This window comes from Dendrobium catenatum, unplaced genomic scaffold, assembly GCF_001605985.2.
Source record: "Dendrobium catenatum unplaced genomic scaffold, ASM160598v2 fragScaff_scaffold_621, whole genome shotgun sequence".
Lineage (NCBI taxonomy): Eukaryota > Viridiplantae > Streptophyta > Magnoliopsida > Asparagales > Orchidaceae > Dendrobium > Dendrobium catenatum.
The window spans coordinates 16997161-17141339 of NW_021319083.1; the positions used below are offsets into that span (position 1 = coordinate 16997161).

Genomic DNA, 144179 nt, shown 5'->3' on the forward strand with positions numbered 1-144179 from the left:
TTCAATATGAAACAACTGGGTGAAGTTCACTCCTTCTTGGGTATTCAAATCGAACGAAATCCTAATCAATTTTTTCTTTCTCAACAGAACTATGCGGCCTCTATTTTGGAAGTCGCTCAACTCAGTGATTGCAAATCCCTGGCGAACCCAACTTGTACAAAGCTGCCCTCTAATTTTTCTGCAGATTCAATTCTCGGTGATCCAACTATATACCGAAGAATTACAGGATCTCTCCAATATCTTACACTTACAAGATCGGATATCTCTTACAGTGTTAATCTACTTTCACAACATATGCATCAACCGTTACCTCAACATATCTATCTACTCAAACATTTATTACGTTACATTAGAGGTACTATTAACTATGGTATTCCAATTACTAAATCTAACTTAATGTTGTCTTCCTTTTCAGATGCAGATTGGGCAGGCGATCCCACATCACGAAAATCAACCTCCGGATATTGCTCATTCCTAGGAGATACGCTCATATCTTGGACAGTGAAGAAACAGATGATGGTAGCACGCTCATCTACTGAGTCGGAATACAGGGCTCTAGCCGCACTCACTGCGGATGTTGTCTGGCTGCGACGAGTCCTCACAGATTTCGGTATTCAACAATCGGCACCAACTGATCTATATTGCGACAACACATCTGCCATAGCTTTGGCTAATAATCCAGTGTTTCATGCTCGCACAAAACACATCGAAATAGACCATCGCTTTGTTCGTGATCACATTTATCATAGCACGATTCGACTGCTTCCAATCAATACGGTTGATCAGCCAGCCGATATTTTCACCAAATCCCTATCTACACCGAGGTTTCAGCAACTAAGATCCAAACTGAGCGTCACTCCTAGACCCAACAGTTTGACGGGGGATATTAGAACCATAGCTACATAATTGTAAATAATTATGTATGACCGCATATGTAGCGGTAACTACCGGTATCTAAAACTATATATAGTTATAAGCTGTAATAAGATACAATGAAGTTTTCTTATTTCTTCTCTACGGTTTTGCATACAAGCTCTCTGTAATTCATTTCATCTTCTCTTCTTTCTCAAGACTTTCTACAGTATTAAATAGATTTGAATGGTGTGTGCTTTACACGTGTTGGTTTGTTATTGGTTGAAGTATACATGGCTATAGAGTCACAAGAGTCTGTTGTGTCTTTCACCTCCCTGCAAGCTAATGGTGAGAGCTGCACTGCTTGGATCGTAGATTGGTGAATCTAGGCGTAGGAAGAGCCTTGGTGAAGATGTCGGCTGAGTCGGCTGACTGATCGACGCTGCTGATGGGAACCACGGGTATTTCTTTAGACTGTATGTGATCACGGATGAAATGAAAATCCATCTCAATGTGTTTCGTTCTGGCATGGAAGATGGGATTGTTAGCCAAAGCGAAAGCCGAATTGTTGTCACAGTGAATTTTGGTGGGATTGCGTTGGAGAATGTTGAAGTCGGCTTGGAGACGACGAAGCTAGATGGCTTCGGCGGTAGCAGCGGCCAAAGAGCGGTACTCATCTTTTGTAGAGGATCTGGCTACGGTGTGCTGCTTTTTGACAGTCCAAGAAATAAGATTCTTACTTAGGAAGCAACAGTAGCCCGAGGTAGAGCGTCGAGTATCTGAGTCTGTAGCCCAATCTGCATCTGCGTAAGCTGAGAGAGTGAAAGATGAAGCCGAAATGGGAAGACCGAAGGATATGGTTCCTTTAATGTAGCGAAGGAGACATTTTAGGAGGAGATAGTGGAGAGATGAAGGATTGTGCGTGTGTTGGCATAAGGTGTTCGCAGTGAAGAAGATATCAGGTATGGTAATGGTGAGATATTGTAGTGATCCGGTGAGGAGACGGTACTTCGTTGGATTGAACAGGAGAAGATCAGGAGGTAGAGCAGCTGGCGGCTTTATGGAGGAGGGATTGGCTATTTGATTACATCTGTCCATTCCTGCACGCTGAAGGATCGATTGAGCATAGGAGGATGGGGAAAGATGTAATTGTTTATTATGAGTGAGAATTTGGATGCCTAGAAATGTAGAGGGATGACCAAGGTTTTTGATCGATGAATTAGTGCTGAGAGAGACAATTGTATCAAGAAAAAAGATGTGTTGTTACCTGTCAGAAAAATGTCATCAACGTATATTAATATATATGATTCAATGGAGTTTTGATGGAAGATAAATAGTGATGGATCATATTTGCTTTGTTGAAATCCTAATGCGTTGAGATGATTTGAAAAAGTTTGAAACCATTCACGAGGAGCCTGCTTGAGACCATATAACAATTTTTGAAGTAAGCTGACATACTTAGGATACATGTTGTCCTCAAATCCCTTGGGTTGTTTCATGTGAATAGTGTCATGAAGAGAGCCGTGTACAAAGGCGTTTGTAACATCAAGTTGGGGAAGAGGCCATTGATTGGTGATGGCGATAGTTAGAAGAACAAGTATTGAGGGAAATTTTGCTATCGGACTGAATGTCTCGGTATAATTGAGGTCATATTCTTGGTGGTTGCCTTGGACAACCAAGCGAGCTTTGAAACGAGATATAGTTCCATTCGTATTCCGTTTTGGATGTCCAGCGACAGCCTAAGATAGGAGTGTTGGGTGGAGGGGGGACGAGTTTCCAGGTTCCTTATTGTTGAAGAGATAGGAATTCAGATGACATTGCAGCTCGCCAATGAGGATGTTTGATAGCCTATGTGTAGGTCGTGGGGTCATAATCAATAGACGAGTGCAAGTTGAGAAATTGACGGAGCTTAAGATGTCCAGTTTTGGATTGAGTAGTCATGTGATGCGTCGGGATGGCCTGTTTCGAGATTTGATGTTGGAAGAGTGGAGAGGCTTGAAGTATCGGAGAGTGAGAGGTGCTAGCTGTCTGAGACTTGATCAGATTGTATATTGGTTTTAGTAGCAGAGATCGTGGATGTGGAGTTAGTGGGGTTGGGTGTGGACATGGTAGTGGGCATAAGAAGACAAGGATTAGTGGTGGGATTGGGAATGATAGAATGTTGTGACTTGTTATGAAGATCTGAATAGGGAAAGATGTGTTCGTCGAAGGATACGTGCCTGGAAATGTGAATTTTCCCTATTGATGGATCAAGACAATTGTAGCCCTTATAAGAGGGAATATAGCCAAGAAAGACACATCAAATGGATTTAGGAGAAAGTTTGTGACGTGTGTGAGGTGGGAGAAGAGGATAACACACGCATCCATAGATTTTGAGATGATTGTAGGTCAGAATTTTGCTGTATAGGAGTTGATATGGTGATTTGTTGAACGTGTTTGGTGTAGGCATAAGATTGATTAAGTAGACAACAGTTAACATAGTGTCAAGCCATAAATGATAAGGTAACGCTGTTGTGTGAATTAAGGTGCAAGTATTTTCAATAATATAACGATGTTTTTCTCAACCAGTCCATTATGTTCCGGAGTATACATACAACTTCTTTGATGGGAAATGTCGTTTGTATTTAAGTAATTGTGAAAATTATTGTTGAGGTATTCAGTGCCACCATAACTTCTTAATAATTTAATTTTACGATTAAGGTGATTTGTGATCCAAACATGAAATTTAACAAACATATTAAGTACATCATATTTGTGATGTAGAGGGTAGACCTACGTAAAGTGAGAAGCATCATCAATAAACGATACATAGTATCAGAAGCCTTGAGTAGAGGGAAATGGGGCTGGACCCCAAACATCAGTATGAATGAGTTCTAGCAGTTTGTAATTGTGATTTGTAGAAGGAGAAAAAGGAATTTTATGTCCTTTACATGTTTTACAAGTAGAGCAAGAGAAATTAGAGCACGGTATTTCAAGATCAGCATTATTCTTGGAAATGAGATTCATCACTTGTTGGTGAGGATGTCCTTAGCGAAGATGCCAGCGAATATGAGAAGGGATGATGGCAGTTAGCGCCTGAGCAGGATGACAAGTGTTAGAGGAGGAAGAAATGGAGTAGATCTCCGCGCGGCATGGTCCCGAGAGGATGGTAGCCTCAGTTGTCCAATCCTTAAGTGTAAAGCCAGATTCATCAAATAAGATAGAAAGATTGTTATCTTTTGTAAGATTAGAAACATAAAGTAAGTTGTATGAACTTTTAGGTAAATGTAGCAGATTTTGAAGCAGGAGTTTACAATTTGGTGTCAGAAGGAGTCCAGAGCCGGAGTGAGCGATAGGGATGTTACGGCTGTCGCCGATGGCGACAGAGTCAGAACCGCGATAGGTAGATGACTGAGATATGTTGTCTATTTTGTTTGTCAGGTGAGCAGACGCACCTATGTCCAAGATCCAGTCTGACACTGGATTGGATGAGGTGGTAAGAAGAGCTTGAGGATTAGCCGTGGGAGTAGGGTAATCATGATTAAACCTGTGCCAGCAAACATTGGCTTGATGACCGCGTTTATCGCATATTTGGCAGATTGTGTATCCTGCTGATGACGGACGAGATGAGTTTGCGTTGTTTCGACCTCTGCCATAATTGGGACCTGATTGACCCCTGTTTCTTCCATGGCCACGAGATGAGAAAAGAGCAGTTGTAAGATTTGAGGTATTGCTTTCTTTGGGTGATTCATGTGAGAGGTGTATCTGTGACGCCCCAAGATCTAACTTGGAAAGAATCTCAATCAATTCATTAAAACCATTTACCAGAGCTATCTATAACCTCAAACAAACAGTCTAGCAAAAATTTATAACATTTATAACATCAATGTACAGGTCGATTCATATCTCAAAAGATCATATACAATACTCAGGAGCTACACTATGAACTGAAATCTATCCTGTCATGAGTACAAAAGAATCACTATAACCAAAAGAACAAAAACCTGGAGATTTCTGATCAACCTCAATCTCCTGCTCCCTTGCCCTGACCTGAAAATATTAACCACATATAATGAGCTTCAAAAAGCCCAGCAGGTCACCTAATACCTATAACTGAAATCAAAGCACGATACTGGAAACAATATGCATGTCAGTCAATCAAATCTACAACAGTCTATTGCACATGATCAATGAATCCAAATCAGTAGTCAATGCAGCGGTAGAAGAATCAATAAACAGTAGGAAATCAATCGATCAGTCAAATCCATCGTATCAATCAAAACAATACTATCTGGTCAATCGGTATGAAATCATCAAATCAATACAATAAAGCTCAGTCTATACTAGCAATGAATCCAATGCCGCAGTTCAATACAGTGTAGAAACAATAGTATCAATGAATCAATTATAGTATCCATATCCATACAGTAATAGCGATAGTATCAATCAATATCAATGAAATCGTACGATAACAATAAGGCCGTAAATTCGTCAGTAAATCCAAATCAATAAAGCAATAAATCCAAATCTATAAAACAATAAAACCATCACGAGTCAATGCCGTACACATGCATTTCAATACAATAATCTTACTGGACAAGTATAATCACTGCTATCAATAATCCATAGTGCTGTTGTAGGAATCCATACGTTGGTTCAATAAGAGTCGTCACTCTGTGCCCGTCGGCATATCAATCTCCTTATGACTCTCAATCGTTATATTAATGATCAATAGTTTAAAGGAAAGCCCGTCGGCCCACCATCCTGTACAGGCCAAGTCAATCTCCAACCAACGGTTCAACCAGGCTCCACTTGTCTTTCAGTATCAATAATCAGATAATCACATTCGTATGCATATCAATTCAAATCATCAATTTCGGAAAATCGGAAATCGTACGAAAATTCAGCGGCATAACGGCAGTATACGGAATTTACACAAAAATTCCTAAAATCACAATTTTACCAAATTACCACAGAACATTCACAACAATATTATAAGACTTCTATTCTACTGAAGCAACATCAATCAACATCCTGATAATTATCTATTCGATCAAAATTGCGTAGAACCCAAAATAACTGGTAGAATCATTTCAGAAACTACTCAAAACGTGTAGAATAATCATATCAATAACATATCAAAAGTTGTTCGGTGAAAGTTTCGTCAATACAAAATGCGGCGCGTTTATCGGTAACAAGAACACAAATCTGTGCCCAAAACGATCAAAACTCAATATTTTCGAAAACAGAAACAGGATTCGGAGTCTTTACCACGAGATAAACAAATTGCTCAACAGCGACGACGGACGAAAAGCGCTTCGCGGCCTCCGAAATCCAGCTTTTCCTTTGCTTTTCTTCTCTTTCTCTCTCCTCAGATATTTTGATTTTATAAAAAGTGTTTTCTCTCTCCTCAAATCGAGCTGATTTCCTTATAACATCAGTCTGATCGTCCTGGCCGATTGCCACATCATCTAGGACGATATGAATAATTTTCAATCGTCCAGGATGATATTTCAGGCCGATAATTAATTTGTCAAAAACCCTTGCTCTCGGGATTTTTCCATGCACTGATCGTCCCAGGACGATCCCAAATCGGCCTGGACGATCCTGGGAGGGAAAAATCAGATCCAGGAAAGAGAAAAACAAAGGAACGAGCTCTCACAGTATCTCTTCACTTAAAAGAAGTGAATACATATCGTCAAGAGAGATAGGAGATAGAGTGGTGCGAATTGAAGTTTTAAATGCCTGATATTGAGCGAGTAGGCCATTAAAAGTGTAAAGAAGAATGTCTTCCTCATCTAAGGTAGATCCTACCGCATTGATGTTATCTACCAGAATCTTGATATATTGGAGATACTAGGTCATGGTAGATGAGCCCATGGACAAGTTGTGAAGCTCGTTCTTGAGTTGAATAACTCTCGAACGATTGGTAGCTTGTAATCTTTTCTCAAGTGATGACCAAATGTCAGCACATGATTCAAGATTCAAGACATAAGGCAGAATTGAAGAAGACAATGTGGAGCAAATTGTAGCGGCCAGATTTTGATCAATTAAAGTGAGATCGAACTGAGGGTTTGATCTGGAAGAGTCATCGGTTTGGCAAATGAATCTGGGAGGAATGGGTGTGGATGAATCAATAAAAGATAGATAGTTGTTGGCTTTAAATAACTTGATGATTTGCGATTTCCAGGAGGGAAAGTTGTAATTAGAGAGAACTATGGGAACAATGTTCTTGATGTTAGATATCAAGAACTTTAGAGAAGAAGGAATTGTCAGGCTCTCTCTGGTTCCATATGCGGCTGTGGTTGATGACTACGGTGACTCCGTTGGACGGAGCAATGTCCGTGAGGTTAGCAGTAGACCGAGGAGTAGAACGGTTGTTGTGAGCCGAAGGCTCTGATACCATAAAGAACATGATGACTGGAGAAGAAGGTGAACATAATATAAAAGATGGAAATCTATTCATTGTCCGAGAGAAGTACAAATAGGGTATTAAATAGATTTGAGTGGTGTGTGCTTTGCACGTGTTGTTTTGCTATTGGTTGAAACATACATGGCTATAGAGTTACAAGAGTCTGCTGTGTCTTTCAGATGTGCTCTACAAATAGACACATGATATATATATTGTATGATGTGAAAATGCAAGAAAAGTGGCATTGAATATTACAAATAAATTGTATCTTAATATTATTATATTTTATTTATCATAAAATTTATAACAAATATCTTCATGATTAATTTAGATTTTATTTATAAAATTATTATATCTATTAAAATAAACTATTTCATCTTATATGATAATTCTTCTGTTGATTATTGTATTGAAACATAACGTGTTAATTTTTTAGGTCAATATATTCTTACTTTTTTACACTTTTATTTTATGTAATTAATATATTACAGATTACAATATTAGTCTAAATAATAAAATATATAAGAAGAAATTATAAACTATTGATGATAACAATATCAATTCTACCACTACCTCAAATGATTACAGGACATTTTTGCATCTAATTAATTCCGATCCTGCTGCACTACTCTACGCCTCTCTGCAGCATCAGTAACGGAATAAATATTTTTTTTTTTTGGGACATTTAGGCCATTTAAGGCAAACTCACACATACAACGCATACACATAGACTCGAACCTTGGACCTCTTAGTTGGAAGCCTAAGCTCTTAACCAATAGGCCAAGGAGAGTTGTGTAACGGAATAAATATGAACTATTGATTTGTGACTGGTTTCTTGAGTTCAAACCGTACGTTGATGACGCATCAGAACTTAAATAATATACTTCCATTTGTATAAATGCTTTTAGTGTAGTAAAATGAGGTAGGAAAAGCTGGATAGAGTAGAGTTCTGCTAACCGATTCTGTTAAAGAAGAGTAAAATCTGCTTTCGAGTTTTTTTAGTTCAGTTTAGCGCTTAAACTGAAAAATCTTAACTAAGTAATTAAATATGGCTTAAATGTAATTATAAATAAAGAATATCAGTAAATAATATATAACATCAGATCTCTACGTACGTCTTGAAAAGAACTCGACTTGAGTTCACTGGTCTTCAAGAACAAGAAGTAGGAAGCAATTTGATGAATATCTTTAGCTGAATTTTGTCAGTAAACAGCCACTTCGGTACATTTCCCATTCTCCCTCAGTGGCTTCGTCCAAGTAAACATGGAAGACGGAGTTCAGCTAAGGCTCTTGACGATGATCGGAGCCTAGACGCTTTGTGGATGGCACAGTCCAACCTCGTCAATCACATGGAAGAAACTGTCGACAGAATTCTTTTGATTCTCAGTGGAAATGAGAAGAGATCTATAGACACTCCAAGCAGGTGGAGGCATCAACCCAATGCTTCATCTAACATCGCCAGCAACCACATGCACAAGTGGGGAGGGGTCATAACATGGACCGATAGACGAGGAGACATATTGGAGTGGTTCCGGATGTGACAGATTTCGAAGCTGAGTATGAAGGAAGACAATCATTTGAAGTGTCGGATTCAGAAGAAGAAGATTTTCCTTTCCATCCTCCAGCTCGGCGGGTCGGCGGCAACATGAAAGATTTCCTGCATGGAACGAGTTCCGTGTTAAGATGGGGATCACATTCTTCTTCGATCGTCGCGAACGAAATCTTTTTTTTTTTAGTAAGAGGAGCTCGTACCCCGGCGAACTTCTTATCAGGATCCCGCCGCAACCTGTCAAGAGTGTCCGGAGTCAATAATGTATCACTCTTTGGAGTTTTTCATAGTGACACCGGAGTGTCTTCTCCGTCGTCTGATACAGTTTATTTTGTTTGATTGTAATTACTCTGTTTCTTTTATAGCTTTTAGTGTTGCCAGTTATATAGCTACATTTGAATTGTATTTTCTGATTCGTTTTCCCGGTTAGCTATTAAAAGGGCACCTGGGATAATACAAAGGAGTTTTGGATGCATTCTAATATATTGTTTCTCTGACGGAGGTCGAGAACGATTTTCTGTATCCTGTTTGTCAACAGGTGGTGGCGGAGTTCTGTATCCAGTTAGCCCAAGCCGGTGGTGATCAATCTCCGACGGGTGAAGAACGTCGATTACGTGGTGGTTCTCCAGAAACTTGATTTCGACAAGGTTCAGGTAATCCCTAGTCTGGATCCTCTGTTCTTGAACGGTGTCATTTGGTATCAGAGCCGGCGAAGATGCCGCCTCGAAGGAATCCGCAACGACCGACGAGAGACGTAATCATCGAGGATTTACAGCGGGAAATCCAACAGCTGCAGCAACGACTAGCAAGATTTGAGCATCAAGAAACGGAGGACGTTCAAGAAGAGGAAGAGGAGGTCAACCCTTTTCATCAAGATCTTCATAGTGAAGATGAGGAAAGACGAAATGCGCCAGGTCGTGCGAGACGTCCGCGTGATGATAGTGGAGTCAAGGTGGAGTTACCCGAATTCGATGGTAGACTGGATCCGGATGAAATTGTGAATTGGCTGCACACTGTAGACAGAATTGTTGATTTTAAAGAAATTCCTCCTGATCGAGTTGTAAAGCTTGTCGCCATCAAACTAAAGAAAATTGCATCTCTGTGGTGGGAAAACTTGAAACGGAATCGAGACAGGGAAGGAAAAAGCAAGATCGTGACATGGGTAAAGATGAAGAAAGAGCTTAAGCGGAAGTATTTGCAGGAAAGATATCGTCAGGACTTGTTCTTGAAACTTCACCGCTTACAACAAAATCAACTCACTGTTGAAGAGTACATTGCTGAGTTTGAATAGTTGTCCCTCCAGTGTGAATTGGCTGAACCTGAAGAGAATACCATTGCCCGGTTCTTAGAAGGATTGCAGCCATCGATTGCCCATGTGGTCCAGTTGCAACCATATTGGACGCTACAAGATGTTTTTGATCTGTCTTTTAAAGTGGAAAAACAGTAACGATCCAACAGGTGGTCTCCAACTAAAAATCCGGTTCAAGAGGAAGGAATTGATCGAAGTCAAGTCAAGAAAACTGGGTGGCGGAGTTCTGTATCCGGTTAGCCCAAGCCGGTGGTGATCAATCTCCGACGGGTGAAGAACGTCGATTAAGTGGTGGTTCTCCAGAATCTTGATTTCGACAAGGTTCAGGTAATCCCTAGTCTGGATCCCCTGTTTTTGAACGGTGTCATTTGGTATCAGAGCCGGCGAAGATGCCGCCTCGAAGGAATCCGCAACGACCGACGAGAGACGTAATCATCGAGGATTTACAGCAGGAAATCCAACAGCTGCAGGAACGACTAGCAAGATTTGAGCATCAAGAAACGAAGGGCGTTCAAGAAGAGGAAGAGGAGGTCAACCCTTTTCATCAAGATCTTCATAGTGAAGATGAGGAAAGACGAAATGCGCCAAGTCGTGCGAGACATCCGAGTGATGACAGTGGAGTCAAGGTGGAGTTACCCAAATTCGATGGTAGACTGGATCCGGATGAATTTGTGAATTGGCTGCACACTGTAGACAGAATTGTTGATTTTAAAGAAATTCCTCCTGATCGAGTTGTAAAGCTTGTCGCCATCAAACTAAAGAAAATTGCATCTCTGTGGTGGGAAAACTTGAAACGGAATCGAGACAGGGAAGGAAAAAGCAAGATCGTGACATGGGTAAAGATGAAGAAAGAACTTAAGCGGAAGTATTTGCCGGAAAGATATCGTCAGGACTTGTTCTTGAAACTTCACCACTTACAACAAAATCAACTCACTGTTGAAGAGTACATTGCTGAGTTTGAATAGTTGTCCCTCCAGTGTGAATTAGCTGAACCTGAAGAGAATACCATTGCCTGGTTCTTAGAAGGATTGCAGCCATCGATTGCCCATGTGGTCCAGTTGCAACCATATTGGACGCTACAAGATGTTTTTGATCTGTCTTTTAAAGTGGAAAAACAGTAACGATCCAACAGGTGGTCTCCAACTAAAAATCCGGTTCAAGAGGAAGGAATTGATCGAAGTCAAGTCAAGAAAACTGAGGGAAAAACTACGGGGATAACCCCTTGGAACAAGGAGAATACTAGATCTTCTACGAGAACAATGAGATTACAGCGGACTAGTGGAGTACCTCCAAGAAAGTGCTTCAAGTGCCAAGGATTTGGCCACATTGCCTCAGGATACCCGAATCGTAGGATTGTTACCTTGATGGAAGAAGTTGATACTAAACAAGAAGAGATGATGGAGCCTGAATCAGAGAACAATCCGATGACAGAAACTATGGTGATTCCACTTGATGAGGGAAGTTTTCTTTTTCTCAGAAGACTGCTTAATTCCCATAAGGGAAGTTCCGATCAGCGTCACAACATCTTTAAAACCTGGTGCACGGTAGGGGGAAAGGTCTGTCAGATGATCATTGACAGCGGTAGTTGTGAGAATGTGGCATCCACAACCATGGTCAGCAAGCTTGAGCTGCCCACGGTCGACCACCCCAAACCTTATGCATTATCTTGGATTAGGAAAGAGAACGAAGTCCGGGTATCGAAGCGCTGCCTTGTGAATTTCTCCATTGGTGCTTATGAGGAACAGGTGTGGTGTGATGTAGTACTGATGGATGCTTGCCATCTTCTGTTAGGCCGCCCTTGGCAGTTTGATAAGAAGACTATTCATGATGGAGAATCAAATACCTATTCGTTCAAACATCAGAACCAACAAATTGTCTTAGTTCCCCTACAAGAAGCTCCCGTGGTCAAAGCAAATCCTCAACTATTAACTCGATCTTTGTTCTTAGAAGCTTTCAGGGAGGCTAGAAGTGGGTTAGTATTGCTGGTACTAGTTGTCAATGAAGTTCAATCCAGTGAGTCCAAACTGGTACAGGACATCCTGAACGACTATCCAGATGTCCTATCATGTGTTCTACCGGCCAGATTACCTCCGGAAAGACAGATTCAACATGCTATTGAATTTGTTCCTAGCTCTGTCATTCCCAATCGAACTGCCTACAGACTTCGTCCTGATGAACATGCTGAGCTCAAACAACAAGTGGAGGAGTTGTTAAGCAAGGGTTTTGTAAGGCATAGTGTCAGCCCCTGTGCTGTACCCGCTTTGTTGGTTCCAAAACGAGATGGAACTTACAGAATGTGTATAGATAGCAGGGCTGTCAATAAAATTACAGTCAAATACCGGTTCCCTATCCCTCGCATAGATGACATCTTCGACCACCTCCAAGGTGCTACCATCTTCTCGAAATTGGATTTACGCAGTGGTTACCACCAAATACGGATGAGGCCGGGCGACGAGTGGAAAACTGCATTTAAAACTCACGAGGGATTATACGAATGGTTGGTCATGCCATTCGGCTTAACCAACGCACCGAGCACATTCATGCGTTTAATGAATTATATCCTGCAACTATTTATGTTTAAATTTGTGATTGCCTACTTTGACGATGTTCTTGTGTATAGTTCTGATATTCAGGAGCATTACATCCACCTACGGCGTATCCTTGAACTCTTTCGGGAGCAACAGCTGTTCGTTAATGTGGAGAAATGTCAATTTGCTGTCCCACAGATTTCATTTTTAGGATACCAGCTCTCTGCCGAAGGATTGAAGGTGGATTTGTCCAAAGTGGAGGCAGTCCGTGGTTGGCCTGTTCCTCAGTCGTTCACATTCGTTTTCACTGACTGACATCATTCTACAGAAGTTTCATTCGGAATTTCAGCACAATTGCTGCTCCGATGACAGAAATTCTCAGAGCCAATCAGTTTGAATGGAACCTGGACGCACAAGTGAGCTTTGATGCTTTGAAACATCAGCTATCGTCGACCCCCACATTAGCATTGCCTAACTTCCATCTAGCCTTTGAAGTTGAGTGTGATGCGTCCAATCTTGGCATCGGTGCAGTCCTGTCTCAAGGGGGCCATCCGGTAGCCTATTTCAGTGAAAAATTGAGTGATGCCAGGCGAAAGTACTCTACGTATGACAAGGAGTTCTACGCAATTGTTCGAGCCTTACATCATTGGAGTCACCATTTGCTGTCCAGTGAGTTTGTGCTTTTCTCCGACCATGAAGCTCTTCGTTTTCTAAATCATCAGAAGAAACTCAAAGCCCGACATGCTAAGTGGTCTGAGTTTTTGTCAGCATTTCACTATGTTCTGAAACACAAGGCTGGACATAGCAATCAAGTAGCGGACGCCCTTAGCCGACGACATTTACTTCTACAAACTCTGCAAAATAAAGTAGTTGGCTTTGAAGTCATCCAGGATTTATATGCTGACGATGCAGATTTTGGGACCATATGGCAACATTGCCTACAAGGTCCATTCAAATTGTTCCACATTACAGATGGATGCCTTTTTTTTTAACAGCGCCTGTGTATTCCAAACTGTTCGCTGCGACTGACGCTTATCTCAGAAAGCCATGAGGGAGATTTGGCGGGTCATTTTGGACGAGAAAAGACTGAAGCATTATTGGGGGAAAATTTCTACTGACCTTCACTTCCGAAACATGTGGGAAGATTTGTGAGAAGTTGCAGTATTTGTAAAAGAGCAAAGACTTCCAGTACAAATGCGGGTATGTATACTCCCCTTCCTGTGCCTAGCTCCCCGTGGGTTGACATCAGCCTAGATTTTGTCGTTGGACTACCCCGCACGCAGAGGAACAAGGATTCAATAATGGTGGTGGTAGATCGTTTCTCCAAGATGGTCCATTTTGTTCCTTGCCAAAAGACGCTGGATGCCACACACGTTGCAGATTTGTTCTTTAAGGAGATCGTCCGACTCCATGGAATACCAAAAACAATTACTTCTGATAGAGATGTTAAGTTCTTAAGCCACTTTTGGAGGACACTGCGGAGAAAATTTGGCACACAATTATAGTTTAGCTCAGCAGCCCATCCCCAAACTGATGGCCAGATTGAAACGGTGAATTGGAGCTTAGGCAATCTTCTGCGTTGTTTGATGGGAAAAACATCAAACAGTGGGATCTTATCTTAGCCCAGGTTGAATTTGCATTCAATCGGTCTGTTAATCAGGCAACCAAGTGAACTCCGTTTGAAGTTGCTTATGGATATAACCCAATTACACCGCTAGAGTTGGTTCCCATGATACAGAAAGCTGCTTTTAGTGCTGATGCTGAACAAAGGAGTGTTGAAATTCAACAGTTGCATCAACAGGTTCGCGATACTATAACAAAACACAATCACAAATGTCAGCAACATGCTAATAAGTCTCGAAGGTCCGTGGAGTTCAAAGAAGGGGATCTTGTATGGATTCGGTTGCGCAAGGAAAGATTTCCTCCATGAGCTTTTTCTAAGCTAAAAACCAAGGCTGATGGTCCTTTTCGTGTGATTAAAAAGATTAATAACAACGCATATCAAATTGATCTCCCCGGCGACTACCAGATCTCTGCTACTTTTAATGTGGCCGACTTAACGCCTCACTATGACTTAGACGCTTCTCCTACCCCGGAAGAATGACACCGGAGTGTCTTCTGCGTCGTCTGATACAGTTTATTTTGTTTGCTTGTAATTACTCTGTTTCTTTTATAGCTTTTAGTGTTGCCATTTATATAGCTACATTTAAATTGTATTTTCTGATTCGTTTTCCCGGTTAGCTATTAAAAGGGCACCTGGGATAATACAAAGGAGTTTTGGATGCATTCTAATATATTGTTTCTCTGACGGAGGTCGAAAACGATTTTCTATATCCTGTTCAACAGGTGGTGGCGGAGTTCTGTATTCGGTTAGCCCAAGCCGGTGGTGATCAATCTCCGACAGGTGAAGAACGTCGATTACGTGGTGGTTCTCCAGAAACTTGATTTCGACAAGGTTCAGGTAATCCCTAGTTTGTATATAGATGGTTCATATTGAATTTTAGATAATGATGCTACCTAATATATTTATCTCACTCAAGAGTAATTTTGTACCTAAAGGGAGCCTGATAATAGTGTAGTGACTTTGGAAAATAATCAAGCTTATTATATTATTGGTGTGGGGATCATCTTCATTAAAATATATGATGGTACTATGAGAGAGCTGACTGACATGAGACACATTTCAAATATCATGAAAAATTTATTATCTATTGGTGCTTTAGAGACTAAAGGCTATGAGATAGTCTTTGAAGCAAAAGTTATGAAGATATATTATGAAGTGTTGATTTTTTAAATGGAGTTTGTCATCACAACCTTTACTATCTTCAAGATAGAATAGTAATTGGAGTGGTTGCTATTGCTGATGATTCCTTTAATGTCACTATATTGTAGTATATGATGCTAGCTCATACAAGAGAGGCCTTACTTATGATTTCGGTGAAGAAATGTTTGATCAAAGGAGTGAGCATCTATAAGATTAATTTATGTGAATATTATGTGTTTGGCAAGAAGACACAACTTTCTTTTTGTATTGATATCCATAATATAAGGGTATTCTTGAGTTTGTTCATACATATATTTGGAGTCAATGAAGACAACATCATTTAACGGGTAAAGATACTTTATTTCTTTTATTGATGATTACTCTAGATATGTTTGAATGTACACCATGAGGCATAAGAGCGAGGTACTAAAGATCTTCAAAACTTAGAATAAGTGGATTGAGACTCAAACCGGTGAAAATTTTTGGTGTATTAGATTAGATGATGGGGAAGTATATATATCAGATAAATTAATGTAAAGTATCAGAGATATAGGATAGAGCACAACTTTAATGTTCTAAAGACACCGCAGTATAACATGATGGTAAAGAGGATGAGCTAGACTTTAGTGGAGAAAGTTTGTTGTATGTTATCCAATGTTGAGTTGGATATAGTCTATTGGGCTGAGGCTATATACCATATATATCACTTAGTGAACTGTCTATCTTCTGCAGCTATGCTCTCCCCCCCCCTTCTCTCTCTCTCTCTCTCTAAGGACATTATTTTATTTTTTATTCTTTATTGACAATCCAATGGAGAGTAGTGTCCTCTTGAAATAAACCTAAATTCAATTAAACTTGAATATGATCAAATCAACACAAGATACAAATAAAATAAAAAGTATATATATGTAAATAAAATAAATTAGACTGATTTATACTAAAAAACATAGTTCGTTACTTTGCTAATACAAATTTCAATAAAAGCACGAGATCTTGCTTCATAACTATCAGCTATTTTTTGAATTAAAATTTTCTTGCCACATAATTATATTTATGTTTGTCCTTTATTTCTCATTAATTATTCATGTATAGTTACTTCTATTACTTATATAAATAAGTACTTCTAATTTCTCTAATATTAAATCCTAACCCTTCATATTTCTATTAAAATTAAATAGTACGCGCTTATCCCTTTATATTCATCCCTATATAGTATAAATTCCTCACTCATGAGATATAGAGTAGCTAAAAAAGAAAATAAAATATATGTTATAATTCCTCATCTTCATCCACCTCTTAATGGCGCTTTGGTGTGAAAAGATTAACCATTAATTCCCTTCCTTGCATTGAATCACATCTACTCCTCCACTTGACAATAAAGAGATTTTGAGAGATCGGCAAATCAGAAGAGTAGATCCAATCACTAAAAGATGATAAAAAAAAAAGTAAATGATGGTTAAGAGCGGCAAGCAAAGACTCCCACATTTCTCTCTCACCAATAACTATTCATTTTCTTCTAATTAAAAATAATGTAAGTTTGTGTTGCAATTGAGGGGCCATTTGATACCATTTTTTTATAATTTCGTTTTCAGATATTTGCGACTATTCAGTTTGACAATGAAACTCTTTGCATCATTCAAAACTTTTTATGATGAGAATTACATTTGTTAGCATCTATTTAGCTAAAAAAAATATTTATATCCCCATGCATTTAAAAAAAAAAAATGTTTTAGACAATTATTCTAATTTTTTAAAAAATATAATTGCAATTACTCCAAATAGATCTTAAATTCACTCAATAAGTTTGGACAAAAAATTTTACAATAGAATATTCATAAAGGACTTTTCTTATAAATATTTTTAATTGTATATAACACGTCATCTCTTAATACGATTTAACTATTAGATACTTTAGATTTCATACAAATAAACTTAAATTATTAATCATTCATAATAAATTTATATAATAATTTATTTATTAAAATTTAATAACTTAATATATTATCTAATAGTTTAAATTCATTTTATTATTTAATAATTTAATCATATTAATATATAGGGGGTTATTCTGAAACAATTTATTAAAAAAAAAAAAAAAAAAAGTTAACGAAAAAAAAAAAAAAGAAAAAGCAAACGAACAAACAGCGGCTATCTAAACTGCCCGTCTTAACCGCGTCAGCTCAAAAATACCTTTGAAAATCTCGCCTCCTTTTAAATATAAAACTCCCATCTCTCTGCTGCCTTCGTTTGCCCCCGCTCCCAGAAAATAATGAACGATTAATCCTCCAATCTTCTCCTATAATGGTCGTCCCCATAAACCCAAAAGCGTGGCTTGCGGATAGCCGCCACCTCGCCGTCGCCTCCTCCGCCTCCGGCACCAGCAAAAGATCAACAATTGGAATCCTCGCCTTCGAATCCGCCACCACCATGTCGCGCCTCGTCTCCCTCCACCACACCCTCTCCGACCCCTCCCTCCGCCTCCTCCGCTCAGACACCATGCGCTCGCCCGGCATCGCCTACCTCACCTCCACCGACCAACACTTCCTCTTCCATCTCGTATTCTCCGACATGCTTTCCGACCTCGACTCCTCCGCCGCCGCCGTTTCTCGCCTCTCCTCCCGCTGCCGATCCCGCAAATCCTTCTCGCTCACCTACACCCATCTGAAATCCGGCCGCATCCCCATTACTCACTCCTACTCCTCCAAAGAAATCAACCGCCGAGTAAAGCAAATGGAGAAAAACATCGCCCTGGTCGCTGACCTATTGGAAGAGATGGAGATACTTGACAACATGGCGAAAAAGAAGCCACCGCCGACAGCGCTCGAGGCCCAGCTCAAATCGCAGAGAAAGAAGGTTGCGCGGATAAAGGAGGAATCTTTATGGAGCAAAACGTTTGATGAAGTAGTATCGCTCATGTCCCGATCTATAATATCAATCTTCGCCCGCATCTGCACCGTCTTCAGCCCTTTCGTCACTGGCCTTCCCCCAGTCATCGTCCACGGCGGCCGGTTCAGTTTCACTCCCTTCAGCTCAAGGTGTCGAATCTATCCTCGACTCAGCGGCCGCCAGCATGCCTCCGGCCCGATGGAGCGCTACCTGCCTAAAGAAGTCGCAATTCGAAACTCATGTCCGATTATAGGCCGGGGAAGAGAAACAGAGCCGAAGATTACAAACACGGTGGGCAGAGCCGGTCTGGCTACGCGGTACGCGAACGTTGTTTTGACGGCGGAGAGATTGCTGAGAATGAGGTGCGGGGAACAGGAGGCGGAGGAAGGGGAGGAGGCGGCGGCTAGGGAGGAAATTTACCGGCAGCTGCCGATAAATCTGCAGGGGATGGTGAAGGGGAAGTTGATGGAAAGGTGGAGAGAACGAGGGTTGGCTGACGTTGAGCTGGCAAAGGGATGGAAAGAGGCGGTGGAGAGGATACTGAGGTGGCTTGGTCCTGTGGCTAGGGACACAGTGACGTGGCAGGAGGAGAAGACTTTGGACCGGCGGCGGCGGTTGGAAGCGAGGCCGAAGATCCTTGCGATACAGACGTTGGAGTTTTCTGATAAGGAGAAGACGGAAACAGCGATTGTGGAGGTGTTAGTTGGAATTAGTTGTATGTGCTGGTATGATGGCCGGACGGCGGAGGCGGCAGCGCGGCGCGGCGGACGTAGAGATAGATGACAGGGGATGTAAAGTAGAGTGTTTTTGTTAGAGAAGGATGATGATTTCTTAAGCTGTAGATAGTAGATACTGATTAAATTCATAAAGCGGGGGATTGAGAATTGAGATCCTTCTAATCCAATTTTCTTGCAATCAATACCGGGAGTGAGTTTTTATTTTTAATTTTAATTTTAATTATTTTTCTCCGGAAAGTTTTATTATAGGGGTATTGAAGAGACATTGATATATTTCTTTTGAAAGGGCTATATGCTTGCAGCAGCTTAAACTCAACACATTTAAAATTAATTCGCAACAAATTTACATATTTTCACTAAAAATTAATGTAATACAATATATCATAAAAATATATATAATGTTGCAGATCATCTGTTTCTTATTCATCTAACATTTATTGTGAAAAATAAATACTATATTGTCTGATCAAAGTCTAAAAAATTGTAATGCATTGATGTTAGGAGGAAATTTGAAAGAGATCGAGATTATAAATTTTCTATCACCATGTACATTTTTTTTTTCATTGCACGTAGAATGCTACACTATTACTTGTCTATTATATCAAGCAAACTTGAAGTTCTTGAAAATATGATAATTTCGTGATTGTGAGAAATATTATTTTGAGGGAAAAAAATGATATAACAGGATGAAGGACAAACAATATTATTTAATTTTTAATTTTTATATTTTGAAATGATAGATATTTATTAACATTAAGATACGTGTCTTTAAATATAAATTTGATAAAAGATAGAAATTTCTGAATATGAATTTCCCATATGGGAAATGAATGCATTGAACGAGTCTATGTATGTGAGCTATGAGGATGAGTAGCGAGTCTCTCAAAAGAAGTGACTAACCTCTTAGGCAAATATAGCTATGCGTCAAGGATGAGCATGATTAATAGAGCCATAGTCATAAGCTTGGTAGGTGTGTGCCTCTTGTAGCTTGGATTTGAGTATTCGTAAAAGATGGACGGTCTTAGCTGAGGAGAGCTATATAGCTCTCCTCAGCTATATATTGTGAGAGCTAAGCCTCCATAGGGCGAGTATCCTATCGAATGAGAGCTTACTAAGGCAAGTTATCTAGTTGAACTCACTCGGAATAGGTGCATCATTGATTTGATCCTTCAAGGGTGATCTCACGTCTACAAACTTCATTAGGACAAAAACCTAAGTGCTCCTCTTTCCCATACTCCTCAAAAGTGAACTTGCTTGATACTTATGTGGGCATATTTAGCTAAATAATAACCATTTTATTTATTTTGATATTAATGTAATATAAAATTTAATTGATTAGTTATACAATATATCCATCTTAAAACAAGTATAATAGTTTAAAAATTATTTCTTTAATTAATTATAAGTATATTAAAATATTCCAACTTAAAATTTCCCCCAAGCAAATTCTGAATTCAATATATATTTTTTTTTTGGGACATTTAGGCCATTTAAAGCAAACTCACACACACAATGCATACACAAAGACTCGAACCCAAGACTTCTTAGTTGGAAGCATAAGCTCTCAACCAACAAGCCAAGGTGAGCTGTGTAATTCAATATTTTTACCTTGTATTTTTCTTTCCTTTAAAAAATTGTGTTAGTACCAAGTAAAAGTCAACTGGCTGGTTTTGAGTTTTGATGGGCAGTGTTTTGGCACAGTACTAATGCATACTTTTTATGGTTCTGCTGCTTTACAAATGTATGGATGAATTGCTTCCTTTTCCTCATGGCACTATTTCGGTGAGCAAATCCTTTTGCTTGTTAGTGATGTTTATTTATTAGCCATGGTTGTTCAATAGAAATAGTTATGTGTCAGAATCTCATTGATTATGATGAATTGTAACTTGTAAGAGAGAAATTAAAAAGAAAAATTAAAATAAATAATTTGATCTAATGTTCATCCATTTATTTTTCTGATTAATCGTAAAGTGAGTTTGTCCAAATTGGGTAAAACTAGTAGTCAGATTGATTCACATGTAAGTCATTTCAGTTCCAATCAAGCTTGCCAAAGGTTCCAAAGAATTCACCCAAATAAACGACTCTCTCAATATTGGTCTTAGGTTTTCTCAAATTCACTGAGCAATAATATATATATATATATAGCTCCCAAATCTTAACGTTATTTTAAACTATATAGCTTGAATAGTGATGGTGTAATGCCTAATTATGTTTTTCAGATTCATAACTTTTAAGTCAAGAGAAGCAAAATTTCTCTCTCTTTCAAGCAGAACTTATTTAATGAATAATTAAAATTTAATTAATGTCATACTCATGTTGGTCATTGATGTTAAAAGCTTGATGAGTACCCTTTATTTTAACAAAGATATTCTCTTTGATAAAGAAAAAAAAAATCACAAAATATAATGTGAACAACTGCTACAAGCTCGAATATTTATATATAATATTAATTTGAACCTTTTTTTAAATGTGCTATTTTTTTTCTCAACAATATCGCCAATATTTCATGATCACATGAGCTGTGACATTGCAAATTTATTTAATAAAAAAGGAAGAAGTCACTGAATCAAAAAATGTGAAAGCAAAGAAATCCAAATGTCAAAAAAAAAAAAACAAAAGACAATTCAATTTCACATTTGTCTTCGGCTCTATTTATAATTTAAGTGTAAGATATAACTTGTCTCTAAGGAAAACTTGACCGTCGATTTTTCCACCAATAACAAATGAGACAAGTTTGAATTTTTCGCTTTGGCATTAAATGGTTGAACTGTTAGCTTTGAAATTTGGTTAATTTCAACATAATAAATTAATTCTGACGTACTTATCCATGATTTTTTTTATTTTCTCTATCGAATGTTCTACAAATGAGGAAGGTCATCCACTTACCATTGCTGTAGTAGAAAAGAAACACGCAGCCAAAATAAACAAGAAATAAAAAATGAAGTAGAAATAAAAAACACTAAAATTTAACGTGGCATAATTTGAATTAGGAAAATTTTACGAAGCCACAATACAATTAATAAGAAATTTATTATGAAATTTGAGAGAAATGTATACAATTTCTTTTTCTTTCTCACTATCTATTTGCTTCTCTTCTCATGCACCGTTCAAATACCAGAACAAACAAAGAGATCAAACACAACCACTAAGGGACGCAATTCTGAATGAAAAATAAAAAAGAAAACTGCCCAACCTGTCTCGCAGCATTGTGATGCTTCTACTTTTTGATTTCAGTCTGCACAACAGTGCCAAGGTTTTGTAACACCACAAAACTTTGCTTCTTAGTCATTTTCTACGAAACTATGCAGCACTAGAGCGCTCGAGTATATAGCGTTTGGGCATTGTATAAAAAAAAATCTCCCAACCCAAGTAGGGGGACCCCCAGCAACCTTCTAACGAGCTCAACAGATTGAATTGAGGTTCAAGGCAAAAGTATAACCCGATTATCAAACACAATCAAATTCCACGAAACTAACAATTAGAATGGTCATTGGGTGATTAGTGTCACACAACAACTTATAATAGATATCTGATGCTAAGGGAAAAATTTGATCAACTTGATCATTCTCTTTATGTAGAAGGGGGCAAGCGATCAAGAGGATTAGTGTCATATTTTTATGCTTGTGAACTTTAGACGTTAGTTTTTTATAGGTCTTAGAGGAATATTGTTAGAATCTAAGCAATGGAGGTGCCGACATTTGGGATAGCTTTCTTTATGCACGCCTCTAGTTAGTTATATATATTCTGATTTTATGACAATTTGGATTTTATTATCAGAATTGTTGCAAAGTTTGATTTTATTTATTATGTTCAATATTTCTCATATATTTGTCAAATTCATCTACATTTATTCATGTCATTTGGTTTGAGTTAATATTATCATAATCACATATTGCTTTATTTGTATATTTTTTTATTATGATGTTTTGCAAGTTAAATGAAATTACTTTTGGATTGAGCTATCATTGTCATGCCCTCATGGATAGATGCATGTTTTCGGATGACGGTTTAGCTATAATTTTGAAGAAAAGTTCATTTAATTTTTTTTTTTAAATAATGAACTATAACATATACCAATAGTTATATGGTTTTCTTTTGTAGAAGTATATGTAGTTTGATCATTAGTGTTAAAATATATTAAATATTGCAAATATAGTTATATGTGATTGTTTTATTATTATAGATAGAATGATAAAATGATGGAGGTTGTTTCCTATATCTTTGCTTTGTACACTAAATTCTAAAACTACACTAGAGAAATTAGTTAACATGTACTAATATAAATTCTAAAAGTGCTATAAAGGATCAAGAAAATTATGATATTTTTATTGAAATTGACTAATATAAATTAGCATATTGTCATTTCGTTAAGTTTCTAAAATTATTAGTAAATGAAGAAGAAAGAGAAAAGTATTTTAATAGTTGGAGGAAAATGAAGGCACATGATTGCTAGAAAAAGGAACAAAGAAGGATAAGGAGCAATCAATAAATCTCTGGCAGAAGAGGAGGAGAGAAAGGGAAATATTTTCTTTATTGGTGATCGTCAAAAATAGAGAAATAAAGAGATATCAATCAGGGTGGTTTTTGACACATGTAAGAAAGCTAGAATAAGAGGGAGCATTTGCAATGACATAGCTTTACGGCTTCTTACGTGAGATTTGCTTTCTGAGGGCAGTGATCGGGCTATTCATGGGATTTGCTTGACTTCAGATCATGTATATCAATTTTGTTTGGCTTTGATTTCTTCCATCAATGAGCAAATTTTTACTGGCACTATTATGATTTGATAATCAAATTCTAGAAAGATTATTGCTCAATAAACTCTATTCCTTAATTGAATGGAATGGTGAGGATTGTATATATATGCATTTATTGGATGTTGAGAATTTATATTAAGCCAAATGTGTTTTTGGAATATATCAAATACAATTCTATATAAACAGGACAGATTTAATTAAGATCATAAATAAGTTTTGTTTGAATGAAATTCACAGTACATGATAATGCTAAATTTATATATGTATCCGTCGAAAGGGAAAATTTTCGAACTAAGCATAATTAACAATTTAACTATAAGATAAAGAATTTAAAAATAGGCAAAGTCGCTCGTTTGAAAGGGGACTTAGGTCTAATCCAGAGGACGACGTGGCAGACATGGGCGGATCCACCCATGGCTTAGGGTGGGCAAATGCCCACCCTCAAAAAAAAAAGTTTAAATATTTAGAGGGGAGATTTTGAATTATTTTGGGTATTTTGGGCATTTTTCCCTCCCTCAAAAAATTTTTTTTCCATACTTTTATCAATCCTAAGTATATTTGCCCATCTCTCACAAATTTTTTTTTTTGCCCACCCTAAAAAAAGAAGCTGGATCCGCCCCTGGTGGCAGATGATGTGGCAATTAAAATATTTAAGGTAAGTCGCCCGTTAAACGGGCGACTTATAGTTAAATAAATGATCTACTTTCCCTTTCCCGATTCGTTCCTCTCCCTCTTCGCCATTTTTTCGCTGCTCGCTCGGTGTTGCTTGTGTTCGTCGCCGGTTAAGCAAAGGTATGGCTTTTTTTTATGCATTTTATGTTAAGTAAGTTCAATGTATGTTGATTATTGTGTATTTTGTTTAGAGAAATAAAGATTTATGCTTTACAAACTGTTTCTTTAGTTTTTTTTTTTTGTAAATCTCTTTGTTTGTGGAATATATTTGAAGATTTATTTGCAGTTGTGTTGTATATTATTGGTGGATTGACTACTGGATTTGCTTCTAATCTTTCAATTCTGATACTTGGCTGGCTTCTTTATGGCATTGGCATTGGTATGGTGAGTTAGATTAGTTAGATATTTTTCTTATTTCAGGTTATCGTTCTGTTGTCTCATTATGATAAAGATAGCTTAAACCTAACATAATTAGCTCAAAAGTCACCTAACACTTTTAAGGGAAAACTGAAGGGATAGGTAAACAACATATGTTGCAACACGAGCGTCAAATTGAGATGCAGAAGCATTATCAGATTTCAGAGCAATGCACCATAGACTAAAAAAATGGAAAAAGAGAAGAAGCAACCGAGAGAACACTCAGGTTTACAAGAAATTGCCTTCAATCAAACAAACATTTATGGCAGAGTATCCAATTTGCTATTATAAAAATCAAAATTATGGTGTATAAATCACTAGCGCTTGCCAAAGGAATATTCATGAATATTAAAATGTACAACATAGATAATCAGAAATTAAGTTGAAACAAATTTTAAAATTTGGTTTTGTAAAATTTTAAAATTTATTATTAAAATTTTGAAATTAATTTCATGAATATTATATTTATTTTTAATTTTTTAGCATTCAAAAAATTTTGAAGTTTATTAATCTAATTAGTATTCTAATTGATAACTTATAAAATGTTTATATATGTAAATGCTAAATTTTAAAAATATTTAATTGTGATTAAAGAATCATTACTATAAAATTAGTTTTAATGTTAAGTTCTGTAGCAATAATTAATAGAATAGTTATGTAATAATAATTTATTTTCAAATTTTTTTTATATTTGATTTTGGTATTGTACTTGCTCTGAAAACTATTGTCTACTTAATTAGAAGTAACAACTTGGCATTTTCTAAATTTAAACGTATATTAAGAATATTTTATTTGTTCATCTTTTTAGTGGTACGTACGAGTTGAATAATGAGTGGACGTGGTGCAACCTTCATGCTCCTATATGGAGGCGAGTTACAAGTTGATGATAAATTTGCACCAAGTTATTCTGGGGGGAGGAATCGTCCCTTACATGTGCCAAGAAATATAAACTTAGAGCAGCTTAAGTTAAGGATACTTAGAGCACTACTTAAGTATGATCCTACAAAGTTTTCTGCGAACTTAGTCTGTCGAGTGCCTATGGGAAATGAGTTTGTCGCTTCACATGTTGAAGATGAAGATGTTTGTGAAGTTTTATTATGTCAGGCTGAAACATAATTTCTCATCATGTATGTTGATATCCAAGAAAAAAGTGCAAGTGAAGATAACATTGAGCCTCCAAATTCACAAAGATATGCAACTTCAACCCAAGTTGAAAGGGTTGATGTGGTTACTAGTCCTTCAAGGATAGAAGCAATAGAAGAAGCCCTTCATTAGTGAGTTTCCTATATCATGTTTCACAAATAGATTTGTAGAAATATATATTATTGATTAATAAATGGTAAATAATATTTTCAATGTAGTGATACTGAGAACCAACAGACGCAGGAACCTCCATTAGTGTCTACACAATCAGTCCCTTCATATCATTGCGATTATGAGACTATGAGTAGTGGCTCTAGTAAGTAGTGCTCTGATGATGATGATGCTGATCTTTTACCAGTGGTTAACGATGGAGATGTAGTTGATAATGAGGAGATTAGAAATATTATCCAAGATTATTGTTCTAGATCACTACATACAGTGGTATAAGTCATGGGCAACACTATACATGTTAAAGGCACCTGTTGAGCCACCCACAACGGCATATCCTAGAGCTCCCTCTAAGCGCTTTCTGGTAGGTTTAAATTGAATATGCTATAAATTTCTTAAATAATTTCTTTTTTTAATAATAACAAATTTCTTTTGTTAATTTAGAGGGATTTTTTCCTTGGTGCTGAACATGCTTTGCAACAACACTTCAATGGTACAAATGATACACAACAACAGAGGGACATAAACATAGTGGCAGAGCTTTGTCGTGGTTTGCGTAGGCAGTTGTATATTCAAGATCATTAATATTTTGAGGATAGAAGTAAGCATGATACACAATTTTTCATGACCCAGGAACCTCCTCAACATTACAGTGGATATGCTGGACCCTCCTCTTATCCTGATCAAAGGCCCTCTACGGACCTCTTTAGTAACCAGGTGCCAGCGGATTTGGATGCATACCTCACCCCAGATTTTGTACTGAGCTCCCTTCATAGAGATGACATAGTTGAGGAAGAAGTTGCTGAGGAGGAACATCACATGCTACGTCAAAGGCCACAATGACCTCCACAACATTACACTCCAGGCACTGATGCATTGCCACAGAGGCCACGTAGGCGACGCTAGTTCATCATTTTATGTATTTCAGTATGCTTATATTATGGATTATTTAATTTCAATATGCTTATGTTATGGATCATTTAAATTATTATCATTTTATTTAAAAGTCTTTTTAACCTGGCTAGTAAACTGCACCTGAGCCAATTTACAAATTCTTCTTATATTTATAATGAAACACTCATCAAATCTAATCATATCAACACTAATTGCCATTTACATTTTTTTAAGTATATATAACTAATATATACATTTGTCGTGCCAACTTTTTTATTACAAAATCTAATTTAACAAAAATTAAGAAATATTAAATGAGTGTTAAATCTAATATATTTGAATTCTTCATTCTAATATCAAATCTTATAGTCCAAAAAAATTCTATTTACATATTATTCTTTAACAGTCCTACAAACTTGCAGAATTTTTTTTTAATTAATTTTTTTTTTAATTATAGGCTAAGTCGCCCGTTAAACGGGCGACTTATGCGACTTATAAGTCGTCCGTTATACGGGCGACTTATTAATAAAAACATTTTTTTGCCAACTCAGCATAACGGCTACAATCCTAGTCAGCATAAGTCGCCGTTTAAACAAGCGATTTTGTCTATATTTAATTTTTTTTTTAAATATGCTTAAATTGTTAATACAATTTTTAATCATATTTATTCTTAAAATTTTCCCGAAATGACTCATAATAATAAAGAATCATATAAATATATAATATACATAACATAAAAAAAAATTCCAGCTAATTCTCACTCCCTCCAATGGCTTACGCACTTACCGCCGCGCTGCCCCCTGCCTTGCCGCATTACAACAAAGCTCGTCCGTCGCCTCCAGGACTCCGATCTCAAGCTCACTCTAACCGCCGTTTTCCTTCACCCGTCGATATTAACAGTCACTCCTCCCACTTCATCAAAATGCCACTCCTCCCCGTCCTCGCCATTTCTTCTTCCCCTCGACGCCGCCTTCACGCCCAATCACGGGGAGACTATCCGCCATCCTCCTCCCCTGATACCGGCGCCTCCGAGGCGTTCTCATGGCCCGCCGTTGTCCTTCCGTGAGTGCTTCCGTTTCTATTTGTAAATTATTTTGATTTCGTCTTGAATTCTTATTCGATAAATTAACTAGGTTTTTATTCCCGGCACTGGGTGGTCTGCTCTTTGGATACGACATTGGTGCCACCTCCGGCGCCGCCATCTCCCTGCAGGTGAGGGATTCGTGTACTTTTTTTTATTTATATGAGTTTGCATGTTTAGCGTCTGTTGATACTCTCAAGTCTCAAGCCTAGTAAAATATGGAACAGCTATTGAACCGACATTGTTCTGAATCTGGAACAGACTACAGAGGTTGAATTATTTAATACAAAATTAAAATAGTAGTTTAAGTTTAATAAAATTTATCTTTGATATGTTAACTTACTGGTGTATTATAAATAAAATACATGCATTAAAGCAGGTGAGGGTATTGAATTTAATCTCATATTAATAACTGTAATAGTATATTTAAAAATAACAAGTTGTTGAACCCTTAACTTTTTGAATTAAAATTGAATTTGATCACTGGCGTATAGAAGTTATTGATCTGGTTTGTGTCAAAAAGCTATGCGATCTGAGACTTTCACACCTCCGATTCCACAACATGAACTATATAGTTTTTAAGTTTAAAATATATGTATTTATCTATACATTTGAAAAGATACATAAAATAAAAGTTTTTCTGAATAATGTGTACCTAAGTGTTACTTGAACGGGTAAAACACATGAATTTGCTTGGTTCTCAAGTTCCTAGTTTCGAGCTGTTCTTTTTTGTTTTTTGAAGGATCATATTCATATATGCTAGACTCATGGTCTCCATTTTTCCTCAGTCAGCGGAGCTCAGTGGGACTGACTGGTTCAACCTCTCAGCTGTGCAGCTTGGTCTTGTGGTAATATTCTAGGCGAAATGGTGCTGAATTCAGCAATGAGCATTTTCTTATAACTTGATGTTTTTTTGGCTGTAATAGGTCAGTGGTTCTCTGTATGGAGCTCTTGCTGGATCCCTCATAGCATTCCCTACTGCAGACTTCCTTGGTATTGCTGCCAACAATTTTCTCTTAATTGTTTAATGCTTCTTTGTTTGAAGTCATCATTAGCTTAGCAGTTGAGCATATCAGTGAGATACATGCTTCTGGCATTTTAACAATTTCCGAGCCGACCTGATAACTGTTTCTTGGTGAAGGAAGAAGAAGAGAGCTTATTGTTGCAGCTGTGTTGTATATTATTGGTGGATTGACTACTGGATTTGCTTCTAATCTTTCAATTCTGATACTTGGCCGGCTTCTTTATGGCATTGGCATTGGTATGGTGAGTTAGATTAGTTAGATATTTTTCTTATTTCAGGTTATCATTCTGTTGTCTCATTATGATAAAGATAGCTTAAACCTAACATAATTAGCTCAAAAGTCACCTAACACTTTTAAGGGAAAACTGAAGGGATAGGTAAACAACATATGTTGCAACACGAGCATCAAATTGAGATGCAGAAGCATTATCAGATTTCAGAGCAATGCACCATAGACTAAAAAAATGGAAAAAGAGAAGAAGCAACCGAGAGAACACTCGGGTTTACAAGAAATTGCCTTCAATCAAACAAACATTTATGGCAGAGTATCCAATTTGCTATTATAAAAATCAAAATTATGGTGTATAAATCACTAGCGCTTGCCAGCCTTTTCCCAATTCCCAATGACACACACGTACAAGAGAACAATAAAAAAACCTTGAAATATCACATATGGAGATTATCTCAAAGGTGACATTTTTCTCGCAACCATTGTTAGGGCTGACAATCCTTCGAGAAACTCTATAGTTGAGAGGGTGTGCAAGAAACAAAAGAGATCTAAGTCATTCAAAACCCTAGTTAGAATGTATGCTTATGGTCGCTTGCCTTAATTGAGGCTTGCATTTCATGCATAGCAACACTCTTCTCGAAGAATTCCATGGATCCAGAGTTGGGGGATCAAGATTCACAAATCCCATAACTACCTTCAAGGGATGATTCCTAAGAGATTCACATTGAATGATGGGTGCTTGTGATCTTAACTTTTTGATATACTTTTAATCAGAATAAGGAGTACACCTTGTGCATGCTAAAATGGATCTGCAACAAAGCACGATGTAGCAAAATAATCTCTATCAAGTCAAATTGATAATTATCCCTATTGACTTAACACTGTAGCAAAATTGGGCACTCTATTAAATGATGTCCATTTTCTATTCTTTCTAGCATGTTTAGCACTTAACACTCATTCAAAAAAAAAGAAAAAAAAAGCAGTTAACTCTCATTCATTTCTTTATTATTATCCTTCTCCTTAAGGTTCACATTATTAAACTGACCATTCTCTTTGTCTTTAACATAATCACTATCCACTTGCTCATTAAGTTCAGGAGGGATATTATTAATAAAGTATTAAAATATTCCATCTAAACAAACAAGTGAAAAAGAGGTAAATTATATTAATATTATCATAATTTATTTGAAAAACAAGTAAATTAGAATGCCACTACTCAGTAGATGAGGCTTGCAATTATAATAGTTTTCTTGTTTTCTTTGTGACAGATACAGATAGAACATAAGGTGGAATTAATATGAGAGTTTGAGTTTATATACTTTAGAGCCTGGAGGATGGATCAAACTTCAAAGTTTTTTAGTGTCAGGATTTGTGGGATTAAAATAAAATAGGGTGATGATGAAGAGGATGTTGTTGTGAAAGGCATCATAATAAACAATAGTCATTTGAGGAAGGTTGTGGCAGCAGAAGTCAAGAGTTTGTAATATGGGAGGATTAAAGGAGGATATGGTAGCTTGTGAGCAATCAACTAGAAGTGGGAGAACTGAGTGACAAGATTGCATATTGATGTGGTCCTCACACCTTGTGGCTAGAACGAAGATCAAGGGAATAGAGACAAGGTGCGAACTATGAATTAAGAATGAGTCTATCAAAAAAAAAAAAAAGAATGAGTCTATCGAGAGCAAGACTCAAAGGGAAAAGCTACATTTTATAAATCATGAGTTATGCCAGATGGTTCAAATCACGGCAAGATCATGATTTTAAGGAAAATAAGAAGGCTGCTGCCTATTAGGGTTCAGTCAGGTTTTCAAAGTAATCTGAACTTGACCCAAAAATTAATTAAGTTTATATAACCTAACATGTTTGTTATTCGGTTCAATCCAAATCTAATTTTTTGGGTCATGTTCATGTTAGGAAAGTAGAGGTATTAGATTTGACTTATGTTAAGATAGATAGAGGTAGACCTAAAAAGACCTAGTTAGAAAATATTAAAAATGATCTTTCTTTATTAGATTTAAACGAGAATTTGGCTTTTAACAAGACACAATGGAGAAAAAGGATTCATGTAGTCGACCCCACGTTGTGGGACAAAGGCTTGATGTTGTTGATGTTCCTGTTGGTTCACATATTAACACTCCTATGGACAAGAACACCATACATCTTAGTTCTCTAATGGCTAAAACTTTGACCATCAAATTTCTAAATTTTGAATATTATGATCATCTTATAATCGTGGTTAAATTTTTTTTTTTTTTTGCAAAGATAAAATCAAACTTAGGCACAGAAGCATCATCATGATTGACAATGATGCATAATAAACAAATATAAATGAGAATAAAAGATATAACCCAAAGAACACTAAGATTTGTGTGATTTAATTTTAATCAAGTTTATGCTCATGGGAGCTGTGATGATCCAATTCGCTAACTGAGAAATATTGTGGTGAACAAATCAATATCACTCAGTACTTTCTAAATTCTTAAGGTACACGTACATACAAAAGAAGATGAAAGTGTCAAATCTCACACACAGATTACCTCAAAATAAATCTTCTTTTCTGCATTCGTTGTTGAAGCCACTAATTATCGAAGTAACCCTAGAACTAACAAAGGGTATGTGAGTAGGGAGAGGGGTCAGTCAATGTCATTTAAAATCTGAGCTTATGTAGATTTATAGCGGTGACCTACCTAGCATGCATACCGATGGTTGCATTCTCATGTACTGATGACATTCTTCTTGAGGAAGTCAATGGATAGTGATACGGGTAGGTATTCCCAAATCTCAATAATTACCTTCAAGGCATTCCTAATGCCTTAGCGCGAATTAATGAGTCATCTTTGATCTCAGTTGTTAAATCTTTTTCTGATCAAAATAAGGAAAAGTTCATGAGCAAGCTTCCATGGATATGGCACAAAGCAGTTTTTATCAAACAAATCTCAATTGAGTTTAATTAATAACATACCTAGCTAGTTATTTATTAACACTAGTGAAGTGAATATATGAGTTTGGAGCCATAAAGCTCACCCTTTTGAGAAAAAAATTGAAAAGCTTGGTCTAAAAATAGTTTCTCAATAACAATATGATCAAATTCAGCACAATTTAAAATAAATTATATTCTTTTTAACTATTACAATGAAAATAAAATTTCAAACTATTCAATTATAGCCGCCCCCCTAGCTAACTTGATTGAATTTACCCTAATAAATTTTATATTCAAGGCCATTTAGTATCCTTAAGAAATTGTATTGCCGCGCTATTCTTCTTTGTTTGTCATTTTGAGTGATCAATACTAATGTTTGTTTAACACAGGCCATGCACGGTGCTCCGCTTTATATTGCAGAGACTTCTCCATCCCAAATACGTGGAACATTGATATCTCTAAAAGAGCTCTTTATTGTGCTTGGCATATTGGTATATTCTTCAACAATTTTGATTTGTTATCCATTATGGAATTCATTCATGATGATGAATTAGTGAAAATTGTATGCTAATGCAGCTGGGATACCTTGTTGGAAGTTTTGAGATTAATTCTGTTGGAGGATGGCGTTTCATGTATGGTTTCAGTGCCCCGATTGCATTGTTAATGGTCATAGGCATGTGGAGCTTGCCACCATCTCCAAGATGGTTACTCCTCAGGGCAGTTCAAGGCAAAGGATCCTTTAACGAATACAAAGAAAAGGCTGCTTATGCCTTGGGGAAATTGAGGGGTCGTACTGTTGGTGATAAAACATCCAAGGAGCAAATAGAAGATGCTATTATCTCTTTGAAGGCTACCTTCAATGAAAAAGAATCTGAAGGAAATTTCTTGGAAGTGTTTGAAGGAGCAAGTTTAAAAGCTTTCTTAATTGGGGGAGGATTGGTTTTTTTCCAACAGGTACTATCTCCCAACTTCTAGTTCTTTAATGCGTCTCTTTTGTTCCTTCTATGGAAAAAGTTTATTAATTTGTTATGGTCTTATCTTGTGTACATCTATATGATAATAAGTTTGTTATTGAACCCTTGCCCAAATTGGCAGATAACTGGGCAGCCAAGTGTCCTATACTACGCAGCTCCTATTCTTCAGGTTCCATGCCATAAATTGATCTCCTAAGTTATTTTTGTGAAACTAATTTCCAACATATACGGTTTTCACTCATGCAGAGCGCTGGGTTTTCAGCGGCAGCTGATGCCACTAGGGTTTCAGTTGTGATTGGGATTTTTAAGGTGCATTCTTTGAACTATTCTAAGCCTTTAAACTTATTTCCAATTTGTAAAACTGTAATATTTATTGATGTTTCTGCCTAATTGACTGGTTTTTATTACATCTGATTAAAATTTTTAAGCTGGGTTTGTCCTAATGCTAATTTTTCTTTGAAGGATTCCAACTCCGAGCTTGTCATTTTATTTTCTGTAAGTGTAAAGTGAATTTGTATGTTTGATAAACCTGATAATTATAATAGGTTATGCCTGTTCCAAATTCAATGCATATCTTGAGTAACATTAAGTTCCTTTCACATTTTGTAGCTAAGAACCTAATCATGTTCTATATATAGTATGAGATGCAAGCAAGCTTCTTTTTACCAGAAATCCTGCAGTTGTGAAAACTATTATAGTGATATTCTGAAGTCAGATTTTAAATTCAGTTCTTCATTATAATCCAATCATATGATAGCAGATGGCATGATCTTCCATGTCATTTTAGTTCAAATCTAATAGGGATGTGTTTCCTTCATTGTATCTGAAATAAAAACATCATCGGTATTTTTTTTGGCTTGTTCCTTCTGGAACATGAGTGGTCTTTTTTCTAGAGTATTTTCATAGCTCAAGAACACTCATGCTCTAGAGTATTTTTTAGCTATGAGAACACTCTAGAGCATGAGTGGTCCTTTTTTTATATATTTTGGACTTTTATGTAAGGATGCAGAGCAACACAGTTTTGAAGGCATATTATGATAAGATCAAAAAATTCTTAGTTAGAAGGTAAGTTAGCTAAGGTTTATTTTAAATATGGGGATGAAGGTTTCCATTGTTGTTATCAGCCCCCTTCCCCCTTGATTAATTGCAACATAAGCTCGATTTCACATTACACTCTTGATTAAGGATATTTCCATTTTCAGGATATTTCCATTTTCCACATGGTGGTTGTTCACAATATGGAGATTGATGGGGACGAATAATCAATCCAATTAAAGACCTGATTCAATTGTCCTAGGTCAAGCTTGTTGACCTAGCTAATACCAATGATAGAGGGCCGAGTGGCCGGTCATCTAGGGAGTCTAATTAACAAGTAGATGTGTCCTAATATTTAAAGTCGGGTATTATATCCAAGGAATGCCGGGTTTACAACTTCGATGTTAGAAAAATATGAGAATATTTGTTTAGCTTAACTCGATGACATTCAAATTAAGTTTTGCGTATTGTGAATGTCAAATTTACATTCGAACAAAGGTTAGAGCTATTTTATTATTAATGATGCCCAAAGGTCGAGACTCACAACCTTGAGTATAAGGGAAACCTTGGTGGAAATTTTAGTGCTCTAATTTTGGAGAAGTTGCAAGTAGGACTTACGACCTCTCAATTAGAGTTAGGCTTGCAAACGAACAGAGCCGAGCCGAGTATATGTGTGTTCATGTTTAAGTTTGTTTATTATCAGCTTGTTCAAGTTCGGTTCGAGTTTGATTCAAGCTTTTTTGTTTGTGTTCAAGCTTGGTTCGTTTAAATTAATGGGCGTTCATGTTCGGTTCATTTAGTGCTTATCAAGCTTTAAACAAACGAGCCTTATCGAGCTATAAACAAGCTCTACTTCTAGATGTGAATTAACTTAACAAATGAGCCTTATCGAGCCTTCTAACAAACAATTACATCGAGCCTGTTTGTGAATGAATCTAGCAAAGTTTTTTAAACTATCAAACAAGCTCGTTCAAGAATATATCTAATAAGTATTCTTGAGCTATCAATGAGCTCGTTTATGAACATATCTAATTAATGTTTTTGAGCAATCAAATGAGCTCATTCACAAACAAATGATCCATGATTCATCTTATATTTGTTCAGAGAGCAGTTTGTTCGTGATTTTAGGCAACTGTTGGAAGTAAAATAAATTATTAAATAATTTTAGACATGATTAGTAAAAATAAATTATTAAATTTAATAATATATATATTTAAAAACTCTAATATAGTTATAATCGAGTTTCTTAACGAGCTTATTCACGAGCATTAAACGATACTGTTCATGAGCATAAACGAACCAAACACCAAGTTGTTCATGCTCATTTATTTATCTATCGAGTATTTATCAAAAGTGTTCAAACTCGTTCGTTTATCTTATCAAATGAACATGAACATGCTCTTATTGAGCCGAGCCATGGGTAACTCGTCGAACACTCGGTTCATTTGTAGTCCTAATTAGAGGAAGATTTAATAATGAATCTTAGTACATAAGTGACCGACCTTAGGATGTTATGATTTATGCAGTTGAGACAACCTTAGGTTCATATTTTGATGAAGTTCGAGTTGGGGGGTCATTTAGAAATATGGATCACTGTGCAAATCAATGAACCATATTCGATTTTTTGGTCCTTTAATTGGTATAAAAATGGGGTTGAACATATCGGCTTGAGCGTGAACCATTACAAACCCAAGGTTGGATCATCGAGCCGATGAATCGTTTGTGGTTTGGTTGTACTAACTAGTTCATCTTTTGATTAAAATTTGTGTTTGATATTGCCTTTCATTTTTAATTGGACAAATTTAAATAAATCATAAAATCAAAATAATTTAAATAAATAAAACCTAAATTTTTTTAATATAAATTTTTAAGGCCTAATCTGCTTATATGCTTGCAGTTTCACTCCTAACCCTTCATGTTGATTCCCTTGTTCTTTCTACTTCCTCGACAATGCATCTTTATTCATTGCCACCTATTGTAGCTGCAGTCACTATTCTTTCTCTCTCTCTCTCACTGTGGCACAATAGTCCTTATCTTACGTTCTCCCAAAACTCCCAACTCGCCACAATCACTCCATCTCTTACACTCGTAAAATTGCCTACTCCATGCTAGGTTATTTCTTTTCCCTCTCACTGTCTCTCATAGTTTAATTTCATTTTATTTTTTTCTCTTTGTGTTGACTTGATCCAGGCATCAGCTCATGAAATGATAAATATAAATTCATGTACATTTGTCTGATTCTAGAATTCACTATTTTGAAGCGTTTTACTATGGTGCTTAATCCATGTGTTATATTTATATCCATCCAATTCAAACAATAATTTTTTGGAATTCAAACAACAAATTTTTTGACTTAGTGGATTCAACCATTAATTTTTCATTTTTTGTTTGATTCAACTCTTAAATATCTTTTGGAATTCAAACACATTTTATTTATTTATTTCTATCACCTCTAATATTTTATTACCCGACTCTAATGAGGGTGTTTCGGTAGCACAGGTTAAATTTTTGGAAGGCATATTAGATTGCATATAAGATAATATCTGGATCTTTTGCTTTTTTTTAACGGGGACTTTAAGATCTAGTTTACGTTTTCCTATGGGCGTAATTAACTATAGTTAATTTTCCTTTTTGTTGATGAGAGATAATTTTTTATTAAGGTAGGTCATTAGAAGCTAGTGTTTAACACACAATATCAACCAATTCAATATAAGGTTTGAAATTTATCACCTTACACCTAAACAAATGGTGGGAAATAATGACGAGCTCGATTAAGATTCAATGATTTCGTCATCCTGAGTTTTCATTGGTTCCTAGTCTACTTAGTCAGAGGAGGTAGTCAACTTAATTTGACTGAATGATTCTTATTGTTAACTATAGATTATTTTGTGTATAGGAATCTTATAACCCGAGGTAGATGTTTGTCTAATGGGACAAATTTAAGTCGATCTTAACTAACAAAGGGCTTTATACCCTATCAAATGCACCACGATTCATTACTCTAGAGTTCTTAACAATTTAGAAACTTGTGGGCTCTAGCCGCTATTACAATTTAATGGTGTCATTTTGTAATAACATCACTTTGAATCTTGTCTCTACCCACTTGCTATTATAAGACCAGGTTCATATATTTACTTTGTGAGCTATTAGTCGAGCAATAAACTTAAGAGTTTGTATTTTATGATGAATTTTTATTATAAAAGATATTGAAGGTTTTATATGAACGTAAAGCCTGATATCATTATGATATTTGCAGTCGTATATTCATTTATTAGAATATGATCAAGAATTATTCTTCCATAATGAGCTATTTGAAATTTTGCTGCCCATATACCTTATGAAACAGAAGTTTTGTCAACTCTAACTTTTATAAGGAGGAAAATTGGACTTGAAATATAGCACTTATGACTCTGCTCTATAGACAGAGCTACCTGCTCAAGAGCATCATATAATGACATTTGATTTTTAAAAGGGAGTTTATAAAATTTTAGACTAATGAAACTGTCATTTTTACGGCACATGTATGCTTCTCCTTATGCGGTTAAATTGAAATTCATTTTTATTTTGGCCTGGGTAGAATTCTAATACCTTAGATTCAAGAATTTGATGCATTTGTTTGGAGCACATGCATTATTGATTTCAATGGTTTGATGTATCATGCACATATTTTGATGCATTTGCAAGGTGCATTTACACAAAGCGCTTGGATATTTCTTAATGCACTTTGCAAGGTACCCTTGCATGTTTCTTGATGCACTTACGCAATGTACTTGCATGCTAGCATGATCTTGTGTGTTTACACAAGTGCATTTATATCGTCATCAATATATTTATATATTTTTTTGACACAATTGTTTTGATGATTTGATGCAACCTGCACAGTACAATTGTTTTGATGATTTGATGCATCCTGCACAGTTTATCAAAACAAGTGTGCGACCTCTCACTAGCAACAATGCACTACTTTGTGTTATTTGAAAATAATATATTCACGGGGCGCATTATTCATTTATGGGCATTTTGCTTGTTCACGGGATGTGCATGTGCCATTGTTTTAGTAATTAAATTATTTAAGACATTTGTATACCCGTGACGTGTGATAGGCTTGACTATTTCTTCTTTTGAAACCCTTCACATGAATGAAACTATTTGGTTTGTGCTATGGTCTGAAGTAGCAGTTATTCATGTGATTGCATTGTCATTGGATCGTGCTCATGATTTTGTATTTTAAATTTATTATAGCTCACATTTTTGTTTGAGTAGAGAGGGAGTTGAAGGAAAACTTGAATTACGGAGATCAACTTTAGAGTCTAAAGGCTTTTGTTTGAGTAGATCTAAAACTAAATATATTGAGTGTAATTTTAGTAGTAATAGCTTTGGACGATCAAGTCATTAATAAGAGTATATGTTTTTTGACATCTTGGGTCTTTTGTTCAATGTGATGGTGAAATAGATGGGGAAGGATATTATTAGTAGAATTCAAGTTGGATGGTTGAAGTGGAGGAATGCGTCAAGCTTGTTGTGTGATAAAAAAACACTCCTCAAATACAAGATAGTGGTGAGACCTGTAATGTTTTATGATGCAAAATATTGGCCATTGAAAGAGTAGCATAAAATTATGTTAAGTGTTGCAGAGATGAGGATTCTCAGGTGGATGAGTGGTTTCACTCTTAGAGACAGAATATGAAACGAGTATATACGTGAAAAGGTTGGTGTAGCTCCAATGGTTGATAAGATTAGAGAGTGCCGCCTTAGATGGTTTGGACACATAAAACGTTGGCCTTTCGATGACCCAGTCAGGAGAGTAGATGTATATGATCTGATCTATGTTAAGAAAGATAGCGATGGACATAAAAATAGTTTGCTAGAAAAGATTAGAAATGACATTTTTTATGAAATTTAAATGAAAATTTGATTCTTAACAGAACACTATGGACAAAAAGATTCATGTAGCTGACCTCATGTAGTGGGATAAAGGCTTGATGTTATTTTTGTTGTTGTATTGCTTGCATTTTGTCTATCTGTGCTTGTTTTAGACAACCAACTTGATAATTTTGTAATTAATATGAGATTTAGTGATGCATTCATGAATTTAAAAGAAATTAGAGATCTTACTAAGAAAATAGTACAACAACAACAACAACATCAAGCCTTTATCCCACTACGTGGGATAAAGGCTTGATGTTGTTGTTGTTGTTGTACTATTTTCTTAGTAAGATCTCTAATTTCTTTTAAATTCATGAATGCATCACTAAATCTCATATTAATTACAAAATTATCAAGTTGGTTGTCTAAATGATGAGATCTATATTTAAAAAATTTGAAGGATAAAACTTGGCTAGACATATCAACCGTTTTTTATCAAAAGCTGAAAAATGAATCATATGGATTCGAGCATTCGACACACATTGTAGCTCTGTATTCATTTCATCAAATCTATTATTGAGCTCTTGAAGTTGCATGCATATCTATGATAGTGTAAAATGATTCAATTTGAAAATGATGTCTATTTGTGATTGCTTGAGCATTTTGTCTTGATCTTTCTTGCATTATAGAAGTATCATCCATATTTGGAGCAGCTATATTATTTTCCTCATATAATGTACAAAGTTTTTTCAGCAAAGTGTTCCAACTATTGACTCTCATGTTTTGGGGCCTTTGCTTAGGTACTTTTACTCAAATCTTGACATTTATGATGTCTTGATCCTTTATGAGCAACACTTGTGATAAACTCAATTGTGACCCCCAATATATACTTCATTATATACAAATTGAAAACAAATTTAAAGCATTGTATAGAATCAAGAAGGGTATCTGCTTCACTTTTTTTCTAATTGCTTAAACCATCTTATATTATTACTTCAAAAACCTCAATAATAGATCCAAATAGAAGTATTAAACTGATTAGCAATTCATAATGCGAACCTTACATGTATCTCATTCTCTAAATCTATACATCTCCATTATGTTCGGTTGAATTTTGAAGTTTTGTCAAGGCAGAGCTGATTTTCTGATCCTAAGATTGCAGAACAGACCAATTACATCTCCTATCTTTGTTAGGGTTTATTGAAATTTTTGAAATTTACTGGTCTTCCAAATTTCATGTATGCACATTTATTTGAATTTCAAATGACAGATATTTGTATCTCTGTTAATGGCTTAGATCTTTAATGTTGCGTTCCTAATTTCTTATGCAATCGCAAGGAGCCATCTTATACTCTCTATATGTTTTGCTCTTTATAAAACCTTGTCATTTATTTTTTGAGAGGTGTTATCTCAGCATGGCTTTTAACTTCATGTTGATTTCTTCATCTAACACTCATTCCAAGTTTAAACAGGCTACTCTTTTATGATTCTATTATTTATATGTAGATAGCATCTTTCTTCTCGTGCAGTTGCTAATGACTGGAATAGCTGTTCTGAAAGTTGATGACCTTGGTAGGCGGCCCCTATTGATCGGCGGTGTTAGTGGAATTGTATGTACCCATCCTTTTTGCCTGTCTTTTTGATAGAATGAAACTATCACTTTGTTTATGCGTTTTGTACATCATTATAATTTCAGGAGAAAATATTGATTAAATTTGTTCTATCAATTCCATCCTAACTTCAGTCAACCCCACATAGTTGGGATAAGGCTAGTAATTCTGGTGACATGAAATCATCTTAATTTTTATCAAATGTTTTGTATGCTTGCTAATTTAACAAGATAGTATCCAAGTTTTTATTCACCAAAATGCTAATGGGCCTTTTGGATTTTGAATATAGGTACTATCCTTATTCCTTCTTGCAGCTTACTACAAATTTTTAGGAGGTCTCTCTTTTGTTGCTGTTGGAGCTCTGCTTTTGTATGTTGGTTCTTACCAGGTTACTTCCTCTCTGACGATGTAGATTATTGATGCATTCTGTGTTTCTAACTGCATTCCACACTTCAACTATGTATTCGAATGCATTAGCTGCAATGCCTTCTTTTTTAAAGAAGTTGGTTTTAAAAGAACAATATTTAGCTTTTCTCGCAATTTGTCCTTGGATAAAATTATACATTGTAGATTCTTTTATTATCAATGCTTCATGGATTCATTCATTTTATTTTATTTTTTCTTTGAGTAGACATGCAAAACTTCCACTTTTATGCAACTAATTTCCCATCCTAGGTGGTGTAGAATGCCCTTTTAGATGTTTAGTAATTTGACGCCAGAGAATTAAGCTATCGATGTTAATATAAAAGGTCATGAGCACTTTTTTACTTAGATAAAATAAAATCAATAGCACCAATTATTTTGCTCTCAAACTATACATATTTCCACCCGATCATTTTGGTGCTTGTGGGCTCCAAAAATTCGGCCCCGGCCTCCGCCCGCTTTTCTTTTATTCGGCGAGGGAGTTTTAATGGATATGTTCCGAGGTAAATTTTGGAAGGCAGATGGGTTTGTAGATAAGACACTACCCAGAGATTTCGCCCTCATTTTGCGAGGACTTTATGACATGAGTTCTGGTTTCCTATAGGCGCAAGCCCCTATAGTTAATTACCCCTCCCAATAATGAGAGAGAACTTTCGATTAAGGCTAGTCGTCAATCAGATACGTATAGAATACGTGTTATCTGGCATATAGTAGCAGCAATGAATTTGGAAATTGGAATTTGAACGATTTAGATTGGGATATTTGATGGTTTTGGAAGGTTTAATATTTAAAATAGAAATTTCACAATCTTTCACTTAAAGCAGATGGTGGGGGAATGGATGATGGACCCGATCAAGATCCCATGGTTCCGTCCCCTCCCCCCATTTTCTCTGTTTTCACGGGATCAGGCCGAAGAAGCGCGCGTGGGAGAAAGTTACCTTCACTGTGGGCAGCTCTCGTCGCTGGTCCCGCTCAAAATGCCGTAACTTTCGATCCGACCTGGAAGGGAAAGTTGTCGAGGGAGTTAAGTCGGGCAACCACGCGGGTTTGGTCAGGAGGAAAGGTATGGGGAAGAAGCTCTCTCTCTCTCTCTCTCTCTCTCTCTCTCTCTCTCTCTCTCTCTCTCTCTCTCTCTGTGGACTGACGGAAGGTGGAGAGGGAGATCGTTCAGGGGAGGTGACGGGAGGAGGTGTCGGCTAGAGAGCGAATGGAGGGAGATCGACAGTGGAGATGGGGTCGACGGGAGCAAGTGACGGGTTGGGGAGCTCCTGCGATCGAGTGGGGGAGAGCCGAGAGGCTGTGGAGGTCCGGTATTTAACGATGGGAGCGTGACAGAGATCGAGAGCGGGATTTCGGCAGGGAATACGGAGAAGCGGCTGATTCGATGCTGAACAGCGGGATTTCGGCAGGTATTTGCGCGAGCTTTCGGTGGGATACAAGGTATTCCCAATCTCTCTCTCGTTCTCTTTTGGTTTCTTATACGGAGGTCAACAGTGCTGTACAAAGCAGTACGTAAAGACAACAACAATAACGACAATGCTGAATATTGAAATAAAACATACAACAAACAACATCGATGATTGTGGAGCAAACTGTTAATCATCAATCAACAATTGACGATAACAATGACTACCTAAGCTAACTAAAAAGCAACAAAAATGCAATAACTTAGTTTCAGTGAGCTTGTAAAGTGCAAAAGCAATTAAAATAACAAAAGTCAGAAATAAAATGGAGAAAAAAGGGAAGATCGACAAACACAATCCTAAATTATTGTAGGACCTCACTTTGATGACATTTAATTGCGCAAATGAGAGAGCAATTAAATTGGATGGAAGCAGTATCAGACTTACATTTATTTCTTTATTATGTTAGGAGGAAGTGCAAATGAGAGAGCAATCATAAGAACCGAAACGAAAAGAAAATATTATGCCAAAAATAACATAAAACAATGGACATATGATTTGTATTTCAGCTGTCCAGGTGTGCTCTGAAAGGTTCACCCTGCTCCTTTTCAGAGTATTGATGATACATTTTCTGAAGGTATATATATATATATATATATATATATATATATATATATATATATTAAAAGCATAATATTATAACAATGAAAATATGTGATTACAACAGGGGAAATTAACTATAATTGTCATAATACATAGGAAAAAGACAAACGAGCAAATACATAAAGCATAAGGCGAAAAGAAAAGATCATCCAATGGCGTGGGAACGCAAAAAAGGAGACTAAAAGCTCAATTAGATTGTCTTGCTTCAAGCCTGGTGAAATACAGAGAATGATGATATATTTTATTTTGATTATATATCCATCTGGTTAAAAGTATTTGATACCTCCTTTCAACCCATCCAAAAAAAAAAAAACTCCTGTCAACCAGGCCATCATCACTCATGCTATTCTCATCAGAACATTTTGATTGTTGAACAACATGATCATTTGCATCTTCACAAATGGGAGGGAGAGGAGGAAAAGAGACATATGGAGGGTAAGAATCTTTGATAGTAAAATTTGTAGAAGCCATGTGAATAGTGTTAATAGGGCTATTTACAAGGACGTGTGACTATGAGGAAATCCATTGATTCGAAATTCTGAGAAATTTGGAATAGTCCATGAGCAAGATGTAAATCATGAAAAATAGGAAGATAAATATTATATGCAACTCTAGAAGCTAGTCCATGTATATAATAAGCAAAGAAGCTAGTCCATGAAAAATAGAATTATGATAGAAACTTGGAATGCAGTTTCTCTTACAGGCAAATTAATAAAAATAATAGATATTATGATTCATAGGAAGATAAATATTATATGCCTTCAGGAAACTAAACAAGTCAGAGAGAAAGTTAAGGAGATTGATAGCTTAGGGTTTAAACTATAGTATTCATGTAAGAGTTGTACAAGAAATAAGATATGTGTGATTATAGATAAGAGTTTGAAAGATAATGTGGTAAAAATTAATAGAATTGGAGATAAAATTATAGCTTTAAATATTGTTGTTGATATTATGATTATTAATATCGTAAGCACTTATACTCATAAAGTAGGTTTGGATATGTGTTCAAAATTTAAATATTATAATGACTGAGAAAAATTAATACAAAATATACCTCTTAAAAAGTATTTTTATTGGAGGAGATTTAAATGAACATGTTGATAGAGAAGTATAAGATTTTGAAAGCATTCATAGTAATTACAGGTTTGGAGCAACTAATGAAGATGGTAGGACTATATTAGTAAAATTTCAATTTATGGTTGTTAAACCATTTGAACTATACAAAGGCACGCCAAGATTTTAAAATTTTCTTTAAAAAATCTCCTTTTGAAAAACTTAAACTAATTCGAAACTTAATTTTAAAAACAGATTTTTCAAAGCAGAAGAGAATAATAGGAAAACCAAATCTGGTTTTTCTTGATTTTATAGAAGTAAACCAATATTTTTATCCGTTTTATTTTCAAAATTTTTATTTCTTTTTCTATTCAAATCATTAAAGATATGTATGCAGGAGCTATTACTTGTGTTCAAACATAAGGTGGTTTGACCAAGTATTTTCCTATTTCGGTTGGATTACATCAAGGATCGGCCTTAAGTCCGTACCTTTTTGCTTTAGTCATGGATGTTCTCACTAGACATTTGGAAGAGGATATGCCTTGGTGTATGCTTTTTGCTGATGATATTCTTCCTGTTGATAAGACTAGAGAGGGAGTTGAAGGTAAACTTGAATTATGAAGGTCAACCTTAGAGTCTAAAGGTTTTCGCTTGAGTAGATCTAAAATTGAATATATAGAGTGTAATTTTAGTAGCAATGACCTAGTGAGGGGATTTTGACTTTAGACGATCAAGTTATTAATAAGAGTACACGTTTTAGATATCTTGGATCTATTATTCAGAGTGATGGTGAAATATATATGGATATTATCAGCAGAATTCAAATTGATTGGTTGAAGTGGAGGCAAGGTTTAAAATTGCGTAATTAAGCCTCGAGGCGGTTTTCGTCCGTGAGGCGAGGCGTAAGCCTCGAGGCGGTCTGAGGCGTAAGCCTCACGGGCACATAATTGCGTAAGTGAGAAATTAAGGATTTTTCTTACAATAAAAAAAACATAAACCATAGATTTTCTTACACTTGAAAAATCTAACCCTAAACTAAAAAAAAATACCTAAAATCCAATGTGGAGTACTCCTAGAGGGCGGCCGGAAGTTTCAACTTCGCCGGAGAGAGGCGGCGCCGGCAGGAGAAGCGGCGGGAAGGGAAGCTGGCGGGTAAGGACCGTGCGGGAGCTCTCTGTTTCGCGAATTGGAGCCGTGCGGGTAGGAAAAATTCGGGAGGAGCTGCTGTCGTGCGGGTTTAAGGAGAAAAAAACATTCATTTTAAGTGGGTGGGTCCATTCCCATGAGGCATACGCCTCACTAAGAATTGCGCAATTGCGCCTCTGAGGCGCGCCTCAGTCCATGTGAGGCGTACGCCTCTGCCAGGGATGGAATTGCGTAAGCTTCGAGGCGGTTTTTGGACGAATTGCGCAGAGGCGTGCCTCTTATTGCACAATTTTAAACAGAGAGTGGAGGAATGCATTGGGCTTGTTTTGCATTATAAAAGTCCCCCTCAAACTTAAGGGAAAATCCTCTAAGATGGTGGTGAGAACTGCAATGCTTTATGGTGTCAAATGTTGACCATTAAAAGAGAAGCATAATAATAAGTTAAGCGTTGCAGAGATGAGGATGCTTAGGTGGATGAGTGGCTTTACCTTTAGAGATAGGATACGAAATGAGCATATACATGAAAAGGTTGGAGTAGCTTTAGTGGAAGATAATATTAGAGAGAGTCGCCTTAGATGGTTTGGTCACATTAAGCGGAGGCCTTCTGATGACCCAGTTAGGAAAGTTGAGGTATTAGATTTAACTTATGTTAAAAAAGGTAGAGGTAGACATAGAAAAGGATTGGTTAGAAAATATTAGAAATGATCTTTCTTTATTAGATTTAAATGAGAATTTGACTTTTAACAGGGCACAATGGCGAAAAAGGATTCATGTAGCCGACCCCACGTAGTGGGACAAAGGCTTGTTATTGTTGTTGTTTTCTTTTGTAATAAACACTAAAACTAAAACAATCTATGAGTTTTGGATTACAAGAATATCAATGCTCAACTCAGATTTGCAAGAAATTAAAAGTTCAAGAAAATAAAATGCATAAATTGAACTGTGGAAATAAAAGAAGCGAGCATGATAGAATTTTTATAGTGGTTCGGTCAACTTGACCTATGTTTACTACCCAAAATTCTCTTCTCTGAGAATTGCAGTAAAACTCTTTAGTGTCTTTACTTTTTTCCCCACAGCAAGGCAGAGAAGCCATTACAAGAATCACTTCCACCCGCAGTGCGGTTGAGAATAAAAAATCCCTTTCACCTTCTTCTGTATGGGGGAGTAGCCGAATCCCTTCCACCTTTCCCACTTCGGTGGAGTAGTTGAATCCCTTTCACCTTCCTCGGTGTGGCAGAGTTGTCGGTGGCCCTTTGACTCCAAGAGCTTCTTCACGGAGTTTCTCTCGAAAAAGACTGACGCATAGAGGAACAAGGTGAATGTTGGTCGGAGAAACCGTTTGGAAACACCCTCTCACACTCCCTTGCACTCACAAGGCTCTTCTCCCTCTCACAACTTCACCTCTCCCTCTCTTGCTCAAATCTCTCTCTTCAAGCCCTTCCTTACAGAAGACAGTCAGATAGCCAAATACATTCTCAAACAAATTAAGAGATGTTTAAATAGTAAGCTTTTATAAAACCTTAATAATTCAATTTTGGAGACACACCGTCAGATAGCCAAATACATTCTCAAACGAATTAAGAGATGTTTAAATAGTAGGATTTTATAAAACTTTAATAATTCAATTATGTCTCTCTGTTCATACAGTATGTTTAATTCAATTATAGCATGTTAGTATTGTATAATGAATAGTAATATAGTACGATCAATTCAATTTCTTTACTGATCATATTGTACGAATTAATAATAGTACAATACAATTATTTCAATCGAATCACAATTCGTATAGGACGAACCCTGGGATGATAAATATCATCTCTGTCGATCATTCAATACGATTAAGTTTGTACAGTATGATCAAAACCTTAATTAATCCAGATTCGATTGATTAATCACATAAATTAAATTAGACAATATTTTAAAATATCGTATAGTATGATTTTGTTTATATAGCATGAATAGAACAAAATTAAAAAAAATGAAATTATTGTCTAATTTAATTAACGGCGGTGTTTCTTAAAATTAGGGGTGTCAATATTTGACACGATCCAAAAACCCGATCCAAAAATTTTGGGTTCAGGTCAACCTGAACTCAAACCGAGTCGGGTTCAGGTTAGGGATTTCGACCCATTTGTAAAGCCGGGTCGAGTTTGATTGACCCGAAAAACCGAAATCAATTCGATTTGACCCGTTTTTAATTGATATAGGAGGAGGATTTTAGAAGATTGTTATGAAATAAGTAAATGTTATTTCAAAAAAATAATAAATCATGTTACCCAAATTGAATAAGCTTGGTTTATTTTAAATTAATTGAAGTAAATAAATCATACCTTAATTCGATTTAGGTTTAAATAAATCAAATTAAATAAAAATATGTTAGTAAAAAATAAAAGCGGGTCGGATTCGGGTCCAAAAAATTGACATGTTTACAAAAACGGGCCAGGTTCGTGTCGGTTTAAAAAGTGCCAAGTCATATTTGGGCTCGACCCGAACCCGACTTGAAACACGTTTTTGACAGCCCTACTTAAAATGTATGATCGCCTTGTACGATGTGGTGATCGTACAATATGATTAGTTAAATTTTTTTTCAATTTAATTCTCAATTAATTAAACATTTTTAATTGATTTATGAGTGCACAAATCGTATAGTATGATCCAGATCTTTCCAATACGATCTTTAGAAAAATTAAAATATTTATTTTCACCCTCCATTTATGTGCACGATTGCTAAGCTAATACACACCTTTTTATAAATATTGACACAAGAAAAATAAAATTACAGACTCAAACTAGTTTAACCTATATAACTCAATTTTGAGCCTTGATTCTCTAATGATGCTTGGTGTAAGTTGAACTTTTTTTATTATTTATTTTTTTGGTGTATGTTGAAATTGAAATGTTAGCATATACAAAAATAATATATGAAAAATAAAGAGAAGGATGAACTAAATAGTCATCCAATAATATTTATAATCATTAAAATATAAGTTTGGGCTCCTTTATTGCAACAATTAGATTTTCCTCAAGCATATGATTTTATAATTATTAACACCTTATTTAAGAAAAAAAGTGTTTCTAATCACTTTTAAAAATGGATATAATAAAACTCAAATATTATTATTTTTATAAGAAAAATAGATCGTTTATATTACAAATATCGTAAGTTTTTTTGAGTGAAAGTTTATGTAACCATATTGTTTATTAGTTTTGCACTTTAAGATAAAGGAGCATAATATGAAAATTAAAATTAAAATTTGTCCTAGGATATGAGAACGTTTAAATAATACTAATAAAAAGAATTTTAGAGTAAGATTTAAGATCTTATGATTCTAATTGTATATGAGGAAGCTAATATTATGTGAGAAAAAAATAACTAATAATATTAAGAATGTTTCAAATGATATGCTTGGAGTATCAAAAGGAAAATATCTTAATAGTAAAAATAGTTTGTAGTAGAATTAAAATGTGTAAGAAAAGATAAAAAATAAGAATCTTGACATAAAAATTAGTTTAAATGTAAAAACTCAAAAAATTGAGAAAGATGTAAAAAGACTCATAAGTAGTTTATAAAAGTAATATATGATGCACAAAATTTAACTTTTAATGATTTATATAATAGATTAGATACTAAAAAGGATGAAAGATGTATGTATAAGTTAGCCAAATAAAGAGATAAGAGAAGTAGAGTTTTAGTTTAAGTGAAGTGCATTAAGGATGAAGATAAAAAAGTTCTTTTATTAGAAGATGATATTTAATAATGTTGGATGAGATATTTTGATAAGCTTTTCGATGAAATTTATGAGAATACAATTTACTTTAGTAATCTTAGCATTTTAAATGGAAATAAAGATTTTTGTTTTTATCAGCATATTAGTAAAATAGAAATGAGAGAGGGTTTAAAGAAAATGAAGTGTGGAAAAGCTATTGAACTTGATGATATTCCAATAGAGGTGTGAAAATATTTAGGCGATGAAGATATTTCTTGGCTTATGAAAATTTTTAATATTATTTTGAAAACTAAAAAGATGTCAGATGAGTAGAGAATAGGTGTGTTGATTCTTATTTTTAAGAATAAGGTGATGCACAAGATTATGCGAATTATAGAGGAATTAAGTTAATGTGTCATACTTTAAATCTTTGGGAGAGAGTTATTAAGCATATGTTATGATGTGATACTAATGTTTCTCAAAATCAATTTGGATTCATGTCAGGCAGGTCTATTATGGAAGTATAGGGAGAATAAGGAGGATCTACCTATGATATTTATTGATTTAGATAAAGCTTATGATAAAGTTCCAAGAGAAGTGTTATTCAGAGTTTTAGAACAAAAGTGGTTAATAATACTTATACGCAAGTCATTAAGGATATGCATGCAGGAGTTGTTACTTGTGTTCAAAGATAAGGAGGTTGGACCAAGTATTTTCCTATTTCAGTTGAATTACATCAAAGATCAGGTTTAAGCTCATATCTTTTTGCTTTAGGGATGTTCTTACTTGGCATTTATAGGAGGATGTATTTTGGTGTATAATTTTTTGTTGATGATATTCTTCTTGTTGATACGACTAGAGAGAGAGTAGAAGATAAACTTGAATTATGAAGGTCAACCTTAGAATCTAAAGGTTTTCGTGCGAGTATATTCAAAACCAAATACATAGAGTGTAATTTTAGTAGTAATAGATTTAATAGGGGCATTGTGACTTTAGGCGATCAAGTCATTAATAAGAGTACACATTTTAGATATCTCGAGTCTATTGTCCAGAGTGATAGTGAATAGATGATAATATTATTAGTAGAATTCAATTTGGATGATTGAAGTGAAGGAATGCATTGGGCCTATTGTGTGATAGAAAATTACCTGTCAAAATTGAGGGAAAATTCTATAAGATTGTGGTGAGACCTATAATGTTTTATGGTGCAGAATGTTGTCCATTAAAAGAGAAGCATACAACTAAGTGTTGCAGAGATGAGGATGTTCATTTCGAGGTCTACAATGTATTCTTGGATGAAACAACTCATGATTGCCAACAAGATTCTTTCTGTTAAGTTGGGTTGACTAACTTCTTTGAGTAAATAGGCCAGAGATCATAACAGCGGGATGAAAGAACCACGAGATCTTGATCAGACCCATCATCATCCCATCATCATCCCCTCATAACTTGCTTTAAGTATATTGTGATAAATTTCAAAGCATAAACTCTAAAATCTAAAATCAAATTCAAAAGATTTCTCTTATTATCAAGAGGGGTAATTAACTATATACTTGTGCCTATGAAAAATAAGAACTAATCATAAAGTCGTAACAAAATGAGGGCAAAATCTATGGTTAATGTTTTATTTAAAATCTAATTTGTCTTCTAAAAATCTATCTAGGAATCTAAACTCCTTAAAACTCTCCCCATCAATAAAAGATGAGCGGAGAGGCTGGGGTGTGAATTTTCAAAGCCCACATTAACACATTCCTTTTTTACTTCATCTGGCACTTTCTTACATTCTCGAATATTTACATATGTGCAAATGAACTAATCTTTAAGTTTCTTTACATCCCCATTAAACCACTTGTCACAAAAAATTCATTTTAAGTAATATTCCTCTTTTTTGCCCTTTCTCTTGCATTTCAACTTGAGTGTCATATTTTCAAGTTAGATAATTTTTTCTTTTGCTACCACTCATTTTAATAAACAAAGAAATTAATAGTTACACCATTCAATAAAAAAATAATGAAGTTAATAGTAAATCACTCAAATAAAGATCCTTCTAAGTAGATCATAGAACATTTAAAAACTTTTTATTTCTAAGGCCATTGCATCATCAAAAAGAAATAAAATACTCTGAAGGATTTTAATTATTCTTAAATCTAACTATCCTTAAACACAACTTTAAAACAACTTTAAACATCTAGTGCAAAACATCCCCATTTTATAATAAGGATGAGAAAAGAGAATCACATTCTCTTAGACCTTAATAGCACCTGAACTAATTACCTAAATATCCGTTGATAAGAATTTAAGGATTGACACCCATTAATAATTCCATCATCAAAGAAATAAATTTGGGCAAATAAAACTAACACATAAAAGCTTCTAAAAAAATATCAATTGCAACTATTAACAAGGAGAGCGTAAAACGAATGATGCACCAAAAAATGGATGTTTTGTACCTCAAAATTTAGAAAGTGTCAAGGGCGCAAAGAACGGTGCATTTAGGTGTAGAGAGAAAGGGGCTCTACAATGAAGAAGAAGAGCAAGGCATTGCATGGAGAAGAAGACAAGACATACGAGAAGACACACAACCTCTCACTCATTCTAGATTTTCTCGTTCATTACCTCATTCCAGATCTGCTCAAAACCCTAGCGTGCATTCTTGCGGAGAGACAAACCTTAGCCTTAGTGTGTGTAATCTATTAGCTGATAAATATATAATAGAATATGATATATATTAATAATAATATATAATCAAAAAATGCATAAGCCTCACTAGTGAAATTGAGGTTCAAATCTCAAGGCATTCCTTGTGAGCATTAGTTCTAGGCGGGCCTCAAGCATGCACTCGGAACAATATTATAAACCATGCACATAACACTTAATTTTTTTGTTGTAATTTTTTTGCCCTGATGGATTATTAAGTTGCATGAGATGCATTAATTTGCAAAATTGACAGTCTATTGCAAAAGCTTACTACTGCTTTTCTTATATGATTACCAGGTATCGTTCGGTCCAATAAGTTGGTTAATGGTTTCAGAGATCTTTCCACTGAAAACAAGAGGACGAGGAATTAGTCTTGCAGTTTTGGTTAATTTTGGCTCTAATGCTTTAGTAACATTTGCCTTCTCGCCTTTGAAGGTAAACTGGTTTATTTATCAGTTATAGAGACTTATCATTACCTCATTTTACCCCTGTTTTTTTGGCAATGATTTACATCTTGTCTTTCCAGTTAAAGCTTGTTTGGATTATTAGAGCCAAGAATAGAATACTGTTTATTTTCCTAGTTATGCATAGAATTATAATACTGATGCATATGAGAGCAGTTTTTCCTTGAAAAAAATGACTCAGGATATCTGACCAAATTTTGTGAGTAAGTCTCAAAATTATTAGATTTGAGATGAGTGCAATATAAATTTTGATTGATACCTCTTATATTGCACTTAATTTTAAGCCAATCTAATAATTTTGAGACTCATCTCTTATATATATTTTTTTCTATTGTTTGTACAAGACCGATCATGTGCCCTAGATGTTGTCTTTGTCCTTTGCTGTGGTGTCTTAGTACATGCATATACACTGGATTTTTCAAAAGAAGTAGCTTCAGAATCTCACTGTTAAAATTATGTCACTATCTTGGCGTCATCCGTCTTTTAATAATTTGGGTTAACTGTAGTATTCAAACTTCCATTTGGTATAGCACACTATTGTATTTTTTCGTTATGCAGCAATGTTATCAGCATCAGATAAACAATATGTTGTAGAGATTCTGTAGTAAAGAAGTATAGGAGGTAGAAGAAAAAAATAAGAAGAAGCTTCCCTTATTATTTCGATATCACTTATAATGCATACAGTGCACATTCTTATACACTTAGCTATTGCAAGTATGTTGCAATAGTACGGAGGTTGTTAGAGATGAATGGTGGAGATTAGAATTGATGTTTTAGATGGATGGCTGATTCATGTTGTGAGCTGTGAGATTTCGTTGATGATGGTGTTCTGTTTTGTTCAATGCAGCATGTTGTTAACACTTCCTCGCAAGGAATTGGATGCAATCTCAGCAAAAACCAGTAAACGGCACAATAATTTGAGAAAGAGAAACACATCAAAACTACCAAAACTCAAATTGAAGGAAGAAGATAGCAAGATACAGTTGGATCTTCAATTGGAGAGGAAGATCCGGCTCTCCCAAATCTCTAGATGTCGTTGGAGCCCACACAAATAGCAAACTGCAAAAAAAAACAAGATCCCTCCAACCCTACCCCTGAAAACATCCTTAAGCATACAATCCTTAGGTAAATCTCAAAAACCCCCTTCTATTTGAATTTATCTCCTAAACCCCCCTTAATTTTCTCTTAATTAAGCTAGTGGATCCCACATAGAAGGGGAAGCAGGCATGGGGGGCAGAACCTGCTTGTTCCGCCTCTAGTAATAGAGAACTGATCATTTTTGGGCCGGTCTATCAATAGTCCCCTCCCAAAGAGTCACCTTGTCCTCAAGGTGGAAGGAGGGAAACTAATACTTCATGCTCACGTATGGTTCCCAAGTGACCTCATAGTCAGGTAATTTCTTCCATTTGATCAACACTTTATTGGACTAACCCTCTCCCTGACGAACCGCTTTAAGCTCAAGTGATTCCAAAACCACCTCCAGATCTTGTGTCAGTATTCTTGATAACTCTAAACTAGCTGCATTATGCCCCACAGCTCTCCTCAAATGTGATATGTGGAACACTGGGTGTATGGAAGTAGTCAGGGGTAACTTCAAGTGATACGCCACTGCTCTAATACTCTCCAACACCTCATATGAGCCTAAGTACCTCGGCGCTAGCTTTTCATTTCTTCTGTTGGCTATTGTTCTTTGTCTGTAGGATCACAACTTTAAGAACACCTTATCCCCAATGGCAAATTGGATGTCCTTCATATGTCCATCTACTTGCTTCTTCATAATTTGTTAAGTCCTCTGCAGGTATCTTTTTAACTCCTCCAGCACCCTATCCCTTACCTCCTAATATTGCTCTAGTGAAGATATCGGTGTGCGACTCTACCCAAAATATACTAAATGTGATGGTTCTCTCTCGTACAACACCTTAAAAGAGGTCATGTTTTGCCAAGTGGAGTATGTCGTAAATAGCAAGTTCATAGCATAGAGGTTTAGTCACTTACTATTCCACAAACTTCAAGTTTTGATGAACCAAATGAGAGAGTTTTCTTACGTTAGTTTTTGATATATTTCATATTGTCAAAGTTGTCAAATTATATAGCACAATAATAAAGATATAAAAATTTACTTTTTATGTCAAAGTTTGTAGTTCATCGGATTTAAAGCCTTCAGGTTTTGGCTTCTTTACTTATGAGTCAACAAACTTGATTTTTATTGAATCATGTTTTATGATTCACACCAGCTTCAACTTACAAAAGAAAATTAACCATAAAGTGACCATAAAATTTATATGATTCAGCTTCAACCAAGCCTATGTTCATGAGAGATGCGAGAGAACTCAATCCACTAACCAATAAGTCAATATTTTGATGTATCCTTTTTTTTATTCCTAATTTTCAAGTACACACCCATAAAAAAAGAAACACAAGTAATCTCTTACATAAAGAATACATGAGATATGACTTGCAACATTGAGACCTTATCACAAAGGCATCCTGTGCCATTTTTCATTCATGTGACGCGATAGATATTAGCATGGATTATAAAGGTTTTTTATTTTTGCCTTTCTTTCAAAAGTAAAGGCTTTTTTTTTTTCACTTTACAGTACGTTTAACAGGACGAAGCAATTAGTCTATTATGTTTTTCCATCTATAACGCATTTTGTTTGTAGTAATTAAATTTGTGCTTATTCTGCATCGATGTATCAAAATGGTGCAGGAACGTTTGGGACCAGAAAACCTCTTCCTGCTTTTTGGTGTTGTTGCGTTGCTCTCACTTGTCTTTATCCTCTTTAAAGTTCCAGAAACAAAAGGTTTAAGTTTGGAGGAAATTGAATATAAGATCTTGAAGTGAGAGAAACATGTAATTGAATAACATCTTCTGTACAGAATCCTGTACCTAATATTTTTATGAAAGTGTTTAATGATTGGAAACGTGGAACATTGCTACACTACTTAACTATCACTACTCTTTAACTGAATGTAATCATATTGTTTTGCTTTCCTTGAAATTGAACCGATCAATCTGAGCCAACTGTTATATTATCGTTCGCTATAAGATTTGCTTGTTTTTGTAGTTTATACATGACGGTAAATTCCCACCGGGCATCATCGTATCTTCAATAAGCTTACAGTAAAGGATGGATGCAACTAAAGAACTCTGCATATACGGCTATCAACAACAGGAGACTTAAAAGGTTGAGAGATCTCTAATGCTTCTGCCAGAGACATGCGGCGATTCCTCCATATAGCCTCTGCCCATTTCCTCGTCCTTTCACCTTCTCCTTTCCTCTTCTGTTGAATGCAGAGGATTTCTGCATACCCACCTTAATAAACAATCATGTAGAGATTTTCTTAGTCCATAATGTTATCATCATTTAATTCTAACCCAGCAACTTATAATAATATGCGAGCTTAAGGTTTTAGGATTTAGGGTTAATAAGCAATAAGAAAGCTATCCCAAACGAGCCTAATGGACTTCTAAAAAACTCATTAGTTTTTTGTGAAGCCCTATTTATATCTAATTTTCTTAGATGAAGGATTATATAATTTTAGTTTAAATTTAAAGCTCACTCTAATTTGAGTCTAATCAAAATCAATTTAAATCAGTTTTATTCACACACCATTTTTTTTTTCTTAAAAGAATTTCAAATACAAGTGAAAATAATATCATGCAAACTATGCGTTTAGAAATTTGTCTCGTTGCCTTAAAATTAATTCATTTCAAGCTGAGCCAAACTTGTGCAATTTGAGTTCGAGTCAACATAAATTACTTTTTTTAGTCCGATTCAACTTGGATGCAAAGGATATTCTTATAAGTGTACCCCTCTTTGAGGTTGTATAAATACAAAAAAGGGATGCTAAAAATGTACCTCTTGCAAGTGCTATAACGTCCTGTTTTCCAAGCTCATTGTCAGAATCTGCAGAGAGCAACCATATTAACAGTTTTTTCAACCTTATGAAATAGAATATATAATATATGTATGTTGAATCACCTTGGCTATCCAAAGGAGGAGCTTTCAGCAAATCTAAAGCCCTCCTGTACAATCCCTGGCATTTGAAATTTTAAGAGAGCTGTAAGTCATCGGAAATAGCAATTCATCATCCAAACTTTACAAGCAATGAAAAATCTCAGTGCACTATACAACAACAACAACAAAAACAACATCAACCCTTTATCCCACTACGTGGGATCGGCTCCATGAATCTTTTTTCTTCATTGTTTCCGGTAAAGAGTCAAATTCTCATTTAAATTGATCTAATAACGAAATGTCATTTCTAATATTTTCTAATCAAGTACTTTTAGGTTTATCTTTATCTTTCTTAACATAAGTTAAATCTAATACATCTACTCTCCTAACAGGATCATCAGAAAGCCGCCATTTTACATGACCAAACCATTTAAGGCGACTTTCTCTAATCTTATCTGTAACTGGAGCTACTCCGACCCTTTCACGGATATGCTCATTTCGTATCCTATCTCTAAGAGTAAATCCACTCATCCACCTGAGCATACTCATCTCAGCAACACTTAACTTAAGATTATGCTTCTCTATTAATAGCCAACATTCTACACCATAAAACATTACAGGTCTCACCACCATCTTATAAATTTTCCCTTAAGTTTGAGTGGTACTTTTCTATCACATAACAAACCCAAAGCATTCATCTACTTCAACCATCCAACTTGAAATCTACTAATAATATCCCCATCTATTTCACCATCACTCTAAACAATAGTCCCAAGATATCTAAAATGAGTAGACTTATTAATGACTTGATCGCTCAAAGTCACAAACCCCCCACTATATCTATTACTATTAAAATTATGCTCCATGTATTTAGTTTTAGATCTACTCGAACGAAAACATTTAGACTCTAAAGTTGACTTCCATAATTCGAGTTTACCTTCAAGTCCCTCTCTCGTCTTATCAACAAGAAGAATAGCATCAGCAAAAAGCATACACCAGGATACATCCTCTTGCAAGTGTCTAGTAAGAACATCCATGACTAAAGAAAAAAGATAAGGGCTTAAGGCTAATCCTTGATGTAATCCAACTAAAATGCGAAAATATTTGGTCAAACCACCTTGGGTTTGAACACAAGTAAAAGCTCCAGCATACATATCCCTAATGACCTGAATATAAGCACTATTAACCCATTTCTTTTCTAAAACGCTCCATAGCACTTCTCTTGGAACTTTATCATATACTTTCTCTAAATCAATAAATATCATATATAGATTCTCCTTATTCTCTCTAAACTTCTCCATCAACCCTCTCAATAAATGAATAGCTTTCATAGTAGACCTACCCAACATGAATCCAAATTGATTTTGAGAGCATTAGTATCACGTCGTAACATATGCTCCATAACTCTCTCCCAAAGTTTTAAAGTATGACACATCAACTTAATTCCTCTATAATTCACACAATCTTGTGCATCACATTTATTCTTAAAAATAAGAATCAACACACTCATTCTCCACTAATCTTGCATCTTTTTAGTCTTCAAAATAATAATAAAAAGTTTAGTAAGCCAAAAAACTCTATCTCCTAAGCATTTTCACACCTCTATTAGAATATTATCAGATCCAATAGTTTTTCCACATCATTTTCTTTAAAGTCTCTCTTGCTTCAGTTTTACTAATACACTGAAAAAAATAGAAATTTTTATTTTCATTTAGAGTGCAAAGGTCACTAAAGTAATTCGTATTCTCACAATCTTCATTGAAAAGCTTAGCAAAATAACTCATCCATCTTTTTTTGAATATCATCTTCTAAAAAAATACTTTTTGATCTTCATCCTTGATGCACTTCACTTGAACTAAATCCTTGCTACTCCTATCTTTTTGTTTGGCTAACTTATACATATATCATTTGCGCTTTTTAGAATATAATCTATTATATAAATCATTAAAAGCTAAAATATTTTCATTGTTGATTGCTTTCTTATAAACCTTACGAAATATGTTTAAAAATTCACCATTTTGCAAGTGTAGTTTCTCTATGATCTTATGAGCATATTATTCTGAGTCATATAAAGATTGATTATTTTATTCCATGTAACCTAGCAAAAACATAACATTAAGGATGTTTAAAATTCTTGAACAAAATACAGAAATTCAATCCAACCTCCTGTATCAATATAGCACTTGAAGCCTCCAACTTTGATTTGTGTTTATACATCAAAGCTATACAAGTCAGTATAACCCCAACCTTAGGATGACTTGAACCTGGACCAAATAGAGAATTTCATGTGACCTCGTTGATCTATTAGCTTAGCTAATACCCTAGTAGTAAACAGGGTTATGAATAAAAAATATAAAAGCTGTGAAACAAATACCAAAATGGCTTTCAGCCTGGGTAAGTGCCTTTGTCAAGAGCTCCTCTGCCTCATCAAACTTCCTGAATGAAAAATGCTGCCATCAAACCATGATCATAGAGACATGCTCGGAAATAACCTAAATCTATTTTAAATACTCAGAGAAAAAAAAAAAGAATAGAAAATAAAAATAAATAAATAAATCAGCATATAAGAAGACAAGAATTTAATATAAGTTCACCCAATTAGCAGCTACGTTCTGTTGCCACCTAATGAAGTGGATAATGTGTGATAATGAGAATTAAGTAACAAGAGCTTACCCTGAATGTGACAGAAGCTGACCTAGTGCACAAGTAGCTCCCAAAAGAACTTCCTCAGATATCATGTTTGAAGATGCCAAACAAGAATTATCTGAAACATTTTCTGTTTTAGCAAGTATCACCTTTTCATATAAATCCTTTGCCAATGAAAATTTCCCTGTAGCATGTGAAAATTCCCCATGACTGAGGGCGATATTTCCTGAAAAAGAATAAAAGAATTGACGTTTTTCCGTTATAAATAATTTGGAAAGTAATGAGAAGTATAAAAAAGTACGAATTACCTATTTGATCTGTACCGTCCTCAAAATCTCCTTCGCCACTACCAAAGAGTGCTTCCGCTGATGAAAAGAGCTAGACTTACTACTCAGTTTAAATTAGCTTCATTGATCCGAATCAAATTAATTGGCATCAAAATAGGGTCACTAGAACAAGAATATAAACCTGATTTAAGTTCTCCAAGAACAAGATGAGTTAGTCCTTTGTTAGCTTTAGCCCGTGACTTCAGAACCCCCAACACAGATCCATTGCCTACGGCGCTACTATTCAACAATTGGAAGCAATCATTTGCGAGGACCAACGAAGAGACATCCTAGGGAAACAATCTTTTAAATAAATGTTCAAAACAATAAAGCAACACAGAAGATGCATGCGGTGTGACAAACCTGTCCTGCCTCAAGTTTTAGCCCTATCAGAGCCTCCCATGCTGCAACTGGACATCAGTTTAAGGAGAATAAATAAATTTTAGAGCATTCTTTTAAAAAGAGCCAATCATGTCCTAGGAAAACTATTTTTCTCTTTATATATATATATATATTAGTCATAAAAAATGGGAGCACTTTTCATCAAAAGTCCTTGCATTACTCTTAGGACGAGTTTTGAAAAGCTATTAAATACCAAAGTTCGACGTAAGTTTCACGAGGTCACATTATCCTTGGCATTATTATGAAAATTAGGGTATGAACTGTTACAATTCATAGAATTGGAGAATGGTAAAAATACCTTCTACTTATTATACAAAATTATCCCTATTTATAGATCTATACAAGATGTCTTAATAAAGAAATAAATAACTTCTAATTGATACATAATTGCCTCAATATAATCCTTCCTAATTCAGCTACCCAAATATAGAAGGATATTGGCGTGATCCAAGTGTGCCTCCCACGGATTCTCATCCTGACCGTGGGATCAAATGCCAATGGATGACTGAGATTTTGACATGAACAAAAGGACAACATGTATCACAGCTTAGAGTCACCTTCATATTAACACGAAGTAAAACTGAGCCCATCAATCCCTTCCTAGATCTTGCATTGGCGGGAGCCTAATTCCCTGAATATATTCACGACAAAGGTGCCAACATCCAGGAAATAAAAATTAAAAAATAAAAAAAAATTAAAAAATAAAAAAAAGGCGCCAACATCCAGCTCACATAACAGCTAAACCCAAAAATTCTAGTTTGGGGTCAAAACAACTGAAAGTTAATTTGCTCTTTTAAATAGTGACATAACAAATCTTTTTTTTTTGTTCTATCCCCTCCCCTCTTTTCACATAAAAAGGCAGCCTTCCGATGACCCGGTTAGGAGAGTGGAGGTATTAGATTTGACTTCTGTTAAGAAAGGTAGGGGTAGACCTAAAAAGACTTGGTTAGAATATATTAGGAATGACCTTTCTTTATTAGATTTAAACGAGAATTTGATTTTTAATATGACACAATGGAGAAAAAGGATTCATGTAGCCGACCCCACCCCACGTAGTGGGATAAAGGCTTGATGTTGTTGTTGTTGTTGTTGATCCCCTCCCCTCAAATTTTTCCCCATTTGTGGGGTAAATTTCATTCCCAACCCCCTAAGACTTCCGCATCTACCCTTCCCCTACAAGTCCTTGCATAATCTCTTTTGACGACTTATCTTCAATATGATAGTAAGTGGATGCAGAAATTGGTAGAACCTTGGCTGAAAGCCTGAAATCATTTTCAGCAAAACCAAAAGATAAACACAAGAAACTATGAAGAAGAACACAACAAAACATTTTTTTATTGGAATATTTATGAAGAAAAACACATGTTACAATTGGATCTTCAATTGGAAAGAAAGAACCGGCTCTCCCAAATCCCTAGCCACCAACTAGAACCCGCACAACCTAAGAAACCCTAATTTCAACAAACACAAGCATAAAACTAAAATCACCCCATAGTCAACCCTAAATAGGCTTCCCTAATTCTCTCCTAGATCAGGCTACTTTCCTTACAAGATTCCCTCTCTAATTTGAATTCAATTTGGATATATTTCCCTAATTAATTTCCCCCCAATTTTAATTAAAACCTTCTTAAATATCTCTCTCTATTTCTCCACCTTTGATATTGAATTAAAGCATTATTGGGCCCCATAAGGGGGAGCCAAACCCCCCTTTCCTCCTTTTAGCTGGGCCTGGTTCTGCTGAACTGGGCGAAAGGCTCCCACCCTTCGTGGCCTGTGCGAAACAATACCCTACCATTGGTGGGTGGTTTCTCAGAAGAAAAATGCCACAACTAAGTAGATACAAAGTCACATAACATTTCTTCGGAGCTACAAGAAATCATCTTCATGCCCAAGCCACCCAAGTACGAGGAGGTAGGGCAAGGGCAACAAGCAATAGAGCAAGCATAACCATTCATTTTTGGCTAGATCAAATTGTTGTCATTGTTTCACACCTTCCTTGTTCATTGCTTCCTCTCTCTCTCTCTCTCTATCTCTAGCATTGTGCACCCTCTCTTTCTATAGGCGGAGTTCATATTGACCCGAGATGACCCATATTTCTATTGTTTCAGGTAAGGTTGTGTTAGGGTGGCACCAAGTAAAGTTAGCTTCAAGTCTTAGTTTTTGACCTATTCACTAAACCAATCTTTAATTAGGTTCAAACTTCTTTAGGCCGAATTGAACCCAAACCCCAACACATATTGCAACCCTACATAAAAAAGGCATACTAGAAGAAGACATGGAGTGTTGAAAGCAGAACATGTGAAATTATTAAGAGGTATGCTATCGTTACCTTTAACGTCAAGAGATGCACTGCCCAACTCATGAACCATCTGAAGCTTTTCGATGGAATCTTGAAGCTCGCCTCTGCATCCACACTAAGTAGATTTTAGATTCCTATAGTACTGCACCTAAAAGTACTTCAGTATTCGAGCGTAACAAACAAATAAATTTGTTCCATAATACATACTATATAAAGGAAAAATGAAAAGGAAAAAAATTAGATACAAAAACCTAAGCGCAGAAATGAAAGGGAAAACAACCTTTCATAAAGCAAAGTAGATATTGCAAGCATGAGCATGCCCAATGCATCCTCTGTGGAATCGCTTCCACGTAAGTTGGAAATCCCTTGCTCTAGCACCATCAAGGATTCTGTATATGAATCTCCTGCAGAAAAACAACACAGAGATAAAATCTTAAATCTTATTCATACGAAATCAGGAAAATAAAAAAACAAGGATAAAAAAGAATTATTTTTAAATCCAAACATGCCTGATTTATGAGACCTAGCATGCCCAAGAGCATACTGAATCATCTGATGAGCAACTAGCTTGGAGTGCGGCTCATCCACACCAATGGTTCCATAGAACTTTGCCTCCAAAGCAGCCATATCATTGCTCCTGCAGCTGATCGCAGCCAAAACAGCAAATTTTGGTTTTTTAGTCTTGGTTGTAGCTCTTGAAGCAGCTCTGACCACATTTTGCAGCATTGCTTGAACCATAAACCTAGCAAGAAGGTAGATATCGAAAAAAATGAAAAATGCAGGTAAGGAAGTTCGCTTAAATCCTTCCGCACACATCTGGATGCATGACTATCTACGCTCCATGCCATGAAAGACTATTTTTTGAAACAAGTGTAATAATAATTCATGCAGTTTCAGGGTAAAATTTTAAATTATAAACTTCAGACTGCAAATTGTAGCATTCATCATTGTCATCATTAGCCTCATCTCAACTATTTAAGGACAACTTAATAAATCCTCATTCTCCCTTCATTCTTATTTAGAGTAGCATGAGGTGTTAAACTTATTCTTCACAAATCATTTTTAACAATACCAATCCATATTACTTTGGGTCTACCACTTCTTCCTGATCCTATTGCATTACTTTTATCTACATTTCATTTAATAGGTGCATTTTCTACTAGTCTAAAAGACCATGTCGATTTTCAATTATCAAATCTTTAAAAGATGGCACTCCTATTATTGTGCTAATATAATCAATCATTAATTTCTTCTTTTTTATTTTGTCACAAATCCATCTTAACATTCTCATTCGACTACGATCAACTTAGGCTTTGTTAGAATAGCATTTTGATTGCTTTCGTTGTAAGAAAAACAGTTAGTAAAACATATTATGTGTTTGGAAGATAGCTTATTCATCGTCATTTCAAACATTTGCCTTCAAAAAGCTATTTTAGGAAAAGCATCTTTGAAATTTTGGCGGAGAAAGAAGCTTTAAAAAGCAAAAATAGAAAAAAAAACTTAAACTGCCACAAACAATGACAGCTCTTAACTTTTTATAAAAATGGTTATATAGTTATGAGGAAAACAATTTTTTTAAACTGTTGGTGAGTATCATAAGGATTTTGTTTTTTTGAAAAAATCAAACAATTGACTTTCTTATAGCTACCACACTAGATGTGTCAATAAATGACTCAATACATACCCAACTCAAAAAATATAAGTTAAGTTCACCCAAATAATATGTAGGTTGGGTTCGAGTCTAAAATATCAACTCATCTAACATTCAGGTTGGATTCGAGTTGACACAAAAAATCATAAATCAACTTAAAAAATAACTCATTTAATTTTTGGTTGGGTATAAAACATTGACTAATTGGCAACCCTCATTTTCCTCAATGGGTAATATTCAGGTTAACTTAGTTGTTTTGATCATGGTTTAAAATTGCGCAATAAGAGGCAGGCGCGCCTCAACACAATTTTAAACTTTTAAGCCTCAAAGCCTACGCAATGAGAGTTGGCATTGAGGCGTATGCCTCAAGTTCACTGAGGGGCACCTCGCCTCATGTTTTAGAGGCGCCCGCCTCTTAAAATTAAAATTAAAAAAAAAAACGTTCGGTACCACTCGGTACGACGATGCCGATACCGCTAGGTCCATGCTCGATATCGCTTGGTATCTTTCCATACAAACGACTTACCATGCTCGGTACCGCTAGGTCGAACCCCGCCAAATGGCAACACCCCCTTGGACCCTGGCTGCCCGGCATGTTGTTGTATTCATCATCTTTAGTAATAGTTGTTAGTGTTAATCTGCTTCTTGTTATTACTCGTTAGTATCTAAAAAATTTATCATTTTATGTTTATACAATCTTTTGATTTTGAGGCTTACGCCTAAAAACGCCTTGAGGCTTACACCTCGTCTCACGAACGAAAAATGTCTCAATACCCGATTACGTAATTTTAAACATTGGTTCTGATATCAAAACAAATGTATGAACCATATAATAAATAGGTCACGCGTGACAAGTTTTGGTCAATGAAGGTTTTGCCAATTCAGGTTTAGATAACACATTTTATGTTTACGCAATCTTTTGATTTTGAGATGAGGCTGGATTGATGAATCGAAGTATGACTCCCAAAAGATAAAAGATTGGGTTGGCTACAAGCTTTTAATAGGTTTTACTAGAGACAACACATATGGACTTTTAACCTTTGATTTGATACTTAACAACTAAACTTCACCTCACTAGGATAGGTAGGCTTGATTTGAGTGAAGTAGCATTTTGGGTGAAGAGGATTAATGTCGGGGATAAATTTACGGGAGATTTGCATGCATACCATTGAATTTCTATGCATTTATATTCTATTACATAAATCTTTATATTTATTTATATAACACCTTAATGTCTAAATAACATCAAAGTGTATGCATGAAAAGGTGTATATATATATATATAACCCCTAAAATGATCCAAGCACGATGGATTGTTAAAACAACCAGACAAGCTAGACATGTTAACTTCCAAAGGCGAAGCTACCATGGGGCAGTGAAGGCTCATGCCCCCACTAACCTGGCTCACAATGCTTAAAATTTAGGTTTTCTAAAAATAATCTTACCACCAAATTAACCCTCTAGCACGCCTATAGGGTTAAAATCACAATATACAAGGCTACACTTGATCTGCTTCCCAAGAAAATATTTATTGCTGAATTCAGTCAATTAAAATTTGATTTTTAGTTTAGATTTAACCGTGTGCATTGTGCAAAGTGCAAACACTCAAGTTTTCTTCTTCGAACTTATAACTTATTAATTAAAAATTGATATGGAGAGATACTTAATATCATTAGTTTCTTCCCCACAAAGAAAAATTTCTGATTCCGCGCCCTTCTTAACTTCATTGGGATTGGGCTAGGAAAAATCATCTTATAACTAAAATAGAAAAAATAAACAAATTTTGCCCGACAGAAGAAGATGAAAATAAAGGATCAGATGGAACATACCCAACGCTTAAGTGCACTGAAGAAGCACAATCTTGCTCCTTTACATGCTCGCTTTCCCAATCAAAGAACCAGTAAGGGAAAGAATAAAACCAAAACCTTTTAGGTGACTGAAGACGATGAAAACAGAAAATAAATCGTTCTCCAACTTGTGCTGAGTTATTTCACCGGACGGGGAAGCTGACGTGGGACCGAGAGAGAGACAGAGAGGCGGCAGCGGCGGTGAGAGGATCGAATGTAAGAGCGAAAATTTAGAACTGTTAAATCTCACAGCGAATTAAATCCTACGTTTCCCTCTTTTTGCCGATAAATCCCGGAGTTCGGCGGATTTACGGGATTAGGCCAGCACGCGAAAGGAAGAAAGATGGCTACCTTCGCAAGGATCAAGTTCCCGTCGTCGTCGTTACTTCCGATCCAACAGAAGAACGGCGGAGGTGTGACTTCGGATCCGAAAGGACGGAACGTCGTCGAAGGAGGCGAACAAGTTATTTAGCGACTGGTTGCGAAGCAGGCGAAGTCAGAACAGCCGGAGAAGGGGAAAAGCAAACCCAAGCAAGCCTGAACCGGTATTCTTTTCTAATTAAGAATATAGGAATAAATTAATATAGTTTAATTAGGTTAATTAAAATTAATTAAGAATATAATAAAATTAACAATTAATTAATTGATAATTAACTTAATTTATAATCGTATTATTTATAATGGTTAGTTAGTAAAATTAATAATTCATAAATAATAAAAAATATAATCAAAATTAAAATTAATAAAGTTATTTCATAATTACTTTTTTCTAATTATATTATTTTAATAATTGTAATTTATTGACATCAATTAAAGTTAGGGAATTTTACATACATACCACTTTATAACATTCTATTTACATATCTAACACCTAAAATTTTAATATTACATACATACCACCTTATATTATTTTAATATCAAATATATCACTCATGTTTCCTTCCTACCACTTAATATATTTCATTTATACCACCCATATTTGATATGAAATTTAACTATGGGTGGTATGCATGTAATATTAAAGTTTTAGGTGTTAAATATGTAAATAGAGTAGTATAAAGTGGTATGCATGTAAATCTCCCTTAAAGTTATTACTAATAAGTAATTTGTACTTAAATGCAAATTAAAATTAAATGGAAATTAAATTAAAATTTTAAAAAACTATGCGCCTTAAATCCTGAATTTTATTGTTAAGTTGTTCTTGAGGATTTAATAGGATGTAATACTTATCTTGTCAAATAGTTTTCAGGATTTAGCTTTAGCAGGATTTAATAAATCCGAATTTATAAGATTTACTAAATCTTACTTGTTGTCAAACACCCCTAAGTGATTCCGACAATAAAGAGCCTAGGGTTTAAATAAAATTTCACCAATCCTTTTTTGCAGTATTTTAAACAAATTTGTTATATATATTCATTTTTTTTTCTCTGATGAAATATATTTTAAAATTAATCTAATGAGAGAACCTCTAATATTGATGAATTATTTTTTGAAGTCAATGTCTCAAAAACATCAAAAAACATCAAATTCATTGCAAACATCTCCTGCATAGGAGGGGGAAGCACAAAGAGTAAATTATATTAACAAGGGAAGAGATTGTCGTAGGCTTGATGGGTGGAGGATTTAGGGTAGCTAAAGGCAGCTTGAGAAAATGGACCACGTGCATTGCAAGGATTAGGCTTCCATTCATAGAAAATAAGTTGAAGAATATATTTACTTTTGATAGTGAAGGTGATGAAATCTAATAAATTAAAGGTAGTAGAGATTTATATGCTTACTCTAAAAAAAAATTCAAACAAACATGTTTCTCTGTGAGGGGATAAAAAATGAGAGAAAAGTAAATTTTATTAGGAATTTTTTAGTTTCTAGTTTTAGACTATTAACAATGAGGCCAATTTTTTGAATTCTTCTTTAAAAAGCTTAAATTCTACAGTCCAATTTTTAATATAAAAGGTCACCAATTAATAAACCAAGGACCTTTGTCAAACTTGAATAGAAAAAAAAATATTGACTAAAAAGAGAAGGTTGAGTGAAACACAAGTCAATACAGTTTGTCATGTCCTATTTTTCATCAAACACAGCTCACATTGTCTTGTTGGTTGAAAGCAACAAAGAGGCTTTGGGTTCGAGTCTTTGTGTATACGTTTGTGTGTATGAGTTTACTTTAAATGGGCTAAATGTCCCAAAAAAAAAAATTTTTTTTTTTTTCATCAACAAATTCTATCAAGATGAGATTGTATGTGATGTTTTAAAAATTGATGCAAGCCATGCCTTCTAGGCAAACCATGTCAAAATCACGCATGTGCTAGTCCACAAGGGAAGAGAGAATAACCTGTTGCCAAGAGTTCATTTGTTGTGGTGGATAATTTTCGAAGATGGCCAATGCTGTTAACATTGCCAATTTGTTCTTTCAAGAAATTGTCTAGCTTCACGGAGTGTTTAAGATAATTACGTCAGACATATATAAATTTAGATAGCCTCAACAAATAAAAGCCTCGCAAATATGCTTATATTACTACTATTAGGGGCATTTATGAGTACCATCCTCCGGATGATGCTAATTAACTGAATTGATCTCGGAGTCAGGTTCTTCATACGATAGGCAGAATTGACATAGCTATTTTGTCGTGCTCAGTGTGATACGATGCTGCCATTGCTATATGCTCATCTTTTCAGAGCTTTCATATTCTAGTTCCAGTAATCTTCTGGACTTATGGCAGAGTCGGTTATGCTTTTAGTATTTGATTTAAAATATGGGTGGAAAAAAGCTTAGTTTTTCAATACAATTGTACAAGATAACTATTCAAGATTTCTTGTTTTCAGTTCTTCAGATGTGCACAAGGTTTATCCTTCTACTCTTTATTCACTTCGCCATATCAAAAAGACTTGGGCAAATTATTTTTTTGCTGTTTCTTAAAATAAAAATTTTAATTTTTATACTAAAAAAACTGATTTAAAAAACAGTAAGAAAACCGTCCCACACCGAAGCATTAATTTGATTGAGATTCAAATAATAACTTACAGAAAATACAATAACTTTAGACTGAACAAATGTAAGAATACAATAGATATTAGACCTTCATATGGCCTTTCTTAAATAACAAGTTCGGCAATGACATGGAGTATTTACCGAGAATAATTAGTGAAGAATACATGTCGGCAAGAACTCTGAAGAAATCTTTTATAATCCCAAGTTCTTTTTCAGTTGAGCAAGAGCAGCTTCTATTTCATCAATGTTGTCTTCAATGCTAGTTTCCTTGTTTCCTTTAGCTTTGAACTCATTTTTTGAGTTTTCACTGAAATGGTTTTCCTCAGCTTCAGTGCCAGAATCATAAATATTAAGTTCCTTCTCCAAGAACTCAACAAACTCCTCACCAATGTCCTGTTAAATAAATTACATTCAAAATGTGCAGAATGAAAGAACATGATTCAATTTGGAAGATCATGTGATTAATGATCCAATCGTATTTGAAATAAATTAGCTCTTCATAAGGAACTAGACTGTAGCAACTAGCAGTGTAAATGAGCAGAGATTGATCAAGATCAAACTGTTGTTCGCCTTGTTAAATAAACGAACAAAAAAATTTTGTGTATTTGTACTGTTTGCTTATCGAGCGAAAAATGAGTTGTTCATAACATAAAATTTAGTTGAAAGGCTTACATAAATTATAAAGAATGCATATTGTCACATTCATATGCATTTATCTAAACAAACATAAACATCTACAAATATTTATTTACAGAATCTATATATCTATGCGCACACAAACATAAACATATACAAAAATATATGAAAATGAGAGAGAGAGAGAGAGAGATGAACCCTAAACAAATTTATGCTTGTATCTGGCTCCTAAATAAATAAATTTGTAAGAAAATAAATTAAAGAAAGTTTCTTAGAATAACTTTTCAGTTATACTAAAACAATACTTTAAAAAGCAGTAAGAAAGCCATTCCAAATGAAGCCTAAATATAAACTAATTATCAATGCGAACACTAACAACTGGCTTTTTTTATAGGTCTAATAGCAACAGGATAAAACTTACTGCCAACTCCTCCCATAAACTTTTAGGTTTCTCTTCTGAGTTTATGCCGGCTTCCCAATTCTGAAATTCTACTTGCAAATCTCTGAAGAAGTCCGCTGCATTAAATAAAATTTAGGTTATTCATCAAGAAGAAAAAGGTTCTTCTAAGAAAAGTTTCAAGATCAAACAAAACTACATAAATAACAATTAGCTGGCAGACACTCCAACACAGACAAATCTACCTATTGTTATTTGAACTTCTCTCAGAAATTCACCTGCAGAATTAAATATGCAGTATAAGGATCTGTAATTAATCCATTATCCAAGTCCTAACAACTTAACAGCTAATTAAAAGCAACAAGAATGAATTAACAGAGTTTGTCCGCATTTGGTCTATACAACATGGATTTTTCTGAATCACGACTCAAATTCACATTAAATATGTTTCTGAAGCTTGGAAAGATCAATATGGCGAACTGGTCGAAGATAACCAAACAGCATCTCTCTTTCCCCTTTCGAAGGTGTTTGTTTCTATATCAGATACACTAAATGATTCATCAAGTTAAGAATTTTATAAAGAATAGTTACATTTTTCATATTTAGGAAAATGAGACATTGCATCATATGATATACCTAACCCAGGACCCTACTACTCACAAAAAAAAAGACTCAAAACCATTACATTTGTTTTCAAATGAGTGCAATACATAAATATTCAATTAAAATTTATATTACACTTATCTCAAAGAAAATCCAACACCATGGAGACTCATCAAGATCAAACTTTGGTCAGGAAATCCTCAACCAATTTTTTCCCAAATACCTATCATTTTCGGTCTTAAGTTGTAGCAAATTTGTGTATGGGTTTTGGTTCAATTATCATGTATGCCATAATAAATATCATTCTATGGACTCTGGCAAAAAAAAAAGGAAGTGTATATGTAGGACTATGGTTACATCTTTTTCTTCTTCTTTTGCATGCCTACATTGGAATACTTTCTGGAAACTTGAATGTTATGATCCCTAGAGGTGCCATGTCAAATGTACTTAATTTAATGTTCAATTTGAAAATAATGAGGAAATATATCGGACAAATGATACATCACAAAAAGATTTCCAAACATATAGCCGCAGGTTTCAAATTTAGACACGATATTTGGTAGAGATGAAATAAGTCTTATGAAACAATTACTTATTACTATGTGTGAATATATGTTTGGTTGTGTCTACATGGATTTAAGAAATGAGAATGTTAAAAGGATAGATATATGACCCAACTAAGAAGGATAATATGTAAGATGATTAAACTGGAGAGATAATGGGAGTGACAACCATTACTTTAGGAGGCTGGGCAAAGAGAAGATAAGGAAAAACTTCCCCAAGTCAATTTACTCAATCAACCATTACTCTTAGTAAAGTTTAATCGAATAAACCAAACATGGCCAAGATCATATCTCCATTAGCGGTTCCACCACATCACCTTTGGGGAATAGCTAGAGTTGTGAGCAACCAAGGTAAGAAGAGAACTATTTATCTCAAAGAATGCACAAGATATAAGTTCGTTGCTGAAGTAAAAAGGTGAATGTGATAAAGAGAATAAACATTATATAAGAAAGATGTTGGGTAATCAAGTTACCACACCACAATAGATAGTGAATTAAGATGAAATAATGGATTGAATTCAGGCCATGGCAATCATAACGGCCTAGGATTGGTGGGTTAAAAAGGATAAAGAGAGAGAGATAGAGAACCACGGCATAGAATTTAAGCTAATTCATCAACCAAATGGGATGTAAAGAGGAATGACCATTGTTTTTAGAAGTCATTTTATGGCTACATGAAGCTCAGACTAGAGAGGGGCAGGCCAAATTTTCCATGAGGCAACAAGGGGAGGTTTTCGGTTGAGGCGTCAAGTCGGATGGTTTGGGGCACACCTTTACACTCTCGTATAAAGGGTAATCGACCATTTTAAAATTTAGAAAAACTTAAATTTAATTATCAGAAAAACCTACTTAAATTAAAGTTTTTCTCTAAATCTATTAAGTAGAAATATAAAATAAAAGCCTAAACTGATTCAAACAACACTCCACTAGCTCATTACTCCCTCATTGACCCACTTTTACGAAATGTTAAAATATAAAATTACCAGAGCTAGCACTCCATGCCTCTGAGATCATGCCACATCCCAATGGCAGATAAAATACCTCGCCTTCATCTCCAATTTTTAAGATATAAGGAATAACTAAAGGATTACCAATACAAACTAACTTAGCTCTCTTGCATTGCACAAGGAAATAAAGCTTGCGAAGAGGAGAGCATTTGTTCAACTCAACTAGGTAAGAAGAGGAGTACAAGGAAAAGCAGTCCTCTAATAATCATTAGACAGTTGAATTTCCTTTGTCAGAAGCATCCATTAAAAAAGCGGACGAGGCGTTCGCATTGAGTCGCGCCTCAAGTCGAGGCGGAAGTCATGCGTATCGAGGCTTACGCCTCGAACCATCCAGCGAAGCCTACGATTTTTTCGCACGAGGCGTACGCATTAGAGCGTAACGCCTCGAGGCAGTATGAGGCACTGCCTCGAAATTTTTTCTTCGGTATATATGTAAATACGACGCAGCCGATTTGTGTTCGTGTATTCGCGTATAGGATTAGGGCTTCCTGTGAGAATTGAAAGGCGAATAGATGCGAAGCCGTGAGTGTAGGAGACAAGTTGGAAGAGACGATGCAGGGAAAGAAACGAAGCCGAGGTTTGAGATCAGGAAACGTTCAGCATCCGTTAGGTCGAAGAGCAGTACGCTCTGTTGTGGCCTTGACTTTGACGTGCAGTAACGAAAGCTTGAATAACTCCTGATTGGCTTTCTTTCATTCGTCCCTCAGCTAACATGCTCGGTATCGAGCAGATACAAGCCGTAACACTCAGTACATGCTCGGTACTACTAGGTACTGCCGACCACCGACTGTGACATGCCGATACGAGCAAGTACATGCTCGGTACTGACCGGTACATACCCGGTCACCGAAGCCGTGACATGCCTGTACGCTCACACCGGTACCCGCTCGGTACCGAATGCGGGTAAATGCTTGTTGATGTGAGCTACAATCTGATGATGAATGGATTACTCCTAAGAATGTGTATGTATCTGAATTGAAGCAGAAGGAGAAGTCGTGTCCAATGAAGAAGACAATAAGCAACTACCCAAGATATTAAGAAGAAATTAAAGTGAGATTGAGCTTCAAAAAAATTTAAATGTATTCTTAAATATAATGAATTATTTTGTATGTTACTATTGTTTCATTTAGACTAAGAAATATTAACTTATATAGGAGATAAAGAAAAATATTATAGATGAAGAAGAGTTGGAGATGACTTTGACATTAATTATGAAGATCTTCTGAATGATAATCAAAATTATGATGAGCCTGCTTTCTATCCTAAGTGTTTATTTTTTTAAGTGAGTTTATTTTAAATCTTGTATTCCAGTAATATTATCTTAAAACAAATCTTCAAATTCATAGTTGACATAATATTTTGTTATTTTTTGTAATTATTTATAATTTTAAATTGATTTATTTTAATCATTTTGAGGCTTACGCCTCGAGGCTTACGCCTCGCCTCGCTTAGAAAAAACGCCTCGATTCCCTATTTCGACTTTTAAAACCTTGGTCAGAAGAATATAATAGAAGAAAATTTTTAATTGAAAAAGTGTCTTAAGTCAGGTAAGTGAAAAAACATGCATAATTTGAAAATGCCCATAGAGCATGTTTTACAAAGACAACATGGTCTACATATTGAATGTACAACCCGGCTCTCTAGCAAACTCTTTTAGCTGTATTGTTGTAACTAAATAAACTATAGTTCAAGACTACATATATGAAGCCATAAATTACTTGATTCCTCACTTCTTTCATAAAACAACTCCAATTTAAAATTTAGTCTGACATTCAAAATGTAGGTGAATCAAAGGGGAGATCCCCCTCGAGAACCAGCCAAACAATCTTTACATTCTAAGACAATATTCAACAAGCAAAAAGATATTATTTAAAAAGTAATATTTATCAAGTAAATAGTATATTTAGAAAGTAAAGGGCCTAAGTCATCCAACTGAGGAATAACCATAATTTTCAAATGCCCATAATAATGTTTTATCATTATAACATGCATGCATCCTAATTATACCTCAACTCTCTAGAAAAGTCTTTTAGTTGTACCTAAATAAACCATAATTCAAGTTTATAGAAGTGAGGATATAAAGTATTCCATTCATGCTTAATTCTTTGTAAAATAGAATCACCCCACTTTAGAACTTAGCATGAGATTCGAGATGTAAGTGGATCATCTAGGAGATCCCCCTCATGATCCAGCCAAACAATTATATAGAATTTAAGTGAATATTCATGATGTAAATGGGATATTCTAAAAGCAAAGTGCCTTTAGTCTATAATTTTCAAATGCACATAAGGCCTGTTCTACAATGCAGCACATATCAGCTCTCAAGAAAACTCTGTAACAATATAGTTGTACCTAAATAGACAATTGTGGAAGTATATAAAATATGAGATCATTCATTCTCAATTTGTTGGGCATAAAATCACGACACCATAAAATATAGTCTAAGATTTATCGGGGAGATCTCACTTAAGATCAAACCTAAGCTACCCAAAGGATAAGACCCTCAAAGAAAACTAACCCTACTTTTCGTTTGTTATGTGCAGTACAACCTAGGGTGGCTATCTCACTTCCAATACTTTTTTGGCGCATAAAACATACCGGAGACAAGACAACCAATGATCAAAAGTAGTACATATACGACGAGTAGATTCCCAAATAAGCAAGCTATATATGAATAATTTCACTTGTGCATGTCAACTAGTCTAGTTTGTAGAGATATTAGAAGCCATTGTCAAGGTCCAAGAATCTATTCTCGACTATGGAATGAACTTCTGCATGTATTCTGTCCATGCCTTTCATAATTTATAGAAAAATATGTTTTATTACGCCTGGTCAAGTTTTTCATAACTTTGGCGCATCAATGTGACATAATAGCCAATATCCTGTATCTCCATACAATCTTCATGCTTCATGTCCATCATTCACTAATCTTCAAACTTTTTAGCATTCGATACAATATATATTAAAAAAAAAGGGCGAACGGCGAAGTAGCCATAATATTTGGGAAATCAGATAACAATATACTAAATCCCATACCTAGGCCATAAAACTCTTCTTCCTGTGAAGCCTGCTGGCTTCTTTGATTTTTCGATTTATTTGCAGAATAACCAAACTTTGAATGAGTTCCTGATCCTAACAAGGTATTATACGCATGCTTGATCCGCATGAACTTCTCTTGCGCATTTGGCTGTTTCAAAATCAACATTCAAGAATATATTTCACCCAGCTATGAAAAAGATCAAATTTTTACCAAAGAGACAAAAACAGAAACCAACAGCAGATAAAAAGAAAAAAAAAAAAAAAAACAGAGAGAAGCTCCTAAAGAAATAAAGTAACTCACCTCCTTGTTAACGTCCGGGTGGTATTTTAGGGCGAGTCTCCTGTAAGCCTTTTTTATCTCCTCCGGAGTGACTGAGGAGGGCACGCCCAACACCTCGTAAGGAGATTCTCTCGCACTCGCTCTCAAACGGGCAACGCCTCTCCCTTTTGAGGAGAAAAGCCCATCGCGGCGAAGGGAGAGAAGAGAGGAAGGAGCGTGAAGTGGCGGAGGTGGCAGCTGAGTAGGGTTAAAGAAACGGTGAGGAAAGGTAAGAGAAGGAGAGGATGTGGAATAGCAAGGAAGAAGCGGAGGGTTTGGAATTTGCATAGATAGAAGAAGAATCGAAGATGGTTAGGAAGCTTATCGCCTTAGTATTTTTGCTTGTTTTGTACTAATGAGGAGCGTGAAATTTTTGTTAGTGTAAGGCATATATTTATTATTTAAAAAACGTTATTTTTATTTTTAATAGATATTTATAATTTAAATTTAACAATTTTAGATAGAATATAAGCTAAATATTTTTAATAATTATATTTATATAAATTAAAAATATATAATGTATAAAAATATCTTTAAGTACTCATACCTATATTCATTATTATTGAGGATTTTATCTTATTGAGTACTTAAAATGACTTCCTTTCCTTATAGAGATGTTGCGGCTTTAGTTTTATTAATATCTTGTGGAGTGTCACAAAGAACAAAATAATCTCTAATTGAGGAAAAATTGTTCTGCGTGGTGTTGGGATGCATCCAAAGATCAATTCGGGCAATTCGGGCACGTCACGTCATCCAATGCGCAATGCATTGGATAATGATATGACGCATCCAAATTGATCTCCGGATGTATTCGAACACTGCACAGAATAATCTCTCCTAATTGAGACGATATCCTCCCGTCAAGCTTTGTCCTCTGAGACGAAAAATTTTAGCATGCTCCAGCTGGACCAGACTGGATTGAGCTTTGTGTAGCTTTGATACCGTCATGATTTTCAACTGAGATTCCACATATGTTACCTCCCCTCCTTATTTTGAAATTTTATAAAAACAAGAGCATTGAGATTTCGTATTGATAATCTAATTGAGTGTATTTGGAATTATCATGTATTTTAAGTTCTGTTTTAATTTTGCTCTAAGGGCTGGAATGTTTCGCCCTTTGCAATTCTGTGAGATAACTATTTTCGAAGATTATGAGAGAAGAGTATGTTCTGCATTTCGTCGACCATTGAGAAGATTTAACAGTCGGTATGAAGATGGTTATTATAATCATACAAATATGCATGAAATCAAAGCCAGTTTTAAAACTAGAAAAATAAAATAAATTTTCATATTTTTTCTGCTATGAAACATTTGTTCAGTTTACTCTGAAGCAATACTTGTTTGGTTTCATTTTTTATATTGTATTAGATAAAATCATAATTAACACCTCCTACATGATACTACAGTAACACGCCCAGTGAAAAATCTTTAATGCATCCAATAGATGATCAACATTCTTGATGCTTTTTTTAAATCATATATGCGGCTATATTTATGGCATAGTTACATACATAATAACATATATATTTGTATTGAGATGAAACCAATAATGTTATGGCTGAAAATAGAAACTGCAGCATCAGAAGATGAAGAAATAGAATATAGCATTACAGAACATTCTAAAGAAGAAGAGAACTGTCTATGAAATAAATAAAAGCCAAAGTTAAAAAGGAAAATTCCAGCCTCGCCTAAACTCAACTTCTCTCCACATGGCGGCATTTTTACAGTCACTCTAGACATTTTTCTCTCTACTACATTCTTCTTCCTGCAACTCATCTTTACATCCACAAACAAACAACTTGTACACATATCTCTGCTAAGATAGTCTCGACCTCAGCTTTCCTTAAGATCTACTATAATATAACCTCAAACTACAGAAATTTACAGTTTTAAGTACAGACAAGTAATTTATTTGCAATCAAATTGCAACAGCCTAAACAGAAAGACGAAAGAGGGAGCTCAAACTAAGCCTCAGTTAGCTGTACAACTTCCTTAAACCTTTACGTGTAAGATGGCTGAAGTCCAATCCTCCTCTCTGCAATTAACATAATCAAAGTATTAGGACACAGAAGGCAGATTGGGCTGATAATGCACTAAAATGTGAATTAGTAGAACGTAATTTAACCCCTCAAAAGAGAATGAGATAACTAGACTTTAGTGTTGGTTGTTTTGAGAAATTTATTATAGAGAACTATAGTATTTGCAGATTATTCCATTAGGAGTATTTGCAGATGGCATACCTCCGGCCGCAACCAGCTTCTCTACACGTGCAACTATGTGCTTCCCATAAGTGTATTTTTTCAGCGCATTCAGATGGACCTTAATACGCGAAAGGATCAGTTCCCGTTGCTGATCATCACAGGTCTCCAACACTTTCTGAACAACATAGTTTGCAAATTGATCTTTCATCATGGCCTAAAAAAACAACAAAACAAAGATGAAGCATGTGATGTGGATATATATATCTGTGCTAGAAAAGGAATGCATGTACTAATATAAAGACTTGATAAACTATAAAACAAAAACTAAGCGGGAAGACTCTGCATCTTCTTGTCTTTCTATATTTAGATATTTTGACAGTTCACAAACAGGATCTCAAGCACAGCAACTCGATTTGTGCTGAAAGGATATGATATTTCTTTGTGCATGGAATATAGGATTAAGCAAGATTTATATTAGTTCTTCATAGATCTTGAAATTGACAAGTATGCTTATCTTAGCTTAAATCATTTATAACCATGAGCTTTGGTTGCAAAAAAATTTCAAATTGTATACTTAGAACAATCACTTGAGCTCTTCTATCCTGAAAAGTAATAGTAATCACTTGAGAAATAAGATAATTTAAAGAGAAAAAGGATAGTTAAAAGAAACTACACATGTTCTTAAGCTTTATTTTAGATCATGTCATTTAAAATATTGATCTTAGCACTTAGTGGTATGTTGAAATTGTATATAAATGGGTTCAAGGATGATGAGGTTCTAAAAAAAAAAATGTCTAAGCCATCAGGTAAAATAAAATAATGTATTGCAATGAATCTTTTATGCGGACATGTTAATCATGAGTAAATATTATGAAACACAAGGTAAATCACAAAGAGATTAAATATTACAAAATGGACAACAAATTTCTATGATTTGATAAATATTTGCAAACAACCACAGATAGGACAGATAATATGATACATTAATATACAAGCAACTATTGGTGCATAAAATAAGAAAAATCACCATCCTTCGCCAAATCCAAGTACAACAATCTCTTGCCAAAAAAATGATCTAAAATCTCTAAAAACAACAAAGAAAAAAAAACAAGTAAAGGTTATATATATATATAGAAATATGTCCTTTTGTCCCAAGTAACAACGAAGGTTTTTATCATCTACTATATTTAGAGTAGCACCAAAAAAAGATTTTGCTAGCATGGGCATAGGCTGACAAGCAAACTTCCCCAGATGACAATTCCTAAAATGTTGGTCCCCTCAATTGTAGGAAATTTTTTGCTAGCATGCACATTGGATGGCAAGCAAACTTGGCAATTCCTACAATGTAGGAATTTTTTTGCTAGCATGCACATTGGGTGGCAAGCAAACTTGGCAATTCCTACAATGTAGGAAATTTTTTGCTAGCATGCACATTGGGTGGCAAGCAAACTTGGCAATTCCTACAATGTAGGTTCCCCCAATTGTAGGATTGAGCAACATAGCAAGTGGGCATCCCTATACGACATTTCCTACACTATTTTCTCCCTTGACACTGGGGTTTGGGCTTTTATGATAGGCAGCAGATTTCGAACAATCTTATGAAGGGATCTATATTTAGCAGTTTTTACATCAAAAATCTATTGTATTAATAAAATTTCCTTTATTGATAAAATCTATTTATTTCTTCTCTATTGTGCTAGATTTCAACCAATAAAATAATGGAAAACTCTACCACTCTTTTTCTCTTATTATCTCCTGCTTTCATTTCCTGGCATCAGATCTGGGTTATGTCAAAGTTATGAACGACAGCTATAAAAGAGCCTAAACACGTGTAGATCTCAATTATTTCTTATCAATCTTCAAAAAGCAGCAAGAATTCTCCACAAAAATCCACACAAAAAAAGGAAAACAGTAGATAATTTATATTATTTGATGAAATAGAAACGGGAAATAGCAAGATATAGTTGATCCTCAATTCGAGAGGAGAATCTATCTCCCCCAAATTCTCTAGATGCCGCTAGAGCCCAAAGGAAACCTAAACCTAAAAGATCTCAAATTTCAGCCAAATTCCAGATGCCCTAACCCTAGGAAAACAAACTATTTAATGCATATAATCAAAAAGGAAATCTCTAAACAATCCCTACATTCAAATTTCGCTCCTAACTCCCTAAAAAATTCTTCCAAATTGGTCATACAGGAGGTGGACTATTTTGCCTCTTATTTCATTGAGCCAGTCACGTATGGACCGGCTGGACCGGTCTAACAATACTCCCCTCTCAATGATCCACTTTATCCGCAAGGTGAAAAGATAACACCTTCCTCCATTCCCTCATCATCACAAATAGTAAAGACCTGAAGAGTTCGGTCCTTACACTTGTGCCCCGGAATATACTTCTCGTTATATCGGAAACAGAGCCTTTTCGCCCTCCTCTCCTATAATTCCAGTTCCGTGAGCTTCTTGATGTCATCCCCAGATCTTCCTCCGACAGTCTTTTCCTTCGAAGTCCCCCGAAAAATATCTGGTGTTGGCTCCTTGGATACCAATAATATGGTGGTCATCCTGTACGAACCTCCTGAGCTGCTGCCTCTCGTCTCTCTCCAGGTGTCTCTAATCCTCCACCAACTGAGTTAGCTCCATAGCCTCTCCCAAATCGCAAGGCCTCATCACTCAAACTGCTACCCGGATCTCTGGTGTCAATCACTTCATGAAATTTCTCTCTAACATTGTCTCAGGAAGGTAGTCCAATCGGCTAGTAAGATGCTCGAATCTCTCCTAGTATTCCCTCACTGAATCATTCTGTGTCAAGGTGAAGAACTGCTCGTAGAAGTCTCCTCCCCTGCCAGTTCAAAAATGTTTTACTAAACAATCTTTGAACTTCCTCCAACTTCATATGGGTCGTCACATGTCACTCCACTGGTACCAAGCCAAAGCCTTCCCTTCCAAACATAGGTCAGCTACTATCAACCTATATTCCTCCGTCAGTCTGTTGACAGTAAAGTATCTTTCCACCCTGTAGATCCACCCATGTGGATCTTCTCCCTCAAAAATATGCATCTTCAATTTCCTCACTCTCAGATCTCCTCCGTCGACTCGGCTTCCTCCAAAATTTATTTCCCCAAAGGGGTGGTTCCCTCCAATCGTACCAATCATCTCTCCTCCGCTCGCACCCAAACCTTTCACCACAAGCCCACCTTCTCTGTTCAAATTCAGCACTCCTTCGATCATATTCAACCCCTCTCCTTTTAAATTCGACACCTCTTCGATCATAATCAAGTTCTCGTCTTTCAAACCCAGTCCCTCTTCTTTCAAATTCAATATTCCTACACCCATGCCCCACCCCCTCACGCCTCTCCACATACCCTTTACCCGACTCCTCCTTAGGAAGCCTTAAGGGAGGCATTTTTTCTGTTCCCTCCAAAATCCTCACCTCTTGATCTTCCATTCGTCTGATTGGCTTAAGGTTTTCCCCACTTCCTTGGCTGTCGACGCCTTCCCTCACCTCCGACGACAATATTTTGGTTTGGCCCTCAAGCACTTTCTTTAAAATCTCCTCCATGATGAAAAATTTCGAATCAAACTTATCATTGATGGCGGAGATATCCTTTTTTATATCTGAAACTTGAGTTTGGAAATTAGAAATTTCATATTTCATTTGTCTGATCTCCCCTTCCAATATTTATACCTTCTTCCAATCATGGGAACCTGGATTTAGGCTCCAATAGCAAAGATCAACAAGCTTGACACGAACCTGGCCACCCAAACAGCAAAAACAACAAGATCGGAGAGGAAAACACATCAGAAATAAAAGAGGAAGACTTCTAATTCAGCCCTGGAAATTGCTCTGATATCAATTTGATAGGAAACACTTGTACATCTCAAGTATTTCTTATCAATCTTCGAAAAACAGCGAGAATTCTCCACAAAAATAGAAAAACTGTAGAAACTTTGTACTATTTGATGAAATAGAAATGAGCAATAACAAGATACAATTGACCCTCAATTTGAGAGGAGAATTGATCTCTCCCAAATTCTCTAGATGCCGCTAGAGCCCAAAGAAAACATAAACCTAAGATATCTCAAAATTCAACCAAATACCAGATGCCCTATCCCTAGGAAAACAAGCTATTTAATGCATACAATCAAAAAAAATCTCTAAACAGTCCCTACATGCAAATTTCCCTCCTAACTCCCTAAAAAATTCTTATAAATTGGCTCCCGTGGAACTTGCGGCTCATGCGGCTCATACAGGAGGCGAACTCTTCCGCCTCTTGTTTGGTTGAGTCAGTCCCGTATGAACCAGTTGAACTGGTCTAACAGAGCCCTAAACAAGTCTAGCAAAGATGAATAAGAAAAAGGGCTTCTTCCACCCTATAAAGCCGCCCAATCTTTCTGGTAATCTCCATGAAGCACTCACCTCATGAAATCACATCCTACAAACTAAATGAGAAGAACTTATTCGATCATTCCAATGATCTCTCTTGATTAAAATGGTGATCCAATGAAGATGAAATATTGAATACCACCTGATAACATCTGACAGCCTGATGTGGTCATTAGGGGTGTCAATATTTGACACGATCCGAAAACTCGACCGAACCCGATCCAAAAATTATGAATTAGGGTCAACCCATTTGAGAAACAGGTCGGGTTCACCCGTTTGTAAAATCGAGTCGGGTTCGGGTTGACCCGAAAAACTCAAAACAAACTCGGGTTGACCCGAGAACATCGCACTTAACCTCGTCTCGTCGTCGACATCATGTGACAGTGTTTGACATTTTGTCGAGTTCGAAAATACCGAACCGGAAAGTCGAAAACATTGATGGCCTGCCACTGCCACCGTGTCGTCGACCCATCCATGCGAGACCCAGATGGCCAGTCGACCAGACCCGCATTGTCGCAGCTGGCTTCGCAACGTTAGAGCCTCGCCAATTCGCCTGCTCCTGTAGCACGCTCACAAATGCGTGTGATCCCTAACAAGCACAGGTCGAGTCGGGTCAACCCGGTAACTCGCACATGTCGGGGTCCAAGTTGACAATCTTGGCCCATTTGCAAAACCGGGTTCTGTTAGGATCAACCCGTTTGAACTCGGGTTTGACCTGAACCCGACCCATCGACCCATTTTGACACCCCTAGCGGTCATCCTTTAGTTTCCAAGGTGGGAATCGTGGGATACCTATAACGTCTTGGTAATATCGAAGCTTATCAATTCTATGAAATAACACATTGGGTCCCTATGTATGGTCCAAAACAACGTACAAGCAATTTAGGAGGAAGTCAAGTGGCATATTCAAGTCTTAAAAATTCTACTCAATTGTGTGAATTTCAAAATCAAACTCATAACTTCAAGCTAGTAAGAATTATTATCAAATATTTCATCACACACAAAAGTTTAGCAAAAATTAGACATATGTGGACTAAATAATTGAAGCAAAGAGTGTGATGATAAATACATTAAACTTGTGGATAAATAATAACCTATAATTTTCCTGCAGATCTCAATAAAGATTTACATGAAGTTGGTGGAAGAATCCCAATTCATTCACTTCTCAAACTTGAACAAGTCTTCAATGAATTTCAAAGAGAAGAAAAAAGATGGAGACTAATACTTTGAGGTACCATCAAAAGTTTGGAGCAAAGCCCAAGGCCATGACATGAGGCATGGAAAAAGAAGCAATCTCTGGTATGATATCTATAAAAAGACCAATCACACCACAAATTTGTTGGAAACTTCATGGACAAGGCAACAATTCGAACAATCCTAAAAACTAATGCAAAGAAAATCATGCTTGCCAAACTAAAAGCGAAAGGCTAAGGATGAAAAATAGTAAAAAATTGGTGACATTTTCTTCAACAAATAGCAATTGGATCTTCTATGCAAATTAATCACTCCAGAAAAAGCTGTCAAATTTTCTCTGTTAGCCTGGAAATGTACTTTTCCTTAGGCCGAGCGCAACCTGAATTATTATTATAGGCCGAGCCCAACCTGAATTATTATTATTATTATTATTATTATTATTATTATTATTGTTATTATTATTATGTAATAACATGATTCTCATAAGCACAAACAATTACCCATAAGAAAAAAATCAAAATAAACTATAAATATCACTCAGAATAAAGCAGCAGAGACAAGAGTGTAACAAATTGCACTACATTTATCAAGATTGAGGAAAGATGCATTAATCGATTAAAATGGATATTTTCAGTTGAGTTTCAACATAACATGCCTGGAGAGGTTCATTTTCATCAGTAGAACCAAGCATCTCATTGACCAAGAACTGTCGTTCCTCTGGACCACCAAAGGTTAAGCACTTCTCAACAACATTTGAAGCAAACTTCTGTTGGCTCATTTGAACTATTTGACCAGCTAACTTTTGAATTATAGCTGACCGCTCATGAGGCTTGCCATGCTCCAGGACATGCTGTTAAAATGAAAAAGAGATTTAACAGGTCAAGTAGAGCTATGCGTGTCATATTCTAGGTGAAGAATAGTCAACACTATCAAATCAAGGACAAATCAAGCACACAAGCAAGAAAAAGCATGGCACCATTTTCCTTTCAAAAGTAGCAAATAGCAAATCCGAAGCAAGGTTAGCTGTGAATGGAACATAATATTTTCTTCTTGTTTGGGGATGGAGATGGGTGGATAGGGGAGGACCTTTGAGGATTCCAAACATAAAACAAACCTGAACAACATAATTGCCATACTGATCTTGCGCCAGCATGCACACACTATCTAGAATCTCATCCATCATGATCTGTTGTGTTTTAGGATCATCACAGTGCTCCAATACTCTCTGTACAAGTTCAAAGAAATATATCTAACACAAAAACAAAAACAACACATGGAAAAAATGCATCATCAGCACATGAAAGATCTTAAAGGCAAAAGAGACCTGTATGACACGACAACCATATGGATGGGTGGATAATGTCACCACTTGATCATAAAAAGTTGAAACAATAAACTGAATTGCATCTTGTGGAATGCACTCTATACATTTTTGAATAACGTGGTTCCCATTTTGATCACGCACACATCTCATTATATGGCCATCGAGCTCTTTAACCATTTTAGTCTGTTGATCCAAATCAACAACTTCTATTGCCTGAAGCATGAGAATGAAAATGGAGTTAAAATTGGCTCATAAAAGAAGATATCGACTAGCACAACTATCTTTTAATCTGAAAAGAATAAATCATTATACAGAGACCAGGTGAAATTTTCCTACGTTATTCAAATCAGGACCGCAGACAAAAATTGATTATGAAAGGTCGCTGAGAAGTTCAAATAAAATTCTGAAAAGACGGTTTAGAATCTTCCCAAAAGAAGGCAAAAAAAAATACTGAAATGAAATCATAAGAATTGATTGCAAACTCATGATATTGCCAAATGCTAACGTTATCAGAAATTCTATCTAGGTATAAAAAATATGCAAACATTTATTTTAAGCATTAAAACAATTTTGTTTATATTGCCACAAAAATTAGGAATATGAGCTGGCATGGCAACCAAAATCAACAGTAAAAATGGAAAGATAGAGACAAGGTCACTTAAGCACTTTAGCAGGCCAAATGCTCATAAGGATTCTTTATCTTGCAAGAACTTATAATTGATCAATATAGTGCCCATGATAATGAGATTTATAGCAATGATAAGTCAACAACTTCTCTAAAAAGGAATACCCCAACTAAAAGCCAATCATTTACACATAATTACTCAAAATCATTAGGGAAAAAATTCCCACTAAAATGCCAAGGCCCAAAATTACCTGAGAAACACTCACTTACTCTGATAAGACATTTGTTTATATATATATATATATATATGTGTGTGTGTGTGTGTGTAATAACAATTTCATACCTTTGCACTGAAATATGAAAAAAAGGGTCCATGAGAAATGCACAAACCATAAGAAAGATAAAATTACTAGATTAATATAACATAATATCATCAAACTAAGACCAGCACAGTTCACATAGTTTATTTTAGAAAAGAGCAAGAAAAACATGTGAAAAAAAAAAAAGCTACGAACAAGCGTACCAAGAAGAGAATGAAAATAGTAATGTGTACCCTTTCATATGGCAGGATTTGGATCAAAATTTTGAAGATGTTTTTTCTATGACAAAACGAGAGAAAATGTTGAATAAAAAATGATGAATGATTTACAACTTTACATATTGTAGTAGAGAATATACAACTAACATGCTATTAAGAAGCAAAAGTATAAAAAAGGGTGTAACTTTGGAGCAAAATGCCTCATGTATAAAAGATGTTTGATGAATGCTTGGTGCTGGAGCAAAGATATTGCTAAAGAGCCACCACGCTACTCCCCTTTCTGAATTAGGCCATCTTGAAAGCTGCAGGGTGCTCAGGTGATGCCTCGCATTGCCCAGATAAATACATAAAAACTTGTGCTTCCGTAAAAAATGACATAATCCTTTTTAATGCCTCCATTGTTGACAAAAATAAAGTTATAAATGCAGAATCATACTAATATAGCTGCATTATATGACAAAATTATGATGTACATGCCAAGACTGATATAATATCAGCTTAAGTTAAAGCTGTAAATACAGCAACTATCAGAATGTCTCTAAAAAGTTATTAATGGTAATGTTAAGCATTTGATAAGGGAGAATATATACCTTTTGAATAACTCGACAGCCATACATCTGAAGACTGAGAGTCAATACATGCCCTGTAAGCTGATCTGCCAGCTCACTTCTCTGAGCAGAAGATCCATGTTCAAAAAACTGATGTATAAGCAAAGTTTCAGATGGTTAGGATTTGAGCCATAAAAACAATTTTAAATCAGCAACCTAAAGTTTATTTGACAGTAAAAATAGTAAACCTTCTGGACCACATAATTTCCAAACACATCAGTCATTAAAGAAAATGCATGGGGCATGATTTCATCAAAAACCATGTCCTTCTCTTTAGCTGAAGCAGTTTCAAGTTTCTGTTGTATGAATCTGCTCCCGTACTGGTCAGCACTGAAATATAAAAACCCAAAGTCACCGAAAGAATAGCTAAGACATTTAAGATCGAACTGAGCAGAGTCAGGGAACAGCACATATTAATGAAGATAGTAACCACCAGACAAAATATAACAGAAAGCATTATAAAAATTATCATAGTAAAATAGGAACATAAACTGCAGCAGACATCAATGAAGCACTTATTAATGAGGAGCACTAACAGCAAAATACCAGCTAGGGTAATGCAGATCTGCATTTTACAGACACCAGCGTGAAACTCCGTGAATTATTGAATAACATATGACCTGAAAATATGTTGCCCTCAAAAATAAAAGTGATACAATTCAATTTGGTGGGAACAGCATTGAAAATGGAACTATGTCAAGTGATTTATTAAGCGTGTTTCAACACAATTATGCACTTGAGGCTTCTGAATTCACAAGTCCACTATTCTGTCAAAGCAATGAAAACTTTTAAAGGAACACATCATAAATAATGGTCTTTAATCTATAATATAATAATGGGAAAACAATCTAAAGTTCAACTAATTCAGACACAATGTACCACAAAGAATACAGCATATGGACAAGTGCAGTATTAAGCTGCTAGGTCCATCACAATGAAACATTGAAGCATGCTAGCAATAACAGGTATCATCGTTGGGTTCAAAGCTAGAAATCATGTACCTGAACTCAACTACATGACCAGCAATATCAGAAAGCTCATAACACTTGGTCTTGTTGTTCTTAAACTCCTCCAAAAGTGAGGATGCAAAGCCATCATGGATGTTGCCACCACCATCTAAATGCCAAGAACCCATGACACCACCCACCAGGTTTCTCATGCCAGAAGGAAGATGCATATTGCGCTCACCATGCCTCAAAGGGCTACCAGATCCAACAGGAGAAGCTGGGAGAACAGGGCTTGCCAAAGGACTTCCCTGATACGACATACCAAGACCAAAAGGACTGCCATAATAGCTAGACTTACCAAGAAATGGCATTCCAAACTGTTTCTGTTGTTGAAGCAATGCACCAAGATATGCTTTCTGGATGCCAAGTGAATCTGCATAAGAATTGCCCATAAAGCCCCTCTCCAACGAAGGATCATTATAATTAGTTGCAGCTTGTGCTGCATTTAAGTACTGAATATAAAGTGGATCAAGAAGGGGCATCTGAAGAGCAGAAGCTGCAGTTTGACTCCCAATTTTATTAAGAGTTTGCAAATCTGCTGATCCACTCATATTTGATGCTGAAGAAAAACCCCCTCCAAGAACCACAGCATCTAGAGCCGGTGATCCAAGTCCAGATGCCACAGCTGCACTTTCAAACAAAGGTGGTAAATTACTCGAACCAACATGATTGGACATCATTGAAGGTAATGAATTGACTGAATATCCATTGAGCCCATAGGTTGTAAATGAAGTATTGGCACTACCATCTGGGTTTCTTGAATAGTGAACAGGAGAGCCTCCTGGACTTCGAACGTTCGAAGAAGTTCCCTTCATATATGAGTTATTAGATTGACGAGGAGTCTTCTGCATTTCAACATACTGAGTAGATCTTGAGATGGCATTATTAAAATCAGCAAGGCTGGTAGACTTTCTAGCAATACCAGGAAATGAATTCTTGGTTGATTGGCGAACAGAAGACCCATTTAATTGTTCAGGGTCAGAGTATTGCATAAGAGGTGGTTTAATATTGTTTTGTCCACCTTGCAAATCAAAGAGAAACCTCTGATGATCATCAGTTTCCTTTTGCATACTGGACTGCCTATTTTCATCTATTGATGCAGCATTTGAAATATTCATGCTTGATAAAGCAGATATGAGATCATCGGAATCAACTAAAGGAGATGTCATCCTATCTAAAGAGCTCGAGCTATTGCTGATTTTCTTATCACTATTTACTATCTTTACACCTACAGGAGGAAGCCGAGGACTAGGAGCCCTTGCTGCCAGTTGAGGATCAGGTGTGTTGCTTCTTGAAAGGGATGACCCCACGACAGAGGCAAAAGTAGGGGATGCTGATGCAGCATTGTTTTGAGAACCCACGACATTTTGACCACTGTTGCCGGTTCTAAGGCCATCAAGAAGATGAACTTCACCAGACCTTAACGGCTCCACACAATCATCAAATGCATTCCGACTTGCAGGACGAGATGGATGGCCTGACACAGATACCCTTTGAGTCTGATCATCCTGACAAAAACACAGCATTATCAAAAAAGGCCGCAAGAAAAGCTGCAATATTTAATATAAAAAATGATAAAGAAAAAAACCAATATTGAATGCATGGAAAATGCAACACATAAAATTAATATAGTATGAGCTAAGCAAATTCTTGAGCATTCATATAGAATCAAAAACTGGCCAAGATATTGAATACCAAAAATCACAATCACAACAACCTTAAAGGAAAGGATACATCAATCATCATCATCATCATTAGCTTTGACTCAACTATTTGAGGTTGACTTTATAAATCTTTATCATCAAAATGTCCTTATTATTAAGTGTTTCATGAGTCGCTCAACCTTTTTACACAAATTTTATCCATATTACCTTTTAGTCAATCGAATTTTCTTCCTGCCCCTTTCACATTAATTTTATCTATCAATCATATTGATGCATCATCTACCCTTCATTGAATACGTCAGAACACTTCAGTATACTTCCAACTACATCATCTTCGATAGATGCTAGCATGCTACTACTCCAATTATCCCTCTAAAAAATCATACATCTAATTATACTTGCTAATTTTGTCATAATTAATCCTATCATGCTCATTCTCACCTGTATATTTATCAATCAATAAATTTTTATTACTTAGCACTTCGGCTCATACAAGATCACCAGCATAATTACAATTTTAATTAATTTACCAATAACTAAGTCGACATGATATTCTATTGCCGCATAATACACTTGGAGTACTTCATTTCAACCACCAAACCTTATCTCCAGAATTTAATCCTCATTTATATCCCAATTTTGTACAATAGATCCAAGATACTTATATCTAGGTATAACTTGATCTTCTAGTAATATAGATCAAAAATCAATTACTTTTATTCCATAAACAAAAAACTTCCAAACTCTCACACATGAAAACAGAAGATTTATTACCGAGGTCAATTAAATTTATTATGATCAAATTTTGTATGGAGCAATTAGGGCTTCCTCATACCCAGGGCAAGAATACATGTGAACTTAAACCCCATAATTATTTAGGCATCTAGGTCAGCATAGAATTTTTTATCAAGGAGGTCATTCAACTCTACATTAGTTGGCACTTGCATCACGCAATGGCATACCATGTAAATTGCACATAAATATCCCATTGTACCACCTCGAGCAGGAGATAATAATACTGCCTCTTGCACGAGAAAATGAATGTGGGGATGAATGGTAACCCCAATTAAGATTTTAGGGCATAGATTTTCTATATTGCCTTAATTTTTTATCCATTCTAAATACCCCGCAAGTTATAAAGTTATAGAAAATAACATATGGCCTTGCATCTATTACAGCTTGACTTGTCTTACCATATTGAGCTGTTCTCAACAATGATAACCTATTGTGCTGGAAAGCAATAACTAGTGAGAATTTGCACTCAGATAAGTAACCTAAAGAACATATCATCAAATTAAGGCACAAGTTCAGCTAAAACAAATAAAGCTGGTACTTCTTGGGAAAACTATACTAGAGTTGCAGGGTTGAAATATATCAATATTCAGAAATAAACCATTAAAACAGAGTTTAAAAACTAGTAGTAACTCGAAGGCATAAATAAGAAAGAGGAAGTATGGCAAACTAAAGGACATAAGAGCAAGCAGGAAAAAAATCAATGTAGAAGCCAAGGCACCCTGCCATAAAACAAATCTGATGAGATGACTTCTCTCTAGAAGATTTTACATGAATCCTATAAATGCTGAACAATTTAAGGTCTAGGCTTCCTAATACAACTAGATGAAGTTATTGGACACTGCAATTCAAAAAACCACAAATTCAATAATTTTCAGTAATACAAAAATATCAATTGACAAATGCACTCAACTTAAAAACACAATGTCCAAAACTAAAATCAGTAAAACCAAACAACAGAACCCCCAATTAAGCCTAACTACCCAATCTCACTTCTTGTAAACTTGCTAAGTACTTTTAAATATAATCTCTTCAGTACAATTCATTGCCAGGACCAGAACCAAATAACTATATGAATTCCTAATTTTTCCAAGTCATCATCAAAAAATTTGTGCTATTAAGTCGTAAAATAACAAATTTAAAATTCATGATGACCCAAAATGAAGCATTGCTAGAAAAAAGTCACAGCAAAACTCTAACAGGAAATGCAGCATTCCTTGGCTAGCACTTTTCTTTTCCTAAACATGAATGAGGTTGCACGCAACAAAGCTTCTTCCAAATGTAGATGTAGCAAGCACTGAGGCAAAAGGAAAAATTCAGAACCAGATCAATGGAAAATATTGTTCACAATTGCCTTCATCAAACTGTATTATTTTTTAAAGGAGCAACTCAACAGTTATGAATGTTTGAAGACTAAATATAATTAGAAGCAAATTCAAGCAGCAAATAATATGCCAATCAGCTCAATTGATTCCCAACTCAGGACTCTCAAGGTAAGAGCAATGAACCGAAACGAACAAATGGAAGTAGAACCACAATGGCATGTTTACATATACTTTGCATGCCTCAAACACAGTCAGCTCATCTTATAAAGAAAAAACAGTTATTTAACTAGAATTTAGCAGAAGAAATTACAACATAAGCAGATATAATCCATAAAAAAAAAAAAGAATGATATATTTACAGTAGGATGATGTTAGGGAAAGCAAGTGAAGCCACAAGGAATTCTTCCAGCAATAAATCACCTGAAAAAGATCAGCAAAGCTCTTCTGCCGGCCCAGAGACAGACCTGGCAAGCCAATCAGCCCATCTCCTCCATTATCCAACCACTCACTGGATCCTTGTGCAGGCTTGTGCTCCTCCCCATCCTCCTTCGCACCAAAACCTGGCTGCAAGGAGAACAATGATCTGTTCCACCCTTCTTCCATCCTAGCCAGGTTCCTCCTATCTCCAATCCCTCCCAGTCCGGAGCTCCCAGCCTGGATCCTCCTTGCAGACCTCCAGTCCTCCTTCGATAGCACAGGAGGCGGCAGCCGCGGGTTCAGGTTTACATTTGAGTAGTAGTATGAGACATAGGCCGGATCAGACAGGAGATCCTCCTCCGCGATCCCACTACCGCGAGCAGCGTCAACACCAAACAGCCCTCCCATGGCCGTCAATGAGCCCTCTACGGTAGGCGGTGCGGAGCCGCTCCGGTAGATATTGAGCTCCCTCTCACGATCGCTTGCCTCCTGCCTACGTTGCTCCCGCAGCAGAAGACCCAGCTCCCTACCAAGGTCTTCGCCGCTAAAACCCTCCCCACCGCTACCGATCATCGCCCTCACCCCCATTTCAGAAAGCATATTCACTGTGCTCTCAGTTACAAAAGAAAATAAGAAGATGAATAACTTCAAAAAAGCAACCTTATAAATGATATAAAGCTAACAGCTTGAGAAGCTCTGAGCATGCAAACAACTATCGAAATTCCCAAAGATTGGAAATTTTTGTTTGAAATACATGGCATCAATTAAATCCCCATCAAAACCCTAAATCCAAAACTTCGGTGCCGGCCATTCAAGCAAAAAAAAAAAGATAGCTAGCGGCGTATTTGGTTCTATCAGGTAAAACTAAAGCCGCAAGCTTTTTAGTTCTAAGCTCGAGACAATCGATGATCGTCGATTGCTTTCGCCATTTACGTGCTTGAGGCCGCTGGACGACAAGTAGAAATAACGGAGAACGAGATAGAGCTGAGCAATAGAGAGCGCATGAGATGGAGCAGAGGGTGAACGAGCACACAAGCCCGGTCGGAGCCTGATAAGCTGAGCTGCAGGAAGATCTCAACCGTCGAATCGAGGAGCCAGCGGCCACGATTCATTCAGGCAATAGATTTGCCGCTAGGGTTTGTTATTGCACGGAGCTAATTGCGATTTATCCCTAACTAATACTGTTGTCGGAATTCTAAAATAATCTGTTAATACAGAAATCTGGTGTGAAGTTTTCGTTTAAGCTCTACAAATTTAAATATTTCGATCTCTACTCTTGCACGTGCGAATCAAATCCCATCAACACCTGTTTCATCGTGACCGTCAGATGACCTCGGTTTGCCACGTGGAAGCTTAGCAGTAGAGGGTGGAAGGTCCTTTCGGTTTGATTTTTTGATGATGCGGAATGGACGACGGGGAATGGACCAAGTGGTCGTTCGTGATGGTGTTCGGTGTAATTTTGAGGTTTTGCTTCTTTTTTTTTGTGAGAGGGTTCGCACTGGACGGGGCGCCACGTCGGGATGGTGATGGGTTCGCTCGTGCACCTTACACGTGTCATAACATACAGGTAGATTAACAGGTTTAAAATGGAAAGAGTGCTAAATATGGGCGGGCGCATGCAAATCGAAGCTGGATACGGGAAATTAATGCAGCGTATATAGAAATATAATTATAGCCGGTTTTATTTAAAACCAACACCTATTTATAGGGAAGTTTATCGTCCAATTTGATTTACTACGACTAATAGTTAATTCGTCATCAAAGATTGATTAAATCGGATACAAAATTCAATGCATATTTAAATTAAAACTTTTCAGAGTCAAATTCAGAATTATAAAAACTCAAATTTTATCTAAGAGGGTGACTTATTAAGAAAATAAACTCTTGGATTAGCTTGAAATGCTTCTAACCTGAAGAACCAAATGAGATAAAAAATAAATCTTGGTGTGTAGAAATCATAGGCCACCTCAAAATATTATATGAAAGATACAATTGTGATGATATTACTAACATAATAAAAATGATACAAACAAATTTGATATAAGGTGTCAGCTCTATCAACTCCGCAATAAAGCTAGCTAGTTTATTAGATAAGATAATAGTTGCAAATGCTACGTCTCCTTTTTCATTTGTCTTATAGGAATCTATTTTATAAGTTATTTTCTAATTTCTTCTCAAGGTAGTTAATCTTCACTCTACTAAAAAAATCATACAACTATAAATCTTCCATCAAAGCTTTCTTCAATGTGTCTTAATGTGTGTTAATGGTTATCCAAGCAATGCTTCAACTCATTCAACTAAGTGTTGACTTCATGTAATTCCTTCTTGACGTCGTAAAAATAGAACACTTGGACCTCAATTTTCTATTTAAAGCTTGTATCTTATCACTTTAAATACCCAATTCCTCATCCATTACATCCAAACTACATAGTTATCAATATTTATGACAGGTGAAATTTGATGAAAGATTGGAGAGATGACAAAATATATAATATTCATTAGTAAAAATATATCATAAAACATAATCTCATTTCATTTATTCAAAATGATAACATCAATTGTCTTTCTAAATAGTAAGAATTTGTTCAATTATATAACATGCTTCTCTAGATGCTCTCCATGACAATGTCCACAACAACATTATAAGAAAATTCATAGGAAATATCTTGATCTAAATATTCATATTCATTTGTATCATCATTATCACCCTCTAACTCAATGGGTTCTTCAAGGGCATAAGTAAAATGATTAAATTGAAGACAAGAAAAATCACTAAAATACTATTTTGAGGAAAGACATTAGAATCCTTTAGATTTTAATGCCATTAAGAAAATGAAATATAGGGAATAAAACTTTATTTTATCATGTCTTTCTTATTTATACATTGTTTCTTCATAGGTCTCAACGCAAATACAATCATATATTATTTCTTATTTGTTGGAACATTAACAACATTAGTTGTCAAATCTATATCATCAACAGACTTCAAAACATCATTAAGAATCTCACTTTTATCTTGCGTATGCCTTATTATGATCCTCACTATTGAACGTCATAAATAGAAATCACCCTACAGAAGAATACAGTTACAATTCATTCACAAATGCAAATAAAACAAAGAAATTCATTGATTAACAAACACATTTTTTTATATTTTGAGGCCTTATTCAATTTAGAAAATTTTAAAATATGAGAAAATGCAATCATATAAATTATCTAAACTTATAATAGGCAACATAATCAGACATATAGAAAATAACATTTAAAATCATTAAATATTGATATCTTCTAATCTCAACAAAAAAAAATTCTCAAGAACTAGATTTCATAATTTTATTTTTTTTTAATTCCTTTTAAGAATAATAAATCAATGGAGTAATGATGGTCATTATAATTCATTTTAAGAAAATCTTACTAGTACAAACCTTAAATAATATTAAGTTAAAATGAAATTGTAAATTCATTAAAGGAAGACTTACACATGGAGAATTTTTTTTTTTAAACAACCATTTATTCAAAGGAGTAAAAATTATAGTACCCACAGACCAACAACCACTACAACAATACAGCAAAAAATTCAAAACGTACATCAAGATATGAAACAACAATAAGCAGAACAAAATAAAATTTAATCAGACTCGTGAATGGAAGCCCCCTGCACCAGCCCCTCCATCAGCCACGGCCCACGGACCATCCATAGGTGAGAACCCTACAAAGTCAAATCCACCAAGAAATCCAAGAAAAAGGCCAAAACACCCCGATTGCCAACCAGCCGAGCCTATTTCTTGGGGCTCCCTCATCATTGTCCACAATGCCATCAAAAACACCGCCGATGTAAAAAAAGGACAAAGTCAGAGCCTATTTCTTTTTTCTTTTACTATTACGCCTATTACCACCATTAGGACGATTATGTTTAGCAAAATAAACAGGCACAACCTCATCAAATCTTCATCAGTGGAAGAGAATGAGTCATCCAAAACTAACCAATCAGTTTGCACCAAAATATAATTATTCACATACTTGGCCACATGAGGCTTCAATTCACTGTTAGACATAACAGAAATAGGCATCTTATTATTATTATTATTTTTTTTTTTGTTCAAATCATTTGCATGCTCACCACAACAAAGAGGATATTAAATATGACTTCACCAAGTATTTGTTTGAGTAAGCCTTACATAAGGAATAATGTATATGCGACGTTTGTTGGACTAATTTAAGATGATGTTAGTAGAATTTATCAAAAGATAATTTTTCTAACATGTCCCTTAAATTTTTTTAGGAAATTATAACATATTATAAGAGTAATCTTGAAAAAAAAAAAAAAACTTTGGGTGATATTGCATATAAAGAATGTGTGAAATAATGGGACATGTTTTTTACTATCTCTCAATCCCTCATTCTACCTTCCCGCTTTCCTTATGTTTTTATAGTTGCAGGCACGCATTATAAAAAGAAAACACATTGATCACAAATTTTATTACGAATGAGCATGCAATTTGTGTCGACTTCTTTCAATGAAATATTGAGTTATCCAAGTAGTGTCCTCCTTAACAGAAGAGATGACGAGCTGAGTTGAGGTCGTCTAATGGGGACATGTTGCCAAGCTACTAATTTCATTAAGTCTCCTCATTTGATGCCTTATTTAATGTTGTTCACAAGTTTTTGGTATATGATTCGAGTCCATCCTCGTTGATCACCCCAAATATTAAGGCCAACTTAAATCCTATTATTAATTTGATCAGCCTTACACAAATAATTTGAAGTTTACATACATTTTTACTTTCTCTTGTATAATCACCAACACACTTTTATCTCTATATGATTCATTCAAAATCTATATTTTTAAATAAATAAAAAAATCATAAATGTGTGCATGTTTAACTTATGATAGGCAGTATTTGCATGCATGATATGATAACGTACTATACTTACTATTAATGAGTACTATACATATATGTAAATGTATAAGATGTTCTATTTGAAACTAAAGTACCACATAGAGGCATAGATCTTAATTAATATATAACCTTTTTAATTTTCTGACCGTTCCTAATTACTAAAATTCATGAAAGTTTTCTTAAGGACAACAAATTCATTTAAAATCATTCATAGAAGTGGGCTTACGGACAAAATATCCATTACAGTGCAAGTTTCTTTGGAGAGCGTGGACGGTTTGGCAACCTAGTTTAAGCTGCATTAATTAGGCCTAATTTATCCCGACATGCGGATTTTAAAATTTAGGATTTAGTGCATTCGTCAGTTAGAATCTTAGATTTATCAACTTGATTTTTGTTGCGTCCTCAAATATTCACGGTGGTAGAGAAATATATAGTTTAACGTCTTAATATTGTACAAAGATTCAGCACACAATCAGATAAGAAAGAGGGTGTAGCGTTTATAAGAGACACTAGAGTTTTTACGTGAAAACCCCTGAAAAGGGAGAAAAACCACGGGGCCTAGCCCAGTCTGAATGAATCCACTAGTATTTACAATCGATTACAAATGAGGCTCTTCCTAGGGAGAAGGCATTGGCTTGATGTATGTCATATAGATCGCATTACATGGTGGGAGTTACAATAATCAACATAAACATCTTTGTTTGGTCGGAAGGGTCATAGTCGACACGAGATAGGGGTTTGAAAGACCGTAGTTGGCAAGAGTCCGGGGCCAGAAAGACTGTTGTCTAGTGATGGAGGTTGAAAGGACCATAGTCAGCATGAGACAGGGGTCCGAAAGATCGTAGTTGGTAGGAGACCGGGGTCATAAAAACCGTTGTTTGGTTATGGAGGTCGGAAGGATCACAGTCGATATGAGACAGGGGTCTGAAAGACCATAGTTGGTAAGAGACCTGGGTCAAAAAGACCGTTGTTTAGTGTTAGAGGTCGGAAAGACCATAGTCGGTATGAGACAGGGGTCCGAAAGACCATAGTTGGTAGGAGACTGAGGTTTAGAAAGACCGTTTTCTGGTGATGGAGGTCAGAAGGATCATAGTCGGTATGAGACAGGGGTTCGAAAGACTGTAGTTGAAAGGAGACCGGTGTCTAAGAGACCGTTGTTTGGTGATGGAGGTCAGAAGGTTCATAGTCGTCATGAGACAGGGGTTCGAAAGACCGTAGTAGAAGGGCAGTACTCCGGTAGAACTCTAAGCGTCCAGTGGTGGCCCGATAGAAGCCCGAGTCTCAGGTTGTGGTATGGTAGAATTTCGAGCCTCAGGTGGCAGTCTAGCAGAACTTCTGGGACTTAGGTGGTTTCTTGGTGGAGCATAAAGACTCAAGTGATGGTTCGACAGAAGTCTGGGACTTAGGTGGTGGTCCGACGAAGGTGAGGGCCTCAGGTAGTGGTTCAGTGAGGGTGAGGGCCTCAGGTGGTGGTCCGGCGAAGGTTAGGGCCTCAGGCGGTGGTCCGACGGAAGTTCGGGCCTCAGGTGGTGGTACGCCGGAAGTCTGGGCCTCAGGTAGTGGTCCGGCGGAAGTCCAAGCCTCAGGTGGTGGTACGCCAGAAGTTCGGGCCTCAGGTGGTGGTCTGATGGAAGTCCGGGCCTCAGGTGGTGGTCTGACAAAAGTCAGGTCTTTAGTTGGTGGTCCGGCGGAAGTTCAGGCCTCAGACGGTGGTCCAGCGGAGCAACGACGTCAGGCGGTGGTACGACGGAACTCAAGCGGTGGTCGAAGAGGAGCTTCTTCCATCTCTGCTCTTCTTCTCTTCTTGCTTGGATCCCTCTGTCAAGAGAAAGGAGGGGATGACCCGTATATAGGTGAGAGATCAATGGTAAATGAGGAGTGATTGGATGGATGATCGATATTGAATCTCTTGATTGTGTACCGTTCGTCAGACATTTAAATTTCTTAATGATGTTGGAATTTGGCGATCTTGGGCTCGTTAGATTCGTCTCGTCGAGCCGCTCGATTCGAATATAAGAACTTCATGTTTGGATAACTTTTGGTAACCCAAATTGAGGTTCGAACCTTTCAATAATGCTTCGGGTCCTTAATTTGGACTCATTTGGGCTCGGATTGAGTTGAATTTGGTGTTGTTGGGTTCGTATTTCCAAAACGCTCAGTTTGACTATAAGCTTGTTGAAATCGGAGTTCAGGTGATCCCAGATTTAATTTTTGAAGTTTCCAACATGATGTTTGCCTCGAGATTCGTGCTCGATCAAGATAATTCTTTGATAACGTATCAGTATCAATTTTCATATGCCATCTAATTCTCCCTTTTTTTGCTTCTTCATTATATCTTATCACTTGTTTTTTGCTTTTAAAGATTATTAAGGATGATGTTGCTTGGTCTTATTCATTCATATTTGACTTACTTTTTAATTGGTACGATTTTTTTTGCTTCTTTTTAAATCAAATTTTTAATAGAAAAATTTTAATTTAATAAATTTTTTAACAAAAAAGTTATTTTAGATAGAAATAAGAAAGTTTTTTTTTGTTGTATTTTGCATCATGACTAAAGATTGGATGGGAGCCCTCCACATTTTTTCTCTTTAGGCTCTCAAATTTAGAAGGTTGAGGACATTCAATCTCTTAATTATTTTGTCAACAATTTAATCCATATATTTTTCATAAAATGATTTTTAAATAGTTTCTCTAAATCAAACTAACAAATAATAAGTACAAACCACTACATAATATTATTATAAAAACAACTTAAATAATCATCTTATCAAGACTACTGTTTTTTTAATCACCCACGTCATAAATAACCAAATATCGTTTTCATAATACTATTATATATTTGAGTCTTGACGCATCAAAATGCTGACATTACCTCTAGCATCGCATAAAACAGAAAGAGGTTGAAGACAATTTTTCAGTTATTTGTTTATAATTTTATTTTTTTATTGTTTTCTGTTTTTTTTTTATGTATTAAAATTTTACTTTTTATTTAAAAAAAAAATTACACATTAGACAATTATATTTTTGCAAGTTGAGCAATAATACTTCGTTTAGAATAATTTTCTTACTATTTTCTAAATCAATTTTTTTCGTACAAACATTTTTAAAACTACAAATAAAATCTAAGTTTTTTTCATCGGTTAACTTTATAAAATATTATAGTCGTACTACAATAAATATTAGATACAACAATTACTACAAGGCTCTAAATATTAAATAGCAAATACCATGTTTTATTTTTTTGGGACATTTAGGCTATTTAAGGCAAACTCACACACACAACGCATACACATAGACTCGAACCTTGGACCTCTTAGTTGGAAGCGTAAGCTCTCAACCAATAGGCCAAGGAGAGTTGTGTACAAATACCATGTTGAAACTTCTCTTCAAATGTGCAAAAAAGCTGATAGAGACTTTGATACAAGCACAAATTACAATGACATCCTTATCTTCAAATAAAATAAACTAATATCAATAATATTAACTTTTGAAAAATAGAATACATATTTTTGTGCACCTGTTTATATATAATTGAGACAACAAAATATTTATAGACAAATATTAATATTTAAATGATAGATATTTACATATATATAAATATATTGTAAATCCTCAGAAAAGTAATAAACATCCTGACTGCGCTTTAAAAGTGTGGACTGGTGAGGACAGTGGGCTTATTGTTAATGGGCCATAGGCCTTGACATGACGGGCTTTTTATTGTTTATAAACATCATTCTTCTAAGCCAACTCATTGTAGAAAACTGTAATGATATCTTACATATGTGAACAATAAACAGAAAAAAAAAAAGGAAAAGTAGAAAGCAGAGAAGAAGTAAAATCCAAGCACAACCTGTTTCTCACATTTCTTACAAAACTTTCTTAATGATCGTCTGTAGCTGAATACAATATATGTGTTGGTAATGCTATTTTTCAATTGTGTAATAAGAGTGACATTTCTACTTAAATGTTGAGGATGAACTTATTTGTTATCAAGAAGTGGTGGAGATCATCCACATATAAAGGGGGGAACATGGAGCAGATTTTAAATTATGTTGATGATTGTTGAATTTGCTATTAACACCGTCCAATACGTTGATGGGGGACTCATGAAGCGTCAACTTATCTATAAGCATGATGAGTCTTTTTGTAGATAGAGCATTTGTAAATATGTCAACAATCTGATCTTGAGTTTAGATGTGTTGAACAAGAAGTTTATTCTTTTTAATACAATCACGAACAAAGTGAAAATCAATTTCAATGTTTTTTGTTTTGACATAAAACATTACATTGTTTGCAAGAGCCATTGCAAAAAATATTTTCACAATATAAAGTTGAAGGTGAATTGGAAAGAGTCCAAAAACTCAAGAAGAATTCAACGAATCCAAAGTATGTTTGTTGTGGTTGTGGCAAGGGCACACACAATACTCGGCTTCAGTGGAGGAGCAGACATTAATAGTTTGTTTCTTTACACACCAAGAAACAAGAGCACAAGCTAAAAAGACACAATATCCATTAGTATATTTTCTATCAAATGAAGCACTCATCCAATCGGAGTTTGAGTAAGCAATATGAACAGAGAATCTTTAACAATAGGAAGACCCAAGTGGTAGATCCTTGAAGATAACACATTAAACATTTAAGCTACTAAAAATGAATATTCAAAGGATTGTGCATATATCGACATAAAATATTTACCACATAAGCTAAACAGGTCTAGTGATTGTCAAATATTGCAAGGCTCCTACTAAATGCCGATAAAAAAAAGGATTAGCAAAGAAATTGAAAGGGTTGGCACTGGTTGAGGATTTAATAGCAGTAGGAGTAGTTGAAGGTTTAGAGTTAAACATTACAACTCTTTCTAAAATGGAAACAACATAGGCTAACTGAGATAAATGTAAACCAACAGAAGATCTAGTAACCTTAATGCTGAGAAAATGAGAGACTAGACCAAGATCTCAAATGTAAAATGCTTTCCTAAGTAATCAAGTAAATCTTATATAACTTTGGGATCAAATCCTGTAAGAAGTATGTGATTAACAAATATTAATATAAAGAGAGTAGTAAAGGCATGAGAATAAATCAAAAGTGAAGGATCTAATTTGCTTTGAGTGAAACCAAACTGTTGTAGTTTAACTGTAAAGACTTCAAACCACTTTCTTAGAGCTTGTTTGAGACCATATAAAGTCTTTTTCAAGAGATGCATAAAATGGGCTATTAGGAGTCTTGAAAACCTACGAGATGAGTCATGTAGACATTTTCATGAAGTTGAACATATAAGAAAGCATTCAAAATATCTAATTATGAAACTTGTTAATTGTAATTGAAAACAATCATAAGACATATTTGAATTATAGAAAATTTGGAAACATGGCTAAATGTTTCATTGTAATGAAAACTATATTCTTGATTGTAGCCTCGAGCAAGAAGTATTATTTTTTATCGTGATAAAGAACCATCATAGTTGTATTGGTATGAAAGATATTTTTACAACCAAGCACATTATATAAGGGAGATGGAGGAACCAAAATCCAAGTACCTTGTGATTGCAATGCTTGAAATTCGACGGACATAACATGACACCAATGGGGATATTTAACAGCAGTAATATAGCTTATCGGATCAGGTTTTCGAGCAAGGTGAAGTGTAAGATTAAACATTCCAGTTTTAAAGACCATATTTGAAAATGAATGATCATAGAATGTTTGGTAAGTGCAGGAGGAAGTTCATAATTTGTGTTAATGGTAGAGTAAATGGAGTTTGATGGAGTAACTGATGATGTAAGAGAAGGCTGAACCAAAGTAGGTAGAGGGAGAGAAGCAACAATAGCTGTTATGGGTGGTGGAGAGAAGATTGTTCTATTGGAAGATCGAGTATGCGATGTAAGCATTAAGAGTAGTGGTGTATATTGAGGTGAGGTGGTAGAGAGTGAAGAGTTATTTTTAATGGGAAATTTACTTTCATAATAAAAAGAACATACCAAGAGATGAACAGTTTGGAGGTGGTAGGATTATAATATTGTAACCAAATGAGACATAGCTAAATTTTATTATTTACTTATCCATACTACTAATGCAAGCATTGTGAATGAATATAGTCGCTATTACTATTTAAAAAATGTGATATTAATATGTGAAAAAAAAAAGTAAAATATTGGTTATTCACTAACGTTGGTTGAATAATGTTGACATGTACAGAATGATGATTCAACGAGATTTCCTATAAATACTGTGATTTGATTTTATTCTCTAGTGATGCACATGATACTGATTAAAGGTTACAAGGAGATAATTATTGTGCCGATGGGCAAAAAGTGACAACTATATTTTCTAAGCCAGGTATTTACTGATATTAATATGATATTGGAAAGAACTTCTTATTTGTTTAGTGTGACTATTAAAATGCATGTTATTGAGGTATTAATCCTACTACTGTATAGATTTACTATTACTGCTTCTACCACTGATTTTACTATTACCAATGCGAACATTAATATTATTTGATACTACAGATTCATTACAGTGATACTGAGTATGTAACGTACTGATCATGATCACGTAATATATTGAGTATGTGATATATTTGATAGCATGTGTAGATTCTTCTTGGGTTTTATTATATTGATATGATTCTGATGGTTTTAATTGAGGCTTTAGTTTTACTGATCTATACAATTCCTTTGCTGATTATTACTGATTGTTAGTACTAATATGACAATGGCTTTGTGGTTTTGACACGTGCTAGTTTACTAGTTTTTATATTTTACTGCTTTTGTAGTTCACGTATGATACTATTTTATTATTTATCGACTCTACAGCTAATGTATGTGAGTTTTAATACTTCTACACTTATTCATGATCATATAAATGTTATCATTATTAAACTTATTAGACATGTATACTGCTTCTTTATCATACTTTGGTTCAATTATAGGATTTGGCGACATGCAGAGCTATTTAGCTCATTATATATGCTTTAAATGATTTCAGGTCAGGACAGAGGATCAGGAGTGTGAGGTTGACCAGGTTTCTACAAGTTTACTATTAATCATTTCTTTTGGTCTGTAATTATTACTCAAGACTAAAATGATATATTATATTTTTATGATTCTTTAGTATTTTATATGATTATGGAGAAATGAATAGAGATGTATATGGATTTTTTAATCAATAGAATTTGCTATTTTTGATATTTTATTTTATTACTGAAAAATAAAATTATATAGCTTTGATTGTTGTCTAATAAAAGATAAATAAAATAATTCTTTCAAATTAGATTATAGAGTATTACATATGATTTGAGCCAGGGGTGTCAATTATTGACTTGACCTGATAACCCGACCCAACAAAATTCTGGTTCAGCTGGCCCGTTTAACAATCATGTCGTGTTTGGGTTCCAATTTTTGGCTTATTTGAAAAATTGGGTAGGGTCCAGAGAAACCCTTTAACCTAAATTTGACCCAAGTCCCTGTCTTACCTCGCCCCAGCTGACTCACACTGGCGTGACAATCACACTGCTGCTGGCACCCGGTTAGTCGCGCTCAAAACGATGTAGTCTTGCCCTTGCCCGTTTACAATCGCGCCCTCACTAACACCCGCGCTGGCACCTTAACCTTGCTCATTCTAAATATTAGCTTACTGTGCTCTTACACCAACGAGTTAGCTAGTCATATCAGATTAACTAGTAACTCGAGAGTTTGGGTCCAATTTTGAATTTCTGACCCGTTTATCTAGTAGTGTCAAATTCATACTAGATCTGTTGAAGGTGGATCCATTTGGGTTTGACTCAAACCTGACCCGAAAATCCATTTTTGACATTCTTAGTTTGAGCCATGTATAACATAAGCATCCAAAGACTTTGAAATGAGCACAAGAGGCTGGTTTATGGAATACGGTGGTTAAGAGAAGGATAAGAAAGACGCCTAACAAGATGAGTGCCAATGAGAACAGTGTCGAACCAAAAGGATGGAGGATTGGTAGCGAACATGAGAGAGAGAGAGAGAGAGAGAGAGAGAGAGAGAGAGAGAGTTGTTTCAAGTAGGTGCCATTGTCTGCACTTTGGAATGCTATGTTGCTTGGAGGTATATGGACAAGTGACTTAATGAATAAAACCAAATTTATTTAGTAGGTCTCGAAATTGAATGCTTGAACATCACCACTACCATCAGTACATAAAATTTTGATATAATGATTAAATTGTTTCTCAACTTGAGCTTTGAAAGAAATAAATTTAGAGAAAGTTTTAGTTTTTTTTTTTTCATTGGATAGATCCAACAATAACATGAAAAAATCATCAATAAACAAAACATAATAATAACATTCATAATTTGAAATAAAGGGGGAAGGACCTCATACATTTGAATATATCATATTAAATATAAAATAGTGCTAGCAGAACTTTGAGACACATTGGAAGATAATTTGTGACTCTTCACTAAATGGCAGCAAATACAGCTGCAGACATTTGAAGAAACATGTAAGGTTGGATTTGCTTTAGCATTAACTTAGATAAAATTTTATTTTTATTATAAATATATGATCTATTTCAGCTAATATAACTGATTTTAGAATTGACAGGACGCCGTATATAAGTTTGAAAAGAATGGCATTTTGCATGAAGTATCTTTTATTTTATATATTCAATTTTATACAATCATTTAATATATGAAGAATATATAATTGCGTGTAAGTTTTCATATATATATATTGATCGAAGAAGCGTCCCGTATTCATTGATATAATAATTTGTTTATTATTTTTTTTTCTAATTTTATAATAAATTTATATGAGTTCTCTTATGAAATGACGGGCATATGATCCACAACATTTATCAATTAAAATTAATATAAAACTTTTAGAAAAGTTGATCTTTTTTTTATCTTATATCTGCCAGTCACTTATAATATTTTTCTTAGAGCAAAGAATCCACTTGTTATTTTTCTAGTAATGTTTTTTTTTTCTTTTTAGGACACCTGCTGCTTTATAGGATTAGCCGAGTAAAGCTATAACTATAAAACAACAATAAGATAAATAGTTATATGCTTTGGGATAAGACTTTATAATTTTGTGTTCAACAATTAGGAAGCCAATCTTATCTCTTTTTTAAATGCTAATCACTTTACCTTCTCTCAACTTTGATCCATGCCCAACCACTAAATTGCATAAATAAAAGAAATAAAAGACTAGTTGCTCTGCAAGTAACCGATCATTGTATTTAGATAGAGTGCAACAATAAATTTTTGGTGAAATTAAATCATATGCTGATATTTTTAGAGAGAAAATTTATCTTGTGATTTGCCTTGGAGCAAGAGATGAACATTAATTTCTGATGGGATTATCTGATACTATTTTATCTCTTTACTAATTTAGAGAGTAGCTTTTATTCTCCTCTCTGTTTTTTATTTTTGGACATTTAGGCCAATTAAGGCACTCACATACTCATCACATACACAAGATACAAATCCAAGGCTTTTTAGTTGGTAGCCTAAGCTCTCAACCATAGACCAATGTCAATTGTGTATTATCTTCTCTATGTTATTTGGGGTTTTAACTTGCTCACACTTTTAGCTGTCTCGTTCATGACTGGTGGAGAAGTACTATAATTTACATGCTATTTTTATACTTCTTACATGGTAGATGCTGGATATTGTCATATTTTTTATTCTTTACTTTTTTTTGGGGCCAAGCCCATATAGATATAAAAAACAATTACAAAGGAAGTCATGAAAAATCATGACCGAAGCCAAGAAAGAAAAAACAACTATAGAGAAATAAAATAGAGAGAAAAAATAATCCTAACAAATGGTTCACCACATAAAAAATGGCGAACAAGAGAAAAACAAAAACTGTAAGTCAAAAGAAAGACTCAGGATGAAGCTAGTTGCATGAACATCAACAAAACTCAGAGATCAGGATGAAAAAACAAAAATATCGCAACCCACAAAAAGGGCCCAAATTGCCACTGGGCCAGCCAGGACAACAAGTTGGATAGAGTGAGGGTCATACTGTAAGCACCGATCAAAATGTCCATCCCAAGCCATTAAAAGAATCCAAAAGGTTTCCACAATGACCGTCCCATGAAGAATGACTAGCAGCTGGCCACAGTCATCATAATCTAGGAAAATCAGCCACAAAAAATCGAAAGAGGTGTGCCCAAAAAACTATAAATTATTAGTTAAGGTTAGCAAAATGGTCTTTAAGCAGCTCAAAACTTTTCCACCTTTTAGCTTTGTGAAGTAAAGCATTCTTGATAGCAAACTTAAGAGAAGAGGGAGAACACCCAAGAGCCCCTATACCGACGATTATTTCTTTCCCTCCACAAGAAATAGACGGTGCAACAAACAGAAAGGAAACATAAATACTTTTCACTATTGTTAAACTGCTAAAGACTTTCTAAGTAATCGAATGTTTGAATGAGATTCGGCCTTAAGAGGAAGCAATTCAAGAGCGGCAAGACAGAGGTGATCACCAAATAGGAGTAACCACATTCAAAGTAAATGTGCTTATGAGTTTCTGAGGCATTTTGACAAAAGGGGCAAGCATGATGAATCAGAATATATATTTTAATAAGTAAATCCACACATTTTAATTTATTTAAAATGGCCATCTAAGTTTAGCAAGAGTATCTCAGAACATGCTGCTTATGTCAGATGTATTTAAACAAGTGCACACCCTCCAAATTACAAAAAAATGAGAAACTAATGATGTAAAAATTGGTTTGTATGAACCTTCCCATGATAGAACCAATTGCTCACGGATGGGGACATCAAGAATCGTAGAACATACATGCTCAGGGAAGGAGGCGGGGAGCGCCCATTGACTATCCACAATGTAACAAAAAACCTGAGTGCTGGAGAGAACCAAAGAGTTGAAAAGTTCAGTTAACGAACTACCATTACACCACTGGTCCTAGGCCATAGATAGATTGCTGCAAGGGGTAACAACCAAAGAGACGGCATTCCTGATATTCTGAGCGGTAAAGCAAACAAAAATTTGAGATTTCGAGGCATTAATCGTAGGATGCTTCGAGGGGAAGAGGTATTTGGATTTAAACCAAGTGCTTACAATGGAAGACTGATTGTATAACCTCCAAATAAATGAGGAGGATAAAGCATGATAAAGGGCTTCAAGAGATGGGACACCTAAACCCCCATGGATTTTAGGTAAGATAGTGACCTTCTAAGCCATTAAATGTAACTTGCTCTCATTAAAGCATTCATGAAATAAGCTGGAACAAAGTTTAGAGATGAGTTTACGGCAAGCCTTTGGTATGATAGCTCCCCTGATCCAGTAAACAATAATGTTTGCAATGGAAAATTTCAAGAACTGAACTCTACTTGCAAAAAAAAGAAATTTTACTTTTCAACTATCAAGTAGAGTATACACTCATTTCTTGTTTTTTAGGCAATGATTAAGATTACATTCATATAAAGAGAGGTTAAATCTAACATTGCAGTTCAATCCTTATGCTTTCTCCTTGCTGATGTTGTATGTAAGAAAAGTTATGGTGTTAAAGTGAGAGTTCTACTTACTAAGTTTACATGAAGTTCTTGCACATATATAAATATAAGAGAAAAATGTAGAAGACATTAGCTTTTTTATATGAAAACTTTTAAATGTAAAAAAATCATAGGGCTTGGGCTAAATGCAATGATTCATTATGCAAATAAAATATAGGAGTTTTTTAGTCATTTTAATTGGAGAAGATGAAATTACATAATATATAATAGAAACTTGACTCCTAGTGAATATGATAAAGAATGCTTAAGGTGTAGTAGAAGGTTGATGACAATGGTCCAACAATGTTAGTCAGACAACCATATCAAATGATGAAAATTGAACAACGATAATTAGATAATGGTGATTGAATAATGATGATCAATTGACGACAATTGAATGATGATAATTGGTTAATGAAAGTAAAGCGATTGTGAAGACTGCAGCCGACCAATGAAATCATATGATGATGAGTGCACTGTGATTGTTAGGCGACAATGACCAGACGATGACGATCAGGCAATGAAATTCAAACAACAGTAATTTGATGATAGTAGTTATCATCAACATTGAATGTCAAGTACAATTCTATAGCTCTTAAAATATTTAAAATTTCTTTGAACTCAATCTCATGATCTCTTCATGTAGAGAATGTGGGTCTATATAATATTTTGAGAGTAATATTTTAGCAAATCCACCCAAAATTTTTTAACACTTAAGGTGCTGGTCCATATAGAATATTTTGATAACAGATAGTTCATTTAACATTTAAACATCTTAAATACCTTGGAATCATGTGATGTTGAGCTTATTGGATTCACTTCATCAAAACACTCGATTTTATTATATAAATATAAGATTTGAAGGTCATTTGATTATTCAATTAATATCTAAAAGTTTCAATCATAATTCAAGAGTACTTGATTGGACTCAATTGGACTCGGCTCAGATCCTTTTTGTTGTCGTTAGGCTCATATGACCAATATGCACAATTTGTTGCTATAAATTTGATGAAATTGGAGCTTGGATGACTTTGAATTTATTCGAAAACTTTTCAATACATGTAATTTATAAAAATTCAAGTCAATCATATTAATTTTATGATGATATATGATGTGATGTCTTTTGATTAACAATATTCTATGATGTCTTTTGATTAACAATATTCTGTTTGTTGTCACTTTCATAAATGATATCATTACCATAAGTCATATTTTTTAAAAAAAATTTCAGGAAGATTATTGCTTGAGAATGAATGATCTCCTTTAGCTCACGTAGGTGATGTTTATTTTCAATTTGGATGTGATTTTTCATAAGGTGTTAGTATCGAAGGCTGACAATAACCTTATTTAATTAGGGGTGTCAATTCCGGGTCACGGATCGGGTTCGGGTCGAACCCGAAACTAACCAGTCACTATTCCGATCAACCCGAACCCGACCCGCTTTGGGTCCGGGTCAACCCGTCACGACCCGAATGACACGTTTCCAACAAAAAAATTGCTAGTTTTCGTGTCAAAACGGGTTTATTTCCTCTTTTTCGGGTCAAAAATAGGTCAAAATAGGGTTGTCGGGTCAAAATCGGGTTTTCGGTTCATTTTCGGGTCAAAGGGTTAACTCGAACCCGACCTGTTTCGGGTTCGGGTTGACCCTAACCCGAAATTTTCGGGTCGGGTTCGAATCGGTTTTTTCGGGTCGTGTCAAATATTGACACCCCTAACCTTATTTGCTTTCTTATGTAACCTCAATTGTGTCATATTTGACACCTGCATAAATTTCTTCTTTATACTTCTATGATGCTTTAAATATCATCAATTAAACATATTGTTTTTTAATTAATTCAGACTTCAAAGTAGCATCACCTAACACTAATAAATGAACCATCTTAGAGGTCATAGTTGTGACCTTTCGTCGAAAGTAATAGTAGACTTCATCAGCGAGGAATAATGATCTTTTAAATTGGATAAATACTGTGCTGTTAAAAATATTTATATAATAATTTTGTTAACAAAAAGGGGAAATTTTTAAAAGGAGCAAAGTTTATAATTATATTAGGAATAGGAGCATGAAATTAATAAAATTTAAAAATGAGCAGAAATGCCATCTTACTTTGCGTTTTCTGAAGAAAACGCAAAGTTGGATTGCATTTTCTAAAGACGTATTGTTTCCATCATTCGGTATAACGAACTATATGATTCTTCATAACTACCAAATACTGTTCTTATTGCTTTTCTTCTTGCATCCCAAGCTTTCATATACGATACTTGAATATCAAATTTTGAGCTGATTCGGGTAATAATTTCTTTTGGTTTTAAATCTAGTTGTTGTCTTTAGGTTCCAGTTATAAATTGGCAGATGAACTTCGAAGTACAATTATGGTGACTTGCAGCCAATATCGGGTTGGTGCATGTATGTCGCCCGGTTATGGTTGAAATCTTCCATACCCCTCCGAGGCGTTTACTCTTTGCTGCATGGAGACGCCAAAGACAAGGACGAGTTTGGTTATCATGTTAGACACATACTATTGTTAGGCGTGTCTTATTTGAGGTTGATTTCTTGAACTCTACTTTTTTTATTATGGACCACCCAGATAAAGCACATTGAAGTGTTTCCTTGCAACCAAATGTCATACCCTCATACAGATGATCTAGAATGTTCGCATCAAAGTTTTCTTGATGATTATTGACCGGAACATCAATACCATCACTTGCGTCCCACTCTTGTGCATTGCGTAATTTTGCTTGGAACTCATTACTTACCATCATATCATCTAGATTTTGTACATTTTGTGCAGTATGTTGCTGAATAATATGATCTGCACGCATTGTTACCTCCACATCCTCAATAGGCGGTGCTTCTGGCTCCCCGCTCGAGTTTTCGCTTGAACCGCTATACATCGTCTCATAATCGGGTAGTTCTGCTTCAGTTGGTGCACTGCACTCTCCTATATTATGCACCATCGAAGGTGAGCCTAATATAGATGTTGGTATGTTGAGGTCGAATGTCGGTTGTGAGCTCGTGCTCATCCGACGTGAAGATGAAGGCTCGGTATCTATGGGTGTTCTCCTACAACGAAATTTTGACCATGGATTTATAATTAGATTATGAGTATGTGATTGGTTAGCATAAATTCACTAAAGTATTAACATTGAATTTTACCTAGATATGTAGGTGGAGCGGCGAGGGTTATCAAATACTATGTTTGGTGGAGAATGAGTCCGGAGCACTGGCGCGGGTAATTCTTTAAACTCAACGTACACGATCACAGTCCTTCGTCGTCCTTCTGTTAGTACGAAGGTACAAACTTCATCATCTGTAATTTCAACTGCGGTGTGACCGCCATTATTCCGTAGTCGACATGCGAGATTCACCGTGTGCGTGGTGTAATCACGATGTAATGTTCTAAGGATCCTAATTTTAAGGTCCTCTAGGGTAATATTGTCGATTGTCGTTAATCTGCAGAGGTCTATTTCTTCCACCAATATATGTTGGTGTGAAATCTTCGGCGAGTTGTAGGGCCCCGTCAAAGAAGAGTATGAGTCGTGACATAGTTTCTGATTATCAATGATAAGATACGTAAATCACATTAAAATACCTTTTTAATTCAATGAAAAAAAACTAAATATGTATGATATCTTATGCAAATATCTTATGTATCAACTATCTCTCCCTCATATACTCTATCTCCCCCTCTTAATCTCTCTCAACCTAAAAAAGAAATACATATCTTTGTAAGTTTGGATGTTTTATGTTTACCAGGTAATTAATTATAACCTAGGTGGCTGTGAGATTCACATGGTTATAAGGCTCTTTCTCTTGTTCTCAAGTGGAAGATCCAAGATGGGATGTATGTAGCTCCATCTCCCACAATTTTATTTATCTCTACTACTTTGTTTTTCTCTCATGCTTTGTCTTTTTTTAGTTTTTCTATAACTTAACTTTTCGTAGTTCTAATTTTTTTATCCATTGGTTTAATAGCAAATTAAAGTGTAACGGTAATCACCTCACAAAATTCCCCAAGCTTCACTTTAAAAAATTATTTTTAAAATTACGTTACTATTTCAATCTTAATATTATATGGACTCATAATGTCTAAACACAAGTAATTGATGTCAATGCAAGCTAAGCATTTTTATAGTAAGAGTTTAGGCCATCCTAAATGGTATTAGAGTAATAATAGTTTACTAAAATGAAAATATAAAAGTAGAGAATTATAGTCCAAATAAATAGAAAAAAATTTCAGATTATGATTTAAAATTAAATAATATTTTTTTATTTATTTAGATGTTTAATATTTAACTATGATATTAAAATTTAATGTCTAATATTTAAATCCAACTCAACTTCCCACTCTTATTCTCTCTCTCTCTCTCTCTCTCTCTCTGACTACAAAAATTTTACTTTTCTCTCATTGTAATTTTTTAACTAATTTTATAAACCCATCCGAAATAAACTTTTTAGAGTCCGTTTTAGACCACTCTAATTTTTTATAAAGATAATTATAAGAGTTATTAAGTAGAAAATAACTTTCTTAAAAAAAAAATTAGAAAATAAATTTCTTAAAACTTGTTGTACAAAATAATTTTTATAACAATTTTTTTAAATAACGAAAAAGTAGTAGACAATAAAAATTTTAGTTGTAATCGGAAAGATAAAACAGTTAGAAAGTTGTTTTAATAAAATTTTAATTAGCATGAAATAATATTCTTATCTTCTTTATTATTTCTTATCATAAAATAACATTCTTATCCTTTTTATTATTATTACTTAACAAATTTTAAGGGAATAAAACTCTCATTTTGCTTTAAACATTTACCTATCAAATTTTAACCATGACCAATATTGAACAAAATTTGAACATCAAATTTTCAAACAAAATTTCTAAAAAGCTTTCAGGAATATGGCAGATACTTATACAAAACAATATTTGAAATCCAATATTTGTTTCACTTATATAAATTATATTATGTTTTGGCATAAATATCTATAGCTACATCATTCTTTATAAACCTTCTCGCCATCACTCCAAAAGCAGTTTGAATCAAATTTATTTTACATTTAAAACAAACTACTAATTTACATGTAGTTATAGCATGGAATGGAATCTTTAGTTTAGACTAACAAAATTTAGTTAAATCCTCATAATGCATCATGAAGTTTATTGATGTTTTTTTTAATAATAAAAACTTGCAAAAAATGAAAGCTAGGATTTTTTCTATGATATGAAATTAAGAACATATAATTGACTCGAATCCAATTTGATTTACAACCACTACAAAGAGTTCAACTCAATCCTCATATTATATATAATCAAGTCATTTATCATATATTAAATAAAATCTTAGCAATATATATATTTTTTATAAATAACTCATTCTTTACTATTTAGGATATTTCACATTAGAATGGAGTTGTTTGGTGAGAGTGGTTCGCTTATATGAGGACTGTTAGTCAAACTTTAATGTCTAGCTCTTTACTCAGTAGACGTTAGGAATGGTTTAATTTTTATTCACTCAAAATTTATATGAATGTAATTTTTAATTACGTTTGACGGTTTCAATATATGTTGCACTGATCAAGGCCTTCGTTTCATAGTCTTACTTACAATAATCTATCTTTTCTTGCAAGAAAAAAACTGATAATATATAATGATTTTCAAAGAAATTGTCATAACAGTTTAGCTATTCAACCATCTTAATTCTTATAATAATTTTTTTTAGAAATGCAAGGCTGAATAAGCATCAATATGTTGTAGTTTATTTAAATTAAAAATTTAATTTAATTTCATAATCTTCTCAATTAATTTATTTTGTAGTGACAAATTATATAAATATGTAATAAAATTCATCAGAATTCTAGGCTAAAAGATAATGACCTACGTGAGTAAAGGCTCAGGTAATATTTATGACAACTAAGCTAATAGGCTCAATCTTAAGTTTTTTTGCAAAGTCTGCTTTAATTAATATTGTATTAATTTACTTAAACATGGATCTAAATTAGTTTCCTTTTTTTTTTCTTTCTCTCATTTCAATATTGTCTTTTTTATCTTTCTCATTTATAGTAATTCTTCTATTTCATCGATTAATAAAAATTTATTTTAAATCATATCAAATCCTCCTCATATAAATTTTATAACTTTAACATCAATTTTAGAGTATAATTGGTTATATACTAATTTTAATTATCTTTTTCATAATTTGCTCTTCTATTTATTTTGCGGTTTTTAATATGAATTTATAAATGATATATTTATAATTTACAATTAATTGTGGTTTAAATTCTTAAAATTTAATAGATCTAAATTCTTAGTGCACTCTCACTTTTAGCGATTGACTAAATTTAGTATTAAATATTTAATATTTTTTTATTGCTATCAATTAGGTAAGTAGTATAAAATTTAATAAAGTTTTTTCGTACATAATGTTTTCTTCTATAATTCATTATTTTTTTTAAATTATAGGCAACCGTGCATTTTATGCACATGCAATAAAACGTAGTAATTTAAAGGTTTTATAGAAAAATTCATCATTGACATCTTGATGGTTGTTTTAAAACAATTTCAGTCCTCTAAATCAAAATATTTTTCAAAATACTATAAAGTTGTTAAAATTATATAATACATAATAATAGGAAAAGATTTAAAATTAATCCTTCATAAATCTATCATTAAAATTTTTAAAGTTATATTTGCCCAACTCTCAACTTTTCTATCCCTCTTTCTTCCTATTACTAATAGGAATTATTATTATAAATTTAATATTTAAGTTCATATATAACCCTTTAAATATTAATATTATTAAATCTACATTATTTCTTTACTTTACCAACAATACGACTATGAAAACAAATTTATTATTATTATGCTCAATTAATAAAAAGTTCCATTTCAACCATAGTTAAAATAACCCAATAACAAAATTATCTATAAAATTAATTTATTTATTTAAATATATTTAATTAAGTTATTACATATAGTCTCTCGTGATTATGCCAAAAAAAAAATTTATCTAGCTCACATTTCTCACTCTTTATTCTCCTCTCTAAACCCTCTCTCTTTGTGCCTGAAAATGTATTTTTTTTCCAATGATTTATATCTACCAAATATTTTTTTTTTTTCATGGCAAACAATTCTCACAACTAAAAACGCACTATTGTATATAAATAATAACATGAATGGAAAATTAACACAATTTTACTTAAATTAAAAATATCATACTAAAGCAAATAACTAACACACATATATAAATTTTTCTATTCTAACAATATTATTTTATTCAACAATATTGCCAAATTTTTTCATGTCATTATATCAACATATTTTGCTCTCAACATCAACTTCTCAACAATATTTGAAAAAAAATTTCAACAATGTACAAATATGATGTAGAATAATACAAAAAATATTACAACAAAATTTGTAATAACAATTTGCAAGTATTTCTTTAATATCAAAAATAACACTAATTGAACATTATAAGATCTAAAAAATTAAATGTAAAGACTAACCTTAATGGATGCAACCGTTGCCTTATACTCAACCTCAAACAGCAAAATATTCTTCTCGTTATGAGCTGCTATTTATAGGCAAAATAAAGGATTAAAATTTTTTTTTTTCCCCATGAAATGAGTGCTTCATGGACCTTTAGCAAGGGGAAATCACGGGTTCCTCACCCAAACCAATTCCGCCTGAATTCTTGCATAGACTGGTCCGGGGTCCGGGCTCGGGTGATGAAGAAAACGAATGCCACCTTCGCATTCATTTTGATGAAGAAAACGGATTGCAAGAAAATGCGATCCTGCTTTGCGTTTTCTTCAGAAAATGCGATACTGTTTTGCGTTTTCTTCAGAAAATGCAAACCAGGATCACATTTCTGCTCCTTTTTAAATTTAATTAATTTCATGCTCCTAATCCTAATATATTTATTAACTTTGCTCCTTTTAAAAATTTGCCCTAACAAAAAAGAGAGTGATTTTAATTTCTCGTTTTTTTTTTAATTTTATTAAAAACAAAGTTATATTATTATTACTTATAGGTTATAATTTCAAAGTGAAGTTTTACGTTTTACTAATTTATGCGGCGCGGATAAAAATTTCGAACTTTTTTCCGTAGCAAATATCTTTTTTCTGTAACAAAAGTATTACGCCACGAGGCGGAACTGGAAAGGAAGCGAAAGAAACGGTACAAGCTCGAGCGATCTGAAATTACGACTATGCCATTTTGGAGAATGAAAGCGAGCATTTTCATGGAATGTGAGCCGAGGCGGACTGCTCCGCCTTTCGGGCTAAAGTTGGACCGGATAATAACGGCGTCGTTTATCCCGTTGTCTTAAACAAGCTGTTTACCAATGAAAATGCGCCACGTAGAAACGCCGTCGACTTTCCTTGGATTGCGTTGAAACCACGCCAGCTCGCCGACGCGCTTCCGATCGTCATCGCTTAAGAACCCCTCGCTCTTCAATTCGCATCTTCACAACTCACCGTATCCTCTCCGGTTACGCGAACCGGTTGTTATCCTTAGGAACTGGTCACCGCACTATCTTCTCCTTCCCTGTTCTACCATCTCTCGATTCTTATTAGCTAGGGCTTCGTGATTCCGTCTTTCACCCCGATTTTACCCTCCGCCGATCCGCGAGGGATTCAATTTCTAGAAAGATATTTCTTTCGTCGTAGGTTAGATTTCTATCCGAGGATCTCATTCTTTCTGTACCCATCAAGAAATTCGGTAGCTTTCTTTCACAAATTTGGGAAAGTTCTCGTCTTTATCTTTCGAGGTCTCTTGATCGTAGATCGGTTTCCCTTTACTGTGGCAATATGTCTTCGGCATCCTCCTATTGGTGCTACCGCTGCAGCCGCTTGGTCAGGGCGTGGCCGCAGGATTCGATCGTCTGCCCGGACTGTGATGGTGGCTTCCTCGAAGAGGTCTCCACCCCACCCCGCCTTGCCCGCCAGTATCTGCATGGTGGTGACGAGGCCTCACCCGCGACACCCAGGATTCGGCGCCACCGACGCGCCGGCGTTGGAGATCGCTCCCCCTTCAACCCTGTCATCGTGCTCCGTAGCCCGGCCGATGGTGGTGTAGGTCGCGACGCAGATCGTTTCGAGCTGTACTACGACGACGGGGCGGGATCTGGTTTGCGCCCCCTTCCACCTAGCATGTCAGAATTTCTGATGGGTTCCGGCTTCGAGCGGCTTCTCGACCAGCTTGCCCAGATCGAGATCAACGGCCTTGCTGGCCGCAGATTCGAGCATCCGCCGGCATCTAAGGCCGCCATCGAGTCTATGCCGACGGTCGAGATCTCTGCCTCTCATGTTGGATTGGATTGTCACTGCGCCGTGTGCATGGAAGCGTTTGAGATCGGGACGGAAGCAAGGGAGATGCCATGCAAGCACATCTATCATCAAGATTGCATCTTTCCATGGCTCTCGATACGGAATTCCTGTCCAATATGCCGGCACCAGATGCCGGCTGACCAAAGGGGTAATGGAGCTGCAGAGGCCCAAGTGGATGCTCGGAGTACCGCTACGGTTAGTGAGGACGAAACTATGGGACTCACTATTTGGAGGCTTCCGGGTGGTGGGTTTGCGGTTGGGAGGTTTTCCAGCGGGGCGAGTGCAGGGGAGCGCCAACTTCCGGTTGTTTACACTGAGATGGACGGCGGTTTCAACTCCGGTGGTGCGCCAAGGAGGATATCCTGGACTGAGAGAGAGAGCAGGAATCAGCAGAGGGGAGGAATTGGCCGGTTGTTTCGCAATTTCTTCTCTTTCTTTGGGAGACGGCGATCCTCGTCTTCTCGATCATCGCCCTCTTCTTCACCATCAAGTTCCGAGTCTGCAGCTTCTGAGAGGCACCGAAGAAGCAGAGTGTTTAGGTTCAACAGTGGCCTTCCTTCCGTTGGGCAATGAATGGTTTTATTTGAAGAGAGAAAAAATGATCATTGCTATGTATGAGAGAGCTTTAAATATTTTATGTTGTAAGCGCAGTTTTTTGCTCCGGCTCATTTAGGGAGGGGGGCTCATTGTAAAAGCTGAAGAAGGCTTGATGTTTCATATTTATAAAACCAGTGTAAATAGAAATGTTGGAAAAGAATTGCAGGGTTGCAGGCCTATTCTTGTAGAAATTTTGTTTGGTGCTTGTGAAGAAGCTTGTTCCGATTTGTCAGTTAGATATGGGAAGAGGTTATTTCAACTATCCGTTATTGTCACGCACTTTAGGCCAAATTATTTTGAATGCCATTTCAAAAGTAAGTTTTCGAGAAGTGTGTTTTAAAGATATTTATTTGCTGAAATTCATCCCTTGTGAATTAAATTCTACAAACCTTCACATTTATTTTTCTTTATTTATCATTATAATTATAAATAAAAAAGTATTTTAATCCATCACAATTTATTTTATATTGTGATATTATTGTAAAAAATAAAATGCAAAACTGATGTAGCTTTTCTAATTCTGAAGATTGAATCAACTTCTCATATTTTTGCAACGAATCTTCGAAGTTGGAGTTTAATTATGTCATTTTAATCAAATTAACTTATGAAAGCTACTTGAGGAAGTAGGATTCAATTACTTTATGATGTACTGCTTGCCTGTTATTTCCTTTGCCTTGCATTTTGTGCTATTCTTCACTAATTTGTAATCGAGTTCGGCTGTTGTCACATTGATGTTGAATTGAATTGCTGTCGACGACGGAGTGATTTCCTCGTTTGTTTTGGCTCGGTCATTTTATTTTTCTTTAGCTGCTTTAAGTTGCAAAATTTGTTTTATGTGCAACCTAATGGTAGCGTGCATTTGAATGTGTATTCAAGCAATCATTATAAGTTTCATGTTTGCTGTATGTTTGCAATATGGTTTCTACGATCATCTTATATCGCTGCAACTCTTGTTTTACGGCACAAGATCATGGTATCAACGTGGCCCACTCGAACTGCAACTACAGCTCTTGAATTTTGATCCATTCCAGTTGACCCCCAAGCCATGATGCAAATTTTGTTGTGCATTGAGGAGTGAATATTTTGTAATGTTGGACAGTAGATTGTCCAGTTTAACAAAATGAGGGAGCATTAAATGTTACAAAACAGTAGATTGTTGCGTGTGACAAAAAAGAGTGACGCAGAGAGTAAAAATGATATAACAAGCAAACAGAGAATGTGATGGACAGACCCATCTTTCTTTCCCTGTATCTTTATCTAAACCTCATCTTTCTTGATATTTCTTTTTTATTCATTGTGATGTACCTCACTACTATATTTTTGGGGCATTGAGGCTGAGTGGGCTTCTAATGAATTTGCACGCTGGAATTTCAAATGATAGAAGTAAAATAGGTTGCATGTAAATTGTCATAGCTTAATGTAATACAGTTTTTTAGTGTGGGCATTTGGTATGCGCATTAGTGTTAACCATGTACATTAACTAATCTTTCTGAGGGATGGTATTGCTGTTGTGTGGTGGAAAGAAAGATAACATTAATTATTGCTTGAGCTGTCATTTAAATCTGTTTGCAGCAGTATATCTTTATGTTCTCTGGAATCTTCTTTCTGAAAGAGGACTTGTCTTTTCATACCCTTTACTAAACCCAATGGGAAGCCACTGCTTCTTCACTCTATCGTTGATGATTTGGAAAGGCATCTAGCCTGTCCTAAAAGTGAGGAATCTGTTGTCATGTGGGCCGTTGACAGTTTTTTTTTTTTTTTTTTGGGACATTTAGGTCATTTAAGGCAAACTCACACACACAACGTATACACATGGACTCGAACCTCTTTAGTTGAAAGCCTAAAGCTCTCAACCAATAGGCAAGGAGGTTATGTGACAGTCTCTTCCTTTGCAAACAAAAAAAAAACTATCAGAAGCCGGAAACAAAATCCCTTATTGGTTTCATTTCTCTTTGAGCTATCAGATAATATTTTACTCATTATCATTCTGTGCTTATCAACTAATTTTCTCTTATATCTTAGGCATTACAATGTTAGGTAATTGGTGGAGATGATCGCTATAAAGGGCAATCATTACTGTCCGTATGTTTTGTCATGGAGGAGCTTACTCTGTTTTTCATTTAATGGCTTTTCTCGGTGAAAACATTAGGTGACGTTAGAACCTAGAAGTATAGATGGGGTGCCGAGTTAGTTGAACATCCTTACAAAATTTGTGTTTGTATTAATTTATCTAATGCCATATTATTTCTATTTAAATGATCAAATGATTCAGAAAGTAAACCTTTAAAAAATGATGATGTTGTAGAGGAATGGACACATAGTCCACATGCAGGCTTAGAACTAACAACAGCAGTTATTAGGTATTCTTTGCTTTGAGAGCAAATTCCGTCATTCTTTCTTATACAGTTGTTTATAGTGAAATATTCTCAATCTCATCTTTTTAGAAACAAATACATGGAATGCTGACCATTTCTATTTATTTTTCGTCATTTTGATGTTGCCTGTATGTTTATCATTTCTTATTCTTTTCCCCCTGCTGTTTCATTTGATTAAAGAATAATCATTTCAATCATGTGATGGGGAATCCTAGATTTGGCTATGGGCATGTGAAAATTACTGAAGGAGTTAGTTTAATAGGCTGTTGGCGCATTGGAGGGAAGGACGCATGGCTGTCTTTGTAATTTTGACAGGTGCATATTATCTGGAGATTAATTTAAATGAGAACCCTATGGTGGCAATCACGTTGAAAGATATCATATATCTTTTTTGAGGTAATACTATAAAGCCTGAAATGTTCAACATGCTATCTAAATAATTCTATTTTGAATTGCCTCCATTGATTGTTGTTATGTGTTCAATGCTTACTATTAGTTCTTGGCCCTCTCTTCGGGCTTGATCTTTTATGTCACATCGTAATTTTCCATATAAGTTGGAGGGTAAAAAATAGAAAAAGTATTCTAGTTTTCTCCTTATTAACTTCCAAAGAGGATTCTTCTCGAGTTCTTGAGAGTATTCTCAAATCTCAAGAGACATTCTTAAGAGGTATTCCTGATAGGTCTGTTCTCTTGATTAAAATGATTTTCTATATAATGTGGATATCCACATAGATGTCTGAGATACCTTTGGACTCATCAATGGTCGATTTCCTAATGTCTACTCCAAATATTATGTTAAAGGCCCAAGAGAAATAAGTTGCACTTTTGTCCTTCACCAACGGTTCATCATGTGTGGATGACACATATCCTTGGTTGGTGCTAGATAAAATATGCTATGATAAATTTGGTAGTGGGTGAAAACATGTCAAGAGTTTGACAAATACATATAGACTTATTAAAATTTCATTTTGGAGCAGGGTGTAGTTGTGTAGGCTTGTCAATTAGCGGAGCTTACGGGTAATGAGGCTGTAAGAGTGGTCAAGGAGGGAATTATTGTTGGAGGGGTTCACGATTATGGTTGATGATGTAGCTTTTGGAGATACATTGACTATGGACTTATTAACACCAGAGTCGACAAGATTTCGATCAGCCCAAAGCTTGTCGACAAGGTGTCATGAAGGGACCTATTAGTTAGAGAGCCAACATGTGCTGCTTAGAGGTGTTGATTGGAAGACTAGACAAATAAGAGCCAGTTAGCAGGGTTATATGAGAAGTTGTTGGCAAGGGAATTGTTGGATGATGCTTGTGTGGAGGCTACTGCATTGAGATTCAGGATTCGACTAGAATGTTAAGATGCCAGTTGGAAATTAGAGATGTAGTTAACAACATATCATGGAGACGTTAGTGAGCTGTTGGCTTAAGGTGCCTTTCGTGGAGTGAATGATTTATTTTATAATGCTTTCACAACCAATCTTATCTTGTATTTTTTGTTGTTATTATGCTCCTTTTTATTTTATAGATCTAATTATTTTTTAGTATTTTTCGGTCTTTGGGTGTTTAGTGTCTAGGTATTGTTTTTGTGGAGAGAATTCATTTTTTTCATTTATTTTTAGATCTTACTCACATGAATGTTTAATTTGTACAAGCTATTCCCTATCATTCAAGGTCACCTACATTATAAGCCTCAAATTATATTGAGAAGGAGAGATTAACAATTAATAGGATTTAGAAATCATATGATCTATTGACTTTTGTATCAAGAGTATTGGGCTTAAGGGTGTGATGCCTCGGTATCTAATGAAAGGATTAAATTCTTAAACCTAAATGTTTATGCAAAATAACTTGGTGCCAATTAAAATATCTAAAATAATAAAGACAATTTAAATATCATTCAATTTCATTTCTTAAAATTCATATACAATAATCCAACTTGCATAAAATCTATAAATCAAAAGAATAAGTATTGGTTGACAAAATAACTCAAGGGTTTGCTCCTGTCAATCTTGTCCTTATTAACTTTACTCTGTTGGGCTCTTTCTTTTTCCTGAAAATTAGAAAATTTATAGGGTTAGCACAACCAGCTTAGTAGACTTCTTCCACATTCCCATCACATACATCAATATCCATTTTTATTATAGATAATAAATTGTTCAAATAGTAAGGTAAGCATCAAAATATAAACTAGGTACTGATAGCAGTTAACTTATATAAACTTTAACATGTTTGTGATTTTAATGCAAAAAATATTACTTGAATTTGCACATGACATTGCTTTTATACCTTCCATAGAATGCTTTCATAAGACTATCAGAATATACTTATCATCAGAGCCATTACTTGTACTTTCATAGATAGGTTGCTTTACAGATGTATCAAAATGTACTTATTACTAGAATATTTCTTTCACTTGTATTTATTTAAATTATTCAAAGCATGCAATGCATGAATGAATTATGTCAAGATCTCAATGTCTGCTTATAACTCAACTTTTATTTATAACTTCCTTTAAACCTCCTACATCTACACAAGACAAGTGAGATCAAAACAAAACATAAGACTCCCATATCCACAGAAGGCAGATGAGATCATAACAGAATAACTACTTCCACATCCACACTCAACAAATGTGATCATAACAAAATGTATAGAGTCCTTGTATCATTCCAGAGAGCGTAGTTATAATATTTCAAAAATCAGAACTTCTCTAGTATCATGTTATGAATTATACAGCTTGAATGCACCAACATAAGTTTATGACTTTAAATATGGGTATGATGATATTTATCAACTGGAGTAACATTGCATGTATAAAATCTAATACACTTAACATTTTTTTTTTCAATTATAGTTTCAGAAGAACATTCAAAATAACATTTTAAGAATATTAAAGAATTATCAAAGATTGTCAGAAATGCCTCACCTATTTAATATGCCCAAAAATCATCACAGAAAAAATCAACTGTTGAAAATTCAACTTCATATGAAAATTCAACTTCATGTAACCAAATTGTTTAGAATAAAACATACTACAATATACAAAAAAGTTATCTGAAAACGTTGTAATATCCAAGAAAAGCATATTTTTGTCTATAAGTTATTATTCACTTATTGTAATTGAAATTAGAGGCAGGTATTTAGAAATCACCTCGTGCTCGATGAAACCCTCAATTGGCCTGACGGACGAGTCCAGTTCCGAGGCCCTTGAACTTCTTTCTCCTTTTTCTCTTTCCTCCATCTCTCTCCTTCTCTTCTCTTTTCTCCAGCAAATAAAGAGGGTTTTGGTGATTTTAAATGGTCTTAGGGATATATATATACAATTTTTTGATCTTGTGCCGCGATGCTCACTTTTACAATGTTGTAATGCTCCATCAAATATTTCAGATGCTCCAAGATTGCTCTAACCTGAGAGCCTGACGCTGACATCGGTGCCACGTAGTTCCTCAGTGCTCTCTCAAAATTTTCTCCTAAATAAAGAGGACAACACCACCAAAAAAACGCCATTCCCAATGCCGTGGTGCTCACAAGAGTATTTTGCTTAAAGGTTTTCTCTCCGCCCATTTCAGTCTCTTAAACTTATTTAGGATTAGTCAGACAAGCTCAAAATTAATAACTAAATCAAAGTAGGTGAGAATTCATGTCGGATTTTTTGATTAGTTGGGTAACAGTGGATATTACAAAGGGCTTGCTTCAAATTGTATAGACTTCTGTTAAGTTTGAACCTTTTGAATGGAACAATGTAAATTTTTTTCTTTTAGATCATCATGGTAAAAAGAAATCTCATTATCCATGACACAAGCCTTCTACTGCTACAATACTCTATAATAACCATATAATTATTAGTTATACCATATTAGAAAATTTCAGTGACGTTAATGCCTTCCTTACATTAGAAGTCTTTCATAACCAATCTTGTCTTCTACTTTTTGCTGTAATTTTGCTCTTATTTGATTTTATAGATCTATTAAGTTTTTTTGGGTTTTTTTTTTTAAATCCTTGGTTAGATTAGTGAATGTTTGTGGAGAGAGTTGAAATTTGAATCTTCAATTTATAAATCTGCATAATATTTAAACATGCATCAATAAGCAATAAATAATACATAAATAATAATAATTGATACATCATCCGAAAATTATCTTGATCGGGCACGAATCTCAGAGCAAAATCAAGTTAGAAACTTCCGGAATTAAAATCAAGAGTATCCAATCTCCGATTTCAGCAAACTTACAGTCAAACTAAGCGTCTCGGAAATACAAACCCAACGACATCAAATTCGATCCAATCTGAGCCCAAATGGGTCCAAATCAAGGACCCGAAGCGCTGTTGGAAGGTTCAAACCACAATTTGGATTACCAAACGGCTTCCAAACATAACAAACTTATAGTCGAATCGAGTAGCTCGACGAGCCGAATCCAACGAGCCCAAGATCACTGAATTCCGACATCACTATGACATTCAAACATCCATTGAACCGTCCATCCAACCACTGCCAACTAACCCTTGATCCTCCACCTATTTACGGGCCATGCCATTCCCAAAATCTATAAATAGAGCCCCCTCTCCTCTTGAAAAGGGCTGAGCCTAAGGAAAAAAGAGAGGGATTGGAGATCGCTCTTGCTTCCAAGCCTCCTCGACCACCGTCGGAGTTTCGCCGGACCACCGTCGGAGTTCCGACGAACCACCGTTGCTCCACCAACGCCGGACGTCCGCCAGACCACCGTCTAACGTCGTTGCTTCGCCGGACCACCACCTGACACCCTGTGCTCCGCCGAACCACCCTCCGAACGCCGTCGCTCCGCCGGACCACAACCTGATGCCCTGTGCTCCGCCGGACCACCTCCGAACACCGTCGCTCCGTCGGACCACCACCGGACGCCCTGTGCTTCGCCGAACCACCGCCTAACACCGTTGCTCCACCGGACCACCATCTGATGCCCTGTACTCCGCCGGGCCACCGCCTAACACCGTTGTTCCGCCTGACCACCACTTAAGGCCTTCACTTTTGTCAGACCGCCGTCAGAAGGCTCACCTTTGTCAGACCTCCACCCGAGTCCCTCATCTTTGCCAGGTCCTCATCTAAGGCCCGAATTTCTGTCAGACCATCCTCTGAGGCCCGAAGCTCTGTCAGATCATCTCTTGTCACCCGGATTTCTATTGTACAATTGCAACTTGTAATCTGATCGTCCTTAGAGACGAGTTAGCCTATTGTAAACAACTCAAGTTCTAGTGAAATCTTTTCAACTGGGCTAGGCCCCGTGGTTTTTCCCCTTTCAAGGGTTTTCCACGTAAAAAATCTTGTGTTATCTGTGTGTGAGCTGGATATCCGTATAACGCTAAGACGAACGATTAAAAACTCTATCACCGCGTATATTCTAGCCCGCAATAATAATAATTAATGGGATTTGAAATTTCTTGTAATCTTTTTGACCTCTGTCTCAAGAGTGTGTTCAGCTAGTTTTAATCATTTTATGATAGCTTCTCTCTTTTCAATTTTAATTTACTATTTTAATTCAACTTGTAATGCGGTGGAGGTTTTCTTTTCGTGGCTAGTTAACTGTCTTTGCACATTGCAATTTCATTGACATCACATTTCTACTTTTGATTATTTTCTTATTTGTGAATGTTTCAAAATATAAAATCATCAATGCTATATAATGTTTCTTTGATTTTGGGTGATGTTTGTTCATTCTATTACGATCAGCGTGCTCATAAGAACAGCAATAAAAAACTTTTAAATGGAGAGGCATGCCTCAGTTTCAGTTCATGCTTTCTCAGGAAGCCTAAAATTTAAAGCTACATAAAAACTTTAATTGATAAGGTATGCTACTATGTTTGCCACATCAGACAAAAATATTTTCAGCAATCCTGCATGCAATCTCACACTGTCCTTTCATTTAAAGTCTTGTTTATTCTTTTAATGATTCCATTTTATTAGCAAGTTCTTGTAATTGTTCTCTCTATGCAAAACCTATTAGCAATGTGATAATTTATGAACTCTAAGCTATCATAGTCTCACTTTTTTGAATCGCAGACATTTGATTTTGCATTAGTCTTATTTTCAATTAAGCTTTTTCAGTTTATAAATGTATTTGTTTAGATGCATACCTTTCTGGTGCAATTATCTATGAAGTTACTACAATATATCAAGATTCATAAGATTGTAATATAGATGCCCCCATTCATCTGTGTGAATCAATTCCAACTTCTTGGTTCTAAGTTCACTTGTTTTTGAAAAACAAATCCTTCTTTTGATGCAAGACTAATTAGATGCGATGATTATGTAGTCATTTAGGCATTGCACAACTCTTAGATTAGAATAAATCCAGGAAACAATTACTTAGCAATTCTCAACGATGATTCAAAACAAATAAGGAAATGATTTGCTTAGGAGAAATTACATGCTCTGAATTTTGAAACTTTCAAAATAAATACGAAAATCACACAACGCAAACAGTAGGTTTCAAATTAAATCCCTAATCTAACAATGAGACGTAGGATGCATAGAAGATTACACTCAATTCCTATAAATGACTAAGCTTGGCTAGAGCAATTTGAAGGAGCTTTCGTGATTACAATCAACCAATTGAGAATTTAGAGTTAGAAGAAATTGAATACAAATGGAGAAGAGAAAGACCTTTGCTCGAGGAGACGTGGAGATCCGTCACTTGATGCCTTCAACGTCTTCGTCCATGGCTTCCTTTGATGCAAATAAGATGCGTCTCTTGAATAGTCACAAAGAGAAAGAAGTTTCTCTTGATAATGGGTTGGGAAACAACTTCCAATTGTAGCTCTCAAAACCTGAAATTTGAGCTCAGAGTTTGTTCCAGAAATCTGAGAAAATTCTCAGATTTTTTTTTTGATGCACGGGATGTGCTTGGAAGAAGAGAACTCAAGGCATTCAATGGCTTGGCCTAAGGTTGAGGGAGAGAGACGTTTGGAGAGTTTTATTGGAAGAGAATCCCACAGGAAAAGGCCTTGGGAAATTCGGCCAGCAAGAGTTTAAAGCAGGGATTTAATTCCAAAAATTTAAAGGCTGATTTTAGTAATATTAAAGCGGTGTAGGCAGAGCAGAATTTCGGCCTGGTTAAGGGCTGAAATTTTGTATTCTTTCCAAGTGTACATATGGGTTTTAGGAAACAAATCATGGCATTTTTTTTTTTTAGAAAGGAGGCCGGCGGCTCAATAAAGGGAGAGGGATTGTTGGGATGATTAGCAAGCTTCCTAATTTAAACTATTAAGATTGGAAAGATTTGATTTAATCCTTTCTTAATGAAAATTCAAATAGGATCTCAATAATGGACTTTCCTAGAATAAAGTTTATATATTATGGAATATTTTGAATTTCAAATATTTGAAATTTGAATTCAAATATATCCCAAAATATAATAAATTATAATAGGAAACAAATAAAATAAGGAGGGAGGAGAGGTGGTAGCCGGCGGATCAGAGAAGAGGTGGCCGGCGGTTTAATGGTGTAATATCAGTTTTTGCTCCAGGTTCGTCCGGACGAAGTCGGATCGTCCGGGACGATCGGTACAGGTTGTGCAGAGAAAATCATGTTTGGCTGTATGGTTCGTCTGGACGAAATCAGGATCGTCTGGACGAAAATAAGTCAGAGAACCCTTCGCCGGGGACGATATTTGATTTTCGTCTGGACGAAATAATTCTCTTCCGCAGATGGGATTTGATCAGCGATCTGAGGGCTTTGTCAGACCTGCCGGTTCAGCAGGAAGACCGAGGACTGTTCCTCCTCGCCCTGAGGGATTTGCTGGAAGAGGTGGTGGTTCTAGTTCTGCACCACGGAGACCACCTACTGTTCAGAGGGAGCAGAGTAGTTCCGTTGCTTCAGCTCCTGTTCCAGTTCAGCCACGAGTTTACAGCTTGAGTCAGCAGGAGGCTCGAGATGCTCCCGATGTTGTGACAGGTACGATTTACATTTCTGATCAGCCCTGTCGTGTTTTGTTTGACTCTGGAGCGAGTCATTCTTTTCTGTCCGAGCACTGTTTTGAGGCTTTACGTTTGGATTCTCTTTTACTTCCGGTTTCTTTGTCTGTGATTTTACCGGCTGGGAATCCTTTGATTGCTCGGCAATTTTGTTTGTGTGAGATCGAGATTGCTGGCAAGAAGTGGAAATCAAGTTTGATTCGGTTGCCGATTTCATCGTATGATGTAATTCTGGGCATGGATTGGTTGAGTCAGTATGAAGCCCAGATAGACTGTCTGAAGAAGCAAGTGAGTTTGCTTATGGCTGGAGAAAGAGTTGTATTTCAGGGATTACGAGGTGTTCTCTCCAGTCTGATTTCTGTATTGGAAGTGAACAGGATGTGGAAGAAGGGATGCCCAGTGTTTTTGGCTTCGGTGCGGGATTTGAACCTAGAGGTTGGTTCTGTTTCTGAGATCCCTGTGGTACGGGAGTTTGCTGATATTTTTCCTGAGGAGCTGGTTGGTTTACCTCCGGATAGAGATGTGGAGTTCTCTATCGATATTTTTCCTGGTACCGCTCCGATATCGAAAGCTCCGTACAGGATGGCACCGAAAGAACTTTCTGAGTTGAAAGTTCAGCTTCAGGAGTTGGTTGATAGAGGTTTTGTGCGCCCTAGTGTTTCGCCCTGGGGAGCACCTGTTCTGTTTGTGAAGAAGAAGGACGGTACACTCCGTATGTGTATCGATTACAGAGATTTGAACAAGGTCACGATCAAGAACAAGTATCCTTTGCCTCGGATTGACGACTTGTTTGATCAGCTTTCCGGATCTTCAGTATTTTCGAAGATTGATTTGCGATCCGGATATTATCAGGTGAAGGTGAAGGAAGCTGATGTGGTGAAGACAGCTTTTAGTACTCGGTACGGGCACTATGAGTTTTTGGTTATGCCTTTTGGGGTAACCAACGCGCCTGCTATTTTCATGGATCTGATGAACCGAGTATTCAGGGAGTATCTGGATCAGTTTGTGATCGTCTTCATTGACGATATTCTGGTATATTCTGCATCTGAGGATGATCATGCCAGACATTTGAGGATTGTGTTAGAGACTTTGAGGCGGCATCAGCTGTATGCCAAGTTCTCCAAGTGTGAATTCTGGCTGAAGAGTATTTCTTTTCTGGGCATGAGGTAAGCGGAGAAGGTATTTCTGTAGATCCCCAGAAGATTCGGGCAGTTGCTGATTGGCCAAGGCCGACTACGGTATTTGAGGTACGTAGTTTCTTGGGCATGGCTGGATATTACAGGAAATTTGTGAAGGGATTTTCACAGATTTCGACGCCTCTGACGAGACTGACTCAGAAGTCAGTACCTTTTGTTTGGACACCGGAGTGTGAGGCGAGTTTTCAGCGATTGAAGGATTGTTTGACTTCAGCTCCAGTGTTAGCACTTCCGTCAGGTACGGAAGGTTTTCAGGTGTTCAGTGATGCTTCACTGAAAGGACTGGGATGTGTCCTGATGCAGCATGGTCAGGTAATTTCTTATGCTTCTAGACAGTTGAAACCACATGAGAAGAATTACCCGACGCATGATCTGGAGTTAGCTGCAGTTGTGTTTGCTTTGAAGATTTGGCGTCATTACCTGTATGGCGTCAGATGTGAGATTTTCACTGATCATAAGAGCCTGAAGTATATTTTTACTCAGAAGGATCTGAATCTGAGACAAAGAAGGTGGCTCGAGTTGATCAAAGATTATGATTTGACTATTCAGTATCAGCCTGGTAAGGCTAATGTGGTAGCAGATGCCTTGAGCAGGAAGTCTTCTGGATTATCAGGTATTCAGCTTACTTGTGATGACTTTCTGATTCGTGATATGGAGCGTTTGCAGTTGGAAGTGATTTCCTCCAGTGGTTTGGAGTTGGCTCAGATGAGTATTCGGTCTACTTTGGAAACAAGGATTCAAGAAGCCCAGAAGTCAGATTCTGATTATTCGAAGTTGATTGCTCAGATTGGATCTGGTAAGACTCCTGAACTTCGAATTTCTGATTCTGGTGCTATTTTCTGTAAGAACAGGTTGTGGGTACCTGTGTTTGGAGACTTGAGGCAGGAGATTCTGTATGAATCTCATCATTCAGGCTACACTGTACATCCAGGCAGTGGTAAGATGTACGCTGATATGAAGCTTTTGTTCTGGTGGCCTGGGATGAAGAAAGATGTAGCAGAGTTTGTGTCGAGATGCGAAGCCTGTCAGTTGGTAAAGGCAGAGCATCAGCGACCAGGTGGATTGTTGCAGTCGTTGCCTATCCCTGAGTGGAAATGGGAGGAGGTAACGATGGATTTTGCGATGGGTTTCCCTCGATCTAGACAAGGGCACGACGCTATTTGGGTGGTTGTAGATCGATTGACGAAGTCAGCCCATTTTCTTCCGATCAGACAGACGGATTCAGTTGATCGCTTGGCACAGATATATGTGAAAGAGATAGTCAGATTGCACGGTGTGCCTCGTGTGATCGTATCTGATCGAGATGGACGTTTTACTTCCAGACTTTGGAAAGGCATTCAGCAAGGCTTGGGTACAAAACTGCATTTTAGTACAGCCTTTCATCCTCAGACCGATGGACAGTCTGAGAGGACTATTCAGGTACTGGAAGATCTGTTAAGACTTTGTGTTCTGGACTTTAGCGGAAGCTGGGAAGATCATATTCCGCTGATTGAGTTTGCCTATAACAACAGTTTTCAGTCCAGTATCGGTATGGCACCGTACGAAGCTTTGTATGGCAGGAAGTGCCGTACTCCTTTGACTCTGACGGAGGTCGGAGATAGGCAGGCTTTGGGAGCCACTTTTGCTGATGAAACTGCTCAGAAGATCAATTTGATAAGAGAAAGATTGAAAGCTGCTCAAGATCGACAGCAGAAGTATTACAATCAGAAGCACAGATTTGTAGAGTTTCAGGTTGGTGACTTTGTGTATGTCAAAGTCAGCCCGATGAAGGGTGTGAGCAGATTTGGTCAGGTGAGCAAGCTTAGTCCGAGGTATGTTGGACCTTTTGAAATCCTGGAAAGGATTGGAAAAGCTGCTTACAAATTGATGCTTTCTGATTCGATGCCTGATGTGCATAATGTGTTTCACGTATCCACTCTGAGGAAGTGGGTATCCGACTCTGGGAAGAAAGTATCTGCTGATGAGGTTGAGATTCAGGAGAATCTGACGTACAAGGAAGAGCCAGAGTTGATTTTGGCATACGACGTACGAAAGCTAAGAAGTAAACAGATTCCAATGGTTAAAGTCCAGTGGAAGCACCGTACTGCACGGGAAGCCACTTGGGAGAAGGAGTCTGACATGAGACGGTTGTACCCATACTTGTTTTGACTGAGTTTGGACTGGATAATGTCGAGGACGACATTTTTTTTTAAGTTGGGGAGATTGTAATATCAGTTTTTGCTCCAGGTTCGTCCGGACGAAGTCGGATCGTCCGGGACGATCGGTACAGGTTGTGCAGAGAAAATCATGTTTGGCTGTATGGTTCGTCTGGACGAAATCAGGATCGTCTGGACGAAAATAAGTCAGTGAACCCTTCGCCAGGGACGATGTTCAATTTTCGTCTGGACGAAATCATTCTCTTCATGGATCGTCCGGTACGAAGCTCGATCGTCCAGGACGATCAGTTTGGATATATATAGAAATGAGATATTTTGAAGAGAGAGAAAAAGTTGAGGAGAGAGAAAAACGAAGGAAAAAGTGGAAAAGTGGATTTTCGGGCGACGCCGAGCTGTTTTCGTCCGAAGAGACTGTTGAGGAAATTGCTGTACGCAAAGTAAGGCACAATCCGACTTTCTCAATTTTCAGAACCGTCGAGTTTGGCGGTATTATCTGTCCGGAATTAAGTTTTGTTCGCGATTTTCGTCCGTAATTTCCGACTGGTTTAGTTTCTACCGCGTAACTTTCTGTATTTTGTTGAAGTGCCGAGTGTGCACATTTTGGTTATTTTTTTTAGATTTTTGTCCGGGTATTTTTGATTCGACTGTGTTTTTAGTCGACTGGATTTTTCTGTGAACTTGGAAATTATCTGTGCAGTAGAATAAATGTTCTAAAATGTTGATATCTATATTCTGTGCGAATTTGGTGAATTTTGATTTTCAGGAAAATTGTGTAAATTCTGTATACTGCCGTTGTGCTGCCCGATTTTTGAGTAATTTCTGTTTTGTCCGGAAATCTTCTGAATTGATATGCTATCTGTATATGCTATATAAAGGGAGTTATAAGGGGCCTGGATCCTATGAGATTCAGTTAGTGTCTGGGAATTCTGAAATGAGCTCAATATGAAATCTGATATCTGTTCTGTTCCGGATCCGAGGAAACAATCTGTTTAGGTGCTATATGCACTATATATGTATTCTGGTGCTATAAGCACATCTGATCTGATCTGTTTTGGTGCCGTGAGCACAAAGGGAGGCATAAGTGGCCTGGATCCTATGAGATTCAGTCAGTGTCAGGGAATTTAGCTATTAATTAAATATCTGATATCTGCTATATGATTCTGATATGATTTGTTCTGTTCCGATATGATCTGTACGATTTTGATTCTGTTGATCTGATGTGTATGATCTGTTATGTTTCTGATTTGATACAACTTCCGTTTCCGTACAGTTTTGTTGATTTGATATCTGTCCGAATCTGTTTAGATTCTGTACGGATTTGTCTGCTGTGTTGGTTTTGAGATTCTGAGGATTTTGATTGGAGGTTTGTTGCTTTACTGAGCTGTTGAGCTCACCCTTGCTTTCTGGTGGTTTTCAGGTTCTGGGAAAGGGAAGGAAGTCCAGGACTAGATTTTAGAGTCTGATCAGTATAGGTACTTTTGTACTTTTGGTTTTTGTACAGTCATGGCTTTTCTGTTCTGTCTTTCTTTCTGTCGAAAGCCATGTACTGTTCTGTAGATGATTGTTTTGAGGAAATGAAATCGGATAGATGTTTTGTTCCGCTGCATTTGATGATACATAGTAGCTCTGTGTTTGTTAGTCTGTGTGAATTAATTATTTGGAAGATTCAGTTCCGAACCAAATTCCAAAGCTAGATCCTGGTTAGTGCAGCTCCGTCGCGATCCAGCGTGGGCGGGATCCGTCTCGTCTCGGGTCGGGTCGTGACAAATGGGGGAAAAGGGATTCGAGTAGGGAGGCCATGGAGTTTGGAAGGGGAGGGGGATCGGGTGAGGTGGCTGTGGGTTGCGGTGGTGGAGGGTGGGTGGTTGGTCGGGGAGATGGGAAGAAGAAGAAAACAAAATAATTGAAGAAACCACGAACCCGACATATCTAGGTTGGTGGGTATTGCGCAAATCTTCTTCCTCTCCTAGGAAGCTCTCTCCATTAGAACTCTCAAGCTCTCAACGCTCATGCAAGAAGTAATTTTCATAATCAATAATTCATTACTTGAAAATAAAACAAAGGGGCCTTAAATAGCCTCATACAATAAGACTCTAAATGACATGACACAAATGCCCTTAGGCTTACACATGACCACTCTCATACAAAGGGGTACAAAGGGAAATAAATAAACATACATAAGCAAATAATAAAATGCATGAAAATAAAATACATCGACTCAAAAATATAACGACTCGATCGTGGCTGTAGATCGGCGGCCACGTCGCTGGTAAACTTTCCATGATGATCTGATGTCCCCATCATCTTTACTTTCCTAAATTTGAGTCCTTAGAAAAGTTGGATTTAAGATTTTAAATCTAGGAATTTATCTTAAGAATGGTCCTCCTAAGGCTTTTTTCACTCATGTTGTTTAATCTTTGATGCCAATGACTTGTCTTCATATTATAAAATATTTCCACCTTTATTACTCTTGTTGTTATCGCTTTGTAGTGTGTTAAATCCTGATTTGTCCATGGGAAACACCTTGCTCACAAGGTCAATGTCACGACCCGGCCCGGCTAGCCCGATTATATCGGGGCGGGAACAGACGATCGTACGGAAGAGCATAACACATAACATATTTTCATTTAAAACTTAAGGTTAGAATATAATTATCATCCCAAAATACATGAAAGAGCCACAAATAAACTTCAAACTCAAATGTTATAAAGTGATCAACTGTCTCATAATCAATAAAACTTTCAAATTCATCATCACAACATAAACTTTCACAATTACATAAACCTCAAATTCACGAACTACACTGAAACAAATACAAAGTCTCAAATTTAAAACACAAAAAGGAACCTTTCACCCTCCTGAGGTCCCCTACGACGATAGGTGTAAGGTCATCGTGCAGTCATTACTTCTCTCCTGAAAAATATTTTCAAAACGAGGAATGAGCTAACGCTCAGCAGGTAATTCATAATACAGTTAATTTCATAAGATGCATGAATTAAAAACATTTACAATTAGAAACTGATTCATATAATTAAGCATTTTCATAATATATAGTGTCATTTTTCTTTTTCATAAGCATTTTCATATCCTTTAACTTTTCTTTCATTCTTTCCTTTAATCTATTTTATATGCAATGAAAAGTGCAATATGAATATGCTAAATGTATCATCCGTCCCGGAAGTCCCTTTTTCGTACTGATCAGGTACGCAGTCAAATTGTGGTCATTTCCTTTACCATTTGGCTTTTACAAGCCCCATTACCATTTGGCTTTTATAAGCCCCTTTACCATTTGGCTTTTACAAGCCCCATTACCATTTGTTGGGCACTTTCGGATCAACATGTACATGAAAATTAATTTCATTAAAGCTTTTCATTTCCATTTAATCTCCTTTCATAAGCCTCATTATTTTCATGCCTAAATGCCTTTCTTATGATTCATATGCTCAACAGTTAATGCAAATAAATAAAGACATAAACTTGCAAAATTACTGAATTTAAAACATTAACTAATAAAAATATAAAGACATGAAATACATTTAGCAATAAGAAATTTGAAGCACTTATAAATTTAACTGGTTCTGAACACCTACCTAAAATTAAACACAGTACGTCGCTTCGACACAATTCCTTCACTTCACACCTTAATGATCACCACCTAAAAGTTTATAAAGTAAACGTGTCACAATTTGAAATCAAATTTCCTAAGTCTTATTGCTAAACCCGACATTTTCCCCTTAACCATTCCTAACGAAAATTAAGGATAATTAATTAAATAAACATTGATTTTTGGATTTAATAAATACCTAAATTTAAAAAATTCATAAATCTCCAATTTCATCCAAATATTGATTTTAAATTGATCCTTAACATATTATAATAATATAATAATAATTTTCGGATTAAAATAATCCTAAAAATTTAGAAAATGAAATTTTCGCTAAAAACTTAAAATTTTCATAAAAAAAAATCCTACTTTCTAAATCTTCCAAAATTTCTCAAATTCCTTCATTTTTATCATTAAAACGCTTTGCTAAATCATCACCTAACAATCCCTTAAAGAAAATTTGAAAGAAAACTAGGTTTTGGAAAAACCCTAGATTTTTCAATCTCAAATATCTAGAGATTTAGAAGGATTCGCTACAAAATAATCGTACCTGAATGTTTCCCTCGTCGCCCTCTTCGATTCGACCTAAATTTCTCGCCGGAAAATCGTCGCCGGAGAGCCCTCGCGGAAGCCGCCCGTCGCCCGTCCGTCCGCTCCCGTTCGGTCCGCTTGGTTTCACGCGTGAGAATGGAGAGGGAGGGCTCGGTTATGCCATTAAGAGGATTTGGGGTTTGCTAAATGACTTCCTTGCCCTCACTTAAGTAATTTCGGCAGAAGGAATAATGAAGGGTAGTTTTGGTATTCTTACACTTCTAAAAATAATAACTCTCTAATTAGGCAAATTTTGGTATAACTTCTATATATCAAAACGATCAGAATTTCGCGTAGGATTTTCTAAAATTAATTTCGTTGCATTCCGTTAACCTTGAAAATCTCACTTAAACCTCGTCGCGGCGCTTTAAAAAGCGTGCAAAGCCTAAAATAGGATTTTCGGGTTTTACAGTCAAAAGGACTTGGCAGAAGAAGATGAAGGAGAGAGAGAAAAAAAAAATCAGTAAAGGAAGCTTTGTTCAATAAACTTTCAACAAAAGAAGATAAAAAGTTATTGTACAATGTACTCTATGTCCAAAATTTGTCATTTGGCCCTATATTTATAGTGCTCTAGGAGCTATAGGAGAAGCTACACTTATATTGTATATAAAACATTGTGGGAAAATATATGATATGATCTTACAGGCATGTAGCTTAGATCATGGTAGGTAAACGGGGATAAATGCCTTTGACGTGGAATTGGGATGCCTCTGACGAGTTTCTAGGATGACTAGCTGACTAATTATGCTTGTTCGTTGTATCTTAACATTGCCCTTGATCATCGAGGGAGTTAGTCCTCTCACTTGGGCAAGTTGTAATTAATAAGACTCATAGATGACATATAAAAGAATGAAAATACCATATTAAAGCTATATATCCTACTTTCATAATCACATTCATGATTGCATTTATATAATAACACATGAACCGACTAATAGATATAACTGATATAGAATAGATAAAACTAGCATTGAAACTAATGCAATAAGACATAGTATATGACATTTAAGTTCATAGACATTAATAGGCATATTAATATACTACACTGGTATGGCACACCGATAGACAAGTATATATAGCATATCACTGATAGAAAGCATATGATAGAATCATTAGCATGAATATAACTAATAGATAATCGACATATGTTTTACTGTACGACACCTATCATTTCTTTATAGACTTCTATTGATTTGCTAATGGATTCTTATGCTTCTTGAGATGCTTTTGTTTCACCGATCATCTTAATTTTTATTGCTGTATTGATATTGATCACTGATATATCAATGATCACTGATTTTATATTGATTGAGTTAAACACACATTAATTCTTGAGATCTTGCATTAAATGCAGTGGGAGGGTTTTGTTTGCTTGTTGAGCTACATGTTTATTATGTAAATTTGATTGATTTCAGGTAAGAAAATAGGTTAGGACTCTGTGGAGTGAAATTTGTCAAGTTCTTCAAAATTTTCTTTTTATTTATTAATTTTATTTTATATTTTGAAGCAAGGAGCTTGTTGAGATAAATCAATATTATAAGTGATTTCTTAGCTGTTATAAATTAGATTTTATGAATGAATATGGTGAAAGATTTTGATATATATGATTTATAAATTTGCTTTAGCTGGACTGATTTATATTGATGATCTTATTGAAGTTTTAGTATATTAACTAAGAGATAAAAGATAAATTTCTTCCAATTTAGATTCTAGGGCATCACATTTTTACTGTTACCTACTGAGTTATTAGCTCACTTTGTGGTTCTTATATGTTTTGAGGAAGGGGTTAGAATCCAGCGGAGTGAGACATATCAGAATCTTCAAATTTTATTTTATCGTACGTAATTTATTTTAATTTTTTGTAATTAGAAATTTAGAAAGTTTTATATTAAATTGGTAAGTGATCTCTTGGCTATTGTGAATTGAATTTTGAGTAATGAATATAATTATATATTTTGATGAATGAAGATAAAAATATTTTCATGTATATGATTTATAGCTACGTTTCCTTTTATTCATACTGATAGAGTTTTAGAAGCATTGGTAGCTTAATTAAAAGATAAAGTGAATAATTCTTTCACAATTTAGTCTTGGAGCATCACACAAGCACCCAGTAGGCTGAGGAAACTACCCCTCAAGTGAGCACTCCTCTAACAGAGTGAGTGCTTATCATGTGAGTGCCTCTCTGGCTGAGGCGAATGCTTCTTGGGTGAGCACCCCTTAAGTTGAGGTGAGTGCTCCTCAAGTGAGCACCTCTCTAGCTGAGGTGAGAGCTTCTCAAGCAAGTTCTTCTCTTGCTTGGATGGGTATTTCTTCTAGATATTCCTTTGAGTTTTTGGTGAGTTCACCTGCCCCCCTTTACTCGCTTATTTCTACATAGGCACCCCTATTTATGACTTTAATAATGATGTTTGATTTGACTATTGTATGTCAAAAGGGTGGTTGACAAACTTATAATTAGAGATCATACTCTTTCCTCAAGTAAAAATTATTATGTGCAGAGTCCGGACATCATTCGTACTCCAATCACATGAAGAAACATGAATTTTTTCTCTTGTACACAAGGTATGTATAAAAGGAATTTTTATTGCGTCCTCCCACCTGACGCATCTTTACGTTCGGTAATCCTTGATAACGCGACACCTGGCAACAACAATACCTGTTAACATTTCATATACATTACCACGGGGTTAAAGCGTATGGGCTAACGTCGGGTCAATAGGGTAAAGTTGTTGCCAGGTGTCGCGTTATCAAGGCTTACCGAACGTAAAGATGCGTCAGGTGGGAGGACGCAATAAAAATTCGTATAAAAGAGAGAAAATTCATGTCTCCACGTGATTGGAGTCCGGACGAAAAGCTACTTCCGGTCTCCGCCCATAATAATTTCTCTTCCTTAAGGTATGCTCCATCTTGTTCATTTCATTGCGTTAATCCCGCTTCTTCCAAAGGTTGTGAATAACGATAATTGTAAAATGTGCAAGAGCCTCCTATGCCAACATAAGGCGACGCTATTAGAGGATGAAGCACAAAAGTCGAGTCAATCCGTTGAGATGAAGAAGAGGATAGTGATGCGTAGCTTGAGCGCAACGAGGGTAAATCCTAGCTCTTATTCTAACGAGAGGCCTCTTGCTATGAGATAAGCGAAGTATTTTGTGTGGAGTGCTCCCACGATGAGTCTCATGGTTGGCATGGTAGGTCCAAACTATCTTCCCTCGACGTGTCTAACTTTGTCACCAACAAAGGTAATAACTTATCAACTCACGAATAAATTATTATGTGTGGAGTCTGTACATAACTCGCGTTCGAACTCAATGAAATCAAGTCATATGACATGTACACACCTTATGTACAACTTGTACACATGATGCGCATAATACACGTACCGTGTACAAACCACGTGGCTTGATTTCATTGCACATAGTAATTTCTCCAACTTTTGGGTTTATAGGAAGAGCTGTCGAATGACCTAAATTCTGTGTGGGAGGGAACGGAGCAACAATGAGCTATTTCTGGACTAATTTCTTTTATTAAAAAGAATTACTTAGGAGGTTTAGTGTCGCCCTTCCCAAACCTAGGGTAGTAGGGTGCATTTGACTATGATTGAGTTTTTTAAGTCATCGGTCTAATGAGTCAGAAGGCACATGTATTGTGAGTTTTATCTTTGATCCCTGTCCTTAGAAAAAAGATTTACCATACCAGCTTATTGAGCACAACCTTAGCCTTTGAATTGAGAAATTTCACTTCATTCTCGCCTCCTGCTCTATCCAACTTTGCGGTATTCAGCATCGACAGGTTCTAATACAGTGGATATTGGCAACCCCAGAAGGTGCTTCATGGGAAAAAAAAGAACTTTTTTTGGATAAGTAATTCTTGTAATTGGTCCTAATCTTATCCATTCTGACGTGTCCTTATCCATCTAAACACCACTCGTTTCACCGCCACATACCGATAGAAGAGCTGCCCGTTCATTGATGCCATAATCTCAACTTCATCATAACAATGTCTTCTTCCATTTCTCCTCTCCAGCTTTCATCACCTGCAAAAGCTCGACGGCTGACCGCTGCATCGCCACTGGAGTCTCCAAAATCCAAATGCTTTGGATTTCGTCCAGCAACCACTCAGTCGTTCTCCAGGGTTGTGAGCGTTTCTGCTGTTGGTGATGTATCAGCTGATAGCAACATTTATCTGTTTGCCGGCGCTGCAGCGGTGGCGCTCATTGGGACAGCGTTTCCCATATTTTTTGCCCGCAAGGATTTGTAATCTCATCTACCTCTTTTTATGCTCTCATCTGCTAATTTATCTAGTCTCAGCATTGTTGTTTCTCATTTAAAGAAAGTAGGAAACCAAACAATGATGTGTTTGTCTTTGTATTGCAGATGTCCAGAATGTGATGGGGCAGGATTCATCAGACAAGCAGGTGCGACACTTCGAGCAAATGCTGCTAGGAAGGATCAATCTCAAATTGTTTGTCCTCGCTGCAATGGGCTTGGAAAATTAGGACAAATCGATAAACTGAAGTAGGGGTGTTTTTCAGATTATACCCTCTAAATTTGATATCTCTATGCTACTCGATTGATAGGGTGATGCTTGAACCTTTTGCTTTTTATTTCTCAAATGTTGAACTTTGTGAGTTACATGATATGGAAGAGAGGCTTTCTTGATATTGTTCATTCTACCTTTGTTGTTTGTTTGTATTCTTTTCATTGTGTGTTGGAATGTTTGCTGCGGTGATTAAAGTTTATCTTAGAATATTTGAAAGAAAATCCCTCACATATACATATGACTATATGAGTTAAGATGGCTGATGTCAAGCATTAGTAATTTGTCAACTTCAAGTGCCAACAGACATCAATGTTGGTCGAGACAGGCATCAACATGTTTTAGCATTTGTGAACGATCGATGTCGGTTTATGAGAATTAGAGCTCTAAAATTCTCCTAATCTAGGAATTTCTTACACAAAAATTCTCTTTGGGATCTCTCCGAAATATCTAAAATCACGACTTTTTTATAGTTTTTAAAGAGGATATTATGGACATTCTTGTAAGAAATCAAGGGACTCTATAGTATGATTAGAATTAAAGAATTAACCCCTTCATCATTTGATATTTTTTTTAGATATATTATGGTTTTAATGAAATCTATAATTGTGTAATTTTTTATTTGTCAGATTTGTCCACTTGAGACGCTTGTTTCAACTATAAGTTTGTTGACATAGAGGAGTTTGGATGTTCTATGTCAATTTAAACAAAAAAAAAATTATTTCAATATCAACTATCTTGAGATTTAAAAATTTTGCATTAATTTTTCATATTTAAACAAATAAATTTCCTAGTTGCATGACTTCCTATCACAAACAGGTCCTTGAATTTGACTTGTAGGATCTAAGATCACCTGAAATTAGTTTACAAAAATATTTAGAGTCAAACAACTAATTAATGAGCTAGCTCAAATTCAATGGAGCTAACTTAAGCTAAATTCTAATTGAATAGAAATAGTTTAAGATCAAATCAAAATGCAAGAGGAAATTTGTGTGTGAGAGATACTCCTTTTTAATCCATATCTTTTGAATGTTATTATTTAGAATATTTTTTAATTAATTAAATATGATATTGGGAATTGAAAAGAGGATGGTTTCTCTTAAAACTTTATTTAGTTTGAAGAAGGACTTGGATTAGATAAAATAAAAATAAAAATGATAAAGAAATTGAATCAAAGTAGTTTTTAATGTTTTGTTTGGTTGAGATAAATTTAGTAAAAAGATTTTTTTCTATTTTGTTCCTTTAAGCATTGATAAATAAATTAAAATGTTATACACAATTGACTTTTGCTTTGGTTCTTAATTAAGTTCAAGCTCTCTAAAAAAATCAAAGATTTTAAAATTTACTATAACTAAAATTTATTCTAAGATATTCTCACTTAATTTTGTTTGTTATGCAAATGTTCTAATTTTTTAGTTAAATCAAAATTTTATGAATTTGTGGGCTCCGAAAATTTGAGGGCTCTGAAAATTCGTGCCCTGGCCTCTTCGCGCCGCTTTCTTTTCTTTCAACTTGTCGGTGAGAGTTTTAATGCTTATGTTTTGAGGCAAATTCTAAGAAGGAAGATTGGGTTTTGAATATTTTAAGTTTTTATTATTTTTTAAATTTTTATGAAAATTTGAGAGGCATCTTTAAATATTTGGGGTCCCCTCTGGTTGAGATTTTCTGTCAACATGGTTATAATCGGTGTGAATTTATTGTCATTGTAAATGTTTATATTTATGAGTGTGTGAGGCATTTTAAAAGTTTGGGATCCCCTTCGGTTGAGATTGTCTATGAACATGGCCATCATCAAGGTACTTATGAGCAATTTCATTTTATTGGTTAGACCCTATGACTTTGTCTACTTGTCAACAAAGAACCGGGCTCGCAGTCAGCGTTATGCTTTTAGTTGCAAATTTTCCTTGTTATAGACCTTGAAGGCCTAATATACACATATAAAATAAATATCTCGATTGATGCCGCATGTCAAAAGTGTATGCTTATTTTCTTGTGAATCTCTATATTTTCAATTACCATTAAATTCTTATTTAGAATGAACACCAATGTTTTAAAAATTCGACTGGACTGACAGGTTCGACCAGTTTAATCGTGAATCGGCTCAGTTGTTGGTCCGAAGAAGTTGAAAAACCTAATTTGCATTGAACCCAATGTTGTGAAAACCGGACAAGACGACGAACTGGAAGAATGAGATGCTCACGGTTCGATGGTTCAACCGGGCTCGAACCGTGGTTGAACCGGATTACGTAATAAATACTAAAATTATTTAAATATAATTAAAATTATGCAATAATTTAAAATTTAACAAAGAATACATAACCACTTTGATTAAAGTTCATGAATAAGCTCATTAAGGCTCAACATAAAATTTATTAATATAATTTATATTACAAATATAATTATAAGCATAATAAATAAGTCTTAACATATATATATATATATATATATATATATATTATTTTTAATATTTAATTATTTTTATATTGTATTGCCCCCCTCAAAATTGAAGCTGGTTCCGCCCCTGCTTAGCCTCATACATTAGTGTAAATCAAAGAGAAAGGCATGGAGGTATTGAGTGGATTAAAGGACACCATATACGATAGTGTAGTTGTTCACACAACTTATGCATTCAGTCGTCCTCTTAGTGGTTCAATTTTGAATAAATGGTAAGTGAGACAGATGACCATATATGTAATTTCGGTAAGATGTTAGTTTTTGAATGGATAATAAATTCATAAATAATTTTGGAACATGAATAACTTATGATAATATTGAAAGGAAAATATGAGTTTTATTTCTTTATTTCTGCATCAACTTTCTTTGCTGCTTCATGCAATTTGTAGTGTTGGCTTGATGGTGTTTGTATTTCTTTTGATATAGGAGCTTGTTTTTGTTATTTGGAGGCTTCCCTTGAGAGTTTTAAACATCTATCTTTCTTATGTACCCTTTCTTTTTATAATTGTTACAAATTATATTTTCTCAATGACCTTAGTAATCTCGGTTTAGGCTTAGATGGCTTGCTCCTATTGATATTTATTATAGGGGGATGATTAAGATAGATCTTTCACTAATGGCCGGATAGTGATTATAGTATAAGACCTTACATCCCTTCTTCAATTTAAGAGAGTTTTTTTTTTCTTTGAAATATTTGGATATATACTTGGTTGTATTCAACATTAAATCCAGCTTAAAATTCATAAATCACATTGATCTAAAAAATGAAGCTAAATGTTCAATTATAAGAGTCCATGGAAGAGTCCAAGAAAATGGCCTAATAATAGCTCAAATAAGGCCCATTCAAGAAACAACTCTAGATGAAGTAATTAAATTTTGATTTTCAATATTTATATTTTAGATTTAGGGTTTTTATGTTTGACTTTTTTATGAAAAAAAAATGTATGAGCGGGCATTTAATGAGTGCTTGAAGATAAAATGAATTAATGAACATACTTGTAATATTTCTCGATTAATAGTCACACATATCTTTTCATTGGAAAATTTTTCTTTTTTTTTAATGCTAGTAGTCAAAGAGTTATTTTAAATTTTATAAATATTGTTGATATGTAATGAAACATTTCAACTCTTGAATGATAAAATTACTTTGGAGAATTTATTTCTCTTATGTTAGTACTTGGTGGCTTAACCTGACATTTTCTTCATGAGATTGGTTGTTTATTTTGAAGTACAATCAATTAAGCCCATTCATCTAGTAGTCAGACCTTCAAAACCACTCCTTGCCCTTCCTTCAAGCTCCAGTCAAGCTTAGGTGAACAACTACCTAGTCTTGTTCTCCACATCATTGGAAGACTTTAATCCCCACAAAACTCTATAAATTGTAAGTTTACATCTTAAACCAATCCTTCACAATCATTTCTCTTATTTAGACCACTTTAAAATCATTCTCAAAAGAAATATTTAAAATCAGTTCAAAGTAGTCCAATCTAGACTAGCCTTGATCGTATTCCATCATACCCTTCTAAAGCCGGCCTCACCCTCCTATCAAAAACTCTAGATTACTTGACAACTTTATTAAGACTACATTAACAAGATATCTATGAGAATATGGAAGGGGAATTACTATAGCTTGCATGAAATAATTCTTGAATTGGAATATGTTGTTTTTGAAAATCAGTCAAATTAATATATTTTTAAATACTCTTAAATATAAATTACACAGTAAATTTCAAATTCTCTAATGAATCACGCTGTATTTGAAATATATTACACTACTAATACAAGAAATCAAAGAGCCCATAGATAAATTGCGAGTATAAGGTTTCACTTTGATTTTTTTAAATAATTTTTTAACTAGTTTAAAAGCTAAACAAATAATTT

At 35.5% G+C, this 144179-nt stretch overlaps 9 protein-coding genes across 10 annotated transcripts in view; 5 read left to right on the forward strand and 4 right to left on the reverse strand.

The window, feature by feature from the left end:
- Positions 1-906, forward strand: part of LOC110105440 (uncharacterized mitochondrial protein AtMg00810-like) — a 1158-nt gene extending 252 nt beyond the window's left edge. The window contains exon 1 of the mRNA XM_020834949.1: positions 1-906. This exon is cut by the window's left edge and continues 252 nt beyond it. Within this exon, the coding sequence (XP_020690608.1) occupies positions 1-906 (906 nt within the window).
- A 579-nt stretch (positions 907-1485) lies between these two features.
- Positions 1486-1950, reverse strand: LOC110105439 (uncharacterized mitochondrial protein AtMg00810-like). The gene has a single exon (XM_020834948.1). The coding sequence runs from the start codon at positions 1948-1950 to the stop codon at positions 1486-1488; it is 465 nt and encodes a 154-aa protein (XP_020690607.1).
- Positions 1951-17532: 15582 nt separating this feature from the next.
- On the forward strand, positions 17533-19271 carry LOC110105442. Its single transcript, XM_020834951.2, has one exon. The coding sequence runs from the start codon at positions 17695-17697 to the stop codon at positions 19060-19062; it is 1368 nt and encodes a 455-aa protein (XP_020690610.1). The 5' UTR covers positions 17533-17694; the 3' UTR covers positions 19063-19271.
- Positions 19272-27805: 8534 nt separating this feature from the next.
- LOC110105456 (D-xylose-proton symporter-like 3, chloroplastic) lies at positions 27806-55356 on the forward strand. The gene is made up of 13 exons (XM_020834982.2): positions 27806-28129; positions 28201-28279; positions 28937-28996; positions 29075-29141; positions 29290-29414; positions 32711-32812; positions 32898-33275; positions 33417-33464; positions 33542-33604; positions 40726-40806; positions 41096-41194; positions 52196-52333; positions 55073-55356. Exons 1-13 carry the CDS (start codon positions 27837-27839, stop codon positions 55205-55207), a joined length of 1668 nt encoding a protein of 555 aa, XP_020690641.1. The 5' UTR covers positions 27806-27836; the 3' UTR covers positions 55208-55356.
- An 8-nt stretch (positions 55357-55364) lies between these two features.
- Positions 55365-66030, reverse strand: LOC110105457. The gene is made up of 13 exons (XM_020834983.2): positions 65478-66030; positions 62507-62739; positions 62278-62401; positions 62028-62101; positions 59660-59706; positions 59439-59586; positions 59279-59335; positions 58998-59196; positions 58699-58760; positions 58488-58588; positions 56349-56403; positions 56226-56273; positions 55365-55679 (listed from the first exon to the last, which is right to left on the reverse strand). The coding sequence occupies exons 2-13, from the start codon at positions 62733-62735 to the stop codon at positions 55504-55506; spliced, it is 1320 nt and encodes a 439-aa protein (XP_020690642.1). The 5' UTR covers positions 62736-62739; positions 65478-66030; the 3' UTR covers positions 55365-55503.
- A 2440-nt stretch (positions 66031-68470) lies between these two features.
- Positions 68471-75416, reverse strand: LOC110105485 (dnaJ homolog subfamily B member 9). 2 transcript variants are annotated; one of them, XM_020835015.2, is made up of 5 exons: positions 75031-75416; positions 74727-74877; positions 69763-69795; positions 69542-69636; positions 68471-68877 (listed from the first exon to the last, which is right to left on the reverse strand). In XM_020835015.2, exons 1-5 carry the CDS (start codon positions 75334-75336, stop codon positions 68677-68679), a joined length of 786 nt encoding a protein of 261 aa, XP_020690674.1. In that variant the 5' UTR covers positions 75337-75416; the 3' UTR covers positions 68471-68676. The 2 variants fall into 2 exon arrangements, with proteins under 2 accessions (XP_020690674.1, XP_020690675.1); XM_020835016.2 differs by lacking the exon at positions 69763-69795 and having other exon boundaries at positions 75031-75415.
- A 1219-nt stretch (positions 75417-76635) lies between these two features.
- Positions 76636-92287, reverse strand: LOC110105469 (pumilio homolog 2). The gene is made up of 9 exons (XM_020834998.2): positions 91129-92287; positions 86922-88435; positions 86109-86250; positions 85903-86010; positions 84150-84362; positions 83940-84050; positions 83481-83675; positions 77289-77463; positions 76636-77083 (listed from the first exon to the last, which is right to left on the reverse strand). Exons 1-9 carry the CDS (start codon positions 91723-91725, stop codon positions 77049-77051), a joined length of 3090 nt encoding a protein of 1029 aa, XP_020690657.1. The 5' UTR covers positions 91726-92287; the 3' UTR covers positions 76636-77048.
- A 23714-nt stretch (positions 92288-116001) lies between these two features.
- On the forward strand, positions 116002-117633 carry LOC110105459 (E3 ubiquitin-protein ligase RDUF2). The gene is made up of 2 exons (XM_028695202.1): positions 116002-116185; positions 116302-117633. The coding sequence occupies exon 2, from the start codon at positions 116327-116329 to the stop codon at positions 117416-117418; it is 1092 nt and encodes a 363-aa protein (XP_028551035.1). The 5' UTR covers positions 116002-116185; positions 116302-116326; the 3' UTR covers positions 117419-117633.
- Positions 117634-139272: 21639 nt separating this feature from the next.
- On the forward strand, positions 139273-139978 carry LOC110105458. The gene is made up of 2 exons (XM_020834984.2): positions 139273-139561; positions 139682-139978. The coding sequence occupies exons 1-2, from the start codon at positions 139305-139307 to the stop codon at positions 139824-139826; spliced, it is 402 nt and encodes a 133-aa protein (XP_020690643.1). The 5' UTR covers positions 139273-139304; the 3' UTR covers positions 139827-139978.
- Positions 139979-144179: the final 4201 nt, after the last annotated feature.

Coding starts and splice junctions, on each gene's coding strand:
- LOC110105442 (XM_020834951.2), top strand. CDS start 17,695: ATGGTCGTCCCCATAAACCCAAAAGCGTGGCTTGCGGATAGCCGCCAC.
- LOC110105439 (XM_020834948.1), bottom strand. CDS start 1,950: ATGGACAGATGTAATCAAATAGCCAATCCCTCCTCCATAAAGCCGCCA.
- LOC110105485 (XM_020835015.2), bottom strand. CDS start 75,336: ATGCAAATTCCAAACCCTCCGCTTCTTCCTTGCTATTCCACATCCTCT. Junction 74,878..75,030: donor ACCCGGACGTTAACAAGGAG/GTGAGTTACTTT, acceptor ATTTTGAAACAG/CCAAATGCGCAAGAGAAGTT. Junction 69,796..74,726: donor AGAAGAGTTTTATGGCCTAG/GTATGGGATTTA, acceptor TTAATTCTGCAG/GTGAATTTCTGAGAGAAGTT.
- LOC110105459 (XM_028695202.1), top strand. CDS start 116,327: ATGTCTTCGGCATCCTCCTATTGGTGCTACCGCTGCAGCCGCTTGGTC.
- LOC110105458 (XM_020834984.2), top strand. CDS start 139,305: ATGTCTTCTTCCATTTCTCCTCTCCAGCTTTCATCACCTGCAAAAGCT. Junction 139,562..139,681: donor TTTTTTGCCCGCAAGGATTT/GTAATCTCATCT, acceptor TTTGTATTGCAG/ATGTCCAGAATGTGATGGGG.
- LOC110105457 (XM_020834983.2), bottom strand. CDS start 62,735: ATGGTTCAAGCAATGCTGCAAAATGTGGTCAGAGCTGCTTCAAGAGCT. Junction 59,336..59,438: donor TCTTGGAGAACTTAAATCAG/GTTTATATTCTT, acceptor TCTTTTCATCAG/CGGAAGCACTCTTTGGTAGT. Junction 56,274..56,348: donor TCCTCCTTTGGATAGCCAAG/GTGATTCAACAT, acceptor TGCTCTCTGCAG/ATTCTGACAATGAGCTTGGA.
- LOC110105456 (XM_020834982.2), top strand. CDS start 27,837: ATGGCTTACGCACTTACCGCCGCGCTGCCCCCTGCCTTGCCGCATTAC. Junction 28,130..28,200: donor TGGCCCGCCGTTGTCCTTCC/GTGAGTGCTTCC, acceptor TAAATTAACTAG/GTTTTTATTCCCGGCACTGG. Junction 28,280..28,936: donor GCGCCGCCATCTCCCTGCAG/GTGAGGGATTCG, acceptor ATTTTTCCTCAG/TCAGCGGAGCTCAGTGGGAC.
- LOC110105469 (XM_020834998.2), bottom strand. CDS start 91,725: ATGCTTTCTGAAATGGGGGTGAGGGCGATGATCGGTAGCGGTGGGGAG. Junction 77,464..83,480: donor ATGAAAATGAACCTCTCCAG/GCATGTTATGTT, acceptor TTGTTTTTTTAG/GCCATGATGAAAGATCAATT. Junction 77,084..77,288: donor GAAGCTGGTTGCGGCCGGAG/GTATGCCATCTG, acceptor TGTTAATTGCAG/AGAGGAGGATTGGACTTCAG.